Source organism: Tiliqua scincoides, chromosome 1, assembly GCF_035046505.1.
Source record: "Tiliqua scincoides isolate rTilSci1 chromosome 1, rTilSci1.hap2, whole genome shotgun sequence".
NCBI classification, from domain to species: Eukaryota; Metazoa; Chordata; class Lepidosauria; order Squamata; family Scincidae; genus Tiliqua; species Tiliqua scincoides.
This window is the reverse complement of record NC_089821.1, coordinates 141,155,862-141,300,040: the sequence shown is the minus strand read 5'-3', so window position 1 is coordinate 141,300,040 and position 144,179 is coordinate 141,155,862. Positions and strand designations below refer to the sequence as shown.

General features: G+C 43.1%; 1 protein-coding gene and 1 pseudogene across 3 annotated transcripts; both read left to right on the top strand.

Annotated features, from left to right (window-relative positions):
* The first annotated feature begins 30,351 nt into the window (after positions 1-30,351).
* Positions 30,352-109,136, top strand: SPRED2 (sprouty related EVH1 domain containing 2). 3 transcript variants are annotated; one of them, XM_066638316.1, is made up of 6 exons: positions 30,352-30,741; positions 87,247-87,424; positions 88,984-89,152; positions 90,633-90,697; positions 105,265-105,414; positions 107,427-109,136. In XM_066638316.1, exons 1-6 carry the CDS (start codon positions 30,695-30,697, stop codon positions 108,078-108,080), a joined length of 1,263 nt encoding a protein of 420 aa, XP_066494413.1. In that variant the 5' UTR covers positions 30,352-30,694; the 3' UTR covers positions 108,081-109,136. The 3 variants fall into 3 exon arrangements, with proteins under 3 accessions (XP_066494413.1, XP_066494405.1, XP_066494422.1); XM_066638308.1 differs by having other exon boundaries at positions 107,424-109,136; XM_066638325.1 differs by lacking the exon at positions 30,352-30,741 and adding an exon at positions 32,916-32,972 and having other exon boundaries at positions 107,424-109,136.
* Positions 109,137-127,126: 17,990 nt separating this feature from the next.
* Positions 127,127-127,243, top strand: LOC136637760 (5S ribosomal RNA; annotated as a pseudogene).
* The last annotated feature ends 16,936 nt before the right edge of the window (positions 127,244-144,179 follow it).

Sequence of the window (144,179 nt, the reverse complement as noted above, 5' to 3'; positions counted from 1 at the left end):
TTTATGAAGAGGTTGAAAAGCACCAGTCCCAGGACAGATCCTTGGGGCACACCGCTTTTCACCTCTCTCCATTGTGAAAATTGCCCATTGACACCCACTCTCTGCTTCCTGGCCTCCAACCAGTTCTCAATCCACGAGAGGACCTGTCCTCTAATTCCCTGACTGTGGAGTTTTTTCAGTAGCCTTTGGTGAGGGACCGTGTCAAACGCCTTCTGAAAGTCCAGATATATAATGTCCACGGGTTCTCCCGCATCCACATGCCTGTTGACCTTTTCAAAGAATTCTATAAGGTTGGTGAGGCAAGACTTACCCTTACAGAAGCCATGCTGACTCTCCCTCAGCAAGGCCTGTTCGTCTATGTGTTTTGAGATCCTATCTTTGATGAGGCATTCCACCATCTTACCCGGTATAGATGTTAGGCTGACTGGCCTATAGTTTCCCGGGTCCCCCCTCTTTCCCTTTTTAAAAATAGGCGTGACATTTGCTATCCTCCAATCTTCTGGCACCGTGGCCGTTTTGAGGGACAAGTTGCATACCTTAGTCAAGAGATCTGCAACTTCATTCTTCAATTCCTTAATAACCCTTGGGTGTATGCCATCAGGGCCCGGTGACTTATTGATCTTTAATTTATCAATGAGGTCTGAAACATCTTCTCTTTTAACCTCTATCTGACTTAACTCCTCGGTCAGGAGGGGCCGTTCGGGCAGCGGTATCTGCCCGAGGTCTTCTGCCGTGAAGACAGATGCAAAGAACTCATTTAATTTCTCTGCCATCTCTAAGTCTCCTTTTATCTCCCCTTTCCCTCCCTCACCATCCAGAGGGCCAACCGCTTCTCTGGCGGGTTTCCTGCTTCTAACATATTTGAAGAAGCTTTTATTATTCCCCTTAATGTTGCTGGCCATGCGTTCCTCATAGTCTCGCTTGGCCTCCCCTATCACCTTCTTACATTTCTTTTGCCACAGTTTATGTTCCTTTTTATTCTCTTCATTAGGGCAAGACTTCCATTTACTGAAGGAAGCTTCCTTGCCCTTCACAGCCTCTCTAACTTGGCTGGTTAGCCATGCGGGCACTCTCCTGGATTTAGTGGAACCCTTCTTTCTTTGCGGTATACACCTCTGCTGGGCCTCTATTACTGTTGTTTTAAGCAGCCTCCATGCACTCTGGAGAGACTGGACTCTTTTTACCCTCTCTTTCAACCTCCTTTTAACCAGCCTCCTCATTTGAGGGAAGTCCGCCCGTCGGAAGTCAAGGGTTTTTGTTAGAGATTTGCCTGGTATTCTTCCCCCAACGTGCACATCAAAACGGATCGCAGCATGATCACTGTTCCCCAATGGCTCAGTAACATTTACATCTCTAACCAGGTCCTGCGTACCGCACAAAATTAAATCCAGAGTCACCTGTCCTCTAGTGGGCTCCGTGACTAGCTGATCTAAGCCACAGTCATTTAGCACGTCAAGAAATCCGGTTTCCTTATCGTGACCAGAACACAATTTGACCCAGTCAATATGAGGATAATTGAAGTCCCCCATGATTACAACCCTGTCCTTCCTTGTCACCTCCCTGATCTGTTTCCTCATTTCAAGGTCCCCATCAGATTTCTGGTCTGGAGGACGATAGCACGCCCCCAGTATTACATCGCTGCACAAGCCTGTTAATTTAACCCACAGAGATTCTACGGTGGAGTCGGACCCACCTTCAATCTCTACTTTGCTGGATTCTATCCCTTCCTTAACATAAAGGGCCACACCACCTCCAACACGCCCCTGCCTGTCCCTCCTGTAGAGTTTATAGCCCGGGATTGCGGTATCCCACTGATTCTCCGCATTCCACCAGGTTTCCGTTATGCCCACTATGTCAATATTTTCCCTTGTCACCAGACATTCCAGTTCTCCCACCTTTGCTCGTAGACTTCGGGCATTCGCATAAAAGCATTTATACACGGAATGCCCCAGGAGAGGCTGCTTATTCGCTCCTTTGTCCCCGCATCCTCTCATTGTGCCAAACCGTCTATCACATCCCATCTCCCTACCTTTCCCAATTTCTTCTCCTACCCTGCCTTTGTCTTGTTGTTCTCTAACCTCCCCATCCTCATCCCATAGGGATGAGGAGTCCCGAACCGGATGCCCCTCGGCTCCTGTCGGCCTTCCCCCAGGGATCAGTTTAAAAGCTGCTCTGCCACCTTTTTAATGTTATGCGCCAGCAGTCTGGTTCCATTCTGGTTCAAATGGAGCCCGTCCCTCTTGTACAGGCCCCGCTTGTCCCAAAACGTTCCCCAGTGCCTAACGAATCTAAACCCCTCCTCCCTACACCACCGTCTCATCCACGCATTGAGACCCCTGATCTCCGCCTGCCTAGCTGGCCCTGCGCGTGGAACAGGTAGCACTTCAGAGAACGCTACCTTTGAGGTCCTGGCTTTCAGCTTCCTGCCTAAAAGCCTAAATTTGGCCTCCAGGACCTCCCAGCTACACTTGCCCACGTCGTTGGTGCCGACATGCACCACAGCCGCTACCTCTCCCCCAGCACTGTCTACTAGCTTGTCTAGACGAGAAGTGATGTCCGCAACCTTCGCACCCGGCAGGCAAGTCACCATGCGGTCCTCACATCCGTCGCAAACCCCCCTCTCTATGTTTCTAATAATCGAATCCCCCACTACAAGAAGCCCCCGACCCCCCTCCCGCCGAGGAGTATCCCGAGTGCGCTCGGATACGGGCCCATCCCCTGGAGAAGGGATCCCCCCTAGGGGATTGTTTCCCTCCTCTCCAGGATGACATCCTCCAGTCCCGAGACTTCCCACCCGGGCAGCCGAGGAGCTGCACGCCTGATGTTGGGACGAAGCCTGATCGTCCCCAGAAGTCTCCCCACGGTCCTCCTCTGGCTGCCTGCGCTTCTCCAGGTCGGCCACCAAGGCTTCAAGGGAGCGGACGCGTTCCCTGAGAGCCTGGAGCTCCTTGCACCGAGGACACACCCATGACTTATACCCCAGAGGCATATAATCATACATGTGGCACTCGATGCAGAACACTGGATAGCCCCCACTCTGCTGCTGGCTGTCTGACTGCATAGCTTTTTTGTTGTTGTTGTTTTATTTAGGGGTCCTTTTAAAAACCGTACACTGGATAGCAGCCCTCTTCTCAAGGGAAGAGGAAGGGCAGTGTCTGGGGTCCTGGCCTCCTCACCCTGCTGCTGAACTCGCCCAGATGCTAAACTCTCGTGCCTTACCTGGCACTTAGTTCCCAGAGGCACTGGGTTCCCAGAGGCCACACGCGTCTGCAGAGAGCCTCACGCGATGGCCTGCCTAGCTTTATACTCCTGGCTGGCTCCTCCCCCCTCCTTCCTTCCTGATTGAAAGGGGGCTGGCCTTCCCAGGTGAGTTTACAAAAGCTCAGGAAGGCAAATGGCTGCTGATGGGCGTGACCTACTCTGCAGGCTCCTGAATGGACTGCTTGGGGCTCTTAATGGGTTGGGAATTGGCCCTTCCTAGGTCCTTTCCCTCCTAGTTCTGCTCTCTTAGGCTGGACTGTTTTTGTAACCTCAAGCTAGTTTTTATTTGGGTTTGTTTAATTATTTATTGCTCTCTAGATCCTGTGTCCCAATTTACTGACCTGTTTAGGTTATGTTCTAACTTAGATTAGGTTTAACCTGGGTTAAGTATAGGTTTAATTTAAGCAAGTAGAAAACCTGCTTTTCACTTTATCCTCCTCCCTTCCTTCGATTAAGTGCTACCTTAGGTGCAGCTAACTTTCAATTTTGATTTAAATGCCTGACCCTTGGGCACTTACTCACGAGTAGGACTCTGCTCTTACTCACGAGTAGGACTCTGCTCCTGCTCAGAGTAGCCCTATGTACCTCCCTTAGGTGCTAACTTTCAATTTTGATTTATGGTTGCTTTAAAGGTAAGGTTAAGGTTAGAAGACAGGGAGTTAGAAAGACAAAGCGTTAGAATAAGTACACTTACCTCCTCCTCCTGCTCCTCCTCCTCTCCTTCTCCAAAACTCAGAGGTCTCCTTGCCTTCTCCTCGCCCAGATGCTAAACTCTCGTGCCTTACCTGGCACTTAGTTCCCAGAGGCACTTGGTTCCCAGAGGCCACACGCGTCTGCAGATGCTAGAAGCAATATCCAAAGGGTACTTGGACATGCTTTCCCCTCTCTTCAAAATTGCTGTCTGTATGCACCCCTTGATAAACTAGAACATCACAGAGCAGAGGCAAGTCTTAAAGAGATATTGCATTTATCTTCCCTCTTTGCCACAAAGCATGACTTAAGGCATGAGTAGATTTTAATCAGTCCTACAAGTGGTTTGTGTTTCTGTGCATTAAGTAGAAATGACCACAAGATGTCACTATCACCCAAGACTAGAATAGAGAGAGGCTGATGTTTTGTATTCCCTACATCAGGGGTGCTCACACTTTTTTGGCTCGAGAGCTATTTTGAAACCCAGCAAGGCCCGGAGATCTACCAGAGTTTTTTTTACAATGTTCGCGCCATCATAACATATAACATTTATGTGTACAATGTATGTTGGTGTACCTTGAGACCCACTGAGTATAACAGGACTTACTCCTGAGTAGACATGCCTAGGATTAGGCTGTGAGGCTGCAATCCTAGCCACACTTACCTGGGAGTAAGCCCCATTGAGTACAATGGGCCTTACTCCCGGCGTTTCCTCCCAGAAGCACCTGAAGGGGGCACTCTGCGATCTACTCATTTTGCCTCGCGATCTACCGGTAGATCGCGATCCACCTATTGAGCACCCCTGCCCTACATCTTTTACAGGACTCTAGGAACCTGGTCCCTAATTATTACATGCAGTATGTGCACATGAAGAGAATGGTTTGCACTTTTAAAAAAATTTTAGTTTTGTAGCAAGGCAGATGGCATCTCTTGGCATTTCAGCAGATAAATGCTCAGAAGGAGTTCATCTAACTTGTGTTTTCCTCCATGTAGAAGTGTTACCCTCCTGCAGGTTTTGACACTCTGCTAGTAAAACAGCAACTACTGAACATGCTGTTGTTTTGCTCACAGCTAGCTCAGCCAACACACAGCAGTCAACTGTTGATCGAAAAGGGGACTATATATATATAGGTGCTAGTAGTCAATTTTTTTACTGTGAGCCATGGCTCCCTGGGGAGTAATGGAAACCAGCCAAGGGAGTCGCGGAATCATTGCAAAAAGCCCACCACTCTATACAATGTATAGGACTGTAGCCCTAACGGGAGCTGTGGCCAATGTCCCAGAAGGTCAAGGCAGCTGTCAGTTGAAACAGTTTGGGAACCACTGCTATAATATGCACAGTCAGAGTCCCAACTAGTTGCCAGAGCAAGATTTCTGTTCCCTTCAAAAACTAGTTCTAAGATTTCTTTGTAGGCAGTGTATAGCAGAACAGGACATATTCCCTTTCCAGCCAGAACTGAGCATGACAGTAGTATTTGGAGTGCCCCCCAGGGTCATCCCCATGTCTGGGGGAACAGGAATCTAGAATTCATTTGTTTAGTCTGAATGTCGCAAGGGGGTGGGAGGGCAAATAGTAAACTTGGGAGTTGGCTAAGTCAGAGACAGTTGCATGCTAAGAGAGTTTCTGGGGAGAAGATTTCAGGTTGCTGATGCAGAACAGCAATTTTCAACATTTTTCATCTCACGGTACAATGACAAGGCACTAAAATTGTCAAGGCACACCATCAGGTTTTTTGACAAGTGACAAGGCACACCATGCTGCCAGTGGGGGTTCACGACCCCCATTGGCCCTAATCATAAATGACTTCCCCCAAATTCCTGTGGCACACCTGTGGACCACTTGTGGCACACCGATGCACCACAGCACAGTGGCTGAAAATGGCTGATGGAAAGAGTTGAGGGCTGCCTTCTAATTTCTGGCCTTCTACAGTACCTGCTAGTCTTGAACACTGTGGAAACAAAAAGTTTATTACAATGACAACAATGGCTTCGATCTGATGCATATTTACTTGAGATTAAGTCCTGCTGAACTCACTGGGATTTATTTTCAAGTACTGAATACAAATGTAGTCTAGAGCAGCAGGTTTCCCATCCTCTGGCCGCTCAGAAGTTCCCACCAATTAGTGAAGGGGAGCACAAAACTCTGTCCTAAAGTATATACTGAAAGGCACATAGCATTATTTCATGTGCCATAAGTAGTTTCCAATAGAAACTTAAATCTCCAGACCTTGCACCCAGAAAATCATTAACTTTTTGCCTGCTTAAAATAACTCAGTGAGTCTGACAACACTGCAAAGCATCACCAGATGGCAGTGTCAGTGCTTCAGATTTCCCATGAGCATTGAATATACTGTATGTCAAAGCAGACGCCATCTTGTTTGGCCAGGGGCTTAGATCAGAGCAGGAGCAAAATTCTAGACCCCCTTTGCCTGAATTTCTGAGCAGAGCCATTTTAAAAATATGCTTCCCATATAAACTAGGTGCAGGCAGATTTGCTGGAGCTGGCTACTGTTTATGCAACTCTTATTCAAAGTTTGGAGTACTGCACATATGGTAAGTGAGTCAGAAAATGTGCCCGAGGACATTCTGGGACACGTTCCAAGACTAATCTGGGATCTCATTTACTAGTCCATGATTTAGCACCATGCCATGTATTTATGTATTAAAAGATTCTACCTCGCATCTTTCCTTCCCATCAGGAAGGCTCTCAAGCTGACTTCCGATAAAATACCATCACATCACAGTAAAATAACCACAAAAATTTAGCAGCGCCCTAAAATAAAAAGAGGGCACCATGGGGAAAGCATCAGCCCGGCAATTTCAGCAAAGCATTGCAAACCAAAGGTGGAGCTAAAGTTTTGACAATCTACAGTCAGTATCGAAATGACAGTGAAGATGACACTGACCTCACAGCCTATGGCAGAGAGTTCCATGATATTTGTGCAGCAGCAGCAGAGAGGGCCCTGTCTTTCACCACTGCCAAGCATACTTCCACCAGCAGTGAAATGCATAGAAGATCCCTCTCAGTTGACTCAAGGGGGAGCAGTTTCATGTGGGTGGGGAATGTCTTCCTTCAGATATGCTGATCTCAAGCTGTTTATAGCTTTAAGGTTTCTGAATTACAATTGGAAACATGCAGATGAGGCAGCAAAGGTGTGCATTCTGCACAAACTGAAGTTTCCAGGAGGTCGCTTTTCAAGGGCAGCCCCACATGAAATGAATCCAAACATATCAAAACCAGTGCACAGGCAGCCATGGTCAAGTCTGCCTGGTCCTTGAAAGGACACAGCTGGCATACCAGCCTCAGCTGAGCTAAAGCACTTCAGGCCACAGCCAACACCAGAACATCCAGGTGCAAAACCAGGTGAGCATTTCTGGTCCTTGGTTTGCACCTTGATGTTTAGATGTTGGCTGTACCCCAAGATGCTTCTGATCAGCTTAGGGCAAATAGGCTGTGTGTGTTTGGAACCTGCTTCTTCAAGAGGAGCACAACAACCTCCAGAACAGATTTATAATCTGCAACCTGGATTGCAGATCTCCTAGCACCTCTGTCTGTCCATTTCAGTTTGTTTGCCATCACCCAGCCCATCTCCAACTAGATAGTCATTTAGAATGTTCACAGCCTACCTGGTAGCAGAGAAAATGGGGATACCCTCATTCCACTCCTGCTTCTTGGGTGCTGTCATCAGACTTGAAGTGCAGGACTTCTGGTTTTATTGACAGGGACAGTATGAATGCTCATACTGACTGGTACTGACTTCCAGGTTTGACAACAGCATGCAAGGAGCATGTTAAGGATTAAGAGAACAAGGCACCCAAAAATGTTGGACATTCAAGAAAACTGTAGGACATGACAAAATAAAAGCTAAAAACATTTGTGTATTGATTTCAATGTGGTTAATTTAAACACAGTATTACTTATTATTAAATTTAAAACTATATTACATGTAATTTATTGATATAATTTATTTATTACTAATAATAAATCAGTAATACCTGCAGGGGCCCGCTCACAGGGAAAAAGAGGACATTAAAGTTCTTTTCCAGGACACAGGACTAAAAAAGAAGACATGTCCTGGAAAAAGAGGATGTCTGGTCACTCTGGTTAGGGTTTTCTTTGTAGCATGTTGGTGGCAGACCTGAGATGGTATCACACAGCATTCCTGGTTGCACCACCCCTAGGGTTATAAATCTATAAATTAATAGGTTGCTTGCTTGGCAAATTGATTTGCCACAAAGGCATCATTCACACTTTTTTTGTGTATCCAGATATAAAAGAACACACACCACGTGGAAAGCTCCACTGGACAACTGTCTGCAGACGCAATGGTGGCAGCAACCTTCCTCACTGCATCATAGCCATGTAGTAGTCCCAAAAGGGGTTTTAAGTCCATCTTCGGTCAGATTCATCATAAATCTTCCTCTTATCGTTGCTCAAATGTTGACTGTCAACAGCTCCCCAGAAAACAGGATGCCAATTTGGCTGTACTGATAGGGAGAAGATGCTCAGATGTAATCATATCAATAGCCATGCTCATCCCCACATTCCAATGGTCAGTCAGTCCACAATAGCATCATTGGCCCTAGTAATAGCAATAGGAAAATCCCCCACTCAGAATTTATCTGACCCTTCGGCCTCTGAGCGCATGCATTTCTAATAAGCCTCCCTACGGAGGTAAGGAGTTAGTTACCAAAGGTGTGTTCCTCCCAACCAACAGAGGCCAATAGGTGCAGAAATATAAGAGGCATCAATAAATGGCTTTCAGTGCGGGCTTTCTTTCTCTTTGATGGAGCATTTCTCTGGCCTGCTTAGAATGGTATTTTATTGTCCAATCAGCCCACACATTAAAAGACATACAAATCATGATGCATTCACATCCTGGTCCCTCCTTTCGTTTCTCCTACTTCTCCAGTAAGCAGTCCTATTCACGTGTGGGGACAATCTAGCTGAACTCCCCCCCTCTGCCTGCAGTTAGAAAGGGTTGGCAACCTTCAGTCTTGAAAGACCATGGTATAAGCCTACAGCACCCAGTATTCCCTGGCGGTCTCCCATCCAAGTACTAACCAGGCCTGAACCTGTCTAGCTTCCAAGATCAGATGAGATTGGGCATGTGCAGGGTAACAGTTGCTGTCAGTTAGAAAGACTGACTATGGAAGTAGGGAGAGGACATACATACATGTACTCTTTTCAAGAGTTAACTGGCTTTTATGCTCAAGAACTACGAAAACAAATGGTTATAGAAAAACTTTCCTCATGTCAAAATCTTCCACACGAGTACAAAATGAGATTACTTCTCTACATATAATTACATCTAGTCAAATTGTTACCCCCTGTTGAGAGAAATTTCCCTAAGGACCACCAATTCTGCTGAAGCACATCTCTGTTAACGTAGACTTATCTGCTCTGTTAATGCATGATAAACACGGCTGAATTAATTGTTTGAAGACATATTCATTTAGAACATCTGGAACAGCTTTTACAACATTTCAAAAAAAAAAAAAATCCCTGCACACAGTTAAAGTGAAAATGCTATACTTGAGTAGATTACAGCACGTGATACACTAGGGCCCTCAAGCATGCCAAGAGCACCTGGGGCGGGAAGCTCCACAAACTACAGCTGAAAGGAGACTGCTTCACCTAGCAAGCTGTTCATATGAATCAGCTCCTCCTGCATTGCTTTCTATTATGTCACAGGCTGATGACTGACCAGAACTAGGTGGAGAGCCATTCCACACCAATGTTTTCCCACTACATGCAGCTTTTGCATGATTGCCACACTTTTTGAATAAGCTGCAGTGTTACACTGCTGCAAGGAGTAACTACATTGCTGGAGGCCGTGGGGCAAATCTCAGCACGGCGCCCACCTGTCCCAATGGCACAGTGAGTACTACCACTACCACTAATAGTGATGAATCAGGGGTGGCCTGTCCTGGTGTGCCTTCTTATCAGTATGCACCCATGACCACTGCCAGATCTAGTCAACCCCCAACATCGCCATTCATAAGCCAGATTCCAGTCTGAAGTCTCAGCTTGTTTTAAAACAATAAATTTAACAAACAAGGATTTGTTAGATATGGACCCAACAACAAATTCTGGTATGTTTTAAACCCGATAATAGAAGCAGCAAATAGCCCCCCCCCAGCCAACAGAGAATGGTGGGGGCATGGGAACACATAATTGTGCTGGTAAAGTGAAACCACGGGTTGCTCCTGGTTTAGCATGAAATCTGAACTTGGCCAACATATGCCTACAGCATGTTTCCCAACTCTTTTTCACTTGCATACCACTTGGCAGCCCATTTCCATAAATGGTACCCTTCATATTAGCAAAATTCTTTGTGGTTGATCACTTCCCACATTATGTTTCAATTTTGTTACTGTAGGTGCAATCCTGAGGTGCTCTTGGGCTGGCACAAGTCCCTTGCACCGGCCCAGGAAGGTCATAAGACACTTTTGCACCTTCTTGTGAGTCGCCAAGGCCAGCGTGCAGAGGCACAATTGCCTGTGGAAGCTGGCACAAGCCTCTGCGTCGACAGAGGCACCAAGTCTTGTGTTGGCCAAGCTTGGTCAACACAAGACTCTAGAGTGGGTGGGGAGGAGGCGGGGAGGAGGTGGGAGAGAGGCATTCTGGGGTGGCGGGAGGGCAAACGGTGGGCGGCCCTGGGAGCAGGAGGCAGGGCTGTTGGAGTTGATGCAACTCCATCTGCTGTCCAGAAGGGGGCAGGATGCTGTCCAGAAGGGGTCAAGCTATGGCCCAGTGACTCTGACCTTTCTACCTGTTCTCTCTGTGATCCTTGTGGGGTGTGGCCCTAACCCTTTATCCTTCCCTTCTCCTCTGAGCACTTCCTCTTGTCCTCTGACCACGAGCCGGTTAAGATGTGCACACCAGGGCTCTGATGCCCATGCCATCTTCAGCAAAAGGCATGCAGGGCGAGGCAGCTCTAGGGCCTTGCAATCTCTAAGTATTAGCTGAACCTCTGATCCTAATCAGATGCTGTAAATATACACACAATGGAACTGTAAGTAAATAACTTCTTTTTTGCAACTTTAACAAGCCATTGCCTCTTTGTCTTTTTTATTGATTAGCAGTCAGCCAGGTGAGGGAGGTTCCCTGGGGTGATACCCAAAAAGGGGGGGCGGGTCTGCTGCTTAAGCTACTCTGCTTCCCCCCCCCCAAGAGGAAACTATTTTTAATTTCCTCCAACAGGGGCTGGAACCCGGCAGTTATGCTGGATCTCAACCCCTGTCCCCGGGGAGCTCTGAGCAGCTTCAAGCTGCTCCGCTCTCCTCGGAATTGCACCACCCCAGGCGCAAGTCCTCAGGAGGTGGCACAAGTTCAAGGAGTCCCATTGGGGCCAGGGTGCCTTACCCAAAAGTAAGGGGGAAAGTTTCCCCTTGCCTCTGGCTGAGCCACTTTGGGCGCCTATCCTGTGCTGGATGCAGCACAAGCCTCTTGGCTTGCCTGTTCCAGTGCAGGGTAGGATTGCGCCCTATGCTGGTTTTCAACCAACGATCCATATCTCGTAATGTACAAATTGAAAAACTTAAAATGATGACGAAAACTACTGTATATAGAGAAGACCTGGAAGTACTCACTCACTGAACACTGTTCACTGGACAGTGACCACCTGCTTATATATACACCAGTACCAATGCCATGGCACTCAAATGTCTGTGAAGCAGAGGAGAGTGAGAGCTGAACCTGTGAAGAATGAGCCACCAAGGATGTGCACTGCAGTGGGATACTTGCAACAAACTTCTTCAGAGAGGGACTCCCCCCTCACCCATTCAGCAAAATAATCTAGCAAGGGAACACAGGGTCTTCTCAAGGTTAAATAATGAAGAAAACCCACACCACCACTTGTCATAACATTGAACTAATTCACAACTTCTGACTTGTAGCTTGTCTTACACTGCTGTCACATATGCCTTTTCTAGCCATTATTTGATTTTGTGTGTGTGCATACCCTAAACATTCTGCTACCTTCCCCTGGGGATATGCATACCTCAGGTAGAGAACCAGTGGTACAAAGGATCAAAAAATCTCCTTCTGTAGAAAACACCCAAGATTTCTCAGAGGATCACGACAAATATCCAACAAGCTGTAATTATCAGCAAAACAAGTGTCATCGGAGCCGGCCTTAGGGCAACGTAGCCTGTGTATCATGACATTGGGCTGGCCCCTCTCTGGTGGGCCCCACACGGGGGCAGCGGGCGGATCTCCCACTTCCTGCAGCCAGCATCTGGCAGCCTAGGAGGGCTGCACAGCAAGCAGAATGTGGGTTTGCTCGCCCTCCCCTGGAATTGTTTGGCCTGAAATGGGACTCCCAGAAGTAGTTGGCAGCGATGTGATGTCACTGCCAACTATTTCCAGGTGCCACGCTTTGCACACAGTACCACAAGTGCCTGGCTCGCTGCAGCTGCAGTTGCTGTGGCTGCCTGGTGAGAGGGGGCCCACACGAGTTGGGCCCGTTAATCCTGAGGCTGACCCTGAGTGTCATGATCTATGTTGAGCTTCACCTTCAATAATAGGTTGGTTGGCAACCTTCAGTCTCGAAAGACTATGGTATAAGCCTACAGCACCTGATATTCCCAAGCGGTCTCCCATCCAAGTACTAACCAGGCCTGACCCTGCTTAGCTTCCAAGATCAGACAAGATCAGGCATGTGCAGGGTAACAGTTGCTTCAATAATACGAGAAGCAACAGCAACTCGTATTAACAGAACTATCATGGTGTTTTATAGCAATTGATTTACTAGTTAAAAATAATCTCCAGATTATTTACTTTTGCTTTTTCAATATTTATTCTTCCATTATTATGCATATTTGGATTTTTAGTCCAGTGATTATGAATCTTGTTCCTGCAGCTTGCGGGGGGTGGGGGTGGAGGCTTCATTCCTTTTCATTCTGCTCTGTATTTGTCTGTTTCTATATAAGAAACAACAAGTATTTCAGTAAAAATCTACGACCCAAAAAAGTGTCATGACTACCTTAATAAGTCTCCATCTGTCGTCTTATCTATTTGACTCCCAATGCTGTCATTATAGGAATCTGATAGTTACATTCCAGGATCATGAGGAATATATTGAGTGAAACACTCTGATCTTGGTTTGAAGTGACCAATATATTCTAAGCAAAAAACTAGTTGGACTTATATGTTGCTATAGCAGCTCAAGAGTCAATTCTGCATGCTCCACACCAGTAATATCTGCAAGGAGAAAAAATGCGGGTGGGGCAAACTCCTTAGTGGTCCCAGAATAAGAAAATCTATAATTGGCCCATCTCATGAGATGCTTTTTTTTACAAATGTTACTGGTACAGTGTGGAACAGGCAATCTAATCCTAACCAGCACTGGCACAGCAGGGCCACTGTCCACACAGGATCCAGCGCTGGGAAGGACCAGGCTGGAGGTCTCCTCTGGATAAGGGGACTTTTGTCCCCTTCATCCATGTAAAGCCCCAGGCTGAGCAATGTGGGAACTCAGATATACGCCTGCCAAATGGCTGGTACAAGTCCAATAAGTCCCACGTTGGGCTTTCAAGCCCGGGAGGGAGACTAGGATTCAACGTGCGCCAGTGCCACTGATCCTACCCCCGTCCTGGGCCCAAACCACCCCATCTCCACCCTCCCCCACCCTCTTAATCTGAGGGAGTTGCTTCTGTTAGCGCACAATTCATTTCACAGTTATTTCAAACATTCTTTTACATCTCTTCAGTTCTCCAAGTGGTAGGAAGCTCAGTTATTACGTGACAAGCGCACTAGGGAGACTCTTTAAAACAGCATCAGTTCCTCAACAGCAACATATCTGTGCAGCAGGGCTGGATGCCAGGGAAGCCCAAGGCCTCCTGATGCCTGAGGCAGCCGGCCAAATGCTGCCCCCCCGACCCACTGGTGTGCCAGCTTCTGCTCCTTCCACCCTCCACTGTTCTAATTCAGCACCTCTCCTTGCCTCCAAATGTCTTCTTAAGAACATAAGAACATAAGAACAGCCCCACTGGATCAGGCCATAGGCCCATCTAGTCCAGCTTCCTGTATCTCACAGCGGCCCACCAAATGCCCCAGGGAGCACACCAGATAACCTCATCCTGGTGCCCTCCCTTGCATCTGGCATTCTGACATAACCCATTTCTAAAATCAGGAGGTTGCGCATACACATCATGGCTTGTACCCCGTAATGGATTTTTCCTCCAGAAACTCGTCCAATCCCCTTTTAAAGGCATCTAGGCTAGACGCCAGCACCACATCCTGTGGCAAGGAGTTCCACAGACCGACCACACGCTGAGTAAAGAAATATTTTCTTTTGTCTGTCCTAACCCGCCCAACACTCAATTTTAGTGGATGTCCCCTGGTTCTGGTATTATGTGAGAGTGTAAAGAGCATCTCCCTATCCACTCTGTCCATTCCCTGCATAATTTTGTATGTCTCAATCATGTCCCCCCTCAAGCGTCTCTTTTCTAGGCTGAAGAGGCCCAAACACCATAGCCTTTCCTCATAAGGAAGGTGCCCCAGCCCCGTAATCATCTTAGTCACTCTCTTTTGCATTTCCACTATGTCTTTTTTGAAATGCGGCGACCATTCTTCTCTGTCCTCTGCTTCCTTTTCCAGTCCATTGAATGGGAGGGGGAGGAGGACCAGTGGAGGCAGATAGGGAAACTGAGATGGGCGTCCCCTACCAATCTGTTGCCTGAGGTGACTGCTTAGCAAATGCCATGGATAGGATGACCCTGGATACATCAAAAACTTCCTCTCAAACCACTTTCTAAGCAGGATGAAAGAGGTGGGGGAGGGATACAATAAGTAGCTAGTAGCCCAGGCGTTAGTGCCCTCTAAAGAAGTATCTTAACTATTGTCTCTGCACAAGCGTAAGATATAGTGATTTTAAATATGTAAAGAGTAGGACCAACAGGATAACTGTACAGGGTAAGGAAAGAGGAGGCAATGAGGTGATAAATAAATAATAATAATAAAAGAGGAGGCAATGAGGTGAAGTAGAGTGAACTAATAGCAGGAGTGTCCTATAGACTGCAGAAGATATAAGTAGAGGTAGAAGAAAATGATGATTATGAAATAAAAACATTTACCACCACTTTCTGCTCATCTAACTTTGAAAAACACTGAAATTCATGAAAAAATAAAATTGTTTTCTTCCACCTCTAGTGCAGACATGCCCAAATTGCATTTCAAAAAGGCTTTGGAAAATAAGTGAGCATGGAGAATGAATTATGAGGAAGAGATTTTTAAAACAGAATGTTGTTCCCTGGCATAATAGAGGTTTTGGGGAGTGGGGGGAAGCTGGATTTGGAACTGGCACTGCCCCGCCATTGGCAAAAGGTGAGGAGAAAACAGAAGCAGCATGCTGAAGTGAACATGTCTGGTTCAGGGTGATAAGACGTCCTCTTTTTCCTTTTTCTTTTTTAGCCTCGTGTCCTGGAAAAGAACTTAAATGTCCTTCTTTTCCTTGTGAGCAGGCCCCTGGAGGCAGCACATAGCCTTCTTGTAATTAATAAATTATGGGCACAATCCTAACCAGGTCTACTCAAAAGTAAGTCCTAATTTGTTCAGTGGGGCTTACTCTCAGGAAAGTGTGGTTAGGATTACAGCCTATATGTAATAAGTTACATGTAATATAGTTTTAAATTTAATACGCAATATAGTGTTTAAATTAGCCACATTAAATCACTATAAGAGTGTTTTTAGCTTTTGTCATGTCCTACATTTCTCTTGGATGTTCTACATTTTGGGGTGACTTGTCCTCTTTTGCAGTTATGTCATTTGGACACCCTGGTCTGGTGCCAGTTACATTCCTCAGCATCCAAGGAAATTGCAGCTACAAATTAATCCTGGTGTCAACACTTCACCCAGTTGCCAGCAAGTTCAATGAAAAATCCAGTGTCAGATGGAAAATGGTGGGAGTGTTGCTCTTTTTCTACGGAGCTGAAACAAACTGAAACCTGTTCTGACCAGAATTCTTTGCAAGTGTGCTTGTGAGCAAAGCCTACACAGTTCAGAGATAAAACAAAACAAGCACCCAAAAAAAGACTAAATGCTTCTCAGAGATTTACTCATGACAATGAGAGTCTGGTTGCAGCCTGTAGAAACCTGAAAGGAGAGTGGAGGCTTCCAGGAGTTGGAAGGCATTGCTATGGCAACAAGGCAAACTTCTATTGAAGAGGGCAAAAAGAGAAAAGAATTATATAGTAACGCCAAGAGTCCTAGATAGATAGATAGATAGATAGATAGCTAGATAGATAGCTAGATAGATAGATAGATAGATAGATAGATAGATAGATAGATAGATAGATAGATAGATAGATAGATAGATAGATAGATAGATAGATAGATAGATATGCAAAGAGAAAACAAATTGAAGCAAAACAATGTCTTTTCCACATCTCTTTATTAAATGTTCATTATCTACACAGTACACACACGTGTGAATTATGAATGTGTGTGAATTCTGTAGAACATTCCAGATAAGGCTCGTGTTTAAAAAAAAAACACCATTCCAAAGAATCATAACTGAACTTAAACAAAATGCATTGAATGCATCCTGATTCTATATGTTTACTGAGAAGATGAATGGAGTTGAGTGCGGGAATGGTGCCTAACGAATGCAAAGAAGATGAACAGAAGCAGCCTCCACTGCAACAGATATAATACTAGCAAGATATAAGAGCATCCCATGTCGCGTTAGGCACATCTTGTATTTCCACGTGTGGGACCACTATTGCATATGCAAGCAGTAAATGCTGGTGAAATGCACAGGCTTGTCTCTGTGCCCAAGAGAGCTAGAATGCTGCTTTTTAAAAAAAACACGAAGTTTAAGAATCAATTGAAAGTCTATATTGGAGGGTATATTTGGAAATCCATTATGTTGCTGTCATACCCAAGTGTTCTAGGACACCTGATCAAAAGCATGTAAACCATAAAGGTAGAATGAAATGGATACTTGTGTCATTTGTTTTTATTACAGTAATTATATACCGCCTTTCTTGTAGACTCGTAGACTGTTTCGATAAGCAAGCTGACCATAAACCCCATTTTTTCAAATGGGGTTATTACAAGGTAAGGGAAACTCACAGAACTCTCTTTTTCTCCAGATGTTTCCCTTCATAGGACAAGCATCGTCCTGGATGCACAGCTCTTGCTCTTTCTAAGCTTCCACAGGCAGCTACAAAACACACCTCAGGCTGGTACTCAGGACAGAAGCTTTGCTAGAGCAGTGGTGCCTGGGGTGGTGACATTGTGATGTCACTTCCAGGTTCTCCCAGAGGAAGAAGCTCTCATTGAACTTCCAAAGGAGAAGGAATGGGGCAACAGCAAGATTGCAAAGTTGCCAAAACATGAGGTGGAAAAGGCCTCTACAGACTTGCGACTCTGCTGGTGCTGCTGCTGCTTCTCCTTCCACTGCCATCTTGGCTGGCACTCGCGTGGCACCCCCTTACAGCCTGGCACCCAGGGTGGCCCACTTCCTGCCCCCACTTGCTATGCCACTGACTCAGGATGTTATTCATTTCTTGTCAGTTGACTCTTTTGCACTCCTCCACATTCCTTTGCTCTTGCTGTTGGCTTTCGGTCACTCATCCAAAGCGAAACCTGAGCTGATCCTGCTTAGTTTTTTCAGACAAGGCAACAGATCCACCTCTGGACCACACCTCCTACCTCCATGCTGCTGGCATGGGAGCAACATCTTCCCATGCTGCCAGGTTAATGTGAGAAGTTGTGAACAGTGTGAACTACTCACACTGGTTCATCCCCACACTAGCAGTATCCCAAAATGAGGAGGGGCAAGGCAAATGTGAAGGGGAGCCACAGCATTCACTTGCCCCACATGGACTGTAGCATCTCATGGAACCCTAGTGGTGCAGGCAGGAATAGCACCACAGCAGCTCCCAGGGGGCCATCAAGCGAAAACTAGTCATAATTAGGAGAGAACAATGCTAAATCAAGTGGGAGAGAAGTGGTTGGGACCCTGAAAATGACAACTTTAATTTTTAACAAAAGAAAATCACTAGTCCCTCAGGGCTGCAGAGAATTATTTGTGAATATGTACATAGTATGAAGACTCATAAACTGTAGCAGAGCTGGGCAGGATTTTCACTTACCAAAGCCCATCCAGATCCCTTTCTTCTATTTCCAGAACCACCCCGGGCAAATTTTGCTGCTGCAGCAGCACTAAGCGAGAACTTTGATTTCATCTCTTCTTTCTAATCACATGTTTTTCAGCCATGACACTACAAAGAAATGTTGCAGAGTAGACATGAATCTAGCCTCTAACATCAATACATAGACTATGCACAAGGCAGGCTTCACCCAACAACTGTGCAATGCCACTAACAAATGAAAGCTAAAACAGAGGAGAAGGGGAAAAAGGAAAAACAAAATATTAAAATAAACTCATGCTGAGTAAATGAAATTCATTTCCAAGCACTGAAACATTGAACTGTTCTGCTTCTCTTATTAGGTCTAATAAAAGACAATGCAAGAAAGATAAATGCAGAGAAAACAGGACTGCTCAGGTTTATTGAATCCCCTGATGTTATCCCCTAACATCAGAGATAAAAGGCAATCCTACTGAGAGCAAATCCTCCAGTTAGTCCTTTCCCCTTGCAACTTTTAATTGATGATTACGGTTTCTCAATTTCAAAAGAGTCCAGATTTTTGGAGAGCCAGTTCTCTTCTGCAGGGATTGTTTCAGTTTTCCACAACCATCCACTTGGCAATCATCCACTCATCTGCTTGGCTATTTACATAAACATTTGCCATTTTTGAAAGATCCTAATATATAGATTTGCAGGTCATGGACTCTTCGCTCACAACAGGAGAGGAAACTGAATGCTTTCCACATGTACTGCCTCCGACGCATTCTCGGCATCACCTGGACCTAATGACATCAACTACATTATCAGGAGGTCATTCACTTGTTTATTCTTCAATGCGCTATAATAATAACAACAACAACAACAACAACAACAACTTTATTTATACCCCGCCCTTCTCCCCAAAGGGACCCAGGGCAGCTTACAACGGTTAAAACAGATTAAAACATGATTTAGCAAACAGATAAAAACATAATAACACATTAACAGATATCATAAAAACAGTAGTCAGATAAAAAGTCAGGTAAAAAAGAGCATATAGCAGCAGATCGTAAGGAATCAGGCCAGTAAAAAATACTAAAAGATGTAGAAAAGATGTTAAAAAGGCCATGAACTCAGAAGGCTTGTTTAAACAGAAGGGTCTTCAGGCCTTGCCGAAAAATCTCAAGAGAGGGAGCCATTCTCAAGTCAAGGGGAAGGGAGTTCCATAACGTTGGTGCCACTACTGAGAAGGCCCTATTTCTTGCCACCACCCCACATACCTCCTTAGGCGGCGGCACTTGTAAAAAGGCCTTCTCTGATGACCTAAGAGGACGAGCCAGATTGTATATATCTTACTAACTGCAACCATGGTCTTCAGCTCTCTCCACAGGACAAACAGGTCAGCCTCTATACAGAACAATAAAAGGACATAAATCTGACACAAGAAATGGCACCATCTGGAAATCAGTGGGAAATACTTCAGTCTCCTAGGACATTCTGTTGCAGATTTTAAAAGTGGTAATTCTTCAACAGAGAAACTTCAAAAGGAGATTAGACTGAGAAAAAACTGAATTAGAATTTGTAAAAGAAAAACATCAAAAAAAACTTCACATCATCAAAGGATGGGGCCTAATTTGGACAGGGGTTTTAAAGTCACATTATTACAGAAGAACTAATCACTGCTATGAGTTTGTTATCTCCAATGTTGAATTGATTATAATTGTGATTCCCAAGTACTCCCAAGAAGGAGTGATCTATCAGTAAAGAATTCTTTAAGTCAACTGCATCTGGATCTTTGGGGCAGAAAAACTCCCCCAGCTTCATTTTATCATAATTCATTTTAAAATCCAAGGTATGTCTATGTTCTTGCAGCTTATGCTGAATCTCTGCAAAAGTACTCTTCTGCCTGTGTCAATAAAGTAGCGACATCTGCCAACTGAATCCTTTGTGTATCGTGTTTCAAATTGTGGGTTCCACAATTCAGAGTTTTGTCTAATAATTCTCAGCTGAAGTCTGAAACAGAAGGGAAACAGATGATCCCTCTCTCCCATCCCTTTCTGCAGCAAAAGATTATCAGATGCCATTCCATTTGCAGAGACAAATGCTGGTTTAGCATATAAGTCTTCAGTTGCTGTACTGAACATTCTGAAGAGCTTTCCTTTTCCATTGTCACCTCTATGCATGCTTTATTTTTCTTTTCTTAGCTGCTTAAGTAGATCTGGCAATGAAGGAAACATAAAAGGCCAGATGGTACAAGGAAGGTCCAGTTAACTATGGGGGTGAGCTTAGAGACTTCAGTTGATGAGGAAGTTGTGATTTGAAAAGGGAAGAAGGTCTGGCTGAGGATGAAACATGGACAAAACTGTGACAACACACTTGGGACTAGTAGTCAGGAGTAGACATTCTAGTAGGGTGAGGTGATCGCATTGACTATGCAGAGTCACTTCAGCAGAGTAAGGTGAACTTAGAGGATATGCTCTTAACCTTATGACAAAATGAAGTCAGGCCCACCAAAACGTAGGCCACAAATTATGTATTACTCTTTAAAGTGCTATAGGACTCTTTGCTGTTTTCGCTGAAACAAGCTAAAATGGCTGCTCTTCCCACCTGCATAGTATGTGTAGATGGAGACAAAGGGTGAGGATGTTCACTTGCGCATGTTACACACCATATACTGCATGTGAGTTGCATATGACTCTTAGGGCCTGATCCTATCCAACTTTCCAGTGCAAATGCAATTGCAATGCAGCCCTGAGGTCAGGGAACAAATATTCCTTTAACTTGAGGAGGCTTCCGTGACTGCCTGCCCACTGCAGGATGCAGTATACACCCTGTTGGCATGACTGCATGCCATGTCATTAGGAGATCATGAAATCTGGCAATGGCAAAGCAGCAATTACAGACTAGGGTTTAGCTTAGTCTGTAGCTAAATCAATGAAGATTACTGTAGCACTGCCAAGTTTAACAAATATATTGTGGCCTTAGACAAGCACTAATTCATCAGGTACACAATAATAGTTACTTGGGACAGAATGGTTGTCCATCCTGTCCCCAAAAATGGGGCAGATCAGGCTCAGGCAACCTCTGACTAATGAAGTTGAATGCAGCCTATGAACTATGTAGGTAAACCCAGCAAGGACTCAATAGTACTCTTGCTTTTGCTATCTATCTGGAACAGGGGGAGTTATCAAGCATATGGCAAGCTACTGTAGATGGGTGGTGGATTGTATTCCACTTAGGCCCAAATCCTAACCAACTTTCCAGCACTGGCATAGCTGTGCCAATGGGGCATGAGTTGAGTGGCACTCACAAAGGCCTCCTCAAGGTAAGGGAATGTTTGTTCCCTTACCTCAGAGCTGAATTGCCCTTATGTCGGTGCTGGAAAGTGGGTTAGGATTGTGCCCTTAGTGGGTTCCAAGTTGTGCAGAGGATGCAACACACTGTTAGTTCAACAACAGATAAGCACTCAGCACAGGAGGTCACCCATTGCACAAGCAGTTTCAAAAGATAATAGTGCTACACTCCTACCTTTGCCTAGGAAACATCAAAAAGGCCCAGAATCTTAAACTGCAGCCAGGAAAACATAATGCACTACAGTTTGTAATGGTGGAATCTTGAAAGGTTTGGTAACATTAGCCTTGTCAGTGCCAACTTTGCTGTTTAAATGCAAACAGAAGAAGTGATGTCTAACTATTAGCAAGTCTATGATGGTATTATCTTTGTTGCACCCCTGCCCAAAAGATGCTTCAGGACTCTAAAGCTTATTATCAGCTCCAACTCACTATTATCAGATGGCCAGCTCCAGGTAATGTTACCCTGCACATCCCTGATCATGTCTGATCTTGGAAGCTAAGCAGGGTCAGGCCTGGTTAGTACCTGGATGGGAGACCGCCTGGGAATACCGGGTGCTGTAGGCATATACCATAGTCCTTCGAGACTGAAGGTTGCCAACCATTTAGTGCCCTGGAGTCCAAAAAAGCAATTTCCTATGCAAAGCTTTGGAGTCTTATGTGAGAGGAAATGGGACTTGAGAATCAAAGGTCATGCCCCTTCTTCCTGGAATTTCAGAACTCTTTGGAAAAGCTGGAAAGACTACTTAATGTAGAGATCTGAACACTTAGGTTTCCTTGTTCTTTCTTAAAAAAAAAAAAACCAAACCAAAAAAAGCATTCTAATAGATAATTTGGAACCAGTGAACATAGAACTGTAGCTGTAAATAAGGAAGTGTGCAATTTACATAATTTGAAGAATAATTACACTTTTCATCATTCCTTCTGTTTCTAGAATTTCATTAATAAATAATAATAAGTTATCTGAAATTCAGAACTGGATTTTGCAGTTAAAAACTTACCAGTGTTCATCAGTCTTAATGGTTTGGGGTCTTACATATAGTCAAGAATATGTGGCTACCATTGAGAATGCTGTGCTGATCTTTCAACATGAAGATATTCCCAATTATAATGAGGACTTACATGAAGTGATGATATTGGATTCCTGTGTTCCAAAACTTCATTAGCTGGGGAAAATACAGAACAGTATTTATTTTTCCATTATAACATGACTACTAAAGAACATGGCCATAGAAGCCATAGAAGCTAATAGAAATAACTAAGATCAAGTTGGAAGGAGTCACATATACCTATCATTTAATTTGCAATATACTCTGCTGGTACCACAGTTATGGAATTCTCTCTTGCCTGAACTAAGATCTATGCCAGGGGTGTCAAACTTGTTTCATACCAAGGACCGAATAGCATTCATGATGCCCACTGAGGTCCGAAAGTGATGCCATTAGGCTGGAAGTGATGTCATTAAACAGGTCATAACCAAAAATAAGCACTTTTTCTCACTTAGGAACTCATTAGCTGCAACTGACAGAAGAGAAAACACACAAATCTTGATCATATTTCAAGACATGGGAGAACCTAATTTTCATGTGGGCTGCCCTTTCCGCAGTGCCATGTCAGCACTGCTAAGCAGCTGAGAGCCCGAGGGCCTGATAAAAAGCTTCCGTGGGCCGCATTCGGCTCCCACGGCCTTATGTTTGACACCCCTGATCTATGCCCTCCCTATCAGCCTGGTGGGGACTGAAGACCTTTCTTTTTCAGTTCAACTTCCCTCTCTAGTTTTTGTTAGTGGTCACTTTGTCATGATTCTTTTGGGCTGTGCTTGAGATTTTATGCGTGTTCTTGCTTCTGTTTTTAATTTATTATTTTATTATATGCAACTAGAGTTACTGCTTTTATATTAGCATATTTCATTGTGTATATGTTGTTATTTTAATATTGAAATCTGCCTTAAACTCAGTGAGAAAGGAATGAATGACTGAACTCATTAAAAAAGAATCAAACTGATTCCTACGCTAACCACATTGGTGATCCTCATGTGCTGGAGGGCATCCCCAATTCATACAGGGCACAATCCTAACCCCTTAAGTCAGTACTTTCCAGTACTGACATAAGGGCAATGCAGCTCTGAGGGAAGGGAACAAACATTCCCTTACTTTAAAGAGGCCTCCATGAGTGACACCCAACTGCAGGATGCAGCACATGCCCCATTGGCTTCGCTATACCAGTGCTAGAAAGCACTGACATAAGGGGTTAGGATTGCGATCGTAGTACCTCAAAACCCACCTGTTAGTATGGGTGGTGGAAAGAAGGGGCATGTCCTTGTCCTTCCCCAAGCATCTTGGACCTCATAAGTATATGAACATGGTCATCGTATTTAAATAGTTAACAAGAAAATGATAAGGCAAGCACACAGGGAGAAATTTTCCTTTGCAAAGGAAAAGATCAATACACCATGACAGCAAAACAAATATAAAAATTTCTACAGAACACCATGCTTGAAGGTGGATACACCACACAGCCCATTTTTTGAATCCAGAACAACCTAATGCAGAGCCCCCCCCCCAGGGTTTGTGTGTCTGTGTCTTTTCTCTTTAACCTCTCTGAGAATACAACTCATGTCCTTGCTGCCCAGAAGAAACAGAGCAAATTGATTGTTTGGACCAGGGATTTTCAACCCTTTTCATCTCATGGCACACTGACAAGATGCTAAAATTGTCAAGGCACACCATCAGTTTTTTGACCATTGACAAGGCACACCATGCTGCTGGTAGGGGGCTCAAATCCCCAAATTGCCCTACTAATAAATGACACTCCCCAAACTCCTGCGGCACACCTGTGAACCATCTGCAGCACAGTGGTTGAAAATGGCTGGTTTGGACCAACCATGGATCTTGTTAAGGTAGAAGCTTTCTTAATACATTGTTACTGTTCAGGCTTTCTGATGGAAACCTTTTAAGCAGTCTGAGAATTATTTGTAAGTCAGCCCAGAATACAGCCCAAGAATCTCTCTGGTTTCCACTGACTAGGTCCTTGTTCTGATGTGTAATATGGGTTTGATTATACTAAGACTCAGTTTGGGAAGAAAATCTGGCTTTGGCTTTTGTGCACATGTAGGACATTCCAGCATACTTCTTGGGAGGTGCAACTCAAAATATGTTTGTAAAATATCCTTGTGAAGATGGTAGGTTGACCTGAGGGCTGGTCAATGAGGGCCCAATCCTATCCAACTTTCCAACATTGATGCAGGCTCAATGCAGCTCCTATGTAAGGGAACAAATATTCCCTTATCTTGAAGAGGACTCCATTACTGCCCCAGCACCACAGGATGCAGTGCACACCCCAGTGGTATGGCTATACCAGGGTTGGAAAATTGAATAGGATTTGGCCCTGAGCTGCCTATGGGTGGTGAAACACAGGTAGGTTTCAGTTCAGAAAGAACTTCTGCACAGGCATAGGAAAATTAGGGAGTACTCAACAAGTAACCTTAACTAAGGATTTGGCTATGGTAAAAACAATGCACTGAAACGACATTGACCATAGGAGTCAACATAATCCATTACAAAAAAACAGACACATTTCCATTTCCCTGGCTTTAGCAGAGCATGTAGAATCTTTGAAAGCTTTAAGCAGTATACTTTTTTGCAGCATAAACTTTCCTTGATATAGAGAGGAACTCATGTATCATGCCAAAGACAACTAAGCAGAACCTGCTGTCACAAAGTAATACTACCAATGGCTGATTCTCGGCAAATCAATAGTTAGAAATAAAGCTGTATATTTCACCAAACTGCAAGTGCACTCTGTTACATCCTGTTAGCAATACTACTAGGGATGTGATCTTGTGACACTCAAAATATCCTTAAGGATGCAATCCAATGCACATTTCGTTAGAAGTAAACCCCGTTGAATTCAGTAGTACTTATTTCAGAGTAAATGCACATACAGGCTTTAAGACTCGGAAATCCATCAGCACTTTCTCCTATTCTCAAAACTTTTCCCACCCACCTCTAGGGCTGATTCCATCCACTAGAAAAGAGAATGTAATGATGTGAAAACATATTCAGTTCAGAAATGGAGTCCTTCATGACACTCCCATGCGGTTTATAATTTTAAGAGCACAATCCTAACCCCTTATCTCAGTCCTTTCCAGCACTGACCTGAGGGCAATGCAGATTCAAGGTAAGGGAACAAACATTCCCTTACTTTGAGGAGGCCTCCATGAGCGACACCCAACTGCAGGATGCAGCACACATCCCATTGGCTGGAAAGCACTGACATAAGGGGTTAGGAGTGCACTCTAATTTGTTTTAGTTAAATTTTTAATGTTTGATCAGTTATACCTTGCCCCCCAAAATTAAAGCAGTTACAAAAAAAGAAAAGTAAAATAAACTGCCTTGTCTTAGTTTGCCTTTAGGGCCTTTCTGGACCTGAAAAAAGAAATTGATTTTCCCCCATTGCCCTGTATTCACACAAACACTGATCCTTTGTCAGTAGTACTACCCAGGTAATGTAGGAGAGGAGGAGACCAACATGTTGCTCTGTTGCTTCCTTTCACAACATTTTGTTTTTAACTGATCTATGAGCACTGTATGCACACTCTGGTAGCACCACTTTCAAACCTCAATGAAAGCCATCGTCAGGTAAATCCTGCCATGGTTTTCAACAAGGCTACTTTGACCAAGCTCTTTCAATCATGACTGGGGAGGAGACTCCTCAGTCTCCCACCCATCAGCTTGTTCCCCCCTGCCATAGCACTTCTTCTGCTCTCTGCCAGGTATCAGTGTGCTTCTTCTTTCTCTCCCTTTGCCTTTCAAAATTTAGTATATGCTGTAGCCAGTTAATTGCCTGAAAGCACACATGAGATCTCTGGTGGTGTAGAGCAGAAATGTGAAGCTAAGAGCCCAAGCCTATGTGTGTCTACTCAGAAGTCCCATTATAACCAATGGGGTTTACTCCCAGGTAAGTGTGGCTAGGATTGCAGCCTAAAGTCCAGTCCTATCCAACTTTCCAGCACTGATGCAGCCACAATGCAGTGATTAGTGCATCACAATGCACCGATGCAGCCAAGATAAGGAAACCAACGTTCCCTTACCTGAGAAGGCCTCTGTTACTGCCCTCCCACCAGGATACAATGCAAGCCCTGTTAGCATGGCTGCATCAACCCTGGAAAGTTGGATAGAATTGAGCCCTAAGTCTTCCAAAATTTAAGTGACACTGCTGCCATAATGGAATCATTCTTAAGAGCCCAATCCTATGCATGTCTACTCAGAAGTAAGTCCCACTGAATTCAGTTCCATTGAATTATCCCAGATATGTGTGTGTATAGGATTGCCACCTGTGCATATTAAGGCAATAAGGCAAGTTCTCTGATCAGAAAAGTCATAAGGCTTTGTGTACGCACATTTGCTTAGGTCTGCTGTTTGCACCTAGTAGCCCTTGCTGTGGACTCCCGTGGGGCTAGTCACAGCTGGTGCCCCTGCACACACATGTGAGGCTTTGCAGAATTGCCTGTTAAGTATTATATGATAATAGGGATGCCTGCTGTGCACTTAAGTATGCTGCAATCATGACTTATTACCCTGCATGGGATTCTGTTTACAGCATGCCTTTGGGGGAAGGCACTTTATATAAGCGAGCAATGAAGTGACTTGTGAAAACAAGCACTAGAAAAAAGAGATAAAGAGACTGCAGACAGAAACAGCTCAGTATTTCTGTCTTGGTACTGCAGTTGGTAAACCCAAATAAATATTAGAAATACCAGTTATTATGAAACACATATTCAGCACCAACAGTACGCTCTAGGACAACAGCGGGTTGGGGGTGAGGGTGCTGTATTATTTTCTTATTATAAAGCCGTTAATTTGGTACCACTTTAAAAAGTACTATACAGTCCACACCAGTGACACAATTCCTATTGATGTGAATGGATCTGGAATAACCCAAATGCAGGGTGTGAGCTATTACAATTCCAGATAATTTTGCCAACCTACTTGCAACAGGCGCTTTTGCATTGATCAGTGCAGTGACATTATCAGCAATGTGCTGTTACAGTGTTTTTCCACTGGTATACCACTGGTGGTACTTGAGGTAGTGTCTGGTGGTACGCGTAGGATCCCCAAACCTGCACCGCCTGGCAGCGGACCAGCAATGCAGCATAACAAGCAGCAGTAGCAGGCTCATTTGGCGGGCCGAGCTCCAGCGTGCGCTTTTTGCAAGCTCAGGAAAGCCCTCTCATCCGCCCTGAGATTCTTACTCGTGGTCGTCGCATTACATCTGGTCTCCCAATCCAGAAGTAACTGGCAGTTGCTTCTGGCAGTACTTCCAGAAGGTGGACCATTCAGTATTTCCAAATAGGTGGACCATTGACCATGCGAAGTGGTATGTTTGTCCCGCGAGGGGCAAACAATGAGAAGTGCTGTGCTATGATGCCATGACCTTGAGCTGACAATTATTCCGTAGCCCCAATCCAGCCAAAAATGAGAGCTCATGCATTTGAGGAAGTAGTAGACCATAGCCCACAAAAGCTTCAGCTTAAATAAAATTGTTCCTCTTGAAGGTGCTACAAGATTCTTTGTTTTGGTTGACATTGTTTAACTTTTATGTATAGTACACTATCATCTGGCTTCCAGATTTCCGTATCAGTCCATTCTTTGTAAATGCATTTGATTTTATTATAGTTATCTTTAAAGGGTTTTCTTTCCCCTCTTATTCTTTTGATTTATTTATTTTGGTGATAAATGCTGAGAAATGTGTGGTTTTCCATTCATGTACTGATTGTTAAGGGGTTGGTGATGTTTTCATTACATTTTCTGTATTGTTTCATATCATGAATGGATATCTGATTTATAAGATTTCTGCCCAACCAGTCTTTTGAGCAGGCAACCTGAAGCTACAAAATCACCTCTTCAAGGCAAGGCAATTTTCAGCTAGATTGCACCAACACTGCACTGAATCTTTCCTGCACTTAAGTTAGTGTTAACGTGGCATCCTATACAATTTACAACCCAGTACTAAACATAAGTACTCAGAAATGTCCCAGTATTATGTCCAATGGGACTTACTCCCAGGATAGTCCCAGATTGCCACCTTATGCTGGGTTGCCAGATGCCTACCCAAGATTTTACCCTTCTTTCAGGCATGTTTTAACAGGATCTGAAGAGAAAATTCATATACCTCCAAACTCCTATGGGACTTATGGTCAGGGTCTGTAATACTAGGAGTTCAAGCCAGTGTACATTGGGGTTCCAAGGTGATCATTCATCCAAGTACTGACCTGACCTGCTCAGTGGTAGCAAGGGGGGGCGGCGGCCTGGATTCTGCAATCTCTGGCTGCATCCTATCCACACTTATCTGGGAGTATGCCCTATTGACTATAATGGGACTTACTTCTGAGTAGACATGCACAGGACTGGGTTATCAGCCTGTAATTTATGGGACTGGGATGTAAGTTTTCACACTGTTCTTTGCCTTTTACACCTTGAATAACCCTGGGCCCCTTTTTGCTTTGGCTAAAGAGAAAGGAAGATAAGTCTCCTAATTAGAGGAAGATGATGATGCCCCCTGGAGCAGAGCTTAGTGTCTATTCCAGCAATTTTCAAATGGTGTGCCATGAATGGTCCACAGGTGTGCCACAGGAGTTTGGGGAGGATCATTTATTACAGTAGGGCCATTGGAGGATGTGAGCTCCCCACCAGCTGTATGATGTGCCTCATCACTTGTCAAAAGACTGATAGTGTGCCTTGACACTTTTAGTACCTTGTCAGTGTGCCCTGAGATGAAAAGGTTTGAAAATAGATGGTCTATGCAAAGGAGGTCTGCTTCTGAGGGGGTTCCAGCCTGCTGGGAAGCCACACCCACTGCCCCTTTCTCTTCGCTGAAGAGCAGGGGTGGACAAACTTTCAGTGTTAGGGCTCCTGGACCTCTAACAATGGTGTAGAGTAGACCAGTGTTTCTCAAACTGTGGGTTGGGACCCACTAGGTGGGTTGTGAGCCAATTTCAGGGGTGTCCCCATTCATTTCAATACTGTATTTTTAATATATTAGATTTGATACTACCATGGTATGTGATTGCATTTGGGGAAATGTTTCAGACCTGTACTTTTAACAAGCTACTACGTATATTATTTTAACAATGATAGTCAATGGAACTTAGTCCTGGGTAAGTGTGAGTGGGATTGTAGCCTAGGATAGTTACAAATGTTCCTGCTTGATGATGTCACTTCCGGTCATGACATCACTTCTGGTGGACCCTGACAGGTTCTCATTCTAAAAAGTGGGTCCCGGTGCTAAATGTGTGCAGACTCCAGGAGGGAATTTCAGCAGGTGCAGCTTGTTACTTTGAGATGACAAGCTGCACCTGCTGAAACTCCCTCTTGACACAGTACCCAGCCCTCTGCATGCCTGCTCAGAAGTAAGTGCCATTAGCGTCAACAGTGCTTACTCCCAGGAAGCGTGGCTAGGACTGGGCTGACAATGGTTAAAGGTTCAGGAGCCCTCAAGCTGAAAGCTTGCCTCCCCCTGCTGAAGAGGATTGTGGGCAGGCACTTTGCACATGCTCCGAAGCACTGCTTTCAGGCGCGTTGCAGGGCAGGGCAGGGCAGGGCTCTGGTAGGGTGTGCACGTCCACAGCCCGTTGAGGCCAGCCTGTTTCTTGGGCCGGGGCTTGGAGAGGGAGCGCAGCGCTTCCTGCAACCTCCCCCGGGGCCACGGAGACTCCAGCCTGTGGTTAAGCCTGGAGGGAGGGGCGGAGGAGAGGGCGCGCTGCTGCTGCTGCTGCTGCTGCACGGTGGCTGCCTGCCTCGCTCCCTCCCATCCTGAGTCCCCGGGAGCGAGAGGACGCGAGCTGGCTCCCTGCCCGCCTGCCTCTCTGTCTCTCCCCGGCAGCAGCTGGGCTGCTCGGATAACGTCATCGCTTCCGCCCAGCTTCCTCCTCCTGGTGGCGGCGGTAAGAATCCAACATGGAGTAAAGGCAGCGATGGGGCTCAGACGGGGCCGCGGGCTGCTGCTGCTGCGGCCGCTGCAGCTGCACCACCCGGGCGCGCTGGCCCGCGCTGCGCCCCGCTGCCTTCCCGCGCGCTGAGGGCGCCTCCTGCCCCGGCGCCCTGCTCCGCTCCGCAGCCAGCCAGCCAGGCCTTCGCTTGGAGCGTCTTCTTCGGCTGGCTTCCTTCTCCCTCCCCATCCCTGCCCCCTTCCCTCCCCTCCCTCCCCGCCTCCCCAGGCGGCCTCCCGCATCTCCTGCGCGCTCTCTCCCTCCGCGCAATGTGAAGCCCCGGAAAGATGAAGAGGCGCAGCGCGTCTGCCCGCGGCGGGGGATGAGCCTAGAGGGGGAGAAGATGACCGAGGAAACCCACCCAGACGAGTGAGTGCCCCACGCCGCGGAGGGGATGGGGGATGGAGGAGGAGGAGGAAATGGATGTAAACATCTGGTGGGGGAACATCTGGAGCTCGAGCTGCTGCTGCTGCTGTGCAAGTCTTTCTTCTGCACTTGGCCGGGTCCTGAGAGGTGCCAAGCCTTTCTCTTTCCCCACCGCCCCTCGTTTTTGCTTGCAGGGAGAAGGGGGTGCAGCGCCTTGCCTTCTCCCACCCCAGTCCTATCCACGCTTACTTGGGAGTAAGCCCCATTGACTCTGATGGGGCTTACTTCTGAGTAGGCATGTATAGGATGGGGCTCTTGGGCTGCAGTCCTATCCACTCTTACCTGGGAGTAAGCCCCATTGACTCTGATGGGGCTTATTTCTGATTACACATGCTTAGGATGGGGCTCTTAGGCTGCAGCCCTATCCTCGGTTACCTGGGAGTAAGCCTCATTGAGTCTAATTGGGGCTTACTTCTGAGTACATATGCATAGGATGGGGCTCTTGGGCTGCAGTCCTATCCACTCTTACCTGGGAGTAAGCCCCATTGACTCTGATTGGGCCTTATTTCTGAGTACACGTGCATAGGATGGGGCTCTTAGGCTGCAATCCTACAAACGCTTACCTGGGTGTAAGCTCCATTGACTTAAGCTCCATGGGACTTAATTCTGAGTAGGCATGCATAGGATGGGGCTGTTAACCTGTAACGGGGAGGGGATGTTACAAATCTCGTCTGGAGTGTGTGTGTGAGTGTGAGAGAGAGAGATGCAGGGGGAGGTAGAGACTTTGAAAGCCCCCTTTCTGGAAGTGTCTTGGATCAGTGTAGAGGGCGGTGGGTTGCCTGATTTCGCCTTGTTCTGCGCGGGGCGCCCCCCTGCCTGAAGCACCCTGTCCCTTTGGCCTGGAGGCTGGCCACTGCTGTTGTGCCAGGGTGCCCCCCTCTCTCTCTCCAGCCCTTCACGCCCACTTCTCCCCTGCCTGGTGTGTGTGTGTGTGTGTGTGTGTGTGTGTGTTTTGCAGCCTTGACATCCGCCATTGCTTGCTTTTTTTCTTCAATCACTCTCATTTGCATACCATGTTTCCATTCATAAAAAAAAAAAAGCACCCGCGGAGGCCAGGAGTCTTGAGTGCTGCGGAGCAAAGAAAAACCTCTCGGGGTTCGCTGGGGGATGGTTGCAGGACCCATTCGGGGTGGGGAGGGGCCGGTCCGGAGGGTGCCTTGCCTGGCTCTGAAGCTGTGCTGCTGGGGAGAGGGGGTGGGCATCGAACGCGGAGAGAGAGGCAAGGCAGCCCTGGGTTCCCAGGCAGTGCTTTGCCTGCGGCTTGGAGTTCATTGTTGGCTTGCAGGAGGTTGGGAACGTCGAGTCCACCGTATGTGTGTGTTGTGTGGGAGGAGACAGCGCGTGCAAGCGGGGGGGGGGAGGGAGAAACAGGAGTGAGGCTGCAATCCTGTCCACACTTTCCTGGCAGCAAGCCCCACTGACTATAATGGGGCTTACTTCTGCGTAGACATGCCTAGGATTGGGTTGTTAGGCTGCAATCATATCCACGCTTTCCTGGGAGGAAGCCCCACTGATTATAATGGGGCTTACTGCTGAGTAGACAGGCATAGGATTGGGCTCCAAGGCTGCAATGCTATCCACACTTTCTTGGGAGCAAGCCCCACTGACTCTAATGGGACTTACTTCCGAGTAGACAGGCCTAGGATGGGGCTGTGAGTTCTTCGTGCTTCCCCTCTCTGTGTGTGCCTTGCAGGCTTGATCACATCCAAGCAGATCCACGGCAGGGTGCGCAAAGGCGCCGCAAATCCCCGCCTGATCTGCCTTCAGCCGCACCCCTCCTCCAAGGCATGGCTTTCTTTAAAAAGTGCCTGTGTGGCGGGGTGGGGCTGGTGATTAAAGGTGACTGGCATAGCCGCAGGGACGCAGCTCTCTCCTGGGCTGCACACGACTGCTGCAGTGAGCTGGATGGAACCTTCGGATTCTTTTTGTTTTTGTGAATAAGACGGGTTCCCTTTATTGTCACATGATCCTGACATTCATAAATCCGGTAACCTTCAGCCTTGGTTCATTCAGCTCCTCGCTGACGCGCCTTGCCCTGCCCTTTCCTTTCCTGGCTGGGTTGGAGGAGAAGAGAGGGGGAAATCAGAGGCGATCCTGCAGGGTTAGGAAACAGGCTGCCTCTAAAGAGCGCTTCTAGGCCCAAGAAGGCCTCCCTTCCTTGCTGGAAATGGGAAGTGAGTCACTTCTTTTCTCCTTCTCTCTCTCTCTCTCTGTTTAATGCAACATTTGATGATGAAGGTTTGAGCCACACATCCGTGGAGAGGATGTTACTGTTGCTAATTCAGCTTTGTGGAAAGGGGGTGGGGGGAAGAGAGAGAGAGGAAAGAGCCAGCCTTACATAAATGTCCCACTCCACATGAATCTGAGGGTGATGGACCAGGAAAATGAAGATTTTTTCATTGGTTCGCTAAACCTGCATTCAGTGTACATTTTTAACCCCTACAAAGCTGTTGCCATGTTTTTTTAACATACAATGAAATAATTTCATTCTAGAAACAGAACAAGCAAGAATATTTTTGTTGGTGTCTAAAGCACTGAAAGCAAGCTTGTGAGCATTGTCTGTATTGTGTTTGTGATGGTGGTACAGACTGTGTGAGCAGGCATGATGGCTTAGTATTTGGTTATTCAAGGAACCAAACCAGTTAGCAGGCTGGTTCCTGTGAGGGGAGGGAAAGTTGTCAATTTGAGCTGAAATTAAAATCTCTTGCAGGGCAGAGCAAAGATGGGGAACCTAAAATGTGAGAAGTCTAAGAGTCAAGCGTAAAGAAAGAGGGATGCAGAGAAGGCAGTGGACTGAGAAAGAGGAACATGAAAGAGAAGAGTGGGTGGAGAATGAAGCTTGAGGAAGAAGGCAGAGGAGTTGGGGGAACTGAGTCGAGAGCAATTCATTCCACAGGGTATTCTGAAAAATCTTCACAGGGCTTCAGAACAGAAAGGGCTGCATGTTATGAGGAGTGAGGGGGTGTACAGAAGGCTAGTGAAGGGGCAGGGTAGCAATGATCTGAAGAGTAATGCTGAGAAACTCGGCAGTGGTCTGAAGAGCAATGTGAAGAAAATGGCTGGTGTAGTTGAAGAAAGGCAGGGCCAAGGAGGAAGTACAACTGGCAAACCAGAACACATAGGACTTAGAAACAGGATGGGACATATACTATTGGCAGGAAGAAGGTCAGCAAGCAGAGAAGTCAAGGGCACTTTAGAGTAGCTTGCTTAGCTCCTGATGCAGATTCTGACCATGGCTGCTTCTCCTGGCATTCCTATGTGGCAATCCTATGTGGGACCAGAAGTAGGACAGAGGGGAATGGCTGAAGTTCACATAATTATTTGGCCAAACACTTGGAGTAGAATATTTGAATATTTACTACTTGAATATTTAGGTGGTCCAATATAGACCAAACAGAAGAAGCAGAGAAATAGATGAGAGAGAGCTACAGATGGTAATCAAAATAACAAAAGTGGGTTCCATGTAGTAAACTGTAGTTAAAGTTGGGTCCTAGGCCTGTAAAGATTGGATAGTCCTGTATCCAATCTTACCTGCTTTCTTTCCAAAAGTGCTTCGGTATGAATATATTCATTGGCTGATTCTCATTCCAGTCATGCCAAAGCCAGTGTGATAGCTGTAAGTCCGTCAATACCCCAATAACAAATAGCTGTCATAGAGATTAAAAAGATTAGTTTGCAGATTGAACTTCAAATTTTTCTTGAAGACTTGGCTACAGAAGTGGTAAAAGTGAAACTTCCTGTAGGAGGCAATGTAGAAATGCTTGACTTTCCTTGCAATCATTAAGCAGCATTGTTATCCTCACATCAAAGCAAAAGGCAAAATCTGCTTTTTGGGGTTCAGGTGACTTCATGTGTATATAGTGGGGGGAGGGGAATGGTCTTGAGTACAGAGTCGCTCTGTAGACATTTTGTGTGATACGTGGACAGAAATGTCTGTAGTTGTTAACAATGTTTATATAGTGCTTTTCACCAAAAAAGTTCACAAAGCAGTTTACAGATAAAATCAAATATAGCTCCCTGTCCCAAAAGGGCTCACAATCTAAAAAGATACAGAGGAAGCCTGCAAACATCCACTAGGACAGACATTGTAATTGGGTGAGGAGGGACAGTTCCTCTTATGTTTAGCAAAGGGAGAGTAGCACTACTTGAAAAAGTGGTCTCTGTATCATATGAGTGGGGGAGATTGATGAAGAGACACATCCTACCTATATGGAAGGTGGTTCTGAGAGAATGGCTTGCATCTGTCTTGTAACAAAGTCCTAATCATGAATGGGAGGTGGATCTGAGGCTGGGTAATAATGGGAGCCCTGAATCTGGTTGGTTTCTGTTGTCCATTCTCCACACACTACATTCCGTGGGATGTTGCAAAGGTAAGCTTAGTTAAATTGCCTTTGCCCCATAACAACCACCACAGCCATCATTCTGATGCATGTTTTATCTGCATGGTATTTTTGCAGCTCTCGCAGAGAATGATGGAGAACTGAAAACTAGAACTGTTGACATATGTTCCTCTAGTTTTGCAACTGTGTGGAGCCTGCTTTTTCTAGGAGGTGCTACGTTATTACACTTCATGTTTGAGCACTACTAACACTCCATTGACTACCACATACTAACGACTGGAGCAGCTTTGGAAGCATGGTTGCTCTATATGACTAACATGATTGCAAAGGTTTTGATCCTCTTCTAGCACGCTCCTTGGTGCAGATTTATTTGGGTTCTCCGTAGAAAGAGAATGATAGAAGCAGTAGCTTAGTTGTTTCTACCTACGGCAGTAGCTATTCTAGTTCTGGTAGTGGGGTGGGTGAGAGGATTTGTCTGGTATAAGCAATGATTTTTAGCATGCTTCTAGAATAGAATGTGCAGTAATGAGAACATAGGAATGCCTTCTATTCACAGGCACTACAAAATTATAAATAAGGATAGCCATTCTACTCAGTGCAGAGGGCAGCATTCACAATGTATAATGAACCGGAAGACAACAGCTCAGCTTGTTTTCAGTCAACTAAAATTTTAAATGCTTTGCATATTATTTTTATGACCATGGCAATGCCAGGCATTGCTCTTTGTTCTCCAGTATTTGTATGCTGATATAGGCATTCAGTATTAAATGTGATAATTTGACTTGGCTTCAAAACAGAAAAATTTGAAAAGCAGTAAACTTGAATTTTTTTGTTTTAATTTTCTTCCTTTTGTTTCTTGGCCTTCGGCAGCTTTTGCCGTTGTTCGCTCAAACTGATCTCTGGAAAAATGAAAACCATGTTTGTGGTGATTTATGTTTTTTAAGAAACCAAATGTTGCCTTTCCAGTGCATCCCCTCTGGTTTAGAAGCTTAACTCTGGGGCATGACAGACTGGGACTGCAATCCTATACACCAGGGGTCTCCAAACTTTTTGTCTAGAGGGCCGCATCAAATATCTTGTGTGATATTGAGGGACAGAAAAAAATTTAAATATAAAATTTAAATAAATAAGAGACGGAACTTAGATGAGTGAATAAATGAATGAATGGGCTCATTCATTCAACCACTCTGGCCCTCAGAACATCATCCAGATGCAATCAGAGCATAGCTCTGGTCGTGTTCAGCTGAGTGGGCCAGAGGCTTTCAGGGGACAAGAGGCTGGCCGCGGGCCGGATAGAGGCTCACTGCTGGCCGCATCTGGCCCCCAGGCCGGGGTTTGGAGACCCCTGCTATGCTCACTTACCTGGGAGTAAATCCTATTAAACTCGGTAGGGGTTAATAGACATGCGTTGGATTGTGCTGTTGGATTCATTGGCATAATTAAAGACTTTTTAAACAGTGTTTACCTTCTCATTTAGCTGATATCATGATTGTGCTTAAAGACCCCAGTCAGTTGCATGCTGCTTTTACACTTGTTACAGAATTCAATGTACTTGAATACTAACCTAGGTAACTTCCTGTATTCCAGTACATTAATCAACAGTTAAGTGTACAAGACATTTCCCCTCAGTGCATTATGTTAACCAAGGTTGAATGGGAATTGAAGCATTAAGTCTTTTGACGTGCAGCTTTCTATTACCAATACACCATTTTAACAGCAGTGGAGTAGGAAAAACTGAATTCTCCAATGGTTTTAATATACTTTCTTGTAAATGTTCAATAAACTGATTACTGTTATGCTTCAATTCTGTTTCCCATTTAGAAGCAACTAATGGTAATCTTTAAAAGTAAATGGTAACATAAATATTGTCAATGCAGAAGTTGTCTGTAGTCTTATGAACCCAACCTGATCTGAAGATCTCTTGAACTGGCATATAAATTCTTAGGATGAGGATATAATTGTGGTATAGTATGTCTACTTACTTACTTGTCATAAATAGAGCTGAGAGAAACTGGTTTTATTTTTTCACAAATTTTGGTGTTTTCCAAAGTCCCATCCTGGTGTATCTAAAAACAGACCTGCTTTGCAAGCATTTGCCAAGCAGAACCAGGCTGCAGCAGAAGGAAGAAGAAAAGGTTAACTTTGACTGGAATGTCCCTGGAAAGTAACTACAGCAACTAAGGAGGTGCCTGCCTGAGCTGAACAACAGCTCAGCTGAGCAACAAACTGTTCAGAGTTGAAAGACTCTACCATCTGATTGACAGGTCAGGCAAAGTGAGAACTGCAGCTTGATTACTTGGCAAAAATTTCACCTACTATACCTGAGTATCTACATTAGAATTATAAATCATAATCACTGTAAAAGTGTGCTAGGTAGGTGTTATAGTGTCAGCAGGTGCAACCACAGTCATTACTCATGCATCCCTCCCCCATTAAATAAATAAAAACCAAATAATTTTTTTGCAGATTTTGGGTTTCTTTTTGCAAAAAGAGAAGTGCAGAAAGTGGTGGTTTGTGTTTTTATTTCATTATCACCATTTTCTCCCACTTATAGTAATAAACCTTGATGTGTTACTTGGGTTGCAACTAACTTGGCTGGCACAATCACAGTGTCAAAGCGATGTGTTGCCAAAGGGTAACAGAATAACACAGATATTCCCAAAAGACGATAATTGAGGAAATGTGGTTGAAAAGATGTATTCCTATGATTTTGTTGCCTACTATGTGTTTTTAAGTTCCTACTCAGTATAATTTACTTAAGCAAATAATACTCTGTAAATGAAAATGACCAGCATCTTCTTAAACAGTCACATCTTTCAGTGATTGCTCACTTCAAGGTGCTTCATATCATTTACCTTTGGAATGAGATTATTCTGTTGTAGTTCATGGCAATTTCTTGCCCAAATTCTGTAAAGGCAGGGACCTGTTTAGTTATGGGGAGTACTTATAAAACACAGAACTCCTTTTAACTGTTAGGTGTATTTATATGCCAGATTTAAACAAAAGAATTCATAAAGTGGTTTATGTAGGCAAATAGACAGTGGTTCAAGACTATGGTTTTGAACCTGTTGGACCTTGGGTTTCTTGGAGGCTTAGGAAGAAAGTCAGTAATGTACACATTTTACTGGGGGTGGGAAGAAAAGCTTGATTGCCACTACCCAGAGGAGACATTTTTAACATGAGCTTTGAATGGCCTAAGTTAACTTAGGAACACTTCCCTTTGCAATGATTAGGGAATGAAATTGCTTTTCCTGTATGTAGCTTCCCCAGGCCTCAGAACACACTCTGGGCGTGACCAGACCTGTGGATTTCAATATCCATACATTTTGGCAGCTATGGGGGTTCTGGGAACAGAACACCTGCAGATGCAGAGGCACTACTGTATAGATTAGCTTGAGTTGCCCTTCAGCTGAGCTGTTGTTGGCCCTCTTCCTTTTTGCTTGGTAGTTTCTCCATGGGTGCTGTAGGCTTATACCATAGTCTTTTGAGACTGAAGGTTGCCAACCAACCGTTCTTCATGGTGTGTTGAGATTTTCATGACCTATCGACTACCTTAAAGATTTTGTTTATGGTAGGTAGGTTCTTTCATTTACATCACACAGGAAATTTCCTTGTGCAACATGTAAGATTTGGAATCTTACTGATTTGGCTGATTTGGATGCACATTATATTGTTCTACTGCAGAAGCTTAACTGCTTTAGCCCCGAAATTGCCTAGAACAGCAGTTTCCAAAGTTTCAGAGCTGCAACCCACCTCCCTGGTGGGTTGCAATGTGATGCTCTTTTTTATGCATTCATATGGAGGGCTCAGTTGTGCCTGGCTGGTGACCCACTCTACTGGCCTCTCTGGGTCTCAGAACTGCCTCAGAAGCATCCGGTCAAACCAGATGTCACTTCTGAAAACTGGAAGTAGCTTCAAGATGCTTCTACAGGCCATTCTGAGGCTCATGGAGGCCAGTAGACTGACCTGGAAGAAGCCTCCAGGCCTCCCAGTGCTTTTGGAATGGCTCCCAATGCTTCTGATTTGAAGTTGACCAGAGGTGAGTGGGGGAAGGCAGCTTGCAACACACCACAAATGGGCTCATGACCCACACTTTGGGAAACCCATGTTTTAACCTCTTGGAGCTTCTTGGAAGATGGGCAGGGCATAGTAAAACAACACAAACACAACTTCTTGTTTATGGTCCACTGATGGATTGAAAGCTGGGCTCCTTATTCCTGTCATAGATGATTGCTTGTGATCAGAAGTTTCCCATGTATATAATATCAGCATTTCTAGACTCGAAAACCTAGTCTGTGGTGAAAAAAATTAACATTGTTTTATACTGACTTAACCAAGTTACATCCTTTGAAATCTAATAATAACTCTTGAATTGTTTTGACTTGGAGAAATAGGGAATTCAAACTGTATGTGTTTCTAGATAAAAACAGGGGGCAAAATTTTGTTTAACCATGACCCAAACAAAAACTATGCTAATCCAGGTCAAATGTACTCCAAATAAGTTGTAGAAGCAACAACAACCTGGGTGGGTTGCCTTGAGCATAACACAAGCTGCAGAGCAAAACCTTCCCTTTAAGTTGGCGATTTTCAGTCTTATCTCGGAGCACACTGACAAGGTGCTAAAATTGTCAAGGCGCACCATCGGTTTTTTGATAATTGACAAGGCACACCATGTTGCTGGTGGGGGGCTAACATCCACCAATGGCTTTAGTACAGTGATTTTCAACCTTTTTCATCTCGTGGCACACTGGAAAAGCACTAAATTTTCAAGGCACACCATCAGCTTTTTGACAATTGACAAGGCACACTGAGCTGTCAATGGGGTCTCACATCCCCCAATGGTTCTATTGATAAATGACCCTCTCCCAAATTCCTGCGGCACACCTGGAGACCATTCACAGCACACCAGTGTGCCATGGCACAGTGGTTGAAAATGGCTGCTTTAGTAGTAAATGATCCTTCCCCAAATTCACAGAGCACACCTGCAGACCATTTGTGGCACACTGGTTGAAAATCATTGCCTTATGTGTTTCCCCTTGGCAGTACAGGAATAAAACATCAGCACATATTATGGGGTCAGTGATATATTTTTGTATATGCAAACATGAAACACACTGGTGCATATTAATTTCAGTTTTTATTCAGTGCAACTAAAATTAAAATGATCCTAGTGCCCAGAAAATTATAACTGGTAGAGGCATGAAATTCCACAGGGCAATTGACCTCGATAAAGTGGACAAATACTTGGAATTGTAGAAGATTGACCTTGAATCTTATAATTTCCCCCCTCCCACTTCTCTGGGTCAATGTGACCCCCTATTCAGGCAAGGGTTAAATATACTGAAACACTGAAGCAACTCTGTGTTGCAACTGAAACTTGATCCCTTTAGAACTGACTTTTGGCTTCTTATTGCTTTGTCTCTCATTTTACTTTCTTGTAGTGTTCTAGCCTTGTAGTGTTCAAGCATTTAAAAGGAAAGTTAATAATTGCTGGTTGTTTGTTTGTTTTTATTGGCAGATCTTAATATGTGAGGCTTCCAGGATAATCAAAATTGATTCTGTTACTATATTTAATGGGTGACTTGGACGGAAAACCTCTGCACACATGACGGGAAGCTGTGGCGTGTAGTTAGTTCTTATTGCCAAGTACCTACTGAACCTATTAATACCATTATTATTGCAACAAATATTTTTGTGCCTCTTTTCAACAAGTCCCAAAGCAGTTTACACTTCCACTTGTAGCCCTTAGTTGATTTTACCAGAGCTGGACACAGATCAATTCAAAATACTCAAGACAATTGCATCCTGCCATTACTCTTCCTTATAGCACTATTTTGCAAGAGTAGTAATATCCTTATGAAACACTTTGCTATCAGAAGCTGATAATTCTTCTGTGGCTTATCTAAATGCCCCTTGTAGCTTCCTCCATTATGTTATGTTATGGTTCACTTTCTTTCTAAATTGATGCAGATGGTTGCAGATGGTTGTGGAATATTTCATTGGCGCAAAGGTTTGCTTTGCATGTGTTTGTCCAAAGCCTACTTTACTAAAATATGTGTCTCAAACTTCAGGCATTAGTAACAATAAAAGTACTGTTGGTTTAAAGTTGATACCAGCCTATTGCAGATATCACAACAAACTAGAGTTTGCAAATTGGGAGTCACCTTCTTGAATGCAGATTTTCTCCTTCCTACCTTGGGGATAACCCCCCACCCATCTGCATTAATCTTGGTTGTACGTTACACATGCAGTAATGCAAACCATAAACTCAGTTTCCTTGTAACCATGACTTAAAATCCCACTTCATAGTTTATATGGGAATCTCTAGTTTACTTGTAGTTAAGTTACATGGTTAAAATCTGAAAGGGAGGCGATCTCGGGAAAAAGTGGGAGGGTACAGCTCATGAAGCTGAGTTACAATTTGCAAACCACGAGTACAGTGAGTCAGTGCTATGTCTACACTGTGTAAACAGAAGTAGTCATATAGAAGATCACTGCCAAGGATATGTTTCAAAATCATTCTTTATCAATCGGCAGGGCATTCATATCTCTAGTTAAGCTACCAGCCTAGCTACACTAGTATATGACATAGGGTGTAATCCTAACCCACTTTCCAGCACTGACACAAGGGTAATGCAACTCCGAGGTAAGGGATCAAATGTTCCCTTACTTTGAGGAGGCCTTTGTGACACCCACCTGCAGGATGTAGCACATGTCCCATTGGCATAGCTATGCCAGGGCTGGAAAGTTGGTTAGGATTTGGGCCATAGTTTAATGGTAGGCTATGTAATATACTAGTCTAGCACAAAGGGGAGGAGCAACGGTCTTTCAAAATCCTAGCAAATTACAATCCTGACAGCCACAGTTTCTCTGGCAGTATCTCCAGCATGACCAGTTAAGTGAAGTGTAGTCTGTATCCTACATGCTATCTTAGCACATGTGCTATCATAGATGGAGAAGGGGAGGGGTTTTTGTTTTATTACATACACATGCATGTGTGTGCACACACCCCTTTACCCATTTTTGGATTTTTCCCTGTCTGAGTTATACTGGTGTATCTCTGGACATATTGCAAGATACATTGGTGTGCAGGTCTTGCTCCATATCCTGTGCTGCTGTTGGCTCTGTGTCTGTTTATAGTATAGGATTGTGCCTTCAGATGCATAGAATCAGTTTAATTCTACTCCAGGAAAACTGTTAGACGGAGGTTCCCACCTGTGGAAAAGTGCTCACAACTTGTCTGAAAATGTGTAGGGGAACAAGCAATGCCAGAATAATGGATGAAAGGCAGAACACTGCCTTAACGGGCAGAGTACACTTGTAAAGTGTTTTTCTGTCTCCCCATGTGGTCAAAAAAAGCAAACCTTTCTTCCTCAGCACTGTGAGTGTTTGATAACTACTGACAATTCATTACCTGGCATCTCTGCAGTGTGTTTAGTTTGCTGTCCCAGTAGCCCTTACAGCAGTCTTGTTTACCTTTATCTCTGAATTGTAAATGAGAGATGGAGGTAGGGGGAGAGTGTGGGTTGTCTGAGGCCAGTTAGTGAGTTCTTGGCTGAGGTGAGATTTGAACTTGGGACTCTGCCATTGTAGGATATACACTCTTTGCATTTATGCTGTGCCATCTCTTTAAACACTTTAAAACCAAGTGTTCCTATATCTTTATTGCATGATTTTATTGTTGTGTGGGTGGAAAGACGTAAGCTTCAGCATTGCTTCTCAAAGATTGTTTTTTATTTCTCCTGAACAAGAGAATGCTTCATGTGCAGTTTTGTTCTTTGATTGGTTCCAGAGCTCATCCATGTATAGCAATGTGAATGAACACAACAAATCTGAATGCATTCTCTTACTTGAGACAGTTTCAAAGATTGCTTTGCAACATCAGTTTTTATCTACCTCTCACAGGCAGCTCCTTCCTATTAAGCGTTATCAATGGCTTTGTTGTAGCAATAACGAACCATCTGTATATATGAGGACTCATGGTGCGGATGGACCCCTGCTGTGTTCTTGTGTCATGATATCAATTTATGCTTTTAAGGCAGGAAATGCGGTCCTGGGAAATATTTAAGCATGACAGTTGTTCTAATGCTTTTGTTCTAAACAAAAAAACCCCACTCACTGCAGTTAAATGATAAGCAATTTGCAAGGAGATTTTAAGCAGATAATCTAGCATTATTTTTGCCTTGAGAAGTTAAAGATGGGGGATAAGAGTGTGCCAAGCTTTGCAACTTCAAAGCTAAAATGTTTTATGTAGCAAGTAACTTGTACTTATGGACATTTGTCAATCTGCTCACATTATAGTATTGTTGTGGCAGTCTGTAATGTGCTGATTCCGTGATGGGCACTGTTTTTGGGTGCCACAAGTCTTTTAGATTTTTTTTTTTAAACCAAGACAACAAAAGCTGCACATCAGGGTTATCGAGGAGCAGCTTCTACAGTGTTTGTCTCACACTACTGTATAGGCTGAGTCTCCCAAAGGTTCCATTCCAAGAACTCACCCTGATGGCAAAAGAATTAAAGTAAATCTGTTTAAAAAACAATGTCCCTTTGCTAGGCAATTTAAAACAACCTTGCTGACCTTTGTGATGTAAGACAGAGTATGTCTCTCTCCAGGAGTTTAGAAAGGCTTCACTCCAAGCAGGCAACCTCTCCCTTCACTGAGAGTGACCCCGCCCTTCACCCAGGGCACAGTGCTGGGAAGGAATGCAAAATGATTATCTTTCTTGCAAGTGCTCAGGGGGAAGGGAGGGGTCTTGCCTTGGAGTGAAGCTGTTCTAAGTGCCTGGAGAGAGAATGATTGATGGATTGTCAGTCAGCTGCCCCCTCTCACATTAACAAGGCGATTGTTAATAGCCTTTTTTCCTTTAAAGAGTCCTCATCATTTTGAGATAAAACAGTGGGTGAAAAATCTGTGAATAATTATACCTGTGTATAGAATGCACCCTTACATGCAAATTAGATCTATGAAAAGCACAGCAGCGTGTTGTATACATCTGATTCTGTTGGAAGGAAAATATGCGCAATTTAGTGGTGATGGGGAATATTCAAAGAATTGAATACTTTTGTGTCCTTTCTAGTGACTACCTTGATATCCTCTTCCAAGCAAAACTGCTTCATCATGTTCAGGTGATGGGGCTGTAGAATTCCAGGGTCTCAGTTGCTCAGACTTACTGGGCAATCCTTATTGAAGGCATTTAATATGCACATTTTATGCAGTTTGAAAGGATAGGGAATCTTTCTAACTAGAAGTTGTTTAATGTCTTCTAATCTGTTCTAGATCATTGTGCATTTTGTTGTTTGTGTGGGTTTGCCCTTGTACATTAAATGGCAGCATGTGAAGGAGAGTAAATAAAATAATTGCATAATGTGAAACTGTGTTACGATTGACATATTTATATATTACAGTAATTTATTACTGAAATAATACAAGTCAGTGCCAATTCCAGGTTGTGCTGGGCCCTCGGGCTAACCCCCCACCAACTGTCCTTAGATGACAAACTGGGCTCTGCCACTGATTACTGATGTTCAGGAGTCAACCTGACTACTTGACCCCTCTGGACACACACCCTTGACTAGTGCCTGACTCCTAACCACTCTTAATCCAAACTCTGTGTCTAATTATAATTGCAGTTGAAGTTGGCTCTTTGCTCCCTTTTGGAATAATCTGGTTTCCTGAGGAGAGTGTGTTGGGGCTGTGATACTTGGGTTTCCTGCAAAATCTGTGTTGCTTTAAGCTCCTATATGTTTGGGTGGTGATCTAGAGAGATGTGGGGCACTGCGTTTTCATCCCATCTCTTTGTCAGCCTGTGCTGGTGGGCTTGAATGGTGCATCCTGTTCAATAAGATGTTATCAGTTGAAATTTAGGTTCAGGATGGCATCTTTTTCAGTAGGGGCTGGAAAAATTGCTATCCATGAAAGCATCTGCTAGAATAAACTGGTTAAGTCTTATAGGTGGTACACAGCCCTCTGTTGTGTTTGCTGAAGCAAACCAAAATGGTTACGCCTCTGCTCTGTGTGGATAGGATTAGGGTAATGGTCTGCAGTTTTGTCTGTAAGCATTTCATTGTGTAAAGCTGAAGCAAGGGAATACATTCATTGTACATCACTATGTTTTGAAACTAACCATTTCCTGATAGATGGTCACATTTTAATTTTATTTCCAAGGATCTCAACACCTTAGATAGGCACAACTGAAGTGATTCCAGACCAGGTTAAATGCAGGTGACCAAGACATGAGTGAAGGCAAAATGTTGCTCCCTTAAGTTAAGACACTCAAATGGGGTAACTTTTCCATCTCCTTTCCTCATATTTTCACAGCATTCTGGGGAATATAATCTAGAGACAAGCCAAACACTGAATGGTTAACCCCTGCTTTCTGCCTATATTTTGCACAAACACGTTTTAACAGTGTAAACTTAGAACAGTTTGAGTAAGTCTGTGGTGGGGGAAGGAGAAGATTCACTTCTTGTATTTTAACAGTTGGAAAGGAATCTGGCTGTTTATATAGGCTGTGAGTAAAAAGTTATACCCCAAAGCTGTTCTGGGGTTACTAAGATCTCAAGTTGAAACATATAAAGGAGTATGTGTGTGAGGGAGTTCGTGCAAGGCTCAAGTTGAGGCAGAGTACATATGAATATATTAATGTTCAAATACTGGGTTGTAGAATACGTGCTGTAGAATACTGGGTGAGACCTGTGAGCTTATCCTCTTCCTCATCCCCTGGTTGACAAGAACACATTCTGTTCCCCTATGTCAGTGGTTCCCAAACTTTTTTGATTGGTGGCTCCTTTTGCTCACTGGGCCATTGGCACAGCTTCCCATTAGGGCTAAAATCCTATACTTTGTACAGGGTGGTGGGTTTTTCACAAGGATTTTGTGTCTCCCCTGGATGCTCCCCCTCTACAGCTCCCCAGGATGCCATGACTCACAATTTGGGAGCCACTGCCCTACATAATTGCTGTTGTAGGAAAAGGAGTGAGGAAAAATACCTAATTATTGCAGGATCAGAACCTGTGTGCTCAAAACATTCATAGTGGCTAGCCGTTGAAAATTTCAAAAGGAGGGTATTGAGGCATCATCTTTTGATAATGAAACCTCAAGTTTATGTCTCTATTGCTGACACGAGGAAAAGTTAAGAAAATCTTGCTAGATACTTAATGAACTCATTCATATATTCTAAAGTATAACAGGGACCGGGTTACCAAGCTTTGGAGGTCAAACAATATATTTAAGCACAAGCTGTTTGTAATTTCTGATCTAAGTCTCCTGCTCAGCTTTTATCTTAAAGTTAATAACAAACTTTGCAGGCATTCTGAGATCACATTGTGTAGAAACTTAAGTTAGCTGTCTTGCTGAAACGCTGTCATGTTCAGTCCTTGTTGAAATGTACCTAATTTTTCACAATCTGTATGAAGGTAAAATAGATCAGAACAAGTCAAAATTGTGAGATTGTTTTCAAAGGTGAAAGGAAAGACATTAGTCTTGAAAAAGTCTGACTCATATGAAAAATTAGAAGCTCTAAATTTTATCTGCCCTACCCACCATAGCTGTGTCAGATAACTATATGTGAATATTGGAATCATGGCTAGGGAAGGCTGAGCTGCATTTATACACTTTAAAACCTGCATTCACTTCTGCATTAATATTACTGGGACCTTGAACTTTAATGAACTGTAGCTTTAATCACCAGTTATAACTTGTCTCCCAGTTACTCAGTGCAGATGACTCTGAAGGCTGTGCTGACCCACAGGCTATGCAAACAAATACTGTGTATAAAGGTTTTTTAAATCCCCTAAAGGTAGTTTTCCTTTCAAATTATATCCAGATCTTGTAGATACATTGCACTTGAGAATAAAATCAGAGTACTTTACCTTTTATGATAGGAAGCACAATGCTCTGTAGAAATAAATCTCAGCATGTTTCTTACATCTGAACAGTTTGTTAGCAGTTCCCAAACTTACCGTGATCATGGTGTCCTTCTTTCATGGTGGCCTCTTCCTGGCTCTCCTTAATCTTGGATCAGGTGATTCTCGTGTAATCCAAGATGCAATACCCAGTAGAGCCGGGAAGAAGAAGCTGCTGGGGACACCCCATGGCACCCCATAAGTTCGCCATGGCGCCCTCAGGTGCTACAGTGCACGGTTTTTGGACTACTGATTTAAGTTATTGATGGAATTCAACTTGATCATTATGGAAGCCGTTTTGTCTTAGAATATTCCTTATGCCACATAGAACCAAAAGGTAGCCCTAATACTCAGTGCACCTTTGCACGCTTCAGATATACCAGTGCAATTGCTTCGGTTGTCTTTTTTTAACTCCTTGTGTACTACAGAGTAAAGCGGTATTTGATGCACTCACATAATCCTTTGAAAGAAAATTCATATTGAACAAGGAATGAGTCAAGGTTATTTCCCTCTAGCCATGATTGCTGTGGTGCCGTCGCCACTCCCCCAATATTTATGGGGTCCCAACTTCCAAGGAGAAGTTTGGGAACCACTGTTCTAGCCAGTTTCTAGACCTAGCACTGAAGGGTCTCGGCACCCTGTATCAAGATTAAAAGAGAAAAACATTGCTGTTATTAATAGAATGTGTTCTGCATTTAACACTTATGTATCAGTCTGGTTAACTATAATGTTAAAATGAATGTAAAATACTACAATGATTGTAGCTAGAGACAGGAAAGATTATAACCACAGGTTAAAATGGTCACGCTCAATATGCAAGAAGTTAAAGATTTTTGTTTCTATCTCTTGGCATGCAACAAGGGGCCTGTTGTTGTGATATGTTGACTCTAGAATTCTACCCAGTGAGAGTCTAAGAGTGGTCTTGTGCTGGTGCTCTGGTCTTGTTCTTCACCACTACCCGTTCTCCTTATTGCAAGAACATGTGAGTGAGGAGACTGGTTTCCGCAGTTGTATGTTGGAACCATAGCAACTTCTGTATCAGTAGGTTAGGAGAAATATTGCAGTTAAACATGGGATCTCTCTGGTTTTCATCAAATCTGTTGTTGTGAGGAGTTAATAGTGGAAAAGTACCAACCTGAGGCTTCCTCTTAGTCAAATTCTGTAGGTGAAATGTAACATGAGTGGGACCTAGGTAGATCATCTCATGCTGTTGAGTTTGCTCATGGGGTGGACTGCAGGAAGCTCTGATGGGAGAACACTTGGGAGAATGGGAGATATCTGGGACTGCTGAGCCATTCTCAGGATTGTTGTGTTATGGCAAGTAAAAATAGAAGTCTATTGATATAATTTTTTTTGAAAAAACATAGAAGCTCATGTCAGGAACTTCTAGAAAAACTCAGTTCTTGGGAGTAACTTGCTGCTAAATTCATAGCTTGCTGAACCTTAACCTTTGAAGCAGGTTTACATTTTTGGGGGTGGAGGTTTCAGAAATCAAAAGCATAGTGGTTGAGCATCTAGCTTTTGTCTGTATGCAACATGCCCATATGAAAAAAACTTTTGCTGCTGCATGCTGTTGCATTTCCACTTGAGGATTTCCAGTGGAAACTTTATCTTGAAGGATTTGTAGCCTGGCCTACATAATTAATTCCATACTGAAACTTGGCACTTGTAACCGTAGCGAGGCTGCCATCCCTACTTCACATTATTATTTACACAGGATCAAAACAAGAATTTGGATTTCTTGGGGAATCCAGAAAAGGGAGGGGTAGATGTGCAGCATCCATAAGAAGTTTGACCATCTTGTATTCCTGTTACTTGAAACAAACTATTCTAAGTAAAATCTAACAAACTGTTTGCTAACTTGGGCACATAAGCCATGCATCTTCTGCAACAACCCCAAAATCTACTGTTAGGAAACTAGCCCACAACTGTTTAAAAGTGGCATGTGGTAGACTTCACACAGTAGGAATATAGTACTTTGAAAATCTTTGTTTCTAGATTTAATGATTGTGAGAAGCTGAGGGATAAAATTTCCTGTGGAAGAGCTGCATCTGCCATGTTGTGCCCAAAAAATAAATCAGTAAATGGGTAAGGGTTGCAGCTTGAAAGGAAATGCCCAATTCAGTTATCTCTTCAGCCATGATTTCAAAAAGCCACTGTTCTTTGTCTTGACCCCAGCCCACCCCAACAGTGGGCTAATTTTACTGACCTGTCTTTCAGGACTACTGGGAGAACTACAGGTTGTATCCTTGAGCGATCCATTCCCAGACTCCCCCCCCCCCCCCAGCGACGCCAAAACCTGTGCATAATGGAATTCTGGGTGGGGCCCATCAGAAGACCAATGGTCACAACTGGAAGCACCTTCTGGTTGTGTCCAGAGATGTTCTGATACCTGGAGAGGCCATGTGTGGCCTTCTCAGGCCTCAGGAAGCCTACTGGTTGTGACCAGAAAGTGCTTCTGATCACATCCAGGAGATCAAGTGAGGGCCACCGGTCTGGGTCCGGTACCCTCACTGAGTCAAATCCATAAATGCTGAACCTGTGGATAAAGAGATCCCATTAGATAACACCTGTGATCAAGGAGCTTCACCTGAAATGTGCTATATCACTGTTTCAAGTTTGGGGATATGGAAGTTTAATGTAATTGAAGCTTATTTCTGTCATGTTGGAGAAAGTTTTTGAGGATTCTTCTCTGCTTGTGTTGCTCTTGTAATGGATTTCATGGTATCATCAGACTGCATTTTGTGGGGGGGGGGTTTGAGGGAGTAAACCTCTAATTGGTTTAGTTACTCTTTCCTCTTTATCATTACACTTGCTAAGAAGATACTGTGTATATTAAGACCATCTCTCTTTATCCTTACCTAGATCAATATAAGGTCTGGGAATGGTGGTAGGGAGGACCAAGTCCCTTGTGGAGGCAAGGTCTACCTCTCATTTTATCCAGTGGGTAGACCTTCCCTCTGCTTTGAGCTCTGGCAACAGAGAAAGGAACCTATTTGCCTTTCATGCGCAGGAAGGAGTTCCAGGATTGAATTTTGAATTTTTCCCTCTGGTAGGAGAAAGATCTTAACTGCTTCATCAGCACAGTTTTCCACAGGAATATGAGCAACTGGATTGTATGGTTTCCCCCCCCCCCATCTTTTTCCCCCCACTCATAAGAAGAGACGGGATTTCCATGCATACTGTCATTCACATACAAAGATGTCATAGTTTAAAGTACCCCAGTAAACAGCTCCTGTATCTTTTGGTAGCAGAAGTGTAGGGAACAGTCCTGCAGTGATGGAAGGAGTACTACCCATGGTATGTGCAGTGAGCAGTGCTGCACAATGAAGACTTTGCACAAGAGCTTGTAGATGCTAGTGGCACTGTTTAGGCTTCTAAAATTGTGGGTGTGAGGCCTACAGCATTAGATGCCAAGGGTTATAGCTAGCTGTTGCTTTAATCTGAGGGGCGGTTGGCTATTTGTTTTCATAACTAAACATTGAAAAAATCTTAGTCTTGAAAAATTCTTGTACTCAAACCTCTGCATTTCAGTGGAAGCCTCTAAGTGGGCTAGTTTGCTTGATACCAAATTGCCTCCTCTCTTCCCAGTTACTTAGTGTTGTGATGTAATTCAGCCCTGTACATATTTAGAAAGGGGACAGTCAACCCACTGTCTACTTGGCTTGTCCTCTTCTTCTCTGCCAACTGCGTGCCACTGGGAGAAACAGTTACCATGGTGATGTAGCTTGTTTCCATGGCACAGTGCTGCTCATGTGGCTGCTTTTGTGGCTCACTTTATTCATCGTGTCCTTAAATCCAAACTCAGAAAGTCAGCTGAGACAGGCAAGATGCATAGCTTTATTCACCAAGGCTGGATATGTTTTTTAATGATCTGATAAGTACAAGCTGTTGGGCATTCAGAGGGAACCTGACAGGTTGCCCCTAAATGCTGGGCAGTTAGTCCTCTTCTGTGGCAAGTAGGTGAGTGGCAAGCTCTGTGGTGGTTGTAGCCTAGCAGAGGTTGACCAGGTCAGGCACTAGCCAAGGAGCTACTCAGTTGTGCAGATTGTTCAGACCCAGTGGTACTGTCTGTTGCACTATTAAGGGATGCCACCCACCCCACCCCCATGCAGAGGTGTACCCCAGAAATAGTAACCTCGTGCCAGCACCTATGTGATACTCAAATGGAGCTTCATTCAAGCCAGGGCTCAGCAATGGGATCACTTCAAGACTCTGCTCTGTGACCTGATGTAGAAATGAAGACAAATGTGCATAGAGTTCTTCCCTTCTGCACTGAGTACTTGCAGCCAGCCCATGACATCAGGGGTGTCAAACTCATTTCATCCCAGGTGCCACATTGGATTCATGACACCTGCTGAGGGCCGTTATTGCACATTGTGTTTGTATAACAGACACTGACCGTAGAGTGGGTAATCACTATTCACAACTATGTTGTTGGCTATATCAACCTACCCCTATAATTCTGTTACTCACAACTGAACAATTTTGAAACAATGGAAATAAAAAAGCATCACTTTTGTACCATGATGTGATTGCTGTTTGTTTATGTTGCTACTTGCAAGTGACTGCAACCCTCAGAACAGCATTCACACTGAGCTGAGTACAATACTTGTTCGTATGAATAGAGGAAACAGCAGTTAACAAGCAGTAAGTTAACAAGAGTAAGTTGTCCCAAACATGAACATAAATTCTGGAGGTATTTTGAACTTGCAAAGCAGTAAAATGCTCCCACATCAACCACACTGAATTTACCCCTCAGTACAGAACCACACTGCATATCAACTGTAAATCAACTCCAAAGGGAGTTCTTATGGCAGACACACATGCACATGGCTAAGGGCAGGATCCTAACCAGGTTTGCTCAGAAGTAAGTCCTATCTTCTTCATTGGGGCTTACTCTCAGGAAAGTATGGTTAGGATTGCAGCCCAAGAAACTTACTTTGCAGAAATTGGGGTGCACACACATGTACATGGCTATGATTTTTTTTTAACATAACAGAAGATAAGAGCAGGGGAAAAACAGCAGGTAGCTGCTGGCAGATTCACCTTTCTCGAAGTATCGGAGAGTGCTTCTTGGTGCCTGGTGCAGGAGGGTGGATGAAGCCCTGAGCAGGAGCGCTCGCTGGTGCAGGGGGCGAACCCTGACAAATAGCGCTTCTTGGTTCCTGGTGCAGGAGGTTGGATGAGGACCCCAGCAGGAGCGCTTGCTGGTGGCTGGGGCGGGCAGGAGGCAAACTCCAACTCGCCAGTGGCTGGTGCAGGGGGGGGCAAACCCCAACGAGAAGCACTTGTAGGTGGCTGCAAAGCAGGAATGCTGGTGCAGGGAAAGGGGTGAAGCCCCGAGGAGGAACTGCGCTGAGAGGAGTGAGGCAGGAGGGCACCTCACACTTCAGCTGCAGCGCGGGAAAGGCGAGCATGTGGTTGCGCATGGGCCTTTATAGACCTCGAGCTCATGTGAGACCAGAAGGTCTCACGTGAGCTGAAAACCTATAAAAGCCCATGCGCAAACAGGAGGTTGGCATTCCTTTGCTGCTGCTGCTGCTGCTGCTGAAAGCAGTGGGAGCAGCGGAGGAGAAGGGGGTGACATTAAGGCCTTCTGGGGCCTGAAAACGTCATTCTGATGGCCGAGGATGCTGCGCACAGCATCTGTGGCCCTTGGAATTCTCCTCCAGATGCAACCGGAGCTGGTTGCGATTGGCGCGAGTGGGGGTGGGGTGGCCCTGGAACTCCCCCAGAATCACGTGGGCCACCCGTAAAGGTTGCGTGGGCCGGATCTGGCCCACAGGCCGTACCTTTGACACTCCTGAGCTAGACTTACCAGCTTCTTTCAGGCCCTTATTCCCTGGCCATGAACTGCAGCTTGATCCGGAAACATTAGCAGGTAATAGGACATAATGCTTATGACATGAACCTACTCAACTGTTGATTTACACAGATAATGATACTGTTTGAGACATGGACACATAGCATGTTTTATCTCTCCTCCCTGGTCGCTTGGCAACACTAGTGAGTTTATCAGAAGGGACTTCCTGATCAGAGGTTAGGATTTATCTAAAGGATTGAGCTCCTAGTACCTCGCCTTTTCTTCCAGGTTGTTGTTTTAAATGAAAGAACATCTAGTCATCGAGCTCTTTGGAAATGGAATTGTATCCTTTAGCAACACCTGCAACAGACAGAGGCTCTAACTGTTATGCGCCCAATATTTCCTTCAGCATAATGCTTCAGGCTTTTCTTGCAGATGTGTACATCTTACAATTGCTTTCAAAACACCTGTTATGCAATAGACTTCTAACAGCTTCTTTAGAGCCATTATTCAAGCCAATTCATGTTTTTGCATGTTCTTAACACTTATTTATGTCATTTTCATCTCACCAAATGCCTTCCAAAGTTCAGCACACTACAGAGGAAACTGTTCTTCAGTTTTAAAGCAGTTTTGAAAACAGAAAGGTAGGTGACTAATGTACTTTAAAATAACATTCCAACTTGGCAACAGAGCTTGAGACAAATGCTGGCCTTTGTGTGCACATGCACTCATGCAAAACAGTATAAAAGGGGTTGTTCTAGGTTTGGTTATAAGTGTATGCTTCTAAGCCCTTGAAACATCTTCCATACTGGGTTTTTGGAGGGTGGCTGGGGTGGGGGAGGAAGCTTGATATTGTTAAACTATACATACAAACACTGATATGGGGGGACGACAACAAAGAAGCATCTGTATTAGAAATATAACTTCATCCTCTCAATTCTAGTTTTCATCAATAAAAACTACTGCCTATAAGTCAATTTCACAGATACGCTGAGGGCAGGTTTTGAGCCGATATCATGGAATTTTCTATGACCCTCAGATAAGTTGGGGTTAACCTTACAGGGTGTCTGGCTATCATTCTGTCTGACTTTACCTGAGGCCAGATCCTAAAAAATAACCTACTAGTAATTGTTACCTAAGAACTGTACAGTCTCTTAATTCTTTAAAAGTATAAAGATCCCAAGATACATTTTTATTTCTTAACTTAAATTCTGACCTTCACAACCTTTCTGTAAATACTGTCAGAGTGAGTGCACTGTAAACAACATACTAGTAGACCCATTAGTCAAATGCTTCTTTAAGGTGCCTGGTACGCTAAGCCAGAGGCTCAACATGTAACATAAGACATAATTGGGAGTGTGCCATTCAGTTCACAGTGAAGACAAGCAGCAAGGGCTGGGCATGAGTAAGTGCAGATGCACATAGTTGCAACCTGATTTACTCAGACATAGACCCATTGCTTTCCATGGATGTTAGTCTTAAGCATTGATGCACTGAATTGTAGTCTGAGGCTTTGTTTCAGATGAAAATGAGGATACCATCCTGGTGTTTTAAAAACCAGACCTCTAAACTGGGGGGGGGGGGTTGAAATTCTTGGAAAGTGACTTAACAGGAATGTTCTGAGGCAGCAGCAAAAAGATAAAAAAAGGAGACGTTTCACCTTTTCCAAACTGGAAGGGAGTTTAAGGTGCTTGTGGGAGTTGTGAGGAGTAAGTGCTGCAGTTCCATAGCAGCAACCCTCATACAGACCACTGTTCCCTTAAGCGCTTTCACTTCTCTTCCAGTTTGGAGAAGAAGCTAAAATGGCTTCCTCTGATTACTGTAATTACTAGTAAAAATTATCCATTTTCCTCCATCCCTGTGTCCTGCTTCTCAGACCAGTTCCACCCCCCACTTCACCAGACAGTGGCTCAGCTTCCCAGAAGCTCTCAGAGGCTTTTGCTTTATTCATTGCATTGACCTGGGTATGAGACTACCCAGGGTTTCAGGCTCAATTTTTAGGCATAAATTTTTTTACTTATAGGCAAGTATATACAGTATATAAGCTCAGAAGAATAATCAGTATATTATCCCCCTAAGTCCCTCTGCTTCTGGATCATAAACATCGCCTTTTCCCCTTATAAGGGAAACTGGTACTTTTCATCTTGCCTCATACAGTTCAAGGTAATTAATAGCCCCCAATTGAACTTCCTACTTTCCTTTTGCTAGATTAGTCAGTGTACATGTGTACAGAATCTCAAAAACTCCAGCTAATTATTCATCAGTCCAAGGTTTTGTTTCTTTCATCATTATTGCCATCCTTGCTTCTGTTAATAAGGGAACCATATCCTCTAATACAGTGATTGTCAGCCAGTGTGCCATTGAACATTGGTGTGCTGTGAATGGTCTGCAGGTGTGCTACGGGAGTTTGGGGATAATAATCTATTAGTAGAGCCTTTGGGGGATGTGAGCCTTCCCCTGGCACTGCAGTATGCCTTGTCAATTGTCAAATAACATGGTGTGCCTTGATAGTTTTAGCACTTGTCCGTGTACTGTGAGATGAAAGGTTGAAAAAGGTTGAATATTGCTGCTCCAATAGAACCACAGATTTAATAGGATAGAACATAGCAACAATTGTAAGTTATAACCTGTCATATTCCCAGTTATTTTCCAATAATTTCCCTTTTCATTAAGCTTTTTAAAATGTGGACCATGACTAGAAATCTCCTTGGTGACTAGAAATGGTGCAAACTTTGTACCTAGGAGTTCTGGTTTTTCCCTCCTTCAGTACATGTATAGGCAGCTTGCTTTAATTTGACTTTGATATTGTCCCAGTACAGCAAATTTTAAAAGGTGCCATAAATACTGTTTCATTTTAATAGTGTGGGAGATATATAAGCATATAGGATGGAAGGAAGGTGTAGTTTATGTAAGGTTTCACTGACACGTAGTTTATCAGAAGTGATGGGAAAGCACGTGGGTAACCTTATACCAAGTAATTGTATCCTAAGAATCTGACCTGTGGTCTCTAAGATGTCTTAGTGAGATGACTTGACCAGCCAATTGTTATTAACAGTATTTAATGTTGCAAGAACCCCAAAGCATGCCTTCTGTGAGAAGTGTTTAACTTGCTGCTGGTGTGTATTTGAATGCTGAATATTTTGGGGGGTTATCTCCGAAACAACTAAATCCGTTTGCATTTATAATCAACTTTTCATGCTTTTTCTGTGGCTGACAATAAGTTACCTTCTTCTCTTTCTCTGCCAGAGTAAGAGGTCTGTATATTCTTCAGAATTTTGTTTCGTCAACAGAAGCTGCTCCAATGGCAGATTCTTGCCTTAACCTACTTTTAAAACAACCTCTTATTCTCTAGTGCTAGCATAGCAACAGCTGTCTATACTTAGTTGCTAGTGTTGAAAGAGCTGATTTATCTGCAAATGTGCACAGATCACATTTTTCACTTGGAAAAAAACTTTGCTTTCCCCACCCACCCCAGAAAGCAGCATTGGGGTGGGGGGCATGGAAGATAAGCCCCAACTGAGAACCTCAAGCTGTAATGTGATTTATGATTCATGCTTTCTCTCTCTCTCTCAATTCCCCTTGTATTCTGTCTGGCCTAAAATGGAACCTATCCCAAGTATCTGTTGTCTGGATATACGTAGCCAAAACAAAGCCTAACTGTGTATTCTGAGGAGAAACCACTGTCAAAAGCAGTTTAAATGGTTAATTTCTTTTAGAGGTGGGGGGGCAATACCTTGCTAATCCAACCTGTTACAAATGCCACGTGTGGGGAGAAAGTATGGGAGAAGAATAAGGAGAAATGTCTTGTCTCTCCAAATGTGAATTTGATGAAATTGAAATGTTAAGCTATAAAAATCTGTAGGAAAATTTATGAAGTGTGATTATGTTGTGAAAAACACCATGTCAGGGATCATACCAGGAAAAAGTGGGCTGACTCGGAGGAGTAGTGGTTAGTGTTCACATGGCTCTTCCTGCTCCCCATTTGACCTTTTTTTGGATCAACAGCTAAATGGGGGGAAGTCTGGGGATTTCATTCTGCTGCCTCTGCTCAAGGCTATGAGACCTGGCCGGGGGGAGGGGGAAGCTATGGGGGATGTCACCCAGTTCTTATTCTAGTTCTTATTAAAATAGAAACCGCAGTAGCATCTGCAAGAGTCATTAGACATAATAATCCACTTAGTTACCAGTAAACACAGGCTAAAGAGTCTAAATGTAAGAAGTTAATTTAAAAAAATGCAAAAGAAAGGTAATTATGGTCCCTATCACTAGCTGCTCATGTTGTCCAAAGAATCCCGATCTGCACTTAACTGGAGAATAAGTGGGTATACCTTCTGCAAACCAATGTGTGATTTCATGGCAGACCTAACAGAGTATTCTTGCACTTGGAACTAAGTAACCTAGGCCACAAATTACCTGATTATAGGCGTGGACCCCACTTGGATCTCACCCAGAACAGAAAGTTTTGGCTGCCCAATCAGTGAAGCTTAGCTACTCCAGACAGGGAAGAATGATTTGAATCCACAAATGCGCATGGGTGTCTGATAATGACATGTCAAACAAAGGACAAGAACTAGTATAGGAGGATCTTTCAGCAACTCTTACACTGCTGAACCTGTACAGGAGCTGCTGAAGAGTTAGACGGGTCTAACTGTAAGGAAAAATCGGGGGGGATGGACGACGACAGGATTCTCATAACACACTGCCATAAGAAATATTTCCCTTGTGCTTAGTTTATCATTTCCACATGACTTGAAGTGGAGGGACATGATGAAATGCACTAAAATGGACTTTTTAGTTAACCGACCAAAATTTATCGCATTTTTTAATTTCTTTGTTCTGGCAACAGCAAATAATGCTGAGTTGCAACAGAACTGGAGATAATAATGTACATCATTTTGATGTAAATATCATTCTTAATAAGTAGCTCCCAACATGTGGTCCATGAGAACCTGAAAAGTAGTCCATGAAAAAGCCAGCCTTTGGTAACTTTTAGTAAGTTCTTCTGATCAGAGGTGTCCTGAGAGGGTTTGACTCCTGGACCAACCCCTGCATGCCAATCACTTCTGGGGCTTCCTGGCTCTTGCCTGAGCTTCAGCACAATCTTGGGCGGATCAAAGGTGAATGGGGCCTTGGTGATGTGCCAAGAAGAGTCAGCTAGCAGCTCCAGGAACATAAGGCTTGCTGGTGTGTTCCCTCTCTGGCTCACCAAGAGAGGCACAACATGCATGTGCCTGCAGCAGCCAGCTGGCTCTTCCAAGTTCTTGCCATGGTCAGAGGGGGGCTTGAATGTGATCCACGGCAATTCCAATTTATGCCTCAGTGGCAAAAACTATCTCCTAAAGGTTGGGAACCACTGTTTTTCCAATATGTGTGCTGTAGAATTGATGTCTTTGTATAGGTTGCAGCATACAGGTGCAGCCTATTTATCCACGGATTTTTTTATCTGCGGATTTGTCTCAATAGGAATCGGGTGGGGGAACTGAAAGTCACACACACTTTTGCCTCCTTTGCCCTTCGCTGGCTGGCTTCCCGATCCATTTCCAGGCAGCCCAAAACACTGCAAAAAGGCTCCGCCTTGCCCAGGCAGGGAATAGCCCTGGAGCCCTGGAAGAGGTTCCCCTTCCAAAGGAACAGTAACATTCCTGGAGCCCCTGAGCCAGCCAAGGCTGAAGGGGGGGGGAACAGACACGGGGAAACCCTGTGTAACCAGAACATGTGCAACGAGGTGGAGCTCTCACTCACACACTCACACTCACACACACACACACACACACACACACACACACACACGGGCAGGTGTGGTAGCAACAGAGGGGATTGCTTTAAAAAACCCAGGCAGTGTTTGCTGAATCCCCCCCCCCAGATGGTGCAGGCAATCACAACACAAGCAAGTCTTCCCATCAAGCAAAGCATGAGATTTAGCCTACAATCCTCTCCACACTTTCCTGGGAGTAGGCCCCATTGTCTGGAATGGGGCTTACTTCTGAGTAGAAACACATAGGGCTGGACTCTGAAAAGCTCAGCATTCCAACTGTGAAAAAAACTGGGCATCTGGCAACGGGGAGGAGAGGGGATTGCTTTAAAAAAACCCAGGCAGTGTTTGCTGAATTCTCCCCCCCCCCCAGATGATGCAGGCTCTCCTGCTCCAGCAAGCCTTCCCAAGCAAGCCTTGGAGAGACAGGTGAGGGTGAGCAGAGAGGTGGACTACAAGTAGCAGAATGCTCCAGGGCAGAGGAGCTTCCATGATGGTTGCCAGGGAGGGCTGCAGGAGCAGCAGCGAAGAGGAGGAGGAGAACCTGCAGCGCTGTTGGGAGGCCGACTGGGTCACAGAGGATGAAGCTTCCCAAGCAAGCTCAGTATCCCAGCTGTGAAAGAAGCAGGACAGCTGGCAACAGGAGGGCTGAGAGCAGAGGGGAGGGGATTGAAAATAGCTGCCTTAGTTTCCTTCCATCCGGAAGTGTCAGGCTGCAGCAAATTTGTGTAACTCTGTGGGATTTAGCACGTGTTTTTTGTTAATCGCGCCAGGTCATGGAACGGAACTAATGCGGATAAATAGGCTCCACCTGTAGTTACAAATATTACTGCTTGAAAGAAAATGTTGGAAAGTAAACTTGCTAATTACTGTGGCTGTGTCTTGTTTAGGCTTGTTGTGGTTCTTGTATTCTTGTGTCTTTTACCATTTTTACATGATATTTGAGACAAATCTAGTTCTTAGATAAGCATTTGTGACTTGTCTAGATCACGTGCATGGTGAACAAAGCAGAGGCTGATGTTCAATAGTGTCTGAGGAACTTTAATTTGCTTCCCCATCTCCACTCCCTGTTATGAGTTGAGGGGGATGCCATATATATGGCACTGGAGTTCTAACAGATACCTGTGAAATAGTAAATCATTTTTGCCAGAAGTGAGAGAGCTTGTGGTTTGCCTTTGGTCATGTTGCTCCTAATGAAAGAAACTGAAAATGAAAGTTGTCTCGCATACCATTAATTGTAAAGGAATAATACTTTGTACATAGTTCATTATCATGGGTGTCGTATCAGATGTGATACTGAGTGTGGCTATTACCTGTACAGCTTGTTCTGTATGGTAGATCTATGATGATTCCTTGTGTCAACTGGAATTCTAGTTCCATAACTTTATTCTTGAGTTGATGAAAACTGAAAATAATCCCCATTATTATGTCCTCATGTAGATGATGCCTACCAAAGTCACTGAAATTCATCATCTCTAAACATTTCTTTGAAACGAAGGGAACATTTTGCAAGCTACAGTTAATGGTTTAGATCAGGGGTGTCAAACATGAGGCCTGGGAGCCGGATGTGGCCCACAGAAGCTGCAATATGGTTAAGATTTGTGTATTTTCTCTTCTGACATTTTCAGCTAATTTTCCTACATGAGAAAAGGGTGCTTATTTTGGGACATCACCTGTTTAATCACATCGCTTCCTGCCTAATGACATCACTTCTGGCCCTCAGCAGGCATCTTGAATGCTGTTTGCCCCGCTGTATGATTCGAGTTTGACACCCTTGGTTTAGATGCAGCACCGACGGGAATGAAATCAAGTTGGAATGCTAGCATATGTGCATCAAATAATGGTGTGTGTCAGCAGCCTATGCATTCTGCCACTGAATTATGATGTGGAATGACACATTCCACCCCCACTCCTGTGCACTAATAGCTGCAAATCCATAGGCACTATGTGTTCACTGAGGTACTCATTCTGCATGTGATAAAACTAATCAATTTATCCAAGATCCAAGTCTTGCACCTCTGAATAGTTGCAAGCTACTCATGAATGATTCAAGTGAAAATATGCAGCACTTTGGGTAAGCAATGAAAGGGGTCCAGTATAATCACTGCTAGGCTTTTTATACTCCATCTTCTATTGACCACATCTTCCCTCCTCACCCAAAACCCGCCTTGTCTCTCTTGCAAATTACATTATGGAGAGTATTTGATAAGTATTCAACATTTCCCTTGAATGCTTTTTATCAATTTATTATATGAATTGTAATTCCCCAGATCATGACAAAGTTGTACACACCTTGAAAAGTGTTCATAGTGAAGAACATGGAATTCTGTGAAAGGGTCCTTGTTTGCTTATTCTGGCGCCAACTCTGCTGTTGCTGCTCTTCAATCATGGTTTAATATGTCATTCATAGCGGCTAGTGAAGGTTTATATACCATGCTTGTTAGTGCTAAGTTTTATATTTCTATGCTTAGAATTTTGCGTATTATAGTTGGGAACTCTATAGTTGGGAACACCACCCTGAGAGCCAGGGTGGTGTAGTGTAGTGGTCTGGGAATTGAACTTAGACCTGGAAGATCCAGGTTCAAATCCCCCCTCAGTCACGAAGCTTCCTGGGTGACCTTGGGCCAGTCACTTTCTCTCAGCCTCACCTACCTCACAGGGTTGTTGTGAGGACAAAAGGAGGGGAGCAGCTGTGTACATTGCCCTGAGCTCTCTGGAGGAAGGGCATTGTATAAAAATGTGAAAAATAAATAAAAATAAACTCTGGATCAATTTTGACCTGGTGTTGCTTGCTTATGAGGTGGAATTTGAATAATTACTTGGCAGGGGACTGCCATATTTTTGTTGTCTATTAGAATCCAAGCTTACTCTTCCTGATGCTCGGGACTATCTATGAAGTATGTCGCATATCAAGGTAAAAAGTGATGTACAACAAGTCCTTGCTTAAAGTCATTCTGATATAAGCCATCTTGTTTTTAAAGTTGTTGAGGGAGGGAAAAATTCCTATTCCGATCAGTTTCACTGTCTGTGCGGTATTTGTGCATTCTCCGCATGTCTTTATGGGTTTTCGCTGGCCCAGAAAGCTCACTTTTTTTCAATGTTTAATATTAGAAGTGTTTTGGGTCCTTATTTAGAAACTTGGTGATTATTTTGTGGCATAAATATGCTGTAGGAACGTAACTCTTGTTCAAGTATATCAATTAAACAAAAGTAAAATTGGGTTTGTTCGAAGTCATTTTGTTTAAAGCAGGGGTGCCCAAACCCCGGCCCGGGGGCCACTTATGGCCCTCAAGGCCTCTCTATGTGGCCCTCAGGGAGCCCCTAGCCTCCAATGAGCCTCTGGCCCTCCAGAGATTTGTTGGAGCCCACACTGGCCCAATGCAACTGCTCTCAGCGTGCGGGCAACTGTTTGGCCTCTTGAGTGAGCTGTGAGATGAGGGCTTCCTCCACTGCTTGTTGTTTCACGTCTGTGATGCAGTAGCAGCAGCAAAGGAAAGGCCAGCCTTGCTTTGTGCAAGGCCCTTTATACGCTTTGAGCTACTGCAAGACATTCATTCATATAAGTTCATCTTTAATATATTCATTTATGTAAATTTATTCAAATTTGAAATGTAAATAAATTTGGCCCCTGACACAGTGTCAGAGAGATGATGTGGCCCTCCTGCCAAAAACTTTGGACACCCCTGGTTTAAAGTTACAGTTTCCAAGAAACTATCGACAACTTTAACTGAGAACTTGCAGTATTTTTTTAAATGGGATAAAAAGTATTGGCTAATATGGAGGAAGGTAAAAATAAAGTTCTTAAAGTGATGTAAGTTATGGATAGCCTTGCAGGAAGTGGTCTGGAATCTCGCCCTCAGCTAATTAGTGTGTAGATGAAAGTAACTGAGAGGTAAAGAAGAGTAGTGATAGGAAGAAAGGCCCACAAATTTTGACTTTACATTGTAGCCAGCCCTTATTTATGGTTGCACCTCTTCCCCAACTCCTTGGGAATGCACAGATAATTTTGGTGGTATGGAACAGGATCAAACTTGCACTTCCTTCTCCACAAGCCAGTGTGAAGTGAATCTCACCTTTTGGGCCTTGTCCAAAGCCCAGGGCAAAGCAAGCATTGGAGTCCATCCCTTTTATGGGGTTTTCTGTGCATATAAGGGAAGTGTCTTATATGTCTAAGCCCACAGATTCACTCTCCTTCTGAGCTCTAGCATTTGCTGAAAACTTGCAAGGGTTACAGATTTCCCCGTAATGTTTTATAATAAAATATATTTTTATACCATGAATTGCCTTGTCCCAAGAATGCCCAGTGTGATTAAAACATTAAAACTGTAATAAAAAACATATGTATCAAGCAATAATAGTCGTGCAGGTTGAGTCTCATTAGGGTTCTGTTCCCAGAATTCACATGGATGACAAAAATCACATTAAAGCAAATCCTTTTGAAAAACAATATCCCTTTGCAAGGGGATTTAAAAACAGCCTTGCTGACCTTTGTGATGCAAGACAGAGTCATTAGGCAGACAATTCATCAATCAGTCTCTCTCTAGGTGCTTAGAAAGGCCTCACTCCAAGCCAGCAACACCCTCTCTTCACCCAGAGGGAAGCACTGGAAAGGAATGCAAAGTGATTTTCTTTCACATGCTTGGGGAAGGGAGGGTTGTTTGCTTTGGAGTGAAGCTGTTCTAAGTGCCTGGAGAGAGAATGATTGATGGATTGTCTTCCGGAGGCCCTCTTGCATTAATGAGGCTATTGTTAAACAACTTTTTTCCTTTAATCTAAAGGGCCTTTCTCATCCTGTTGATAAAGCCACAGGTGAAAAATCTGTGGATAATTAGGTTATTATACCTGTACTTAGGTAAAAAATACATTGCCATTAAATGCATTTACAATTGTCAGTTTAATCTAGGACTGCTTCATATGGTATTTTTTGAAAATTATATCATGCACATTCAAAAATGTTTGAAGTTCCAGAATACAGTACTTTGTGTGATGAACATATACACTGCAGGGAGCGCCAGATTGACTGCAGTGTCTCTTAGTGTAGTTAGTTTGTATTTTTATCCCACCCATCCTCCAAATATATTTGGAACAGTTTGTACCTTTGAGAGAACTGCCCCCCCAGGAAGCAGTCCTTGGTCACCTGCAGGAAAGAGGCAAAGGCAACCATTTCTTGTAGAAGGAAAATAATGATGCATGGGGACTCTACTTTTTCTCAGCCTCTTTCAGGCAGGTAGAAGTTCTTTTAGATTCCACTATAAAAAAAATTGTTTAGGTGAGGGAGAAACTATATTGTGCATTTAATCTAAAGACTTAATTTTTAAAAAATTACTCGGTTCTCTCAACTGATTCTATGAAATACCTTTGAAATGATATGAAGCAAACGACCAAAACAAGCATTTTGGAAAAGATGCAAAGGAAAGAACTTTCTGTCATAATAAATATTTTTGTGCCAACTACACTGGTACAGAAACTTTCCAGCAGCAATTGTTTGGACACAAAGTTTTCTAGCATCCAAAGAACTATATATAATAGTAACTCTTAAATTAAACAGTGTTGAGGCACGTAATGAATTTCTTAGTGATTACTACATGCCTTCTTTAGTGCTTCAAGGGCGTGAACCAGAAAGCCAAAATGTTAACACTCTAGAAAATATAGTAGCCTGCGGCTTTCTTGGTTTATAGAGATGCTCTTACCAAAGTGTCTAAATACATCTGGGTTTTTTTAATTTGTCTTTTTTTTTTTTTAAAGTTTGACTTCTTGTATAATTCACAGTCCATTCTAACCTGTACCAACACAGCCAAGCTGCATGGCCTGTGCTGTATCCATCACAGGTTAGGAGGTGTGTAGAGGTGTCCTCAGAGTTAGGGGATATTTTTCCCCTTACCCTGTGTCATACCCCAGCTTGCCCAATGGGGCTTCTTGGGTCTGTGCTGGTGCAAATCCGTGAAGCCCAGTGTAATGCTGAGTGGGCTAGAGGATTAGGGTATGATGGAGGCCTTCGCCAACATCGCCCCCCCGACCTGTTCTATCCTCCCACGCCCAGAAATGCCCTTTCACTTCCTGGTGCAACCTTAGCTGTGCCATCTCACTGGTCATTGAGATGCAGCATTGGCAGGTCAGTACAGGCCTTCCCACAGGTGCAACCTCCTCTCCAGATGTTGCGAATGTGCTTTAAGGCACGTTTGTGACATCTTCTGCTAGTGAAAAAACTGCTGCACCAGCTGACAAGAGTAATTAGGATTCCATTCTCTTTTTTTTGTTAAGGTCATGATGTTGTCATGGGAATAACCATTTTATATGCAGATTGTTGATATGTTTTGTGAGCTCATCACATTGTATCTTGTCCATTAAATACCTATCTTATGATTCCATAAGATTTTTGAGAAAATCTCTCATTTTGAAATGCTTCAGATCTACATATTCCAAAATGTCTCAGTTTTTTCACCCCTTTGGATGATTTTTCTTCTCCCTTTTTCCCTGCAATTTCAAAATTGAAGCAAGTACCAGAACTGGAGAACACTCTGGCTAAGAAACTATACAGATGAAATAGGCAGGTATTGTGTGCTATAGTCCTTTGTTTGATATTCGGAAGATGTCTGTGCATTTGTTTAACAGCCTAACTGCCATCTTAGACTTGGTTCCATTTTTGCTTTTACTTGGGAAGTACCTTACTACAGAAATACTTGATTTATCCCCACCATATTTGTTTCTACTCATAAGAACATAAGAACAGCCCCACTGGATCAGGCCATAGGCCCATCTAGTCCAGCTTCCTGTATCTCACAGCGGCCCACCAAATGCCCCAGGGAGCACACCAGATAACAAGAGACCTCATCCTGGTGCCCTCCCTTGCATCTGGCCTTCTGACATAGCACATTTCTAAAATCAGGAGGTTGCGCATACACATCATGGCTTGTACCCCATAATGGATTTTTTCTCCAGAAACTTGTCCAATCCCTTTTTAAAGGCGTCCAGGCCGGATACTCTCAGGGCAACTAGCAATAGATATATAGTTAATAACTGGATCTACACATTAAAGCAGCTGAAATGATAGAAGTATAGCAGAACAAGATATGATCAATTCAGATGATACTTTAAATGGACAGGAAAGATAAAAAGATGGTCACCTGGCACATAAAGGATGCAAAAATGCATGCTGGGCAAGCCTCCATGCAGAGAGGATTCCAAAGGGACATCATGACTAAAAAGATCCCTTTTCTATTTGACACTTCTCTGACCTCAAGAAGAGAGCTGCTGAATATGACATTGGTTCAAGAGGGAGGAAGGTAGTTTAGGTATCTGGGTCCCAAGTTGGTTAGGGCTTTGAAAGTAAATGCCAGCATTTTGAATTACCCTTGGGTACGGCCTGAGAGCCAACACAGTTGTCAAAGAACTGGCCTTCCCTTTAAATGGCCTTGGTTCAGAACAGTGCCTATAGCCTGTGAATGAACAGAAGTTTTCAAATGTGGCTAACCATGGTCAGGCTGTTTGCTAGCAATTAGAAGAATCACTTAGTAAACTACCATAGTAATGAAAGGTGAAAGAAACGGTGCAGTGTGCAGGCAACAGCTTGAAATCTACGATCTTCTCCTGCCAGCCATTCAGTTCAATCATTTGAAAATATAGCTATCTTTATATGGAAGCTGGCAGAAAGTCAGGCCCAAATCTCTTCCTAGTCTTGTTTCCTACCCAGCGACAGAATGGAGGCAAAACCGATTTATTGGATCCTTTCTGTTCCACCTACGTTTTCCTTAGGAAGCAGCTTTTCAGTTGGATTTTTAATAAGTATTGAATGATATCTGAGAAGTTGACTGACAATGTAGCTTAAGTGAAATAGTTCAGGCAGAACTAATTTTAGAAACATGTTGGTGCCTGATACCGTACCATGCCAATGGATGCGGAAACGTATATGCAAGAGCTTTTGTATATTTTGGTGGAAAGTGTTAAGAATCATTAGCAGCAGCCAAAGGGAATCCACAAGTCAGCAGCTGTAAGAACAAACAGCAGCCTTCAAAAGGTAGAGAAGCTGGGTGTTAGGTTTGCTGGGCTCAAGCAAAAGACTGTCTCGTCACATAAAGTACACACGAGGTGGTGTAGTGTTGAGGCTAAACGTGTGAGTAGTTGGGAAGTTCTTATTCAAATATTGTTTCAGCCATTGACTTCAGTATGTGATCTTAGGCAAGCCATAGTTGCTCATGAAAACAGCCACTCTACCCTAAGTCTGCAATATGGGTTTGAGAATACTGACCTACTACTCGGTTCTTGTATGGATTACTGCGATGATGTACCTGAAGAGCTTTATTCACTTAAAATGCTAATAGACTGCTAATTCAGTCTCTTCATTTGCTGTCTGGGATGGCATGCTTTTCTAGGTAATAACATCTATGACGGGTGGGACAAATAGTAAATAGCCAACCTTTATGTACTACTTGACCAGTTGCAGTTATTCTGGAAGTGAGGAGCAGACACCTTTAAGACCAGAGGGTAGGAAAAGAAGGTGCAGGGAAAAGATTTGTCTTGGTAGAAAACGACTAGTAGGCCATATCTTTGCAGTTCTTATGCCTCTCTTGTTCCAGACAGTGCCTGCCTATTACTGCTTACAGTGATGGTTGATGCTGGTAGGTTTCACTATGAGGGTTAGACAAGAAATGTATGTTGTAGGAATTTTGCATGGAGAACTATGACCAGCTTCAGTGCAACCTTTTGTGTATTGGTAGCCTTCAAGGTAGGGTCATCCTCTGCTTAAGATTGTGGGGACTTCACTGCAGCCAAATGCCACAGATATTTTCTTTTTTTAACTTTATTTTATTACAAACAAATAAAATAAAACAAACAAACAAATAAAAAGAAAAATTAAAAAATAATTGCAAGTTGTGTGGCAGGTGTGGAGATCGCAGTCTACATTTCTTTGTTCTACTACAAAATCATACAAAATATTAGCTATTAAATCGTAAACAGTCTACTACTTATTGAAAAGTGTATTTTTAACACCAAAGAAAAATGAGAAATTAAAATTAAATTGCTTATCTACTCATCAAATCATAGATTATTTGGCCCATTTTCCCCTCGATGCACAGGAAGTCCATGAATGGTTTCCAGTTGTCCATAAAGTTTTTACTGACCTGTCTTGAAGAGGAATTGTAAGTTTATCCATTTCTGCCAAATCCATTACATTTATAGCCATCGTTCTTCCAGTGCAGGTATCTCTGGAACTTTCCAGTATTAGACATAAAATAGTTATTTTCCAATGAATTGGTAATGTGAAGCATCTTGTACAAAGCTTTCTGTGAACTGAAATTCTGAAGTGATTAAAAAAATTCGCAAAGCAGTATTTAATAGGTAGTTGTTAACCATGAATGGTTCCTGACCTGAAGCACAATAACTGCACAACTGTTTGGAGAGCTTTGGGTTTGAACAGCAGTGTACCTCTCATGCCGTATAGCAAGCATGTCTTGAAACGCAGACAACTTGCAGCTTGAAGACATTTACTTTCAAGCAAATACTTCTAATTGGTTTCAGTTAAAATTTCTAGTTTGTGTCGTTGAGGGTTGAAACTGAAGGATTTAATAGCACATATGGGGCTTCATAATCTAATCTGGCTATCACTTTCCTGAGTACTCTAACCTACGTATAATTATACAGATTTGGAATTTGATAAATGAAATGGCTTTAATTGTATAAACTTGTCGAGTTGTTATAGTAGGTATGTTTTCCAGTAAAGCTTTAAATTTAATTTTCTGTTATATTCTTAAGAGTAAAATGTGATAACGTGCTCCCACATTATTTTAGTTAATCTGACTTAAATGTGTTTAAAAAACCAAAAAGGTGATACATGTCTTCTGTAACAAGTTACGTTGACCAATCTTGTAGATCAGTGTTTCTTAAACTGCGGGTCGTTCATTTCAGTATTTTATTTTTAATATATTAGACTTGATGCTACCACAGTATGTAACTGCATTTGAAAAATATTAGACCTGTACTTTTAACAGGCTACTATGTACATCCTTTCCCAATGATAGTAAATGGGACTTACTGCTGGGTAAGTGTGGGTAGGATTGCAACCTAGGATTGTGAAAAAATTTTCCTGCTTGATGATGTCACTTCCAGTCATGATATCACTTCCAGCGAGTCCTGACAAATTCTCATTCTAAAGTGGATCCTGGTACTAAATATGTGAGAACCACTGTTGTAGATGTTCAAGTTTTGAAAAGCCTCACCAGAGCAATCCTGAACACCAAACTTCTTTGTAAAAAAATCAGGTAACGTAGTTGTTTTGGATCCTTGTTTTTAATCTCGTATTTTAGGTATGCTCAGATAAGAGTAGAAAACCCCAAAGGAATTGCAGTTGTAGGATTTGGGCCAAATTCTCTCCCTAACAGATTATACCTGACCTACAGTTTTCCCCCTTGTAGAAGCAATGGACCCTGCAGTATTAGAACTTGCTTACAGACTACAGAGGGTAGAGATTATGGCCAGATGTGTCTTGCTTCCATCCTAAAGTTGGGACCTTTGGAGGAGGACCTTTGGCACTTCCGGAAGAAAGACTAGATAACAGACTAGGACATTATGGCTTCATTTGTGTCTCAGTGATGGCCGTGACTGTTGAAGAAATGCTAAATATGGGAAACTTATAGAAATGGGGCAAGAACTTTCTACTGAGAGGTTTTGCGAACAAACTGTGCTACAAGTCATGTTGACTAATGAACCTAGTTTGTGGATTTTTTCTTCCTCAGTTTCAAGTACTCAGCTCTATGCCTGAATTATGAATTTTAACTGAAAACATTTATCAAAGATCAGCAGCTTCCTGATGAAGTGAAAAAGTTCATGTTTCATAAATGTCAAAATGTGCCTGGGGTAGTTCTTCCCAAATCAGCCGCCTTCTTTTTTTGCAGAAGCAGTCCTGATATAAGATGCTAGAAACAGTTAAAGCTGTTGTACCTCTGAAAGAAACTGATCTTCTGTTTAGAGTGGAGTAACGTCTGCTGAAGAATTCCTAGCCCTAACCATTTGGTATGGCTGGAAATAAGACATTTGTTGAGAGAGTAGGTCAAGTTTGCTAACATGGAGAGTTCAGAGTAAAATATTCCAAGATGAAGGAACTTTTGTCAGGATGATGTTCCTTGCACAATAACAGTCACTTGGTAGGAGGTTCAGCAAATTAAGTGCTATAATGATCTGGGTGTTTTGTTCTCAGAAAAAAGACTCTTGGGAATTACCACTTTTCTACACTAAAAGCAAAAGTTTCAAGATCTCTACAGATTGTTCTGGGTTTCATAAGTGCAAATGGAGGAAATTTGATCTCCCCAGGTGTATGTAAAGAAATTGCTTCCTCAGATAAATCACGGAGCAAAAGTATGGGAGTTAATATAGTGAAATTGATTAAAAATTCCTCAAGTCAAATTACTATCTCAGTTGATTGGTTATCGGGACACCCAGCAGCATATGTCAGAGAAGTGGGAGTAGTTTATACCTGTAAAATAGGGTAGTATTTCTGTTTTTTAAGTTCAAAGGTACATGTTTGTTAAATAATAATAGCAACAAACAAGAATAATTTGGATAATTCAGGGTAGAAATAAGATGTACTCAGGAAACTGAGTTTTGAGGATTAACTTTAAATTAAGAATAAGGTACAAAAATGAAGCAAAGGACTTTGATGGCAAAGACCAAGAGCTTGTACTGGATCCAGGAATAGATGTGAAGCTGATGAAGGGATTTAAAGAGGAGGTACTATGATCAGAGCAACTTAAAGGGTGAGTTTGGCAGCAGAGTGTATAATGTTCTACCTAGAGGGTATGTTAAGTCACAACCATTTGCAGAACAAATGACAGATATCACCACAAAGGTCAAGATGGTCCATTGTTAGAGGTATATTTATTAGGGTTTAGGTATATTTATTAGGGGTAATATCTATCCCTAGCACCTTGCAAAGATCTGCATGGCATGTTAGTGCTATGTAGTCTATTAACAATTAAACACAAAATACAGCAGTGCAATTTCTGGGGCTGTACATATAGTACAAGCATCTGTGAGCCTCGCTTCTCACTCCAGCTGAGTAGGTGGGGGTTGGGAGGCTCAACAGAGATCTAGATGCTGTGGCACTCAACAGTGATGTCAGCACCTAGCACCAGATGGTTTAGGAGGGGATTTGCAAGCTGGTGAAGCTCCAGCTGCCAGCAATGTGTTTTATGAAACCCTTTGTTACTGGTACCAGTACATAAAAATGGCTGAACCAGGGAACAAGCAGGAGGGGAGAGATGAAGGGAGAGACAAGTGGATATATTGAGGCTGGAGAAGGAAAGGGAAAGCAAAAGCAGGCTGGAAAGGAGAAGGCAAAAGGGAAGGTGCATGGGAGTCAGAGGCAGGAGAAGCAGTCTTCAGAAGTGAAGCAGAATGCATTTAAAGGCTTCAAGGAACTTCACCAGGTGTAGGAAGTGGTGTAGATACAGGGGAAGCACCAGGATAAGAGAGGATGGGACAAGTAGCAGGGGTTGGATAAGAAAGTAGAAGTAGGCACAGGAGAGAAGGAACACCTCTTCTTTTATTCCACAAGATTAAGTTCTTGTAAGGGCTGCAGTCAAGGAACAGCAAACCTGCCCAGGCCAAAGTGCTGACCTCACCCCCAACTGAGTGTGCCCTGCATCAAGATCCTGCAGTGTCAGTTGGACTGGGCCCTCTGCTACCCCCATAGACCCCCCCACCTACGCCCCAGAAGACAACTACTGGCACCAAGGCTGAAGTAACCCATCCAGGCATGGTCATTGCACTGTTGTTGTTGTTTTGTTATTAGCTCTTTCACATGTTGGGAGGTTGCATGAAGAAGCAAGTAAAGCATAATTCTTTGTCTCCCCATCGCTTGTCCCCCCAAGCCCTGATCATTCCAAGCACTCATTCTGATCAATCAACAACCCCTTTGAGTCGGAACTTCTCTCCCCGAGAAGAGGAGGAGGAGGAGGAGGAGAAGATGGTCATGAAAACATGTTCTTAAAAAGATGTAGATTGCAGACAAACTGGAACAATGTAAGAGGAGGGCAAGAAAGATGACCAGGAGTCAGGAAAAAAAGACCCATGAGGAAAGGTTGAAAAGTATATCTAATCTGATATACCTAAGATAAGGTATATCTAATCTAAGAAGCTGATGGAACATACCAAGATCCAGGTCTACAGAACTTGCATGTGCAGTACACTTCTGTACTGCAGTGAGTCATGGACACTTCGCACACAACAGGAGAGGAAGCGGAATGCTTTCCACGTGTGCTTCCTCTGATGCATCCTCAGTATCACCTGGCAGGACAAAGTTCCAAACAACACAACTTGGTCATGTCGTGAGAATGGGCGATGGCCAGATCCCAAAGGATCTCCTCTATGGAGAACTCATGCAGGGAAAGCGCTCTACAGGTAGACCACAGCTGCGATACAAGGACATCTGCAAGAGGGATCTGAAGGCCTTAGAAATGGACTTCCAACAGATGGGAAACCTTGGCTTCTGAGAATCCCACTTGGAGGCAGGCTGTGCAGCCTGGCCTCTCCCAGTTTGAAGAGACACTTGGCCAACAGACTGAGACAAAAAAGGAAGGCCCATATCCATAGCCAGGGAGACAGGCCAGGGACAGACTACACTTGCTCCCAGTGTGGAAAACATTGTCACTTCCGATTTGTCCTTTTCAGCCACACTAGACACTGTTCCAGAACCACCATTCAGAGTGCAATACCATAGTCTTTCGAAGGTTGCCAACAATATCTAACCTGGAGAAAAAAAGACAAGTGATAGCCTTTTAAATATTTGAGGAATGCTTAGTTCTCTGCTGCTTCAGAGGGGAGGTCTCGTGGGCTTAAGTTGCAGAACAGTGGGTTTTGAAGAAATATCTTAATGATGAGCATGATTCAATACTGGAACCAATGACCTGAGTGGGCTTAGCAGAAACTGGACAGCCATCTATTGGGGAATGCACATGATCTCCTCCAACATTGTGATTCTGTGTATTCCATGATTTTGTGCGAATGAGACTGCTTCCTTTCATGGGCCTTTTGTTTCCTTGGAGCTTTTCTATGTCCATATGGAACTTTGTTGTCATTCTTGCATTTTCCTTTGGTCTGTCTCTTTCCAGACTGAGAGACAATCTGGAAAACTTATCTTTGCCTTCAAGCATCTGCCTGTGTCCTGTTCTCTCTCTCTCTCTTCTCCCCCCCCCCCCATGATAAACAGGCGTTTGGGTTTTTTTTTATCTCTTAGGGAAGGAAGTAAGCTTTTAAATAAACATCAGACACCTTTCCATTTCTGGTCTCTTGAATGAAAATGAAATCTTTCGAATACCTTCCTTGTTTTTACCAAACAGTGTTCTTGAAAGTACTTCAAAGTTGTTTCATAATTTCCCTTTCTCCTCAAGAAATCCAAGTGAATTAAAAGCAATTAGAGCTTCAAAGCCAGCTATATTTAAAAATAGTACAGTTTTCTGTGCATTTTTTTTGTTAGCATCCTATGTGCTTACAAATGGTAACCTGGCTCACTTCCAGTCCTCGTCTATATAATTTGATAACTTAGTTGTGACTAAAGCCTTTAAAATACTCTGTAATTATTAAATAAATGCTGCTTTATTTTACATTTGAGTGCTTTCTGCTTCTTTGATCTGACTCACTTGTACTTTTCATCAAGATCTGTCATCTTCTTCACCAACCGCTTCTGCTACCTTACTTTGTAGACTGCACAGTTAATGTAGGATTAAATAAAAATATGTTGCAGACATGACTGTATTTACTAAAGTATGCAGCCATGTCTGCTTTGTTTGTCTTTTCAGTTCTTCCCTTTGTTATCAAAAACTACCCTAACCATTTTCATGAAGATTCTAGTTACACACAGTTCCCTGGTTACCCAGTTTCCATGTAGGTGACTCTGGTAGCTTGCTTGGCGCTTGTGATTTGGGGTCCAGATGTTTCTTGCAATCTTGGGTTGTAGCCTCTTCACTTCTGATTTTTTTGAGGGGGGGATTTATCATTCTTTTGCCCCTACTGTTGTCTTTATTTCCTAGATTGTTTTCTGTTTGCTAGGCTCAGTTTTTAACTTGGTCCAGGTTTGCAGCTAACCCTGCTCTCTGTAACCCATTTCTTGCTCTTAGAAGAAAACCTAAATGTTATCAGGTTCTGGGTGACTGCGGGTGACTAATGCCCTGTTTTCCCTTTAAGACAAATATGGGAGGGTAGTGATGACTGAATTCTTCCCCACCTAGCCATTTAGATCTGGTTTTGCAGCCCAGCTGACAAAAAAGTAAACCTGACCCAAGTGGTAAGGGGTGGTTCATTTGCATGGGTGCTAAGTATCCCCTATCCCACCTGCTAGTTCTCCTTGTAGGTTTGCATGATCTTGGCAAACACCAGTTTGGGAACTTGCATTTGCTAAGGTAACATCTAGTTCAACCTTGAGATGTCACAAGTTGCAGCTGTCCTGCACACAGGAAGCAGAAGGGGTGCATAAAATCATGAACAGGGCGTTGGGGGGACGACATAGTGGAAACCTGCAAAAGTAGTTATTCCAATTATAGTGTGACACAGCTATGCCACTGTGTTCCAAGCACAGCGGCTGTTCATCAGGGGAATAAATCTAATATGCTTGTGGTGCTAACAGCTCAGCAGTGTCATGGCTGTACATACATAGCTGTAAAAGCTCCAGAGTTTATGCACCTTAACTGTATGGCCTGCGTTTGCCTTGATGAGTCACAAGTCGTACCACCCTCATCTTTCACCAGATAATCAGCATTGCATGAATAAGTGGTGTGAAGACAGTGGAGCACGAGCACCGTCTAATCTTCACTTTTCATTTCCCAAGTCATTGGTGTAAGCTGTGCTGCAGCTTCAGCATTCTTACATTAGAAACATGAAGATTTGCACAAAGACAATAGAGAGGTGACTTGTATGTCCTTTCTGCATTCTTCTGCAGCTCAGTACAAGACCACACTAAAGAGCAAAATATTTCCTCAAAGCTGACAAAAAGAGCGAAGTGGATGTTTCACTCACTTTGGTGTAATTCATTGTGAGAATTGGGATGCTGAAATATGAGGAACTACGCAACTGGCCTATAAAATGCAGAATAGCCCTCTGATGACTCATCTAGTACAATGCAGTATATTTGTCAAGGAGACTGAATCATGCATGGGGGAAGCCACTTTTCTACTAACTGGCTGGTACTCGAGTCAGCAAGGCAATCCATTTTATCATATGGTTTATTGTGGCAGTAATCAAACTGCACACAGGGGTATAAAATGTAGAGGAAATGGCATCTGCTAGCAGGTATGTGCATTCCCTTTTAGACTGTGTCTGTGTGTGTATGTATGCACTCATGTAGCCTAATTTTCATGATTTTTCTTTTCTTCCATCCTGATCTTTAGAAATCTGCACAAACTGCAGAGGTTTTAGAAGGAAGGCATATTTGAATGTATCGTCTCTCTTTTTTTAAAGGGAAGTAGGTTAACCAAATTAAACTTGTCATTAACCTTTACGCCCCCCCCCCCCAAGAAGCTGTAGTTTTCTGGATGATTTCTTCCAAGAGAGGGAAAAATAGAAAATTTGAGTTTGCCAGCTCTTAAAGTACTGTGCATGCGAATGTGCTATGTTTAGATGAAATGTATTTGCTCTCCGCAGCATTTTAAAAGATCATGAATACAAGGGATAAATTTGATATACAAGTAAAGGCATATTTTATGGAACTGTATAGCGATGCTTGTATGTTGCTAGTTGCCTAATGTTGGCCATTGCACTCACTTGTTGGCTGAGCGAGACTTATTGGACCACTAAGCAGATAAAGAATAACACAGCTTAGGGATGCCAGCATTACTGGCAGGCATATTTCATGTCATATTGTAAACCAGCAATCTCTTGGACGTCCAGAGTCCCATCACAACTTCAAATGGGCATTACTAGCAAAAGTTCATTTTTTTAAAAGGCAACTTCACTGTGCATCACTATTTATCTCTATCAACTTGAGCTTTATAATGCCAGTCTTGAAAATTTGTTTTGTTGCCATATCAGTAGAAAAACCTTGCCAAAAGGCAAAAATGAGTTTCAGTGAAAATGTTGACTAGTTAGTTTTTCCTAGTTCATCCTTAGACATATAGTTTGACAAACTACAGTGTCTTGCTTGAACCAGTTTTATTTCCCAGTTGTCAGTATTGATTGGATAAAATGGTAAAGGATATGGTAGTGTATACTAGTTATAGATGGACCGTATGGCAGTTTTGTCAGTGAATTGAGTCTCAGAAAAAGTTCACATTGTTGTAGTGGTCTCTCTCTGGCAACTTCTGGAGGGTTGGGGGTGTGTGTGTGCGTGTGTTGCAGCAAAAATGGGTCTTGTGGCATTCGAAAGACTGGCAGAATTTATTTTAGCAGCAAAAGTCTAGGCTATAATCTTGTTCAATTTCTAAGGTGCTGCAAGATTCTGCTATCTCTTATGAGGTATTATTTACTCTTTTGATACATTAGTTTTATGTCAAGTAAATGTTAAACATAATTGCATAAGGGACTACAAAAAAGTAGTTGGGTTTTCAAATCTTCACTGCTTTAAAATATAGTATGTCATTCTGATACAGTGTGTGTTATATGCATGTGCTGAACACTGTGGAGCTATTTTAGTGGACTGCATTTTGGATTACTCCATTAAAAGAAATAGGGAAGACCTTGCAGGCAGAAGATCTTGTCTCTATGCAGTTGCTGCTGATTTAAATGTGACTTTAGCAGAGTGCTGTATCTTTTTCTCCTATCCCAGAAACTCCACACTGACCAAAGTAAATTTAATTTTTGAGAAACTGCCTGGCTTTAATTATATCAACACATTGGCACATGAGGATTCTAATTTTTATCAATGTGTAAGTTTGTGTAAGACTGAAATTGGCCTATCACTGCCTTATGGTATGCTATAAGTGAAGGATTTAGCTTGATCCCAATGACCTTCACTGGTCATTTATCACTGAAATGACTATCACTTTTCTACAAGTGGTAAGGGAAAAAACTAATTTGCATGTTATAACCCTTTTTGAATGCATATTAAAATCTGCGGAAGGCATTCTTCCGCATATCCTAAGCAGGTTCATTGTCACCTCAATTCCTTCTGTCCCATATTAGGAAAAGCTGATAAGACTGCATTATTCTTTTTCTCTGGGTAACCATCTATTAATTGTCCCTATCTAAGCATTCACTGTGGGTGGTTTCCTAACCTGCCCTCCTTAGCTTAGGTGTCATCCACACAATAATTTTGTCAATGGAACTGTGTTATCCTACTTGTTAACCTAAAAATGAAACTCCTAGCATTGGCCAATTTGGGACAAAACCAAATTCCAGTGAATTTTTTTTCTAAAATGGGAAGAATTTCCCAGAAAAAGAGAGTAAGAGTTCTTATTTGTGTGCATCCTCCAATCCCACTTGCTACCAAAGCAAATGCTGGAGTCCTTTCTAGAAACTAGAATTGATGTTCCTTACATAATGTAATCTGCAAAGTGTAGAGAAATATTTTTTCACAAGGAATGTACCACTTTGGTATTTTCCTTTATAGGCCAATATTCCAGACCTCTTAGTGTTGTAATAAAATACTTTAATAATTAACTCAAGAATTCTGTCTAGGTTGGTTTGAGAAAAATGTGTTCCACTCCACATCACTTATCCACATACAGTATTAACACTACAGAGCAAGGTATTTGCCATATTTCAGGGTCCTTTAGCCCTGCAAAGTAGTAGTAGCAAATTTCTTTAATTAGGAGATTTGCCCATAGTAATGATAAAACATTTAAAAACTCTCAAGGTTGATTTGTGTTGGTGAATCTCAAACATAAGCACTGTTCATCACTAAGAATAGCTTCCCTGGATAACACTTTGCATACATAATTGCATCCAAATAGGTGGGTTTCTTTTTGGCTACAACATCTGTAGAATAGTTTAGCATTAGAGGGGGAAAAGATGGTAGTTCAGTTTCTATGCAAATTACATGTGTATGGTTAACTAAATTTTATTTTGTGGTGTTCCTATTCATATTTATTACGGTCACAGACCAGCCCAAAAGTAAAACCAATTCAATCATAACATGAGGAATGTTTTGTGTTAACATTAAAATTATTAGGCTGCAGTCCTATACGCACTTTCCTGGGAGTAAACCTCATTGAACACTGTAGGACTTACTTCTGATAGACATAACTAGAATTGCACTGTTAATGTAATAAACTTGCAAACGTTCTCACACCATGCAGTACAAGATGGTAGAATAATGCATAGTTAAAAAGCACCTCAGGGAGGCCTGCATTAAATCATTCATTCTGTGTTTACTACATGCAGAAGATTTTTACTTGAAACACTCAAGTATGTTCCAAGATATGACCTTATCTTACAGTACCTATAGTCTAAAGCAGGGGTCTCCAAATCCTGGCCCGGGGGCCAGATGTGGCCTGCAGTGAGCCTCTATCCAGCCCGTGGCCAGCCTCTTGTGCCCTGAAAGCCCCTGGCCCACTTTGCTGAACATGACTGGAACTATGCTCTGGTTGCATCTGGAGGGTGTTCTCAGGGCCAGAGAGGTTGAATGAATGAGCCCATTCATTCATTTATTCACACATCTAAGTTCTACCTCTTATTTATGTAAATTTTATATTTAAATTGTTTTTCGGCCCTCAAAACTGTGCCAGACTTTTGATGCGGCCCTCTGGCCAAAATGTTTGGAGACCCCTGGTCTAAAGTAGTAAAGTTCAGAATTCTGCCATCTTCATCTGTGCAGTTTGTTGATACAGTCTTTGTCTATATAAAAAAGATACTGTTAAACCTTGCTTTTATATATGTATTATATTTATTGTATTTATACCACACTTTATTTCCACAAAGGGGAAATATACATATGTAATATTTATATAAGTACAGGTGTGAGCTGCTTTAAAAACTTCTGCTTATTGACGGACCACATATACAATGGTGATCAAAGCACAACAAAGAGGCTCTTAATGAGGCAGTCAGGTCTCCCATAGCCCTGCTGCAGAGTATCTGTTTATACAACAAAGAGGCTCTTAATGCAAAGAAGAGGCAATCAGTCTCCAGTAGTCTGCACAGCCAGCTAGTGTCTGGCAGGAAGTGTCTATTTACACAACAAAGACACTAGATTGGGCTGAATTTTCACTTAACGACCTAATCACATAACAATGTGATTCTCTGTACTCATCCTCCACATATATGTGGTATAAGCAAATCTAATAATTCAAAACATAAATTCCTTCAAATGGATACTTAACAGAATAGTTTAATCATAGCAGGTGAAAAGATCAGTTGAATTGAGAGAACAGTTCCTCTAGGTTTGGGATTAGGGTTTCGCTATGCTCTTTAGAGAACGTTAGTTTTCGAAGAAAGTTGGGATTAAAAAAATACATATCCATCAGTCAGCCAATAAAATATGCTCTTTCTAAGTAATTGGATCAATCTGGTTCACTCCTTTTTGCTATTACATCATGTGAATACAGATGCAGAATGTGGAGCTGAATGGAATTAGTGAAGATTCTGAATAAGGGCTCACCCTTTAATTTGCCTCTTTATTGGATTCCACCCTTTTTGTCTGTTCCCATTTAACAACCAGCACCTTTGACACTATAATGTTCTTTTGCTGAATGAGTGCTTTAGAGCCACAAGATTATGCCATTGTAAATGGTGAAGTCATTAGGAGCTTTCCATTCTTAAACTTTACTGCTCTGCCAATGTTTTGTTTTTATGCTTGATATTTAAAGCAGAGCATTTGTACTCCATGGAACCTGGTTTGATCATAATGCACAGTGTAAGGCTTTGGCAATATGCATCGATATGAAAAACATTAGAAGTTGTCCATGCCTGTGCATACATGTTCATATGCAAAGAGTTTCAACTCATTGAGATATCTGGACCTAGGAGAGTATCCTCTAAAAACATCATTTTTTCCCCTTGTTCATGAAAATAAATGCATTCTGAAATTGCTTCAGAGAACCAGTGGACAGTGAGAGGATAGTGAATCACTTTATGAAATCTCATCTTGCAGACTGTAATTTGTTTATATCTTTGTGCCTCCTGTTTGCCTCTCTATACAAAAGGCAGCAAGGCATGACCCATGCTATAAAATCCATGTTTTGCTTTCGAGAAAGTCATTACCCCATTTGTATTTCAAGCAGGGTTCAACAGAGTTCAAAGCAGAGTCCTTCAAAGAGTTTTAGCTCTGTAGTCTGCTTATTGAAAGCCAGAGATCCCCATCCTGCCACCCACAGCCAAAGCATTTGTAGTTTGGGTTTGCATAACCTTCTCCTAATGGTCGCAATTCCAAACTTTTTCTTAAAAAGCATATAGTGCTTCACTGCCCTTCACTGCTGCATGTCTGTGATTCCTCTCTTGGCACCACATCTTCGGTTCTTCTGCTGCTACTTCAAATGAAGACCACCCCCCTTGGGACCAAACCTGGCAGCAGGTCCTGTTACTGCTACCACCTCCTCTTTCCTCTTCCAGATAGAATTGTGTAATATAGTGCAGGAATTTCCCCACAGTTTTGAAGGAGCTAGTCGGCACCCACACAACAAGCCAGAAGCCTTCGCCAGGGATCATCTATCAGCTACCTAACATACACAGACCAAGCAGCAATAAAAACCCTGTTTTTTCCATTGGTGTTTTCACAGCCTGGTTATACAGACTCTATTCTTTGGTCCTATGCAAACAGCACCCAATGTTGCAGTAGTATCCCTGATGATATTCCCACATACCTGGCTACCAAGTTCTGCTACTTTGTGCTCAGCCATCTATATTTCAGATTTGGCATTTCTGGGTCAATTGTGCTGCCATGAATATTTGCATGGCCCCATAATTACTAATATCCCTCTTCATTTGCATGATCTCTCACCTGTTTATTTAGGACAAGCAGTCTCTATGCAGAAGGATAAATGAACATGCATAAAATATTCAGATGAACATAACATTAAGAAACTAGTGGGTTAAGCGTTTAATCTCCCAGGATGCTCTGTTTCTGATCTGAAAGTTTATTTGAATGTGTTGCTAATCTGCTGCTGCTAACTTGCTTAGCTGCCTGTTCTTCTTGTGCAAAAGATCTCACACTTGGCAGAGGGATTAAAACTCTCCAGTGCTGGTCTCAGTGCAGTCCGCTGCCACTATCAGTCCGAGATCCCAGGGCTAAGATCCGAGAAAGATTTGGCTCATGTCTCTGGCTGAGCCAGAAGGTTAAGTCAAGGCAGGATCCTCACAACATCAGAGGAAAGACCTTCCTAGGAATTAACTCTTTCCTGGATAGATGGCATCATAGCTTGAATCTTGACTTGGCTGGCATCTTACAAAGCCCAAATGGCATTTTGCATGTCCAACACATCTTGTTTTATCTGAACTTCGCATAGAAATGGCACATTTGTACCCTTCTGAATTTTCTTCTGTAAAATGTAGGTTGCTTTCTCACTGCTAGCCTTCCAGTGACATGCTGATGATTTTGTCTTGTGTTGTTGTTTTTTGCAGCTAGCTGGTGCTTTCTTTTTTATGACTGCTTTTGTTTTATTCTTTGGTTAAATCACTTCAAGGTGTGTTAGCATGAGATGTCGCAGTATAAATATAACTTTTCCTTCTATCCCTGTGTGTATATTGAAAATGCACTTTGCACTGTGTGCATCTGATGGACAAAGCTCTGGCCTATGAAGATTTAAGGGATTAAATCTGCTAGTCTCTAAGGCAGTGGATTTCAAACTTGGTGGGTTGTGACCCACCAGCTCATGTAAAGTTCCCCCATTCCCTTTAAGGGGCAGGGGAGAGGGTGAGGGCAGCAATGCAATCCCCAGGATCGCATCACTAACTGGGGGGAAGGGGGTGCTTTTACTTACAGATGGGTGCAGGACATTGCAGGAGGTGCGGGGAGCCCTGTGTAGCCCTCTGCAGGGCTCCCCAATGCTTAGAACATTGAAAAAATGCAAGTGCAAAACAGTTCCTCATTGCAAATGCAATGAAGAAGTACATTGCACTCATGTTTTTTCAATGTTCTTAAACTTGGGGAGCCCAGCAGAGGGTTGCGCGGAGCTCCCTGTTCCTCCTGCAACATCCTGCACCCATCTGTAAGTAAAAGCACTACCGTTCCACCCCATTAGCAAGAAGATCTCCCCTTCCTTGGGACCAAACCTGGCAGCAGGTTCTGTTACTGCTACCACCACCTCTTTCCTCTTCCAGATAGGATTGTGTAATATAGTGCAGGAATTTCCCTTAGTTTTGAAGGAGCTAATCTACACTCACACAACAAGCCAGAAGCCTTCGCCAGGGATCATCTATCAGCTACCTAAAATACGCTACCTAACATAACTACCTAAAATATGCTGCCCACTCTCCCACAAAGACTTACCCTGGGAGTAATACTCCTGGGAAGTTTGAGAACCACTGCTCTAAGGCAGGGGTGTCCAAAGTTTTTAGCAGGAGGGCCACATAGTCTCTCTGACACTGTGTCAGGGGGCCGGGGGGGGGGGAATCAATTTACATTTCAAATTTGAATAAATTTACATAAATGAATATATTAGAGATGGAACTTACATGAATGAATGAAGGTCTTGCAATAGCTCAAGGCCTATAAAAGGCCTTGCTCAAAGCAAGGCTGATCTTTCTTTTGCTGCCGCTACTGCATCACAGATGTGAAACAGCAAGCAGTGGAGGGAGCCCTCATCCCTCAGCTCACGTGAGAGGTCAAAAAGTTGCCCTCATGCAGAGAACAGTTGCATCCGGCCAGTGTGGGCTCCAACAAATCACAGGAGGGCCAGAGGCTCATTGGAGACTGGAAGCTCTCTGAGGGCCACATTGAGAGGCCTCGAGGGCCGCAAGTGGCCCCAGGGCCAGGGTTTGGGCACCCCGCTCTAAAGTATCGTAAGTCTCCTTTTGTGTAAGCGTTAGAAGGGTAAAGAAGAATGGGGCTAAGGTGGAGCTCAAGACAGTTTCACACTGACCCTTACAAAAGTAAACAGTTGGGCTACAATTTTATACATGCTTAGCAGGGATTAGATCACAGTAGAACTTAGTACTGAATAGACATGACTAAAATTGAGCTGTTAATGTGTTGCTACATCTGACTAGCCACACTCAAACTTTAGTCAACACAGCTGATTAAGGATTTAACGGGTTTAGGCTTTTTTCATATTAGTGAAGATAAGCACGTTTTTAGTAAGATATTATCTTGATCACTTAAAAAACCAATAAATCCTCTTGATGAATTGTTGAATCATGTGATTAAGATTGCTGTCAGCATGAATACTTGGGAATAAGTCCCATTGAGTCAGATTGGTTGAGTTGACAGACTTCAGAGTAAACATGCATATGATTTCATTACACAACTGATAGTGAAACATAGTACAGGTTTGCCATGAACTTAAGTGGTTTTATACAAACCATTCTTTCAACCTCAAATCGGCTAAATGTCAATTAACATTACTGGTCTACCTTGCAGGGATGTTGTAAGGATTGAGATAATGTATGAGAAGCTTGTTACTCTAAATGTACTCTGTAAATACTTAATATTTTACATAGATATGTATTTATAATGCAATTAAGAGTTTGTGTTAAAATAAGAAAGCGGAATATTATTGTGCATTAACAATATATTTCCACCAAATGTTTAACTTCTGCAAGTGCTCTTAGTCTTAAACATCTAGGGAAGGCAGCTCAAAATATATATATGTATTTAATTGGCTTAAATTTATATCCAACTTCTTACCCAAAGACCTGTGATTCCAGAGAATAGAAGCAGCATATCTAAAGCTAATATTTATAACTTGGACTTCAGTTGCTTCAAGGGCACAATCCTGACCCAGTGCTGGGCCGGAGCAAGTCCGTTGTGCCTGCCCGGGAGAGTTGCAAACATGCCATAAAGCATGTTTATGCCTCCTTTCAAGCTGGGGAGATCAGCCTCACCATGCTGATGCAGGCCCGGCGCAAGGGCCTGGGGTGTGTGGAGAAAGTGGGGAGGAGGCATTCCGGAGCAGGGGTAGGGTGGGTGGCAGGCAGGTGCGGAGCGAAAGGTAGGGTAAGCCCTGTTACCGGGCAGCCTGGGCCAGCCCCAAACTGCTTCAATTTGTGCCACCTCTTGAGGTAACGCAGACCTGGATAGCCCCATTGGGGCTGCTGCGACTCTCCCCAGGGTAAGGAGAATTTTTTTCCCCTTGCCTTGGGCTGAGCCTTTGCCAGCCCGAAACTTGCCCTGGATACAGTACAGGCTAAGTGGCCTGTCTGTTCCAGGGCAAGTTAGGATTGTGCTGTAAAGGATAAAAGGATATTGTCCTATTTTGATCTAAAGTGAGATTATGCAGCAGTGCAAACTTGTTTTAAGATTTCTTTTCCAAAGGATACCAATATGTTCCAAAATAAGTTGTTAATAAATTCTATATTAAATTGACAGTATAAGAAAATGCCTTCCCATTTTAAATCTTTATGGTCTGCTACTCAATAAATTAAATGGTGCATGATCCAAAAATGCACTGTATGAATTGGGCGTATTGATTTGTGTGTCGTTCCTTGTATACTACAGATTTACAGGTGAGACCTATTTTTCTGATTAGGATGTTTCCCACTTTTCATTGGAAGTTATTCTTTTTATCTGGAATACCTTGAAGTAACATCTTGAATCAGATAAAGTTAATTGTCTTTGCTGAATCCTTGAAAATCAAATCTAAATATGATGGGACGGGTGACCACCTGACTAGGGCTAGTGGCTCTCCCACTGGCAAAGAAAAGGGGGGGGGGAGACCCCTGAGTTGCAATAAGGAAAGATGAATTAACAATTTATTTTAATGGACCCAATACATAAAACAATGTTAAACAAATTATTTTCAAAACAATAATTCCTTTGGAAGTTGGATCTCAAAAAAGTTTTAAATGTTTATGTCCTGAAGTATTGCTTTTCTGTTTTAATTCCAATGGAGTATTTTTGGGACTATGGAGTTTTCATGTTCGGTACTTGGTGAAATTCTTGTAAACACTAATGGTTTACTACCTCTTCTTCTGTCTGAAATCAAGTATAGTAGTGGCAGCTGCATTTTCCTGTTGGTGTGATACAAAATAACATCCTGTACAATTCAATAGTAGAAGACTTAAATTGGGGCTGGCCAGCCTTTCAATTCTAGGCCTGAGCATCTCTGAGCTGCAAAGTGACACCTTGAAGTGACACCTCAGCAGGAGCAGTTCTGGGTGGCTAGTGTGATAATTTGGCTCTCCCATTGTCTTGAAAATGTGATCAAGATTTGTCTATTTCCTCTTCTGTCATTTGCAGCTAATAAGCTCCTACTTAAGAACAATGTGCTTATTTCTCGCCATAATTGCTTAATGTTGCCATTTCCAGCCCTCAGCACATGCCATACATGCTATTCCACTCACTGTATGAAACAAGTTTGACACCTCTAGTTTAAGCCTTCATTAAATCATGGGGTTGAGACAGAAGCAGACTACAAAATTAGAAGTGTTTCTCTTGGCTGTGTGCAGTATGGGGGGTGAATTAAGGCTTCAGTGCTATACAGCATTAAAGGGATAACTTTTCAATTGAATTGTTTGATTTCCAAAGTAGATGAACTATCCAGTATAACTTGTTGCATGTTGTAAATAAGGGAGAAAATGTTGTCCTTAACAGGTACCGTTTAAAGTTGAAATAATTGACACTTAAGAATGACTGATTTGTTTGGTCAGTACCCTGATGTCATCCCTGTGGGTGGTAAACTTGTCTGAGTTCATGTAGGTTTCTAGAAGAGAACTGTTGACTAAGTTGTTCATGGCCTCTTGACTTGCTTGGATAGTAAGTAATGGATGCAGTCCCAGAAATTTTGTTGAATGAGAGCCTCCCAGAGTTTGAGAACGAAATATCTGAGTGTTCTCCATTTTGACCCATGCTGCTTAATTTACTACAATACAAAATCTTAGAAGTCTCTGTAGAATTAATGCAAATTCTCAAGGGCATTCTTCCCCCTTCCCTGTAGCTGTTGTGCATGCTTCTCTCTGACTACAGTTTTGTTTGCCCTTACCTGGACACAGCCCATTGGACACAGTATCTGACTTCAGGGTTTCCCAAATCATGGGTTGCGACCCACTGGTGGGTTGCAAGTTCATACCAGATGGGTTGTGACCTAAGCCCTCCCATCTGCCATTCCGGAGGCATGCGGAGGCTCCAGAGGCCTCTTCCAGGTCACGTTGGGCCAGCAATCCACTCCACGGGCCTTCACAGGCTTCAGAGTGTCCTGGAGAAGCCTTAGGAAGCCACTTCTGGTTTTTGGAAGCAAGCCAAAAGTGCCTTTCCCAAGGCTTCTTCAGGATATTCTGAGGCTTGCCCACAGAGTGTGCCACTGAGTGCGTAACACAGAAGAGGCTTCTGGGGCCTCCCTTGGCACCACCAAGATCATCAGCCAGACAAGATGGGTCGCAGAGTGGGAAAGATTGGAAACCGCTGTCTTGCTTCCTAATAAACAAGTATAGGACTGTGCTATAAGGCACTTCCTAATAGTAATAGACAACCCTTCCTTTGTCTTCAGATTGCCCACCCCAGTGTTGTGATGCATTCCCTCTCTTGGGCATCTTACTTTCTCTTCCTCCCTGGCTATTTTGGGTGATGGCTGTAAAGTTGCTCCTACTTCCTGTGCCCAGTGTCTTTTGAAAAAGAAAGACAGGTATAAGAAGGAAAGGGCCTCTGCTGCTGTCCCTGTCTGTCCTAGGACTTCTCCCTTCTGTCCTAGGATTAGCCTCTGCTTTTTCAAAAGGCAGGCAGGTGACTGGGGAGGAGGGGGAACTGGATTGCTCCTCTTGCTGACATACAGACCTGGAAATTTTCCTCATATGGACTTGGTGCTGTCCTGTCTGTGGACTTGCTGCTGAGTAAACGTATGTAGCATACATAGGCTTGCATTGCTTGTCTCATAAGAAAGGGAAATTAAGCCTGTTATGCTTCACTTTTTGCCTGATTATGTCCATTGTGCCCAATGTGACACAGAAACTGCTGCAATATTTCTCTTCTTTTAAAGGCAACAGTGGCAGGAAGGACTTTAGAATACAGGATGGGAAGTGAATGCAGAGTTGTCCTTATCCTAGCATGAATGTCAAACAGCTTCTCTGCCCTAGATGGATACCTTTGTTTTGTGCTTGGCCGTCAGTCACATTGGCTTTCCATATAATAACAGCTTAAATAATTTCCTCAAGTTCAATTCAATGAGGAATCGTACAATTCCTCATCCCTGGATCCTAAACTATGTAAAAGCAGTGTTGTGATATTGTGCAGTATAGAAGTAGTGTATGCTTATGTACATAAGAGCCGACAACATAAAGCCCTACCCTATGTTTCTACTCCTACTAGTGTATGAAAACTTGCATTATTTAACCAAGCAAAATATTTTGAATTTTATCACACAGAGTTTAGGTATCTCTTTAGCAGAATAAGAACCACACTCTGTCCCAAGTCCTTCTGATGTGGTTGGATGCCACTTTCAACTATTGTTGAAAAGCGGTATATAAATACTGTTAATAATTTTGAGTTATTTGAGTTAGCAGGCCCTAAAAATAACTTTTTAAATTATTCTGGCAACAGAGAGCAACTGTTACGGAAGTTTTTGTCACCTGCAAAAAAATAAAATAAAATAAAGGCTGGTAGTGAATTTCATCTTAACATCTACCCATTTGATCTGTTACAGTGACAGCTATATTGTGAGAGTCAAAGCTGTGGTGATGACTCGAGATGACTCCAGTGGAGGATGGTTGCCACAAGAAGGAGGCGGTCTTAGCAGAGTTGGCGTCTGCAAGGTCATGTACCCAGAGGGCAATGGAAGAAGTGGATTTCTGATCCATGGAGAAAGGCAGAAAGACAAACTGGTAACCAGAATCTAATTCAGTCTTATTCTGACCTGATTTTCTTCACAAGTAACATAAATACCCCCCCCCCTTTTAAAAGCATGTCACAAAGCCTACACGAATATCATAAAACAACCTCCTCTCAATTCAGAGGAACTTTATCTATTGTCTCCCAAAAATAGCAGCAGTGGCATTAATGTTTAAAGCCTCATTTTTTTATAGTTAACACCTTTTTATGCCAAGAAGTGAAACTGACACTTATTTTTTCTAAAAATCCTGTAGTTAACTGCAGAGCAGCTTGAAGTGTAAAGAGCCGACAAAGCCAGTCACGTTGTACTGAGTAATTCAAGCTTTTAAAATGGCAATGAATTATTTATGCCACCTTCTGTTCAAGGTATAGGCTGGTGGAGCAAAAATGCAAGGGTAATTTGTCTTGCAGATTGACACTCTGCTCCTCACTACTGCTGTTTATAGAACCAAGAGATCCTGTTTCTCTGCACAAAAACAAAGTAGGTAATGGGGAAGGGAAAGGATATCTTAAAATATGAAGCTGAAAGAACCAAGCAACTCTCTCACCTATGCAAGGCAGACTCTCTGCACAGATTTTTTTTCCTACAGTTAACCCAGGGATGGCGAGTTGGTAGCCCATGGGATGGATCTGGCCCATGAAGCAATCTCCTTTGGCTCCCCAGCATGCTTTTGTTTGTAAGGAAAAGGGACTTGATGAGAGGGTCCGTACTTTCTGAGAACATATTGCTCTTAACTTTCTCTCTCTCTCTCCCTCTGGCTTATGTATGCTACGATATTGAACACACCAGCTCCATAATTGCATGCATGAATCTTTATTGCTGTACTGCATGTCTATAAGGGATGGCTTCAAGGGGTTGGATTGTGCAACAGAATAAATGACCTTTGGACCACTGTTTCAGACTCAAGTGCTCACCAAGAATACCAAAGGTGGCCTTTCCTGCAATGGTCCATAGAAGTTAAATTGAGGTGTGCTGTTAAGTGGAAGCTTGGGTGCTCGACCAAGAGACTTACAGGATAGATTTTATTTGAATCACCTTGGTATCTTGCTTTTCCTTCAAGGAGCTCAAATCGGCATACCTTGGGTTAACCATTTAATCCTGACAACAAGCATATTTCTGTGTATGTATTGATGTCATTAGGCACAAAAAGGAAGTAAAACTGTATATTCTGATTAGAATTCTCGGATTCCGTCTCTTTACATTTCTGCAAAAAAAAAATGGTATTAAACACTCAAGATGGGAGCACAGATTTTACAGAGTGATTTGAATAGCTAAAAGAAGGTTGGTCTCCTTTTGAGCAGGTACGAGGTATAATAGATGATTGTGTGGGATTTGTTTATCAGTCACATTGGAACTGTGGAAGCATTGGTGAGATGTTTTTGCTGACCTCTTCCATGAAGAGAGGTTCTCTGCCAGAGCAGTCACCAAGTGAGCAGACAGACAGAGCTGGTTTGTTTTTGAGTATGTGAGAGGAAGTAGCAAACCACACTGACAAACCCATGCCTTTTGCTTTTTAAATGTCATTCTTCCTATTTGTGCTTCAAACCCCAGGTGGTGTTGGAATGCTATGTGAAGAAGGACTTGATCTACACTAAAGCAAATCCTACATTTCATCACTGGAAAGTTGACAACAGAAAATTTGGGCTTACTTTTCTAAGCCCTGCAGATGCACGAGCATTTGATCGGGGCGTGAGAAAAGCCATAGAAGATCTAATTGAAGGTACTGGCCAACATTTCATCAAATCTCATCTTTGACACAGTGAATTTTTTTATTTATATACAGGTATAACCTAATTATCTGCAGGTTTTTCACCTGGGGTTTTATCACCCAGAGTATTTATATAAACAGGGCCCTTTAAAGTAAAGGAAAAAAGTTGTTTCACAAAATGTGAGAAAGGGCTGACAATCCTTCAATCATTCTTTCTCCAGGCATTTAGAACAGTTTCACACCAAGGCAAGGGACCCCTCCCTTCCCCCTGAGCCTATGAAAGAACAATAATAGCTTTGCTTTCTTATTGCTCTGGGTGAAGGGAGCAGTTTGGCTTTTTAAGCACCTTGAAGAAGACTGATTGATGGATTGTCTTCCTAATGACTCTGTCTTACATCACAAAGGTCAGCAAGGCTGTTTTTAAATTGCCTAGCAAAGGGACATTGTTTTTTAATGTGATTTTTGCCATCCAATTCTGGGTATGGAACCCTCTTGAATAATGAGATTCAACCTGTATTGTCATACTTTGAAGACAGGTGAATTTCTTTCATCTGTCACTGAGGTCACCATGCACCTCCTCAAAGTATGTGTTTTGTATCAATTTGCAGTTTATTAGGGAAATGTAATTCTGGTTATTCAGCGCATTCCTCTGTAGTATCTAAGAAGTCTATATTAGATTCTGCTTCACTGCAAGCAAGAACATGTTGTATTTCTTACCTTGTAAATTCTTGTTTTGAATAGTTATTTTAAATATGACTTCTTGTGATTTCAGCCCTAATCATGATTTGTCTTGAACATACACTCTGTGATTTTATACTTGCATATTAAGCAACTACATTTTTTTCTGCAAACTAGATTTCTGCATTTGCCATCTGGGTGTTGTATTTTTAATCCTTTATTTTGTACAAAACAATAGTGCTAATTCAGATTAAAATACTTTAAATCTGTTTAAACAATTTTCTTACTGCTCAATCCTATACATGTTTACTCAGAAGTAAGTCTTATTGTAGTAAATGAAGTTTACCCCCCCCCCCAGTAAGTGTGTATAGGATTGCAGCCTCAGTTTAGTCCATTTCAGATCCACCCTGAGGACTTCGTTTCTTATTTTTCAAAACAGTTCCTTTTCTCATTCAAAAATCCATTTAAGAGTTCATTAAGAACATCCAGATGTAATTAATGGCTTCTGTAATAACAAAACAAAGAAAATGGTTCATGGTCCAGGAGTACTTGTCTTTCAGATCTAAGCACACAGCTAGGTTTCTTATTCAGCTTTTTCTGGCACAACCCCTTCCTGTCATTAGCTAGCTTTTTGAAATATAGGCAAATTTTAAAATGTTGTTTGTAGCAGACTGCTATGTTAAAAAAAAAAAAAAAAGGCAAAGCAAGCTCCCTCATTGTGCATATGCAATCCCAATTTTATCTGTGCAACTAGGTTTTTCTGGATTGTGGAAGTTATGTGTAGAAATGGCATACATTAATTATATCATTCCAGGATCTACCACTTCATCCTCAACAATCCACAATGAGACTGAAGTTGGTGATGATGACGTCTTCACAGTAAGTATCTCTTCACTAGGAATTTATTCTTTGTGTCCTCTGAAGTGCCTTTGCACCACAAAAAGCTTGTGGTATGTTTGAGCCGGGTTACTGTTCCTGCAATTTGTGTAAATTCATAAAGTCTAAAGAGCCTTTGACAAAACTTGTATATTTGAACATATTAACATGTTAAACATTTTCTCTTATGGCTTTTTGCATTGTTTAGCACTACAGAATTAAGGGGACATTTTATTGTTACAGTTTGTCTTGCCTTTCTTTCAACCATGGAACTCAAGATGAGGGATAGACAGGGTCTCCCATCCAGATACTGACTAGATATAGATCTGCTTAGCTTCAGGAAAGTTGCTATATCGACATGACTTCAGATCACTCCAATTTAGCACCTTCGTTTTCTGTTACAGAGAAATCTTTCCATTGTTTCTGTTTTTAAAAAACACAATATCTTTTCATTTCTGTTGACAAGTGCCTATTGGAGAATTGTCCTCATAAACATTGTACAAATGTCTGCATTCAACTTTGTCAGAACAGAATTTGAATGTGTGTATATATGTGGGAAGGCAAATCTGTGAGCAAAAAACCTGTTGTGTAAATTATAACTTTTTTTCACCTTGCAACATCTGCTTTTTTACTATATTGGGGGGAAAAAAGAAATCTGTTTGACCTTACAGGAGAGGAGAAGGTGAGGCTTCTTGAAATAGTGTCCTTAGATTTTTGAAGGAAGAGTAGGAAATTGTTGCACACCATTTTTTGAGATCCCTGTTAGAAAGCTGCCTTGGTGATTTGTAACTTGCATTTTCTGCTTGAGAAGAAACTGGTGGAAAACAGTGATGGGAAGAATGGTGAGGAATCTTGACTCTGAGGAAAAACATCCTCAACTTGAAAGGCTTAATAATGCTGTCATAGTTCTACGATGGGTTCCTCTAGTGTTGTGACCAGATCCTCTCTGACAGTTGGCATGTTGTTTTCATCTGTTCTTTTGTCACAGTTATAAGACAAACAACAGCAGGCAGGGTTAAAAGGTTATTTCCTCTCCTCCAGAGCAAAACTATCATTAACAGCTGCTTCCCAGCTACCTGCCAGAACTGATTTATATATTCCATGATGGAGGGGGAGCATGGGGTGAGGGGGTGGGGGGCCTGTACTAGAGCCAGAATGGCTTGCTTGCTGTTCTGCAGCAATTTTCCAGTGGTGTGTTCTTTGAGAGTTTTGCCATACAGACCTTTCTATGTATTTATAAATCTAACTAGTTTAGAAACATCAGTTGTAAATGTTGTCTGACAGTACCTACCTAGACAACATCTGATGCTGATAGGTACTGGGTTGGCATGATCTTACTACTACTACTGCAGAATGATAGTAATAGTTAACAAACATGGGATTGTTTGGAAGATACTGTTAGACACATTTCCCTGGAACTTAACTTGTGCTTGATTTCACTGGAAGAGAATTAGGGCACAATCCTAAGCAGGTCTACTCAGAAGTAAGTCCTATTGTGTTCAATGGGACTTACTCCCAGGAAAGTGAGAATAGAATTGCATCCAAAGGGGCTTCACTGTGTCTGAATCATGTACTTTGTGTTTTCCCAAGATGAAATTTCCTTCTAAGAGGACTTCTCTGCTATGTAATGTAGTATTACCTTAATACCGGAGCCTTGCTGCAATCCATAAATGTTTTCCACATGCTTGAAAATAAACTTTTTCTGTCTGTACATTGAATGCTTGCTCTTCTCCAGAAGCAACCTGAGTAAAGCCAGTCATTCATTTTGTCTCCACTGAGAATACATGGGCTTGCCAGCAATCTGAAATTGTACTTTGCCTCCATTTAATTAATCCACTTTCTTTACTCAGATGGTTTCTTCCTTTTGGATAAGCATTCTTCTGTTGTGTAGTACCATGGTGTCATGATGTAATACATTCTTATATTCCACAGCCACTCTCTCAGTGCAGCTCTTAAGGAGGAATATGAAATAAGGTTGCAAAATAAAACTCTTGCAGCACAACCTTATTCATGTTTGTTTGGAAGTAAGCCTCACTGAGTTCAACAGGGCTTCCTCTCAAATAAGTGTGCTTAGGATTGTAGGCTATAAGTACTTCTGAAGTGGACAATAATGCTACACCACTGAATGAGAAGCAGGCTTTAAAACAAGTTTTATCTTCTGTTTACTGAAAGGTGGTTCATACATAGTTGTTCCATTTATTTGGACAATAGCTAACCACAAACATAGGGTGTTCTCATGTTCAAAATCGTTCTCTCTCCAGTTAATGGGACAAAGTTGTCCCCACTGGGCTGGAAACGGTTTAAGTCAGGTGTCAGACATAAGGCCCGGGGGCCGGATGTGGCCCGCGGAAGCTTTTTATCTGTCCCTCAGGCTCTCAGCTGCTGAGCTGTACTAAGGAGTTACTGCAGAAAGAGCAGCCCACATGAAAATTGGGCTCTCCCATATCTTGAAATATGATCAAGATTTGCGTATTTTCTCTTCTGCCATTTGCAACTAATGAGTTCTTAAGTGAGAAAAAGTGCTAGTTTTTTATTATGACCTGTTTAATGACATCACTTCCTGCCTAATGACATCACTTCCGACCCTCAGCAGGCATCCTAATGCTATTCAGCCCTTTGTATGAAACGAATTTGACACCTCTGGTTTAAGTAATGGCAGTGAAAGATGTAATTATGTCCTGTAGTTAAATACTGTGAGTGAAATGGAACTTGCCGTCCTAGAGAGAACCTGAAGAAACTCTCTCCAGGGCCTTAAAACTTCCTATCACTCTGTTTTTATGCATTTGTTGATTTGGGGTTCTTTTTTGTTTGTTTGTTTTGGCAAATACTTCTTAAAATGTGCCCTTTCTCCCTCAAAACTTGCACTATGCTCACTTGAATGTCGAGATGGTGGGAGGGCGCTGCTGATTTCCTGCCTCCTTGTGCCATCCTTTTTCAACCATTTCTATTCCATCACCCAGATGACTAGTACAAGTTGAGATCTGATTTTCCTTGTCGCTACCTCATGCATTCTATTTCATGCATTGTGTATTTAATTACACTTTGACAATAAGTTTCACATTTTTTTGTCCTAGTGGTTACTCAGACACTTTACCTCTTTTTTGTAACACAGTGACATTTTTACCTCACTTTTTTGGTGACCCAGGCCCAAATCCTAATCAACTTTCCAGCACTGGTATAGCTGTGCCAATGGGACGTGTGCTGCATCCTGCAGTTGGGTGTCACTCACAGAGGTCTACTCAAAGGAAGGGAACATTTGCTCCCTTACCTCGGAGCTGCATTGCCCTTATGTTGGTGCTGGAAAGTGGGTTAGGATTGTGCCCCCAGCCTCCTGAATATGCTGTCATTTCATTCAATAAGACATTACAAAATGGGCATCCCTTATCTGGAATTTTGAAATCCACAGTATTCCAAAAACTTTTTTTAGTGCTGACATGATGCCACAAGTGGAAGTTCCACACCTGACCTCATGTGACGGATCACATAAAATCTTATAAATTAAAAAACTATAAAATCTTATAAATTACAAAATTTATAATATTGTATAAAATTACCTTCAGGCTATTTGTATAAGATGTATATGAAAATGAATGTCATGCTTAGACTTGGGCCCCATTCCCCAACATATCTTATTAGGTATATGCAAGTATTTCAAACTAACAGAAAAATGCAATATCCAAAATGCTTCTGCTCCCAAGCACTTTGGATAAGGCATTCCCAACCTGTACTACTTGTGTTCCAGACCATGTAATGAGCAGCTGCCAAGGAAGACTGCAGACAAAGCCGAGCTGTACACACTCTAAGATATATAACACCAACTCTGGTGCCATACCACAATGAATTGCTAAAGCTTCGCAAGAAACTTTAATTCTGTTTCCAGCACTGGCGTTAGAGCCCTGCTTATGCATAAAAACTTGGAATTCTACACCTCTTATGCACTGCACAGGAATTGCTGCATGCCTAGCATGGGTGGATGTTTCTCTGTTCCTTCTCCTTGATCTATTGATTAGCTATCATTGCTTACTATTACAGTTTTGTTTCTATTGCAGGTTAGTTTTTTTTAATGAGGTTAGACTTCCTCCAGATGTGAGGAAGGCACGTGACTGCCTGAGAGCTTCAGTTCTACCTGAAGGCCAAAGTTTCTTCGCAACCATTCTATTATTACTTTGCATCATCCATTTTTCATTAGCAATGCAAAATGCGCAGCAGCTGCTTGCCGCTGAGTGATGGAGAGGTGTGGGTTGACAGGCAGATACTTTTTTAAAAAAATTGTGTTCTGGAGTCCTTTATAGGTCTACTCTGACCATAGTTTTCTTTCACCGCTGTTGAGTTTCCAGCCTGGGGTTGATTCTGCCACCCACCTGCCTTTTTTCTACAGAAGGCGTGGGTAGACACTAAGTGGTCTGTTGGCCTACATAAGTGAACTGTAACTAGAGCAACTTGGTAAAAATTCCAGGTGTGTGCAAAAACTCTCAAATACATCTTGTGTTTTCATCTGTCCTCGTTCATCACCTGGACTTTGTTACCAACATGGGGGGAAGCTTGAGTGTGGCCTCATATTTTAAGTACACCTCTGTAGGATCAGGTTAGGAAGTGATGCTTTCTTTGGAGCCATTAGCTCTATCACTGCAGCTGTACCTCGCATGTCTGCAAGTATTCATTTTATCTTTTCATTCTTTGTTTTCTTCTCCATATCCTTGTGAAGTTTGTGAAGGTCTGTGTTGTGCCTTTTGCCCCTTCCCTATCGCTCACAATTTTGAAGTCCTTGAGTTCTGTTGTTCAGTGATGCTACTTCTCTGGTCCTCCAGCTCACCTTTATTTATTTTACTCCGTATATATTCATTTCAAATGCTCTTTTGCTTATCTGAGGAGTTACATTCAGGCTATTGTACACACACTAGTATGTTGTAGTCCTAGATGTTGAAAGTAAAGACCCAGTTGGAGTGTGCATAACCTCCTTTAAAATAAGTGCTCATTACAGTCAAACAGCCTATGGAGGTCCTCTTGGATTCATAGAATTAGAGTACTTCCAGGACTCATGTGAACATCTGGAAGCACTGTGTTTTTTTACAGAGGAACTTAGCAGAGTCTGCTATCGATAGTGATTCTAGCTTTCCCTTTGACAACATGGGCATCCATTGCTTGGGTTCCGAATTCAAAGATTTGATGCCATGAAAGCTGGAAATGCGAAGAGCATAACATTATCGCACCATGTGCAACCACTATCCTAAAGCTCCACTAGAAAACTTCAGGTTTTTGGGTATACATTGTCAGTTATAGAAGAGTCATCATTGTGGTTGCCTCAGAAACAGTTGTGTGGCATTTAACTTAAATCTTGTAATAAAAATTGCCTTGCACAGGTGTAGCCCAAGGCTGTCTGGCAGCCCACTAAATGCTCCCTCTGTGGCAACACACCAGCAATTCTGATCCACCAGTATTCTCTCCTACATGCTTCCCCTTCCATTCAGTTCCCCTCTTCTTTTTCACAGAGGAGTAGGAGGAGAATAAGTGTCACAGGAAGCACCCCCTGCCAGTTTTTGTTGCCTGAGGCGATTGCTTCATGGATGGGCTGGCACTGGCCTTACCCTTGTGTCATGCTGCATTTTGCCTAAAATGTGTGTCACAGTTAAAACAAACAAATGTGTTAATCTTGAATAAGGTGTTGCAAGAATCTTATGTTTGCACTGGATTGCTAACTGTATAAATTTGCATGCGATTATGTTTACTATACCATGTATCTGAGTGAAACTCTTTGCTATCTCCTCATAAAGTGTCTTCTGTTGTATGAATGACAGAGAAGTATGTTTGGAAAACTTAGAGGTAGAGGTAAATAGAATACTTGGGTAATCTATAACTGTTCATTTGTGAGAGCCTCTTAGTTGGTCCTTTCCCTGAGGAACTGTGAAGGCAAACTGTCCAAGCTGTATGGTTGACAGACGACCTTTGTGGTCACCAGACCTTTGTGGTCACCAGACAGGAGGCCCAACATTTTTTTTTTTTGCCTTTTCTCCCTAGCTATCTTTTAAAAATTGGACAGAGACATAATACACCAAAATGTGAATGTAATGTTAGGTGAAACAAGCAAGCAGCCTGGGAGAGAGAGCATGGAGTCTATGGACAGAGGCAAAAAGGCCAATCAATGGGAGAAGCAGGGGTCCTAAATGAGGGAGACTGCTGGAAATAGGGTCAAGTGGTAAAGGAGGTGGGTTAAGGCCAGCTGAGAACATGGGAGACAAGTTGGGGCTCCCTGAATAGTTATGAGTATTTTTTCCATACTCGCTATTCATTTGGTCAGCATCTTGCCAGTGTCTTGGTAACATCACTAACATAGGCATATGGTCAAGTTTTAGGACATTGTACTGCTGCCTTAGTTGATATCCTTCACTCCCAGTCCCATCCAGTGTCCCCTGGTCCTGAAACTTAAATGCAAGAGAGGCTAAAGTGTGAGGAGTTGTGCATCTTAGCCTTGCCTGAAAGATATTATGGCTGGTTTGCTATATGTGGCTGGTTTTGTTTAGTAAATTGTATGCTTGGCTAAGTTAGCCAAAGGCACACCTAGAATGATGATCTTCCCAGTTGTTTGGTATTCATAATTGCTTGGTCCCATATATAGCATGAGAGTAAGATTTATTTTGGCGTTTGGATCCTGCTAACAAAATCAAGCATCCTTTGGTCTGCATAGTCAGCATAAAGAATGTAAAATGCAAAAACCTGTTCTGTCGTTCTTTTATTCATTTATATATCTTCCCTACAAATGTTATTTAGAAATCAGATCTCTTCACACTGCCCCCTTCATGAAACCTTTGGCCTACTTTTGTATCCCAGATGAGTGTCAATTATGTTACAGCCACACTATTAAAATGTGTATTTGAAAAAGAGAGCCTACGTTTGGTTTTCCTTTTTGTTGTTGTTGTTGTACAGCCAGTTCATGCCTCCTTGTCTACCCCCTTCTCTCCCTTTTAAGGGTAGCAGTTCAATTTGTAGAAAGTTCAGCTTAGGGAGGATAGCGGAGAAAATGGTAAAGATTGAAGTCTGAAAGCTGAACAAGGCACTGTGATATTTTAAATATTAAAATCTATAAAAGACTTGGTAGGAAGAAAATGAGAAAATTGTTGATGTTGGATTTTGTCATCTAATGTGGTGGTGGTTAGAGAGGAATGGAAAGCAAATGTTCATGTTCCTCTGATGCTAAATAAAATTCTGAAGACAAAAAAGGAATTGTGGCATTTTCTAGATCAGTGACTTTTCAGGGGATTTTTTTAGTGTTCCTTAGAAACCTTTCAGGAGTTCGTTGGGAAGAAAACAGTTCTAATGAACTTGTCAGCTATTCCCAATCCTCTCTACAATACACATCTGCAAGGGACTGTTGAATGTGGTTCTTCCTGGTTTGTGTGTGTAATTGTGAGGTGTTGCATACTTCCCCTGAAGTATATCCCCCAAAATTCCACTCTGACATGCTAGAGGTCCATGGAAGGTGTATCTCTTGCAGATGAGCTAATCTGAAAAGGACTTTCCAAAAAAGAGAGCTTTAAAATTCCTGAGCTGATGAGTTTTTCTTCTAGTGCAGTTGGGGATGTCAAATGATGGAGTAGGAGGGGGTTGGGTGGCCATACACCCATAGTGGCTGTAGGAAGTAGGTCATGCCCTTAAAGTCCAAGAAGTGCAATTCTGGTGAGAAATGGAGTTTAATGGAGACTTTTAAACTAATATTATAAGCAGCAAGTCTTCATTTATCAAATGCCTGCTTAGTTGGCAAACAGTTTCTAAGAAAGTTTAGATTTTGTTCAGCAGTGTAGGACATTGTTCACATTCTAAGGCTGCATTATTCAAATGATTTACTCTAGAGTCTAAGAAATTGCAATAATGGGTCTTGTTGAATGGACAGATGCCCAGGGCATGTGTTATGTCATGCATACTGCAACTGGCAAATGCACAGGCTCAGACTCCAGTATAGATACTCTTTTTTTTTTTAACCATCTGAACTATCCCATGCTAGAATGTATTATTGTAGAATTCAGTCACTCAGTTTCCTGTTTATGTCTTGTACTTGGCACAGAGAAAGGGACACTTTTTAAACTCTGTAATGGACTTTCTGTGAACTATCCTGACAAAATCGGGACAATTGGCAATCCTTTGCAAGTTCATGCAAAAAATTACTGAGCAGGGGTGGGGCAAGGTGGTGGCTTTCTCCATGCACGTCTCCTAAAGCAGTAACTTTCATGCTGATAAGTGTAACAACTTTTAATGGACTTTTGCCTAATGGGAACTCGGCAAAATGCCGCCAAATACATTAGTTCTTATTTGGAAGTGGTACTAGCATTCTAAGACTAGTCTGCTGTTTGTTGAATTGACAAAATGGTGGTGCTCTTGACAAATGTAGTTCAGTCTAAGCAATTTGTCCCAAAACCTTAAGCAATTAGAATAGAAAGGTATGCATCTTGAGATAGCTTGGATGCTCCTGTTCTCTGATCAACACTGTCAACACTGAATGTCAGTGTTTGAATGTCAACACTGAATCATACACTTAATTGTAGCACAATAGGATTGCATTCTTGTGGAACAACTTTGCAAACCCATTCAAGTGAATTACTCCTGCTCATGTGCTTCTGGGTGGTGAATCCACACACTGTCTCATTGCTCACACTGGGCTAGAACTGGCTTTTTATATGCCCAAGGGAACTGTTTGTACTGAGCTTCAGGTATTTGTGGAAACACCAGCCAACCATTGTGATTGATCAGAACAAAAAGAATTAGAGCAGTGGTTCTCAAACTCTCTGGGGGAGTTTGAGAGCCACTAAGACTTTGTGAGGGAGGCGGCGGGGGGAAGGCAGTGACGCGATCCCCAGGATCATGCCGCTCAGGGGGGTTGCAGGGACTGGGATGTACTCACCAGTCCCTGCAGCAGCCTTCCTGGGGTGCGGGGAGCCCTGCGCGAGCACCTGCAGGGCTCCCAGCTGCTTTGAAGTGAAAGTAGAGCGATCACGCCCTACTTCCGGTTTTGCAGTCTGAATACCACTGAATTAGAGGATTTTAACCAGAGAAGGATTTTGTTCAATATTTTGTATGTGTGGAATTTCCAGAGCCGCACATAATGAAAAGAGAGCCCTGAGAAGTGTTGCATTCTGCCCTTGAAGATGACACACTGGGCAGGCCATGCTTGGCATGTAAACATGGTTGGAGAAAGAACCCGTTGGCAGCCTGACAAGGAGATGATTGACAATTTCCTGTTAGCAAAGTAAAAAAGATCAGAGGAATTGCCTTTCAGCCTCTTAACATAAGACATTAGCAAGGCTATTCTGAATGCTTTAGTGGGAAGTGAGATCTGGAGTTGGTCTCAGAAGTTGTTTCTGGCTTCTCTGTCACTTTAAAGGGGAGAAAGATTTCCTCCCAAGTGCTGACTTGGACCCATTTATCTTAGTGAAGACATTAAAAGAACTGAAACAAGACCACAGGACAAATAAATGCCAAAGTACTACGCTATAACTTCCTTAGAATTTTTTTAACATACTTTCAGACCTGGTTTTGAGCTCTCTTCCTTTGCTACTTGTAAGAAATATGCACACAGTTTTGCAAGGGGAAAAAGTCACCCTTAAGCCATTTTACTGAAATTGCTTTTCCCGTATTTATTTGAAACAAAGGGAACTAGTCAGCTGAAGTGGCAGAACACGAAAACTGTGGGGCACTTGTAAACTGGAGGAGCAAGGAAGGAAAACCTCTTAACACAGAGGTTTCTTGGAAAGCCCTTAACTTTCCCTTGGTATAGAAAGCTGCTTTCTGCTGAGGCAGGCCATCGTCCATCTCATCTGCACTGTCTCGCAGTGGTTGCCCTGGGTTTCAGGCAGGGTTTTTCTTACCCGGAAATACATGAACCCAGAGCCTTCTGCATGTTCTGCCACCAAGCTATGGCCCCACCCCATAGTGACTCTCTCCAGGCTGTAGGCTACTTAAAGTAGTAGACCCTGACTTCACTGACTGACATCACTCTTGGGCATGGCTGGCCCAAAGCCTCCTGAGATGGCTGCCCCCCTTATCTGATGTGTCAGCCTCCCACTCTCCTATGTTCTAGTTTAGCACCTTCCTCCCCCCCCCCCCATGCGCCCTCTCCTTCCCTGTCTTACTCTTTTTCAATCCAGGGAGTGGAAGGAGAAGGTGAATCAGTGGAGGCAAGTAAGCTGATGCAGAAGGGTGCCCACACCAACCTGCTGCCTGAGGCGACCACTTCAATTGGCCTCATGCTGCTGTGGGGCATAGGAATGGATCTATGCTATGTCTTGGCCATTGAAGACTCTGAAAATGTTACTCTGGATAACATAGAAGGGGAAACAAGGCAACAGAGCTGCAGATAACCAAACAGATAATAAGCCATGCTCTATTTGATGACTCATGGTGACTCAACCCCAAGGGTATCACTGCAAGGGTGCATCTGTAGCGTAGCCACTGATCTGCCGTTTCGGCTATTGAAGTGGTTAGATTTCCTTCCTCAGAAAATACAGTGGTGAGAGCCATGGGGCTGGGGGAGAGGGAGTTGCAGGATGAACCATTGCTGGACAGAAAGGGACAGTTTTGGGGGGAGTTCCTCTCATCCTTTGGGGGGGGGGAGACATCACATGGAGCACACACCCTCTGTGTACTTTCCTCCAATAAGCTTTCTAGGCACCCATGAGTCTTTCTCCCCCAAGCACTAAAGGAAAGCGGGTGGGAGTGGAGAATGCTAGTTTCATGGCACATGTCTACTCAAAAGAAAGCCTATTGAGTTCAAAGGGACTTATTCTCAGGTAAGCATGGTAATTTAAGAAATCAGGATAAGATTACATCCTTAGTGTCCATGAATTTTAACTTAAAATCTTGGTATAACTTGTTCTGTTTTTGGATCAAAGCCTTTAGAACTCTTTTAGGGTTAAAAAATATGCTTTTTAATGTTTATATGTAGAATTGAATTTATACCATACACTGTTGGCACATGAGAAATGGGGGGGGGGTCAGTGTTAAAACATAAAAAGCTGCCAAATTGGACCCCCAAAAGTTGTGACTGGCTTCTAGATTAAGTTTATCAAACCCTGGCAATTCTTATGTAGTTGTGAACACAGAATGGTTTTGACATTTTAAATGCTAATTCAGGTGCTTAGAGTGTACTTACTGTATAATAAACAAATAGTTGCTTTACTGGTCCACAGTTTTTATTTTTGCTCCAAAATTTTAACATGGAAAACAACTCTTTGACTCAAGATGGAGAGCAGACTTGAAAGAACAGATGTGCACAAGTTGTTTTTTTCCCCAAAGGGTTTTTCCAAAAGAATCCATAAAAGGACAGGTGAAACGTTATATTTGTCTTAAATAGAAGCTTTTGAGTTTCAAAATTTGTTTCTTTGAAATATTTTACACAGACCTGCATTCTCTGCATTCATACTTTGCTATTTTCAGCTTTTAAAAATTCTTCCCAACTTCAGCTGCGCATTCACGAGCCGCTGCTTGGAGTTGAAAGGAAGGTTGTTGCAGCAGAGACTTCTCAGAGCAGACAGAAATGATATTTTAAGAAGTCAGATGGGGTCATTTATTTGCAGTTATGACCATCCACACTTATTTTAGCTGGAATATGCCACCAAAATAGAACACAACAGCTGATGCAACTAAAACTTGCAAAATATTCTGGCAAAATATGTCAAACTTTGTGTAAAAGTATCATAACATCTACTGATATGTATGGTTTCTCTTTCTTGATGTTTAGAAGAAAGCAGGGAGGAAGATAAATAGCCAGTGAATTTAGTCATTAACTGAATCAGATTATTCTATGGCAGTGGTTCTCAAACTGTGGGTCGGAACCCACTTGGTGAGTTGCGAGAAGCTGGCGGCAGCCATCTTGGAAGATGGCACAAGACCTAGGTGACGCCATTTTAGAAGTGGGCAAAGCCTGGGCATCACCATTTTAAACTTCCTGGCATTGAGACGTAACTAAGAGCGGCTTGCACATGCGCAAAGAAAGCAGCGTGCCACTTTTCCCCAGAAAGCATGCTGCTGCCTTCCAGCTGGACCTCCCTCTGCACTTGGAGGCTACCCTCAGGGGGGCCAATCTTGGAGGCTTGGATTGCACTTGGATTGGCACTTGGATTGCACTTGCACTTGGATTGGCTTGGAGGTTTGGATTGTACTTAGAGGCTACCCTCAGGGGGGCCAATCTTGCAGGCTTGGATTGCAGGCAAAGAAGGCTGGGAGAGACATGGACGAGCCAGCCAGGCTTCTCCCCACCAACCTTTGTCAGCTTGGCTGCCTTGATGGGATGGGCTGCCTCAGGGTTGCAAGACAGAGCAGCTCCCCCCCCCCCCCCGCAGCTGGACTGGGCTGGAGAGTGTAGGCGGTGGAGACAGGGCTTGGGTGAGTAGAGGCAGACCCACGTGATCTCCCCTCTTGTGAGCCTGCTTTGAAAGCAGCATCGCCGGCACCCCATTGCCTTTCTCGTCCTCTGCATCACAACCTCTTTCCATCTCTGAAATCAACTGGAAGCCACGATCCTTTCCTACCCTGGCTAGCACGTTCTCTCTTTATATATTTGCTGGGGTGAGGGGGGGATCCCTGGTTTCTTGGCTGCCAAGAGAGCACCCAGGAGGTGGGGGAGGAGGGAGGGCAAGCCTGGCATGTGGGGGGGAGCACCCAAGGAGAGTGCTGCTCCCCCGCTGCTTCTCTGATGTTTACCCTTCCCCTCTTCTTACTTCTCTCTTAGGCTGCAATTCTGTCTACTCTTACCTGGGAGTAAGCCCCATTGCCAATAATGGGAGTCAGTTCTGAGTAGACGTGCTTAGGCTTGGGGGAAATGAGGGGAAGCGTCCCTGCTTCCTTCTGAGGGGGATACTACTGTTTTTATTTCCTTTATTTACAAAAGCTCAAGCTACATCTTGTATTGAGGTGCATGAGTAGGGTGCACTTGTTTCTGGCTAATGCTGAGCACAGTATCAATAGCCACATCAATGTTCGTTAGTTTCAAGCGCAATACAAGAAGTAGCTTGAGATTTTGTAAATAAAGACAGAAATTCAAACAGCAGTAAATAATACACAAATATTTTGATCCAGGTGTTTTAGTTTTTGCTTGATAGCAATGGTAGTGAGGGCAGGGAGAATTGGAAGAAGCTTCTGAGCTGGAATACTGTCTCTTGTCATTTACAGTTTGAGTTTCTAGGCAAGAACTACATCACTTCCAGCTCTGACATCACAGTGATGTCGCTTCCTGTTTGATGATGTCATTTCTGGCTATGACATCACTTTCTGGTTGTTGACATCACTTCCGGTGGGCCCCAGACAGATTTTCATTCTCAGAAGTGGGTCCCGGGCTAAAAAGGGTGAGAACCACTGTTCTGTAGAAATTGGGTACTTTCTATGTAGGATAAGAACTCTTGTTATACATCTAAGAACAGCAAATGGATTGAAACGTGGAAAAATTTGTGTAGGCAATTTTTGTGCTTTATGCATGGGCTCCTATGGATTGAAACGTGGAAAAATTTGTGTAGGCAATTTTTGTGCTTTATGCATGGGCTCCTATGCAAGGTTCCCAACCCAGTTTAATGTGCGTAATTATGTGTACGTTGCTATTCTGGAGTCCACAATGTTTGCCTAGTAGTCAAGTTGAAACTTTTGGTCTCCAGGGCCCTGCCCCCCTCTGGACTTCACGCCGTATCTCCACACAGGATCAGAAATGATCCACAGTTCCCCCTTCTTTTGTAGCTCCAAGTGTGGAACTGGGAAGGGGGAAGCGTTGTCGGCTTATGTTGTTTAGCCACTGCATCATCAAGGCACGTTGACAGTGCAGGACCAGCCTAGCCACTGTGATTATGACAAGTCCTTAGTCTTCCTCCTGAAGTTGGGAGAAATTTGGAGTGCAAATGTGTCATGCTGATTGCTCTTCTTTCCAGCTTGTGGCCTACAGTAGTCTGAATTGTATGAATGTATGGGTAGGGTTGGTGGAGGTTTGGACTGCATATGGAGTGTAGTTTATAACACTTTAAATGCAATAAATACACCTCTGTTTCATTTCTTGCAAACTTAGAAGGTAATTCATGTAATCCTGTCTCTGGGGCTGAAAGTACACAATACACACATAATATGGCTAAACCCCTCAGAATGGCTTCCTTACAATGAATTCTTATAACAATTTAGGATTGTGTTTTCCCCCATTCACACCAGCAATTGGCAATTACGTGGTGCACAGAAATTTGTGACATCATCATGACACGAGTTAAGTGCTAACATGGAAAAGGAGATTGCTGCTGTTGATAGCATCTCTGTCACACGCAATGATTTGGCCTATAGTGGAAGATTTACACAATGTCTGTGGTAAATGTAACAGCCCAAGCCTTGAGAATTCCATAACTATGTGTGAACATTATACTAGTTTTTAGTGTGTCATCAAATTTAAAAAAAAAAAAATTAACTCTTTGAAACACCAAAAAAGTTTGTAATCCAGCACGGGGGAGAGGAGTCGCATCTGTGTGTGTATCTAAAGGAGATATCAGGATTATGTCCAGAATGTACAAAAGTAAAGTTGTATTGCTTACTTTCTTTTTTCTCATGTGTTTTAATAACAGAATGCTACAGACAGCTCTTCTAATTCCTCGCAGAAGAGGGAGCAGCCATTGCGAACACTAGCATCTCCACCATCCTGTGAGCATCACAGAATTTGCACTCGAGGACATATCCATGACCAGTTTAGCTCCGACCACTACCATCTAGAACAAGTGAGCTTCTTTTACTCTTTTAACATTGATTTCTAGTGTTCCGTCTGTCCAGTGTATACAATTCCATAAGCACCGAGGCTTGGAAGCTTTTTGATGGGATTCTTAGTCTTCCCAAAAAATTGACTGGCCTTCAAGAATCAGGCCAATGACTTCTCCTGGCAGGTTGGTGTATGCCAGTTGCCTAGGCACAAATGCAGTAATGTAAAGCAAGGATTCATAACTGGGGCTATCCATACCCCTTGGGGGTAAGGGGAACCAAGTGATGGGAGTATGGGACTCGATCTCTGCACAAAAGTGAAACAGCAAATTGCTAGGTTAGATTATTAACTATCACCATTATTGGTATGGGTGAGGTGTTCTGTTCCTAGCTATCCATATGTAAATTAAAACCAAGCTGTTGACATGTTTTGAAGTCATACTGGTACCCAATAGGATTGGTGATGATGGTTTTGACACTCTGGCAAAAAGTGGTATGGGGACGCACTGGGCAATCCATTCGTGTAATCACGAAAAGGTTAAAAACGGCTAACTTAAGGAATGTTTTGTAAATAGAACCTAGCTGGCACATCCTTTTACCCACCCCAAAATGTGATTCTTATTGCATGTTTCTGGGTAAGAATTGTTTGGAAAAAGTTGGCATAAGCCATACTGTTCCAAAATACAGCTAGCAGAAGCTGGCAGGAATTACCACAGGTGCCGTAGCACCTTTTCAGCTGCTACCGCCACAGGAATCACGGCTACCTGTATCTGTTTTCACCTTGCTGTTCCTTTAGGCAATGCTTTTCCTGGATATGGTTGGAATTGAGTACATGGATAGGGAGAAAGCATATGGGTTGCAAATATGAATCATTTTGAGTTGGCTTTGCTCTGCTCTTATACTTTACTATGTGAACTTTCAGCTGCATCTGCTTTGGTTACGTGGATTAGTGCATCTATTGGCTCTTCTATTAAAACCAAAGATAGTTTTACTGGCGTATTTCTAATCTTCAAATGAATAAAGCAGTGGTTTTCAAACTTGTGGTGCCCTTCTTTTACAGTAGCCTTTTCTTCCCAGCTGTCCCAGGCACTGCCATCTTGGATTGTGCAAGATCTTGTATGATCCAAGATGTTGGCACCCAAGAGAACCATGGAAATGGGCACCACCGTCTTGGTTTGCATGATTCTTGCAAGATCTTGTGCAATCCAAGATAGTGGTGCCCAGGAGAGCCAGAAGAAGCAGCTGCCAGGGACTAGAATAAAAGGTTGCTTCCTTCTGCCTTGGCTGCTTTAACACGCTGATCAGTGACAGCACAGTACTAATGGGGCCTCTGCTTACTGGGCAAAAAGGCACCTTTAAAGTGGTGTCCTCTTATATTTAGCGGGGAGAAGGCAAAGAAAGAAAGGGTGCCTCTCTTCACCCCAATGTGGCATTTTTTCTAGTGGTGGTTCCTGGTGTCTAGTGCATTTTTTAGGATTATGAGCACTTTGGGGTCAGGGAACCATTTATTGATTTACCGTATTTTTCGCTCTATAAGACGCACTTCCCCCCCAAAAAAGTGGGGGGGGGAGTGTGTGCGTCTTATGGAGCAAATACTGGGGGCAAGGTCCGCACTGGGGGCAAGGTCCTCATTTGCACAGGCACCACAGGGGGAGGGCAGGTGGAGAACAAAGGGGGCAAGGTCCGCACCAAGGGCAAGGTCCTCGTTTGCACAGGCGCCACAGGGGGAGGGCAGGCAGAGAACAAAAGGGGCAAGGTCCACACCGGGGGCAAGGTTAAGTTTTCCTCCTCTAAACACTAGGTGCGTCTTATGGAGCAAAAAATACAGTATTTTGCTGTGTAAACTGCTTTGTATATTACTCCTATTGAAATATAAATATTCTTAGTAATAAGGCCTCGATTTTGTGTGTGTGTGTCCCAATCAGACAGCATATTTAAAACTTTCCAAAGGGTGTACTGTTGGTTGCGTTCAAAATGGCATCAAACCCCAGTGTTGAAAATTTTTTTTTGTTTGTGTATGTTAATTCTCCAGCAGTCACTCCCAAGATCGTATCGACATGTCAGCTTTCCAGATGATGACGAGGAAATTGTGCGGATTAATCCACGGGAAAAGATCTGGGTGACGGGTTACGAGGACTACCGCCACACCCCTATGCGGGGAAAGTACATTGATCCAGATGATGGGGACTCGTATGTGCAATTTGCCAAAAGTGAGGCCTCAAAACATGATTACAATTATCCTTATGTTGGCAACTCTGACTTTGACCCAGGCGAAGATATCAAAGGTGCTGTGGTAAAGACTCAGCCTTCCCGGGGTAAATGGCAGCGGAGAAAAGAAGATGGCGAGAGGTCACGATGTGTCTATTGCAGGGACATGTTCAATCATGAGGAAAACAGACGAGGCCAGTGCCAGGATGCTCCGGACAGAGTAAGAAGCTGCATCCGCCAAGTCAGCTGTATGTGGTGCGCGGACAGTATGCTCTATCACTGTATGTCTGATCCAGAAGGAGACTATATAGACCCTTGTTCTTGTGATACCAGTGATGAAAAGTTTTGCCTCCGGTGGTTGGCCCTAATCGCCTTGTCTTTTATTGCCCCATGTATGTGCTGTTACTTGCCCCTCCGGGCTTGTTACCACTGTGGGGTCATGTGCAGGTGCTGTGGCGGAAAACACAAAGCAGCTGGATGACATTACTCAAAGCTTGTGAAGTACTTTTCCATTTTCCCTGTAGCTAAGGAGCACCTTGGTCTGGAGCATTCTCGCATCTTATGTACATCTTGACACAGCCCAGGGAGCCTGACAGAATTCAGAAATCAGTTGGCTCATTCTTTTTCCTCCCACTTGGCTGCTATGCATTGATTGCTCACTGGGTTTAACAGACTAATGTGCAGCATAGACTTTTGTATTAATCTGTAATCCAAGCAGAATGTCCTGTACATGTTTATACCTTCCCCCTCCCTTGCTGAAAGGAGACAGTTATGTGAATGGTTGAGTGTGGTTGGACTTCAAAACATCTCAAGGTTCTGGGCTTGGCAAGCTACTGACACATGAGGAAGGTTGGTGTAATGGATTAAATTCCCCACTTTAGAGTATTGTTGGGTGTGTGTGTGTGTGTGTGTGTGTGTGTACAGAATGTGTGCTAGTGACAAATGTGTACCATGACACAGTATTGCTGACAATCCTTTATTGAAAGAATTTACGCAAACTGCAGTTTCTTCTTAAGGGTCCGTTGTCATTTCTGTTGACAGTTGCTTTGGATGATTTCTCTGTTTTTCAAGCAATCCAGTGAAATGTGAGAAATGAGCCTTAGTATCACTGAATGTCGTGAGTCCGAGAACTCTTGTTTCAGACCAATTTTACACCAGAAAGGAAGACTTTATGTGTCTTTTCCTCCTCCCCACCACTTATCCTTTCCTTTCCAAATAACTTTGGATAATACAGCTTTTGTGTTGGTGTTCTACACAATGGAAATAGATTTTACTCTGCACTGTTCCCATATTTTAAAAAAAGGGCAGCTTCACATGATATAAAATTAGCACATGTACTTCTGATGTCTTCTAATGTGAAAGAGGGAACCTTGATTTTTTTCTTTTAACCATGTATACAGTGTGTATACTAGGAATGGTGGACAATTCTGCCCCAACCAGAATCTGGAGCAGAAGCATTTCTGGAATGGATCCGTGGTCCCCCTGCTTTCTAGCAGGTTCTAGGCTGGTCAGAAATACATGAAAACCTTGATTGAAAGGAGTGGGAGGTCGTTTTTATGTCTTTCTTTTAGCCTGCAATCTCATGAAGGTTGATCTTCCACTCATGCACTTGCTTTCCATGAAGAGAAAATTAGGGGTTTTTTTTGGGGGGGGGGGGGGTTAAAATTCTGTCCTGCCTACATTTGAGATGGATACCATAAGATGTAAGGGTGGATCTTGTGCAACCAAGAGTTTTGCTCAAGAAGCCACATCACTACTTCTGACCAACTCCCAAAATGCGGACAGCAGCATAATTTATTGCCTCTTCTACTATCTTCATCCTTTTACTTGCCTCATGAGAAGCACCCATAAGATTTCAAAAACTGCATTATTTGAAACTGATAGGTATTTCCCAGCTCTCTCTACATCTACTCCAGAGAAGTCTGGTGCAACTTATCAGTCTGGTTAGTTTCACTGGGCTTGTCCAGATGAGCTGAAGAGGTGGGGAATGAAAACCTGTGGTAGGAAATTGACCATGTGTGTTTAAACATTTCTGTGTGTTCCAGCATTGCCTCAATCCCAAATAAATAAATGATGACATTGACTGACTAGGACAGGGGTGTCCGATATGGCCTGCAGAAATTCTTTATCAGCTAGTCAAGAGAACTCTGCCTCCTACCAGCTATCTGAATTGGGAGGAAATACGTACTTCAGTTGTATTGGTGCTCTTTAACATTTTAATATCACTGTGTACCCAATTCGTACCCTCATTCTTTAAAAAAACTCCAGCTGGAGTTGGAGTTGGCAATGCTACACACACATACCACCTCTCGCTCTGACAGTAACAATACCCTGAGACACCACCTGGAATATGACTTCTTAATTTTCACTTGAGATTCAGTGTGATAATGACTAAGAAGCCACACGCATCCCTCACCATGATAAACCATGCCAGGTATGACAGGGTCAACCATAGTCCCTGAATGTACTACATGTGATCTTGTGAGATGAAGGCAAGATGGTATATTCCTCTCATTGTAGCACTTCTACAACAGTAGTGTAGTGCTCTAATGAGGGATAGTTTTGTGTGTTTTGTTGAAAACCCTCTGCCTACATTTATGGCTGTCAGATGCAAGGGTAATGCAAAGTTGAGTTTTGCGCACCACCTCAGCCTAGACAGTTTTAGGGGTTAGATTGTGCAGTAAATTTTGGAAGCCATGCTAGAATTAATAATCCACTCTGGAGTTTTGACAGAACTAAGTGAATCATTTGTATATCTTACAAAAAAGTGGGACAAAAATGTTGACAAATAAAATTCTACCAAAACTCAGCACAATAGAACCAGATGGTTCTGCCCATCCCTAATGTGTATATATGCCATCTTGGGAAGCCTTTTTGGCCTTGTATTTATGTGGCAAGTAGATGCAGTCTAAAAAGGGCACATATTCCCTTGCATGATACTGGATATTTGCAGCTTATGCACCGTCCAGCCAAAGTTAAGCATAAAAACACACGGGAAGCCCTGCTGCATGAGCAAGTGCGTCTATCAGGATTCGGATTCCAGCATTAGTCAGAGAGAAGCTTCCAGAAATCCATCAAGTCCAGCCGCCTTTTGCATTATTATTCAGAGGTACACTGCCTCCCTTTTAGCCATCACTATGGATTCATAGACTTCTGTGAGTTTATATAATCCAAAAAGCCATTTAAGACATTGGCCATCGCCTTATCTGGTAGTAGCAAATGTCAAAAATTAAGCCTTGTTGGGGGGGGGGGATATTGTTAGTCTTGAATCTGCTGCCAGTAGCTTCCTTTGGGCTGCACTGAGCTTTAGTATTACATCGGAGAGGAACATTTTTCTCTCCATGCCATCCATTACTTTATAAAACTCTTATGCGACTGCCCTTAGTTGTCTTGTCTTAACTACCATAAAGCTCTGAACACTTTATCATTTCTTCATGTGAAAGGCGTGCCAACACCTTGATCATCCTGACTGTCCATTGTCTATACCTTTTCCAGGTCCATTATACCCTTGTTTTGAGAGAGGGCAATCAGGCCATTATTCCAAATGCATCCGCACCATAGAGTTACAGTGCAATGTGTTGCAGAATTGTCTCATTTTAGCCCTTTTCTCAATATCCTTGTATGGAATTAGCCTTTCCTCCCACACAGTCACGGCATACCATATTGTATTTCCATTCTGTTGTCCACCATAACCTTAAGCTCACGTTGTTGATGATTGCAACGGGTTGATTATGTATCACTTGAATGTTTTGCTCCAATGTGCATCACTTCACAATTTCACTTTGAAGTTACTTTGGTGGAAGATCTAAGCATGTGCTTAGCACACCTATTGAACTCAGTGGGACTTGCTCCTGAGCATGTCTGAACAGGATCGTAGCCTTAACTCTGATTGGAATATGCCCTAATTTAGTAACATACAAAGCAGCCCTAAGAAACGGAGATTTCCTCCAAAATAATTCTACTTGTTATGCAAAGAATCTTTAAAATAAACAGCCTGTTTTGCAAAGGTGGTGGATACATTTTAAAATTTTTATATATAGAAGTGAGCATGAAAATTACGCGTCACGGTTAATACATTAAAATAATCCCTTGACCCCCAATATAACTTCATAAATTCAAACTACCAAGGCACTATCCAAACATTTGTATACTGAGGCAATGGGAGAAGTGGGAGAAATATTCGAAACCACATTGCCATGGTGGAAACAATGATTTTGTATTAATCAAATTTCTGGGCAGTTCAGATAATGGAGTTTTTACTGTGCATAGTTCAGAAAGATCTTGATGTCGCTCCCTCTTTTATTTCCCAAGCCTTGGACCTGCAAAGCAGATGTGCTTGCACTGTGAACAAGAATAATTTCCAGTGGAATCATGCCCATCTGAAAACTTCCTATGTCTCCCGTTCAGTGCTGAAATGCACGGATGGAAGCACAGAAAGTACCAAGGGAAAAAATGTAGTATGGTGTTACAGGGTTTTCCACTCTGTGGCCTGTGCTGACCCCAAAGTTGCTGTCTGCTGTGCAGACTACAGGATCAACCTGGGATCAGCATGGGGCTATGGTTTTCAGCTCTCAAATGCACTGAACCAGCATAGATGGGATCTGACAAGAAAACAAACAAGAATGGCATACTTTGGGTCAGAGCAAGATAAATCCCAGGCACCTGGATACCCTGGTGCCTTGAAATTAGATGCTAGGAACTTGAAGTACTTTTCAAGTCCTGCCCTAAGTGAGGGACAGATTCTGTTGAAATTAGTAGGAACCCTCAAAATTGAAGACATGTTGACTTGCAGTAGAACATGGTAGTGCATTGAGCATGCAGGCTTTGCAGGATCTGTACCTAACAGGCTTCTATATTTGGTTGAGAAAACACGTACAGCAGGGTGAACTGAAACTTTAATCTTGCGTGGGTTTTAATTTTATTCTGTTTCGTTAAAAAGCCATGTCTTGGTGTACAAGGCTTGTAATTAGCTGGGGAAATAATATTTTTCTAATATATGACATAGAATAACAAAATAATTTTTATTCAAAGGAATAATGTAGAGCAGTTTAGCTATAATATAGCATAGTACAATCTGAATATTCCGAGGCAGCTAGGCACTGGCTTGTGAGAACTGGCACTGCTGTTCCTGCCATAATGTCTTTCTGCAGTCAATTGCCAGTGAATGCATGCCCTTGCCCTCTCCCTCCTCTTTATTGCACGTTGACATGAGTCTTAAAGGAAAAAGGAACTTTAGATTTTATTTTGCCAAATAGATACATAGTGACATGCGCGTCACTCCTATCATGTGAAATGGGCCAGCAGCTCCTTCCAGGAGTGTCATAGCTTTTATCACATTAAACCACATATGCAATTGTGTGTGATGTTATGGTCTCATCCTGATGCTTGAGCATATCTGAACATAGTTCAGGCACTACCTTTGTGATTTTTATTTTTTGGACCGTCTTGCTTTGGCACATTGCAATATGCGCTGGGCCAATCTGAAAACTTTAGGCCAGGATCCATTTGGCACATGGCGCTTGTGAGGCTGTTCACCAAACGCAGATCCTGCACTCAGCCCACTTGCCTCCCGACAAGTCACTCCTGAGACTCAGGAGAACTTCAATGCAGTATAGAAACAATAAGAGGGAACCTAAGTGAGATGTGGGTGTCTGTGTGGAAACACTTGGGTGTGCCTGAAAGATGTTTAGTGGGCCTCACACATTGCTTTTGCAGTGTAGCTCCTTCCAAGACTGCAAATCCAAGCCCTGTGGAAGGAGTTATAGCATGAGCATCTCCCACATGGCCTGAAACTCCACATATTACCTTTGCAACATAGAGAAGAACAGCATCGCAATAGACCCATTATTTAAAAGGGAAGGAAGGAGCCCCAAACGGATCATCCTCGCATCAGGCAGCATAAGGTGGTAGACTTTTGGACAGCACCACTTCAGATTGCAGGTATGCTGTTTTTTTGCTACTGGCAGTTTAATCCAGTAGCAAAGTTTCTTAAAATAAAACCCCGTTCTTATAGAAAGCTAGCATGTTGTAGAGACTTACATCAGCCTGCTGTCTGACGTACTAGTTTCTTATGCAATGAGCTAAATTATGTGAGTATTCAAAAAATGCAATCTCCTGACTGCAGTCTGTAGTGGTACAATCCAGAATCCCACTATCTCTGATTCTGCCCATTGTGCAGATTGGCTCAACAATCTCTGTTGTTTATATCCAGTATTCAAGTTTTGGGATTTGCCTGTAACATACACACACATATATATGATGTAGACTTCAATGTTGTTGCAAATTGTTAAGTTCTAACACTCATAGAAATTGAATGCTGAATGGTAAGGGAAGATCTTCATATTATTTTTTATTCTTGATAAACTCATGGGAAGAATAAATATTTCTGTTCCTGATTGCAAATGACAAATCTCTCAAGGGTGACTAGCCAGCCTCAAAATAAAAAAAAAGTAATAGGACAACATTTTTTGCAAGTTGTTCCACTTTTCTGAATTTCTGTAAGGTCTTGCCCTCAACAAAGCACAACACTACAGAAGAGATCTTACAGATTCTGTCAAGTCTCTCAGTTCGTGCCCCTATTTATTTTGCTAAAGCAGACATACACCAAGCCTTGATGTATGTCCTTTTCTGTCAATTCCCTTTTCTCCCCCCCCCCCCGGCTTTGTTTAAAACCATGTTGAATTGTTTCATGTTGATCCCCTGTGTATGCCTGCGCACATGGGTTTTTCTTTTGTTTTGTGAAGGGAGCAGCAAACTGGGCACAATGGAAGAAATGGGGTTTGGGAGGTGGGAATCTTTTGTAAATATTTCTCATTGATCTCATTGCAGCTAAACACAATGGCTTATTTTCCCCTGTCAGCTTTTCCATACTGACACCAATCATCTGAGAAATTATTCAAATTTTATTTTTGTATCTGTGGTAACAATCCATTAACAAAAAGGATTTTTTTCAGTTGTGAATTTTTTTCAAGCTATTGCTTACATTAACAAATTTAAGTGCCTGAAGCAAACTTCCATTATGTATCTGTATACTAAAAGTTAAAAACTGTTGTATTGATTTTTATAAGCCTTTTTACCTCTGTGTAAAGAATATATATACAAGTGTATGATGTACATTTTAGTTCTTAACTTCTTTTTTATTGTTTCTAATATGTATGATCATTGTAGCTATTGCTTTAAAAATGTACCATGTAAATATAAATACATCATATCAAAACACGGCTGGTTTACATCTTTGGCTGCCTCAAGCCATCCAGATATGGATAACTGGAAATTCAGATTCAAGATAGAACTGTGTGGTTACCTGATGGGCATTCATGTTCAGCACAATCTTATTTTAGGCACAAGTAAATGTGAATTCGTTTCTCATTGTCAAGTTCACACATTAATAAATGTGGCTATACAGGGAGTAACTATTACATACTGTGTCAAGATAAGAAATTGTCAGTTTCAGAAACAAATTCAGCCCTGTGGGGAGTGATGCTTGCCAGTCCAAAAGGAAATAATAATAATAAATAATTATAACTTTATTTTTACCCCGCCTTTCTCCCCGAAGGGACTCAAGGCGGCTTACAACATACTAAAAACATAATTTAAAAAACAAATAAAAACATATTAACACATCATAAAAAAAACAGCAGTCAGAGTAAAAATAGGTAAAAAGAGCATAGAGCAGCAGCAAGTCATAAAAGAATCAGGCCTGTAAAAAATATTAAAATATGTTAAAAAGATGTTAAAAGGCCGAGAACTCAGAAGGCTTGTTTAAACAGAAGGGTCTTCAGGCCTCACCGAAAGGTCTCAAGAGAGGGAGCCATTCTTAAGTCAAGGGGAAGGGAGTTCCATAGCGTTGGTGCCACTACTGAGAAGGCCCTATTTCTTGCAGCCGCCCCACGTACCTCCCTAGGCGGCGGCACTTGTAAAAAGGCCTTCTCTGATGACCTAAGAGGACGAGCCGGATTGTACGGAAGTAGGCAATCTCTAAGATACCCTGGCCCAGAGCAGTATAGGGCTTTAAAGGTCAATACCAGCACCTTGAATTGGGCCTGGAAACGAATGGGCAGCCAATGCAGCTGCTGGAGAAGCGGACTGACAGAGTCGAACCGCCTACCTCCAGTAACCACATGGGCCGCCGCATTCTGCACTAGTTGCTGATACTGAATAGATACTGAATAGATACTGAAATAGAATGCCAGTTTAGGTGGGGTGTTTGTCCTACCCAATTTCCTTTTCAAAACTACAAGGGGCCAAAGCCTGGTTCAACCTGATTTAGTGTCTAGGCCAGGGGTGTCCAAAGTTTTTGGCAGGAAGGCCACATCATCTCTCTGACACTGTGTCAGGGGCCAAATTAATTTACCTTTCAAATTTGAATAAATTTACATAAATGAATATATTAAAGATGAATTTATATGAATGAATGTCTTGCAATAGCTCAAGGCCTATAAAAGGCCATGCACAAAGCAAGGCTGTCCTTTCCTTTGCTGCTGCTACTGCATCACAGACATGAAACAACAAGCAGTGGAGGGAGCCCTCATCGCACAGCTCACTCGAGAGGCCAAACAGTTGCCCGCACGCTGAGAGTAGTTGCGTCGGGCCAGTGTGGGCTCCAACAAATCTCCGGAGGGCCAGAGGCTCATTGGAGACTAGGGGGTCCCTGAGGGCCGCATAGAGAGGTCTTGAGGGCTGCAAGTGGCCCCAGGGCTGGGGTTTGGGCACCCCTGGTCTAGGCCATTGGTTTTCAAACTCTCATGGAAAGTTTGAGCCACTGTAAGTGCTTGCGGGGGCAGGGTGAGGCAGCAGCATGATCCCCAGGATCGCGCCACTCAGGGGGCTGCAGGGGCTTGGGTGCACTTACCCAAGCCTCTTGCAGCCTCCCCAGGGCGTGGGGAGCCCGGTGTGAACCTTTGGCAGGGCTCCCTGCAGCAGTGAATGTAAAAGCAGAGCAATCGCGCTCCGCTAAAGCGGAAGTGGAGCGCAATCCCCAGTTTGAAAAGCCCTGGTCTAGGCAGTGAGGCATGAATATCTTGCTCATTCTCATTTGCCCACCTAGTTCATACTACCTTTTTCTCTTCTCCCATGTGGAGGAACTCTTTAGGAACAATCCCCAAGATAATTTCTCATGATCTGAATAGCCATGCCATGCACCAGTCTTCAGCCCCACAACAGCAGCCTGACAGTGCAAGAAAAGGAAGGCTGCAGAAATTGATGTACCTAATACCTTTTTACCCACAGAAGGGCAGAGTGAAGGAATATTATCCACCTCTCAGAACAACTTCAGGAAGGAATGGCAGTCATGTTCCCACTGACAGGCACTCAGCCCCTTGAATGCTATCAGTTTGCAAGTGGAACTTTAAAAAACTTGAGCCAAAAAATGGTGGTACATTTTCAGAGAACTCTCTAGATATGTAGAAGTACATATGTTTGTAAACTGTGAAAAACCAAAATAGCTGTGTGAATTTCTAGGAACTGGGAAAAGTTGATTGGATATTGAGAAGGAAATACTAGAAGAACTCATAATTGTATGAACATCCCCGTGTACATTAAACGCAAGACAAGAATTTCTGTCTTTGCTATTACCCCCCCCCCGGTTGTTTTTGCAGGGGGCTAAGGGCTAAAATAAATATAGATAACCACCCCGGTTATCTATAAAAGAACAAGAAGTTGAGAGAATCTATCAATCAAAGTTCAGGGCAGCTCTGCCATGGAATGTTGAAAGAGTGGAGAGAGACGGTGTGGACCCTAACAACTTACTATACTATATCATGGACATCCTCTTTACATAAGAACAGCCCCACTCAATCAGGCCATAGGCCCATCTAGTCCAGCTTCCTGTATTTCACAGTAACCTACCAAATGCCCCAGGGAGCACACCAGATAACAAGAGACCTCATCCTGGTGCCCTCCCTTGCATCTGGCATTCTGACATAGCCCACTTCTAAAATCAGGAGGTTGCACGTGCACATCATGGCTTGTAACCCGTAATGGATTTTTCCTCCAGAAATTTAACCAATCCCCTTTTCAAGGCATCCAGGCCAGATGCCGTCACCACATCCTGTGGCAAGGAGTTCCACAGACCGACCAGACGCTGCGTAAATAAGTATTTTCTCTTGTCTGTCCCAACCCTCCCAACACTCAATTTTAGTGGATGTCCCCTGGTTCTGGTGTTATGTGAGATGGTAAAGAGCATCTTTCTATCCACTTTATCCTTCCCATGCATAATTTTGTATGTCTCAGTCATGTCCCCCCTCAGGCGTCTCTTTTCTAGGCTGAAGAGGCCCAAACGCCATAGCCTTTCCTCATAAGGAAGGTGCCCCAGCCCAGTAATCATCTTAGTCACTCTCTTTTGCACCTTTTCCATTTCCACTATTTCCTTTTTGAGATGTGGTGACCAGAACTGGACACAATACTCCAGGTGTGGCCTTACCATAGATTTGTACAACGGCATAATATTAGCTGTTTTGTTCTCAATACCTTTTCTAATGATCCCAAGCATAGAATTGGCCTTCTTCACTGCCGCCGCACATTGGGTCTACACTTTCATCAACCTGTCCACCACCACCCCAAGATCTCTCTCTTGATCTGTCACAGACAGCTCAGAACCCATTAGCCTATATGTGAAGTTCTGATTTTTTGCCCCAATGTGCATGACTTTACACTTACTTACATTGAAATGCATCTGCCATTTTGCTGCTCATTCTGCCAGTCTGGAGAGATCCTTCTGGAGCTCCTCACAATCACGTCTGCTTCACCACTCGGAAAAGTTTGGTGGCTGCAAACTTTGTCACCTCACTGCTCACCCTTGTCTCCAGGTCATTTATGAAGAGGTTGAAAAGCACTGGTCACAGGACAGATCATTGGGGCACAGCGATTTTCACCTCTCTCCATTGTGAAAATTGCCCATTGACACCCACTCTCTGTTTCCTGGTCTTCAACCAGGTCTCAGTCCAGGAGAGGACCTGCTGTTTAATTCCCTGACTGTGGAGTTTTTTCAGTAGTCTTTGGTGAGGGACTGTGTCAAACACCTTCTGAAAGTCCAGATATATAATGTCCATGGGTTGTCCCACATCCACATGCCTGTTGACTTTTTCAAATAATTCTAAAAGGTTTGTGAGGCAAGACTTACCCTTACAGAAGCCATGCTGATTCTCCCTCAGCAAGGCCTGTTTGTCTATGTGTTTTGAGATTCTTTCTTTGATGAGGCATTCCACCATCTTACCGGGTATAGATGTTAGGCTGACCGGCCTATAGATTCCCAGGTCCCCCCTCTTTCCCTTTTTAAAGATTGGTGTGACATTTGCTATCCTCCAATCCTCTGGCACCGTGGCTGTTTTGAGGGACAAGTTGTATATTTTAGTCAAGAAATCAGCAACTTCATTCTTCAATTCCTTAATAACTCTTGGGTGGATGCCATCTGGGCCCGGTGACTTATTGATCTTTAATTTATCAACAAGGTCTGAAACATCTTCTCTTTCAACCTCTATCTGACTTAATTCCTTGGTCAGGAGGGGCTGTTCGGGCAGTGGTATTTGCCCGAGGTCTTCTGCCGTGAAGACAGATGCAAAGAACTCATTTAATTTCTCTGCCATCTCTAAGTCTCCTTTTATCTCCCCTTTCCCTCCCTCACCATCCAGAGGGCCAACCGCTTCTCTGGTGGGTTTCCTGCTTCTAACATATTTGAAGAAGCTTTTTATTATTCCCCTCAATGTTGCTGGCCATGCGTTCCTCATAGTCTCACTTGGCCTCCCGTATCACCTTCTTACACTTCTTTTGCCACAGTTTATGTTCTTTTTATTCTCTTCATTAGGGCAAGGCTTCCATTTGTGGAAGGAAGCTTCCTTGTCCTTTACGGCCTCTCTAACTTGGCTTGTTAGCCATGCGGGCACTCTCCTGGACTTAGTGGAGCCCTTCTTCCTTTGCGGTATACACTTCCGTTGGGCCTCTGTTACTGTTGTTTTAAGCAGCCTCCATGCACTCTGGAGAGATTGGGCTCTTTTTACCTTCCCTTTCAACCTAACCAGCCTCCTCATTTGAGGGAAGTCCGTCGGAAGTCAAGGGTTTTTGTTAGAGATTTGCCTGGTATTCTTCCCCCGACGTGCAAGTCGAAACGGATCGCAGCATGATCACTGTTCCCCAATGGCTCCGTAACATTGACATCTGTAACCAGGTCCTGAGTACCGCACAATATTAAATCCAGAGTCACCTGTCCTGTGGTGGGCTCCATGACTAGCTGCTCTAAGGCACAGTCATTTAACATGTCAAGGAATCCGGTCTCCTTTTCGTGAACAGAACACAAATTGACTCCGTCTATATGAGGATAATTGAAGTCCCCCATGACTACAACCCTGTCCCTCCTTGTCACCTCCCTGATCTGTTTCCTCATTTCAAGGTCCCCTTCCGGTTTCTGGTCTGGAGGACGATAGTACGCCCCCAGTATTACATTGCTCCTGAGGCCTGGTAATTTAATCCACAGAGGTTCTATGGTGTTGGACCCACCTTTAATCTCTACTTTGCTGGATTCTATCCCTTTCTCAACGTAAATTAGGCGCCTTAGCCGCCTTGGGTGCCCTTCTTGGAGAAAGGCGGAATACAAATCCAATAAATAAATAATAAATAATTGGCCACCCCACCTTCAGCATACCCCTCCCTGTCCCTCCTGTAGAGTTTATAGCCTGGGATTGCGGTATTCCACTGATTTTCCGCATTCCACCAGGTTTCTGTTATGCCCACTATGTCAATGTTTTCCCTAGTCTCCAGACATTCCAGTTCTCCCATCTTTACTTGGAGACTTTGGGCATTTGCATAAAAGCATTTGTACATGGAATGCCCCAGGATGGGCTGCTTATTAGCTCCTTTGTCCCCACATCCTCTCACTATGCCAAACCCTCTATCACATCCCATTACGCTACCATTCCCAATTTCTTCTCCTACTCTGCCTTTACCTTGTTGTTCTCTAACCTCCCCATCCTCGTCCCATAGGGATGAGGAGTTCTGAACCAGATGCCCCTCGGCTCCTGTTGGCTTCCCCCAGGGATCAGTTTAAAAGCTGCTCTGCCACCTTTTTAATGTTATGCGCCAGCAGTCTGGTTCCATTCTGGTTCAAGTGGAGCCCGTCCCTCTTGTACAGGCCCCGCTTGTCCCAAAATGTTCCCCAGTGCCTAACGAATCTAAACCCTTCCTCCCTACACCACCGACTCATCCACGCATTGAGACCCCTGATCTCCACCTGCCCAGCTTGCCCTGCGCATGGAACAGGTAGCACTTCCGAGAACGCTACCTTTGAGGTCCTGGCTTTCAGCTTCCTACCTAATAGCCTAAATTTGGCCTCCAGGACCTCCTGGCTACACTTGCCCATGTTGTTGGTGCTGACATGCACCACAACCCCTACCTCCTCCCCAGCACTGTCTACCAGCCTGTCTAGAAGAGAAGTGATGTCCGCAACCTTTGCACTAGGCAGGCAAGTCACCATGCGGTCCTCACATCTGTCACAAACCCCCCTCTCTATGTTTCTAATAATCGAATCCCCTACTACAAGAAGCCCCCCTCCCTCCGAGGAGTATCTTGAGTGCGTTTGGATACAGGCCTGTCCCCTGGAGAAGGGACATGCCCTCTTTTTGAGCCTCATGTCCTGGAAAATATCTTAAATGTCCTCCTTTTCCCTGTGAGCAGGCCTCTGCAGCCAGTGGCTAGCCTTCTTGTAATTAATAAATTATATGTAATATAGTTTAAATGCTATATTATTACATTTAAAATTAACCACATGAAATCAATATACGAGTGTTTTTAGCTTTCATTTTGTCATGTCCTACATTTTGCAGTGCCTTGTCCTCTTTGGTGGTTGTGATATCTCGTCCCCCTGATCAAGGAGGAATTGGGAGATGTGCGTTATCAAGTTGAAGTACACTTCTCCTTATGCTGTGCTTGCCCCACCCATCCCAAGTAGATAACAATAAAGCAGGTTCTGGGCAGGCATCCAGCACAGTTTGAAAGAAAAGAAGGTGTCCTCTGTGAGTCCCAAATAGTGCAAGAAAGCTCCTGTTCCCTCGACAGGAACACATCACATGAGCTGGAACACACTGTAATATTTTATTTTTTCACATTTATTTATCGTTCTTACTCCAAGGAGCACTAAGCAGTATCCGTGGCTCCTCGTTCTTTTATCCTTGCAAGAACCCAGAGAGGTAGGTTAGTTGGGGCAGAGCCAGGGCCTCCCAGTAAGCTTCATGACTGAGCAAGGATTTGAATTCAGATGTTCCTGGTCCATGTGCAGCACTCTCAACTACTGCACCACATTGGTTCCTAATAGTGAAATCAGATGTCCAAATGCCTATCAGTTTGGTATCAAAATAAGACCACTTGGAAATCAGGTGTTTCTATTCAGGGATTAGGTGCACAGAAGTATAACAGTTGATAAATTAAACAAAGTACAGTGAGGATAGAGCATGCTAACAGACCTACAAGAACCATGGAATGGAGAGCTGGCCATTGGAGTGAGAAAGATGTTGAAACAGGTTAATTCTTTTCCTCTTAATATGTGTTTGGTGGGCATTGGGGTTCAAAAGAATAAAATATTTTGTCTCAGGTTCCACTTTTATGATTTATAAAGACACGGGTTGCTGTGTCTGTGTCACGTTGCTGTGTCAAGGAACTTTGGTGCGTACAGATCACAATAAAACGGGTAAGAGAAGCTTGGGAAGTGGGCATAGTTTGGGGGAAGAGTGTGGAGCATCATGTTTTTATGGAAGCACCAGCTGTCCCTTATAACAGGATACCTCATCCTAAATACTGTATATTAAAAAGAGTATATTTTTTGTGTACAGTAAGAGTACTGTATATTGGACATCTGTATCTGGGTGTCTTTTGCGTATGGATCACATTGACAGAATATTCATTTCCAAAGTCAAAACAGTAGCAAGGTGGAGAAGAGTGAATGGGAACATTGTTGGCAATTCCCTGGCTAGAGAGCAGGTTAACCCATTTCTGCCCAGCCCACAGGTGTACACATTTGATGCGTATATGCAACATTAGGCAGAAATGGCTTTTTTAAAAGACATAAGAACTTAAGGCAGGCAGACCAGAGCACATGGTGGGTGCCTCCAAGGCAAGGCAAAAGATTTAAGGTCTCTAACCATGACTAGTTTCTCAAATGTCTTCCTCAGCTGAGTTCTCCATGAAATCTTGCTTTGTGATATTTTGTATCTGCAGAGTATTTCTTGCGAGCAAGTAAGAACCCTGCTTCTAAAGAGAAAAATGGTGGCATCACAAATCCCTTTGTCTGGCTTCAGCACATGACAGAAGCTGGCATCCCTCTCGCTGCCTCAGATTAACTTTGTCTAGAAAACCACAAAATAAACAAGCGTCAGCTCTCATGCCATTGTATGCCTTGATTGTTTTGATGGCACAAGTGAAAATAAATATATAAATGTCTGGCTTCTGACTAGAGGCAAGATGCTTTCAGGAGTGGAAACTATGTGTGTATTTTTGGTGCAGTGGCTTTGCATCTCTCAGAATTTTTAGACCTCCCGCACCCTGCATTGCTGGACAACAAGGCACCATCATTCATCTGATTTTGACAGCCTTCGCCTGTGGATGAACTTTGAAGAATATGGTAGACTTTAGCCTGACTTTGTTTCTGGTACCATCCATGTGATTGATAGAGTCACTTGAAAGGTACAACCACCTACCTCTAATCTAGAATCGATATGAAACCCTAGAAAAGTCACATCACCTCTCCTTTATAAAGTGGGAGTAATGATCTTCTTTTTAATTTTTTTTTTTACTACAAACATTTCATAGCAGAGAATGCATATTTTTACACTGAACCTCTTTCTGGACATACACCTTTTTACAACATCATAAGAAAACCCACAAATAATTTTAAGACTATTACATCATAAATTTTATAGGCTAGTAAGCTAAATTTTATAGGCTAGTTTATCTAGCCGCATTTTTTCTGTAAATATGAAGGCTCAGTCACTGGAACATTACAGGTGAGTTAGGACCACCTTTACTCTAAGCAAAATGCATCATATAAATCAAACATGCAACCCAATCCTAACCAACTTTCCAGTACTAATGCAGTGTGCAGGTAGGGGAACAAATGTACCCTTACTTGAGGAGGCCTCTGTTGCTGCCAACCCCCACCACAGGACGCACTGTACATCCCATTGGCATGGCTGCATCAGCGCTGGAAAGTTATTTAGGACTGGGCTGTTTGGCAAGCAAAAGCTATGAATGTTTATACAGATCGTGTCCTGTTATCCACTGGGGCTCCATTCTGGAACCCTCAGTGGATAAAAAAAATCAGTGGATATCAAATCAGTGGGAAAAAGAACCACTTCCAGGTTTCTTGCTCCTCCATTGTCACCCCAGAATGCATTGGTATAGACACTATACCACATTCAGGCACTAGATGGGGTGCATAATGGAATCCAGTGAAATGAAATTGCAATTATTTAACAGCACAAAGGTAGGAAATTGGATTTTGATGCTTTTTTCCTTGTTACAAGGCATTTAAAGATGGGCCTCAGTATCAGTGGTGAGTCAAATCAGTGGATTCCGAGGTTCCACCTGTACAGTACTTTTCAGGGGGTCAAATGTTCTAGATAGGAAACCACTAACCTAACACCTCACAAATCTTGGCCAAAATGGCCAGTCTGAGCCGTGCAGATGAGTGCTGCCTCTGCAAGGCTCAGAAAACCCTCCAGAGGCCAGGGGAGCATGGCTCCCCTTTGCTTCGGAGGCTTGGGGGGGGTGAAGAGGGACCAGTGGCTGCCATTGCATATGTGGGCTGTTGCTGGTTGAAAGGTCGCTAAGCAACGCACAAATGTAATTGTATGTCTATGTTACTTTGGCTATACTATAATGCTCAAGCAAAGTCTTTTCCATGCAGTGGAATCCTCCTAGCTTTGGAACTCTTTGCCCACGGAAGTCTACTTGGCCAGCTCTTCCTAATCTTCAGAAAACTAAGAGCTTCTTGAGGAAGATTGAGGCTGGTTCTGCTGTGTTCTGGCTCCTGGAACTTTTATATTGCAAAATTACTTATTATATTGCAATTTAATGTTGTTTTTAGATATCATAAGCCAGTATGAGAACCTGCCTAGGCTCACAATGTGGGACAAAACTTTCAGGAATAAAACAAACCATTCGCAGAATGATGGAACCTTTGTAAGACTTTTCACAAATGGTACTTAAGGAACACAAAGGAAATTGCTATATTTTATCTATTTTGTGGGTTAATGAGCTGAGTCATATGTTGAAACACACACACACACACACACACACCTAAAAATCCTTAATTCCATCCCACTCCCTGAAATCTGAGGAAATTTCATTCCTGATAAGATTTGATGAATCCCTCAACATCCTAAGGGCTATGGGCATTTCAATCCACTCACCCACAGCTCAGATTATCATATATCCTTTTGAAATCTTGAATTAAAAAAAATAAAACTTGAATTTGAATAGATCTGCATCGTGATCTGGACTATATAGATGTTCACTTTTTATTGCAAACATTAGCAGGTTGCGAGAGCCTGCCCCCCCCTTTAAGTGTGTAAAGCAAACACGCAGGGGAAATTGCGGCAAGGCTGCCTTGAAAGGGTGTCTTATTGCTGATAGTCACACACTCGCTCACAAAGCTCGAACCACTTAATGCATCTCTCAAGACATCTGGTCTCCCTTTTTAAGTCTCACATGATCTTCATTCTTCTTGTAGTTATTGTTGTAATTTGTGCCTTGTCTGCTATTCTCTATTCATTGTTGCTCCTTATGCTGACTGCAAAATAGCTGCCTGTGAAAATAAGCCAGGACTATTCTATCATCTCCCCTTTGCTATACAGTTCGCATCCCAACTAGCACGTTCTGTATGCATATGATCAACAGAATCTTTTCTCCTTTGCTAAAACATTTCTGCTCTCAGAAATGGGGATTTTGGTTGGTGTTATGCCCTGACAAGTGGACCAACCTTGGTTTTCTATATTGGTTTGTTTTGAAAATTGCAAAAAGAAAGAAGAGAAAATAATTGCAAAACAGAAAAATTTCATACCTGTTTTGATTGTACTTGAAGGAACAATGGGTAGCATCCTGATGAACATGTTTGATTTAAGACACTCCCTCCACCAATGGCAACTTCCTCCATGAACAGAAGGATTGTTCCACTAGTGCAGGGGTCTCCAAACTTTATGGCCAGAGGGCCGCATCAAATATCTAGCATGGTGTTGAGGGCCGGAAAAAAATGTAAATATAAATTTTAAATAAATTAGAAATGGAACTTAGATGAGCGAATAAATGAATGGATGGGTTCATTCATTCAACTTCTCTGGCCCTCATAACACTCTCCAGACACAACCAGAGCACAGCTCTGGTCATGTTCAGTTGAGTGGGCCAGAGGCTTTCAGGGGACAAGAGGCTGGCTGTGGGCCAGATAGAGGTTTGCCGCGGGCCGCATCTGGTCCCCAGGCTGGGTTTTGGAGACCCCTGCACTAGTGCAAAGACTCTTTCCCTAGGCAGAATGCCCCTATGGAGGAAAAGGTGAGCAACATTTGATACATAGCCTCAGGCAGCAGGAGGACTCGACACATGAGGCTGCAATCCTATACACACTATCCTAGGAGAAAATCCCACTGAACACAGGCTTACTTCTGCGTAGACCAGCATATGGTTGTGTTGTGTGTGCTTGAACAGTTCTAAATATTTTTCTGCCTGTTTTTGTAGTTGTTTGGGGGGTATTTGAATTTTTGGTTATTTTTTAAACTATCTATATACTGTGGCCTTCATCAGCTTCAAGAAAGCTTAACCTGCAATAAACTTGTGAGCTTTGAAGATGAGGTTTAGGATTCTTAAGTCTGCTGCAGCCAAAAGGCATAGCTGCTCCTCTGGCATTTTCTCTCTCTCTCTCTCTCTCTCTCTCTCTGTGTGTGTGTGTTCTGTATGTGTGTGTGTAACCCCTGGGGGCTGGGGGATAAGAATAGGCCCTCAGTTTGGCTGTACTTGTCGTAAGAGGCGACTAAACAGCCACCGGGTAGATGGGACTCGTCAGCCTGGGAAGGCAGCTCATCTGAGAAAAGGAAAACTCTGATCCCAAACCTCCACTGCCTTGTGGCTACATCCAGTTATGGAAAAGGCTTCAGGAGTCAACCTCGAAGCAAAATCCGGAGCCAGAGTCCCTGAGGCAGTTCATGGCTGAACACAGTCACATTCTGGTAACTCCTGCGATGCTGCTGGAACCAACTGTATTGGCTTCCATCTTTCCATTTGACCATTTCAGTGACATGGAGAGGGGGGATTTACTGCATGGGTAACAGTCTATCCTCCATATCTACTTTACCCAGGCTTCGTGCACTGGAGAGGACACTGTTCCAGAACCACTATTCAGAGCACGATACCATAGTCTTCCGAGACTGAAGGATGCCAACAAGGAAGGAGGTGTATTTATTACTGTGTGTTTATTATAGCAGTGGTTCTCACACATTTAGCATCAGGACCCACTTTTTAGAATGAGAATCTGTCAGGACCCACCAGAAGTTATGTCATGACAGCAACTGTTACCCTGCACATTCCTGATCTTGTCTGATCTCGGAAGCTAAGCAGGGTCAGGCCTGGTTAGTACTTGGATGGGTGACTGCTTGGGAACACCGGGTGCTGTAGGCTTATACCATAGTCTTTTGAGACTGAAGGTTGCCAACCATATTACAGGAATAGGATGAGGGATAGAATAATCTAGGAAACCTCACTCATTGTGTGCAGTGATAGTTTTTACAATCTGTCCCTAATTACAACATGTAAAATCATGTTAAAATACTGTACTACGTTTCAGTTACTTTATTTGTTTTATTTTAGTGCTGGCATCTAAAAGAGCTGCTTGGAGCTAATTTAATTGTCTGCCAAAGCTCTCCTGTTTACATGTATAAAGCCTGTAACAAATTTGGACACAATGCCAGTCAGTCCCTCGTCCTCGTGACGAGCATGAAAAGCTGCTGAAAGACATTCTAAAACTGCAACTTGCCATTTGACTTCTTAGCATTCAGCCAATTTTGCAAAGAGATAAATGGACCTATATTTGTTCAACATATTTTTAAAAAGCAAATGCAAAATTCGTTATAGCAAGGCTCTGATTATTCTGAGTACACTTACTCTCAAAGAAAGGCCACGTTCTGCATCAAAATAATCCAGAAAAAAATCAAATTTTGCAACTGTTTAAATTTTTGCAAAATATGCATATACATATATCTCTGCAGTTGTATAATTCTGCTGCACTCAGTGGCGGACCTGGGGGGGCAGAGGGGCAAATTTACTGAGTGCCGCATCCATGCAGTGCTGTGGACTGTGTGGGAAACCTTGTGAGGCTTTGGATGCAATCTTAAGCAGTATTTCCGGTTTCCTAGAAGCACTACCTCCTCAGAGGTAAATAAATAAAACTTGTCTCAAAGTTTTATCAGGGGGTACAAAGTTTCTTTGGGATCTCTTTGCAAAAGGGGAGTGGTGAAACAGAGTAGGGGAGGGTGATGACAGACAAGCAGAATGGGATAGGGAGGGGCGAAATAGGATGGGAGAAGGTGGAGACAGCTGGAAAAGTCTTTGGAGCCCAGGTCCCCAATAATCTGTCCTGGGACTGGTGATTTTCAACCTGTTCATAAATGACCTGGAGACAGGGCTAAGTAGCGAGGTGGCCAAGTTTGTGGACGACACCAAACTTTTCCAAGGGTGAAGACCAGAAGAGATTGGGAGGAGCTCCAGAAGGATCTCTCCAAACTGGCAGAATGGGCAGCAAAATGGCAGATGTGTTTCAATGTAAGTAAGTGTAAAATCATGCACATTGGGGCAAAAAATCAAAACTTTACATATAGGCTAATGGGTTCTGAGCTGTCTGTGACAGATCAGGAGAGGGATCTTGGGGTGCTTGTGGACAGCTCAATGAAAGTGTCAACCCAGTGTACGGTGGCAGTGAAGAAGGCTAATTCCATGCTTGAGATAATTAGAAAAGGTGTTGAGAATAAAAACGGCTAATATTATAATGCTGTTGTACAAATCAATGGTAAGGCCACACCTGGAGTATTGTGTCCAGTTCTAGTCGCCACATCTCAAAAAGAATGTAGTGGAAATTGAAAATGTGCAGAGGAGAGCAACCAGAATGATTACTGGGCTGGGGTACCTCCCTTATGAGGAAAGGCTACAATGTTTGGAGCTTTTTAGTCTAGAAAAGAGGCCCCTGAAGGGGGAGATGATTGAGACATACAAAATTATGGAGGACGTGGACAGGGTGGATAGACACACTCTTTTCCCTCTCACATAACACCAGAACCAGGGGTCATCCACTAAAATTGAGTGTTGGGAGAGTTAGGAAACACAAAGAAAATATTTCTTTACCCAGCATGTAATTAGTCTGTGGAACTCCTTGGCACAGGAAGTAGTGATGGAATTTTGCCTAGATGCCTTTAAGAGGGGATTGGACTAATTTCTGGAGGAAAAGTTCATTACGGGTTACAAGTCATGGTAGGTATGTGCAAGGTAGAGGTAGGTTGCCTCTGATTACCTGATACAGTGGAGGGCACCAGGACGCAGGTTGTGTCTGTTATCTAGTGTGTTCCCTGAAGCATTTGGTGGGTCACTGTGAGATACAGGAAGCTGGACTAGATGGGCCTTTGGCCTGATTCAGGAGACTCTTCTTATGTTCTAGGTCTACCCACCCATGTGGCATTGGCAGCTAGATACAGTAATATGGAAAACCAAACACACTCCTAAGTCTCTCTAAAATTATTATTATTATTATTATTATTATTATTATTATTATTATTATTATTATTATTATTATTAACAACAGTATTTATATACCGCTTTTCAACACAAAATTCACAAAGCGGTTTACAGAGAAAAACCAAATAACTAATGGCTCCCTGTCCCAATAGGGCTCACAATCTAAAAAATGTAAAAGGACACCAGCAAGGAGCCACTAGCCCCGGCAAACGCCATCATGAAAAGCTGCTTCTAAACACCCCCACATTCAGGGCCAGCCTTGTGGGGCCCAATTCCACACAACCCTTGCTGTGCGGTCCTCATGGCCCCCTTGCTGCACAATCTTTGCAGGGCCCTTCTCACTGTGCCCCCCTCACATAACCCACTTACCCAGCAAATGGCCAGAGCCAGGTATGGCACCAAGTGCCCCTTGGCACCTGAAAATAGGTGATGTCACCCCCCTGATGTCGCGCTACTGCTTGAGCATTATCATATTTAGGGTGCAATCCTAACCCCATATGTCAGTGATTTCCAGCACTGACATAAGGGCAATGCAGCTCTGAGGTAAGGGAACAAATATTCCCTTACTTTGAGGAGGACTCCATGAGTGGCACCCAACTGCAGGATGCAGCACACATCCCATTGGCACTGCTATACCAGTGCTGGAAAGCACTTACGTAAGGGGTTAGGATTGCACCCTTAGGCTCTCACTAGAATGGAAAGTGTCCTGTGTGTACCAAGACTTGCTTCTGCAGCAGCTGTAGTCTTGCAGCTGTGTCTCTGAGCTCCTATACACTCCTTTGTGGTAAGCAGAGCCACAAACCAAAGAGCTACTGTGGCAGGCCAGTTTCCTCCCAGATGTGACACTGTGGGTGGAATCCTAACCCCTTATGTCAGTGCTTTCCAGCACTGGCATAGCTGTGCCAATGGGACATGTGCTGCATCCTGCAGTTGGGTATCACTCACGGAGGCCTCCTCAGAGTAAGGGAATGTTTGTTCCCTTACCTCAGAGCTGCATTGCCCTCATGAAAGCACTGACATAAGGGGCTAGGATTGCGCCCTGTGTTAAGGAGTATCATGTATGCATTCCTTGGTCCAGCATATGTGGCTTGCCAGTAGCTGCAGCGACACACTTATGGTAATGTCCCCAGCATCCCATGCAGGCAACAAGACTGAGTCGACAGGAAAACGAAAGATCCCAGGACATTTCTGGGCCTCCTCCTTTGGCTCTTGGGCCCCCCCTTTTGACCCTGGACAGTACAGGCTTATGGATTAATGCTGGACAGTGTCTTGCCATGCCCCCAGTTTAGTGAATCATAGAAAGCGTCCCAGAACAAAATGCAAGTATAACCTAATGTTCACCTGCGGTTTTATCTCAATGGAATGAGAAGGGCCTTTTAAATTAAAGGAAAAACGTCTTTTAACAATACCCTCACTTACCATTGTAACAGCAGCAGACAATCAATCTCTCTCTCTCGGCACTTAGAACAGCTTCACTCCGAGGTAAATAACCCCCCTTCCCCCTAAGCACATGAAAGAATGCAACGTGGAAATGATTTTCACCTCCTCTTTGCATCTTTTCTCACACTGCACTCTGTGGGTGAAGGGAGGGGTTGCTGCCTCGGGTTGCTACCTTGGAGTGAAGCCCTTCTAAGTGTCTGGAGAGAGACTGATTGTTTGATTGTCTGCCTGCTACCTCTATCCTATATTACAAAGGTAAGCAAGGCTATTTTTAAATTGCTGAGCAAGGGGACATTGTTTTTTAAATGGATTTCCTTAAATGCAATTTTTGGCATCCTCCGGGGTTCTGGGGACTGAACCCTCCTGGATACTGAGACTCAACCTGTACACAGTGCAAGTAGCAAGATGCAACACTCTCTGGCAGACTCCACACAGGGGCAGCCAGACCTCCTTACTGCCCAAATGCCTCATAATTCTCCCACCCTGAATAAATAAATAAATAAATAAGTGATCTAGGAGCAGAACTGCTGCCCATACAGCTGGACACAATACAGTGTTCAAATTCCTATTCTGGAGCAACAGGCAGGTGACAGAAGGCCAGGACATCCCCCAAGCTGTTATGTTTACAAATAGTGCCTTCTCACACCAATCCTTAAGCCAGATAAGGGGCAAATCTGAGAGCAACTTCTAAGGCAGCCCAATCCAACCTAAATTTCAGGGATGAGAACTCGAGTCAGGTGACTTGGACTCGAGTCATGAGAATGCACATTTTTCAGTGACTCGTGAGTCACATGTGTGAAAGACTCTGAAAAATACTCGGGCCCCCTGACTCAGCACTCATCCCCATGCATGCTGATTCGAGTCTGAATGCGTCTGGGTGTGCTTGTTTATTGTTTTTGTGGTGTGAAAAAATTCATGGGGCCATTAGATCAGGTGAGCAGCAGGGAGTTTCAGTTACAAGGCAGGGAAGTGTTCATGTTTTCCTCTTGCAGTGAATGGGGGGGAAGGCGGGAGCGGGCTTTTTGGGCTTCTGTGATAGGAAGGAAGAAACTGATTATCATTGGACACAGGATGAGGTGCCCAAGGGGGTTCTTGCCTAGTGATTGGCTGCAGAAGCCCAGGGAGGGGGAGAAGGCAAAGAAGGAGGAGGCAGTTTATAGCAATCACGCTTGTTTGCTTAAATGACCAGCTGCAGTGGAGCTACTTCTGAGTAGAGCTGCAAAGGATCAGGTTGTCCTGGTAAGCCTTGCAGCTGCTTCACATGATTCTCCTCCCTCTTGCTGTCTCTGTCCCTGCTCTCACACAGTCCCTCCTACCCCCTCCTGCCCTCTTTACAGATGGGACAGGGCAGCAGGGGAGTCTTTAAAGTGAACTCCTCCCTCACACAAACATATACACAGCGAGAGCCCGGCAGCAGCCCTTTTTCTGCAACAGGCTTTTTAAAGGGGGGCAATTCAACTTGAGTCCTTTAGAGCAGGGGTGCCCAAAGTTTTTGGCAGTAGGGCCACATCATCTCTCTGACACTGTGTTGGGCAGCCAGGGGGAAAAAGAATTAATTTACATTTAAAATTTGAATAAATTTACTAAGTTTACATAAATGAATATATTAAAGACAAACTTATATGAATGAATGAAGGTCTTGCAATAGCTCAAGGCCTATAAAAGGCCTTGCACAAAGCAAGGCTGGCCTTTCCTTTGCTGCTGCTACCGCTTCACAGACGTGAAACAACAAGCAGTGGAGGGAGCCCTCATCCCACAGCTCACGTGAGATGTCAAACAGTCGCCCTCATGCTGAGAGCAGTTGCGTCGGGCCAGTGTGGGCTCCAACAAATCTCTGGAGGGCCAGAGGCTCATTGGAGACTGGGGGCTTCCTGAGGGCCACACTGAGAGGCCTCGAGGGCTGCATGTGGCCCTAGGGCCGGGGTTTGGGCACCCCTGCTTTAGAGTCACAAAGGAGCAACTTGGAAAGTGCCTCCATTATGACTCTTTTTCTAGTTGGGTTGCAGGGGGCAGTGACTCTAGATACAACTCAAGTCAAGCCACGTTCGATGTTCCCATCGCTGCTAAATTCCTGCGCAGCGATGTAGCAGTACTGGTGTAGGCTTACACTGCATCCCACAGGGTGTTTTGAGGTCTCTTCAGGGTAAGGGGACATTTGTCCCTCTGCTCCAGGGTAAGCCCCAGCAGCTGCAACGGGACAACTCAGAGCCGTGAGTCTGGCTCGAGTCTGGATTCATTCATGCAGGCAGATCAGGCCCAGGAACGGCCTTGGGGTTTCATGTGTTCCAGCACTGCTGATCCTGTCCCCCCGCTAGGCCTGATCCACCCAACTCCTGCACCATCTCCTCCCTGTTCTGCTTGCCCTGACCCTGTTTAGCCCCCTCCCTGCCCTCTGCCTGGGCCTGCACTGGACAAACCTGCTCCGGCAGGCCTCTGTCACTCCGCCGGCATCAGTGGGAAACTCCAGCCTTCCTGCCAGCACACCTGGACTTTGCACTGCGACAAAGTACTTTATGATGCTTTCGCAGCAGGGAACTGGCGGAACCTATGTTCCGCCGGTTCAGGCCCTCAATAGGATTGGGCCATAAGGCTACCTAAAAAGTTCATAGTAAAGCTGACATTTGAACTGGGGCCTTCCTGTTTCAGTTCGCATGCTTAGTCACTGCGCTTGCCTGCACCAGCTCTCAGCGGCCTTAAGTTTCAATCATGTCTGCCTTTTAAAAACTTTCAAAGATCACTTAAGCCCTGGTAAGTGATGCTTAACTTAGACCCGCATGTTCTGAAAACATTCTATTTATATTCAAAACAATGAACACACTGCCCCGTAAATACACAGGACATGAAGCCAGTCTGCTTCACAGACGCTTTTAGATGGAGTCTCGCCTGCTTTTTTTTTTTTTTCCCTTTCTCAAACCAGTTAATGTTAGCTCAGGCTCAGTGAAAGCCCTAGAGGATTTTGCCTTCTTAGCCAGCGTTGCCCATCTGAAGTGCTTTCCTGAGGCTCTCTCTTTGTTTATCCTGCACAACTTCCTTCCTTCCTTCAACCTCCGTGCTTCCCTGGGGACTGCCTGTGCTGGACTAGCCAGGAATCTTGCACTTCTGCCCCAGAAGCACAGATAAAGTCTTCCTCCCTCTGCTTCCAGTCAGGGGAGGATGTCAGCCCCTAATGGTAATCTTAAACAATACCGCTATTCATTGTTTTCTAGTTCTGGGAAATATCCTGAAGTTCAGCTTGTTAAATTAGTTGCTGCTTGAGCAACCCACAGCTGCTGCATATCTGTGCCACTGCACTGCCCCCAAATGCAGCAATTCTCCTTACAGCCTATTAGTCTTTCAATATATGGGCCTTCCATAATTTTTTTTTGGGGGGGGGGCTCTGTTTCCACGAGTGTATGCAGATGCATATACAGAAACATTTTCCCCCTCCTGCCTATCAGCCCCTTTTGGAAAGAAGTTAAAAGTGTGCTTTGACTTGCTCACATGGGTCAGTGCCTCAAGGCGCAAAGTCTGTGAAGGCTTGTTTTAAAATGTAATTTCAACTGGACAAGAGGCACTTTTTCAAGTGGTGCTCCTCTTACGCTCAGCCGAAGAGTAACTGTCCCTCTTCACCCCAGCGCAGTGTACTGGACTGTTTTCTGGTGGTGTTCTGCATCTTTTTAGATTGTGTTTCCTTTTGGGACAGGGAGCCATTTAGTTATTTGATTTTATCCATGAACCGCTTTCTGAACTTTTTTTTTGTTGAAAAGGAGTAGGTTGTTGTTGGTAATGCTTGTGGTTGTAGTGGCCAATCCTCCCAAGGGTTCTGAAGATGGATAACTTTGGGTGCAATCCTAACCTCTTATGTCAGTACTTTCCAGCATTGGCATAGTGGTGCCAATGGAACGTGTGCTGCACCCTGCAGTTGGGTAGCACTCACGGAGGCCTCCTCAAAGTAAGGGAAATTTTGTTCCCTTACTTCAGAGCTGCATTGCCCTTATGTCAGTGCCGGAAAGTGAGTTAGGGTTGCGCCCTTTGTCTCACACACATAACCAGCTTATTGGACTGTACTCAAGAAGCATTCACATTACTCAGCCTACCAATATTGATGCAAATGGGAGCCATAGGATGGGGGAAGGCAATCCTTGGTGAGCACAAGAGTTAGTCCCCTTCCCTCATGTCATATTTTTGAATCTGAACCCACCCACCTCACTGATATTTCCCTTACAAAAACCAAGTACACTGGCTCAACCTTGTTGTTGGCATCCTTCAGTCTCAGAAGACTATGGTGTCACACTCTGAATGGTGGTTCTGGAACAGAGTGTCCTCTCCAGTGCGCGAAGCCTGGGTAAAGTAGGTATGGAGGATAGGCTGTTACCCATGCAGCAAATCCCCCCTCTCCATGTCGCTGGAATGGTCCAGTGGAAAGGCAGAAGCCAATACGGTTGGTTCCAGCGGCATCGCAGGAGTTGCCAAAACGTGACTGTGTTCAGCCATGAACTGCCTCAGGGACTCCGGCTCTGGATTTTGCCTCGAGGTTGACTCCTGAAGCCTTTTCCATAACTGGATGTAGCCGCAAGGCAGTGGAGGTTTGGGATCAGAGTTTTCCTTCTCTCAGATGAGCTGCCTTCCCAGGCTGACGAGTCCCATCTACCCGGTGGCTGTTTAGTCACCACTTACAAGTACAGCCAAACTGAGGGCCTATTCTTATCCCCAGCCCCCAGGGGAACCTCAACCTATCCATTCACTAATGGCAGACAAACAGATCTGAAAGACAGCTTGCCCACTAGTATCCTTCTTCCCTTGCACTGTACAGCCACCAGGAAATGAGTGATGTGTTTAGAGCACACTCTTGCTTCATGTGGTGCAACAATGGAGCCCAACAAGCCTGGGCAGCATATGAACGGTGTGCCCTTGAAATAATGCTTTTACAGGCAGGAACTCCTTGGAAGACAAATCAATGTGGAAGAAATTCCATGGAGGTTGGAAGTTTGAAAATCACTGGCTTGGCTCACCTCACTCAATAGCAGTTTCCAGAAATCCGTGAGGAGAGTGAATTACCAATTGAAGACTCCAGTGTAGCATAGCTAAATTTTTGGCTACTGTTACTTGTTTCAAACCTCCAATCCTGGGAGCTTCTAGGTCATTTCCTTATTTTCACTGACTTTTTGCTTACCTGACACTCCTGACAGTTTACCTGACAGCTTGGGGGAGGGTAATTTATTAGTAGAGTCTTTGGGGGATGTGACACTTTTATTTCAGGAGAGAATTGTCAGGAATCATCCTTTCTTTTTCATTATTTTTTAAGATAACTTCCTTTTCTCTTTTAAAGCATGCTACATGATTGTCTGCTTCTTATTCCCCAAGAGGCTCTGTGCCTTTAACAAGTGTGCGACAGGCATACTTCAACAGATGTTACTTTTCTTCAGCATGGTATGACTGAAAAAACCCCTGGTACACTTTTTTAAAAGAAGTGTTTCACGACCTTTCGATCTGAACAAGAATTAGTGGATGTGGATGAGCAGGAAGTTCTCTCAGCAGAAATGTTGCTCTATTCTACATTTAAAGTCTTGTTATTTCTAAAGATTTTATAGTAATGCCCTCATCCGTTCTAAGGTGTTGTTGAGGAGCTACATGTGATAAATGGGAACAATCCAATAACAAAGTCAGTTTGGAGGCTAAGTTCAGGAAGATTAATCCAAGCTGGCTGAGAGAGAAAAGGAGAACACCAAAAGAAAGATTTTCCAGTTGTTTATTTTCTCAGGATTTACTGTTAGCTATTTAATTAACATATACTGGGGATTATTGGTTAATAGCATCTGTTTAATGCTTGATTTTTTTGCAAATAATGATTTCTAAGTTCTTTGATAACAAGTGCCTCAGCATCAGTAGCATAGCTAGGGGGCAAAACAGTAAATACTGCAGGTGCCACAACATGCCCTTTAATGAGAAAATGAACTTCACATCCACACTGAGGCAACGTAAAAGCGGTGGAGGGCTGTGGTTTGGAAACTTCTATTTTCTGCAATTATTGTCACCAGTTCAAGCTATCGGAGGCTAAATAGTTTCCTCAGCTTTTCTCTCTAAATCAATTTGAATATTCTTGGCAAGCTCCTTTACTACGGACAGTGGACAGCTGGGACTCTGTTGGGGATTCCCCTCCACAATTCCTCCTCCTCCTCCTCCTCCTCTCTCTCTCTCTCTACTGTCTCGGTCATCCTGTTTTGTGCAGATGTGATTCTTTCCTCTCCGTCTGCATCACAGATAATTACTTTACCAGACAAGTCTACAGTCTGAAGAAAACAGACCATCTATATTCTTGAAAGCAACTATACAAAAATGTAGAGAATAGTAATTTCCTTCAAAACACTCCTCCCCCTTTCCAAAGCAGAAAGTGTGCCTTTTAAAGAAACGATTGCCCAATTCTCACATTCATTTTTGACACGGACAGCCTAGTCATGAAGCAGGCGGATAGGGCTTCCATAGGCTGCAGATGGTGTGGGGATAAGGGGGACCCTTCACCCCAAGTCTGCCACTACAACCTCTGTCCAGTCCACCACAGAAGCAAACTGAATTGATCCCAACCATGCTTGCTAAAAATGAGCAGGAGTAGGATCATCCGCTTCCCTTTCCACACTACATCCTTGCATGGGGCTTAACATTTAAGGGAACTGTTTTGCTTCAAATTTTAAGCACTGTAAAGGAGTACTTTGCTATTTTCTCGCCTTACTCAAAACTCATGCTATGGTTAAAGGGATGTGATCCCCTTCTTTGTATGGTATTTGAAGTTTAAAGTGATGTATTCATTTTAAACCCCATCTGAGGATGGGCAACAGTGAAGATGCTTTTTTTGAGGGGCTGCTCATATGTGCACCCCAAGGAAGGTGGGAGCAGGAAGTCAGTGAAAGGAGATCTGTATGCAGTAGACAATGTTGTAGTAACATGCAGCACATTTAGTGCACATTTAACTTATTGCATGTGGAATAAAAAGAGAGACAAGAGGTTTTGATCAAAATCTCTTTAATTATTAAAGAGTGCTTCCAGTCTTTAAAGGGATTTGGTGAAAACATAAGGAATAAGCTAATGTAGGGGTGGTATTTATCTGTCTTACAGGGTCATTGCAAGGATTATAACAAATGCAGTGTAGATCAAGTTTGCCTGAACACTAAACATGCTATATAATTGCTAGGGAGTATTAACTTTTCTCATTTGTTTTCCATCTTAATGGAATCCTTGACTCATGAAACGGGTGTTTAAAAAACCAGCCTAATGTAAAAAACCAGACTTAATGTACAACACCACATGCAAATGATGAAATATTGGCAGTCCCACTGTAGCTACTTGTTTTGTTTTTTGGCTCTACATATATCCTGCCCCTCTGGTCATATGAGGCTCTCAAGTTGGCTCACAATATAGTCCACCTGTATATAAATTAAAAACTGACACAGGACAGCTCACAGGCTGACACTCTCTAAAGCATAAGATATGAAAAGGACACTGAGGTCAGGGGGTAAGAGGAAAACAAGCACATTCGCCTTCCAAAACTTTCAGGTTGCAGTTGCAGTTGTGTTCAGGGAGAGGAGGAGCTCAAAGACACTTGGTCCCAGCTAAGCTTGCTTACTTATTTATTATTAAGTGATTGATCACCTCTGCCTCTAGGAATATAAGTAGCCGCCTTATATTGTTACCTCACTAGTACATCTAGCTCAGTATTGTCTGGCAATGGTGCTCCAGGGTTTTGGGGTGGGTGATGTCTTTCCCAATTCCACCTGAAGCCGCAATGGATTGATCCTGGTGCTTTCTGCGTGCACAGCCGGTTCTCTTCCCCCGAGCTGTGGCCCTTTCCCTGCTGTTACTGTCAGGTACAATGGCAGTCAATTGCAATAAAATTGGGAGAGGAAGCACTAAATGGGCCCAGCTGAGCAAACAGAATGGTCTTTTGACATGTCAGCTTGCTTCATCCAGGTAGAATCACTGTCAACAGATGTTAAATGTATGTATTCCCAATAATATGCAACAAGCAGAATAACTTAATAAAATTATTAATAAATAAAATATCTGATCAGCATATAGCCACCATAAAAAGACTTTTGCCCTTTTCTTTGGAGTTGTGAGGAAATGGCCCTGACAATTTCAAGTGTGCCCAGGAAGCAAGTTCCATAGAGTTGGTGTTATGACTGGACAAGACTTGTGCATGGGCATTATGAGAAGGAAACATTGAGCACAGCCAGTCCTCTCTTCCCCTCTCCAGCTGCATCTGTGGGAAGGGATCCCCTTCTCCTGCCAGCCCACAGACGTGTGAAGGACTGAATGCACTGCTTGGCTGTGAGTGGACTGGGAAGCCAATGTATGCCTCACAGATGAAAAAACCATCTCAGGCAAGCAGCATATGTGCACAGAATAGGGCCACAGATGTCATGTGAGATGCTCACAGGCCTTCCATTCTATGTAATGACTGAGGGCCAAATCCTATCCAACTTTACAGCCCTGGTGCAACCATGCCAATGGGGTGTGCACTGTAACCTGTGGTGGGCAGATATTTACGGAGGCCTCCACAAGGTAAGGGAACGTTTGTTTCCTTGCTGCACCAGAGCTGGAAAGTGGGATACGATTGGGCCCTGAATGAGTTGCAGCCTACTCCACATGCCTGGGCAAGCAGGAGTTACAAGGCTTCGTTAACTACAGAGTGTCACCAGTGTTGAGGAAAAGGAGACATTTAAGCGAAAAGGAACATTTTTGCATATACAGCAATGCTACTTCCAAATAATGTACATTCTAAGAAAAATATTCAAAATAATGTTTCAAATCACAGAATTAGTCTCCTGATAGAAGCAAATGTGTTTCTACCAAATCTCTATGAGAGCTCCATAACTCAGAAAACAATTCAGTAATATCTTCCCCTGGTAGAACATTATATTATAAGTTATAGCAAAAGGGGTAGCTTTCAACTTTTGCAGCCTTGAGGCACAAAACACTGCAGAGCATTTCAGTGACAGCTGTTGTAAAAATTCCAATAAATGTTAGGGTGTCAGCTATGCTTTTAAGCACTGAATTTTCACATTTAATATAGAAACAGCTTAATTTGATGTTAACACCCTCTTGTTAATTAGAATAATGAAACAGCTATTTAACATTTTGGATATAAGACCTGGTGGGAGGCCAAAAAAGGAGAAGTCTACTTCATGTTCTTCCTAGAGTTCATCAATACTTAACCTGTATTTTCTTTATAATTTCTTAGGTCATTTCTAATTTCTGCTATCTCACTATCCTTTGGGATAGGGACTTAGCTGATCTGTCTGTTTTCGCTATCCTTTCTTTCTGACAATAGCTCAAGAAACACATTTTAGTAGCGATTTACAAGGCCATCAAGTTTTTATGCTGAAAATGGCTGTTTCTGCCCTAACAAGAGAAAGCCACAGATGAAAGTATTTAAGAACAATTTGAACAGAAGGACACCATGTAAGTGAGCCCTACAAAGAAGCTGTAGGAGATGTAGGGATTCCTGGGTTCTTGTGGTTTTATTTAATTAATAAAATTAATTTTTTAATTAATAGGAAAGGCAAGGGTCAGCTCTACTCTTGTGGCACAAATCTCAGCAAGCATTTTCATATATGCATTAAGAAAAGATGATGGCCTCGATGAACTAAATAGCCCAGTGTTTCTCAAACTGTGAGTCGGGACCCACTAGGTGGGTCGTAAGACAATTTCAAGTGGGTCCCTATTCATTTCAATGTATATATTATTTTTAATAGAGTTGATGCTACCATGGTATGTGCCTGCATTTAGGGACATGTTACAGATCTGTACTTTTAACAGGTTACTATGTATATACTTTTAACAATGATAGCCAATGAGGTTTACTCTCAGGTAAGTGTGCATAGGATTGCGGAACCTGGGATATTTGGGGAATTTTTCATAAACAGATCAGCAACTGCTTGGGAGGGTTAAAAGTGTTTTTTATTTTAAATATTTGACTTACACATATTGTAAACTTTTAATTTACTTAGGGAGCAATCCTAACCTGCTTCCCAGCACCAACATAAGGACAATGCAGCTCCAAGTTGAAGGAACATTTCCTTACTTTGAAAAGGCCTCCATGAGCAACCCCCAACAGCAGGATGCAGCACACGTCCCACTGACACAGCTATGCCAGTGCTGGAATGTGGGTTAGGATTTGGGCCTAACTTACTTGAATTTGATTTAATTTTGTTTTACGGGGTGTTAAAAATTTTCCAGTTTGATGGTCTCACTTCTGGCCATGACATCACTTCCAGGTTAATGACATCACTTCCAGGACAGTGGGTCCTGACTGTCATTCTAAAATGTGGGTCCCTGTGCTAAAAGTTTGAGAACCACATAGCCAGTTTCCTCTTCCTGGTATTGGTATAGGTAATTTATCTGTGTGTTTTTTTTCCCCATCGACTGTGGATTGTCTTTGAGCTAAAACAGGGGTGCCCAAACCCTGGCCCTGGGGCCACTTGCGGCCCTCGAGGCCTCTCAATGCGGCCCTCAGGAAACCCCTAGTCTCCAATGAGCCTCTGGCCCTCCAGAGATTTGTTGGAGCCCGCACTGGCCCGACGCAACTGCTCTCAGTGTGCGGGCAACTGTTTGAACTCTCGCATGAGCTGTGGGATGAGGATTCCCTCCACTGCTTGCTGTTTCACAGCAAAGGAAAGGCCAGCCTTGCTTTATGCAAGGCCTTTTATAGACCTTGAGCTATTGCAAGACCTTCATTCATTCATATAAGTTCATCTTTAATATATTCATTTATGTAAACTTATGTAAATTTATTCACATTTTAAATGTAAATTCTTTTTTCCCCTGGCCCCTGACACAGTGTCAGAGAGATTATGTGGCCCTCCTGCCAAAAACTTTGGGCACCCCTGAGCTAAAAGAATAGTTAACTACAAAAGTGAGTTTACCTGCAGTGACATCTGCTGCCCTAACATCGATTATCCATCCAATCCATGACATGGAATACTTGTTTAGCACTGACTAAAATGTCCCCTTCTCTCTCTCGATGTAGTACAATAGGTGCCCAAGGAACCCAATCCTACAACCATCTATTGTAACACAACCAGTGATCTGCTATAGCACCTAATGCAACATGGTAACCAGAGCAGAGATAAACGTTCTTGCACCTCTATCTAACACTGCATAAAGGGAAACAGCAATACAGGCTTATGCTACTGCTCTAGGCACAAGAACCATAAAATGCCTGAACGAACAACACAGCTCACTCACAAATTTTAAAATAGTGTCTGAATTGCATGTGAAGAGGTTTGAATGAACTACACTACACACTTCTGTGATGGGGGGCGTATGTCAGGAGGGAAGAAGATTGTGTGCAGGCACATTTAGCTGCATTGTCCAACCCAGTCCAAAGGGCTGTCAATTCAATTCCACTGCCTTGCTCCAATAAGCCACTGCAGTTGCACACTTAGACGGGCTCTCCTGATATTTGAACACAACAAAGCTATTTTCTTATCTTGGTGCCAAGACTTGTCAGCTCAGTCATAGAAACACTTAGATGGTTCTTGGCCTAGTGTTAATTAAGCACAGAGGTGCCTATTGATATGCTATCTACTCAGGAAAGAATAGAGATATTTTTTTTTTTTTTGAGAAGGGAGGTATAAAGGTGCGCATAATGCTCTGGTCAAGGTAATGTTGCAATACAGACTTCCAGACTTCCAGCTGCTAGGATCACATTAGTCAGTCTTTGCTCTTATAGTGGGCCAGAGCAGGTCAATTATAGAAACAGACAATTATAAATATAGAAGTCTAAATGCTTTCAAAATATTTGAAAGGGTATTATTATTAGTAGGGTGTTAATTATGGTGCCAAAGGGTCACTGGGCCAGTCAAAACATTTTGGTGGCTTTGGAGGAAACTGAGCAGTGTCATTTCTGCCCAGCATTGCATATATGCAAGGATAAAATGTGTACCACCTGTGGGCTGCGCAGAAATTGGTTAAAAACCAATGGTACTGACTCAGACAGTGTTATAAAGTTATCGTTTCTTTGGGTTAAGCAAGGTAGCAGATTTGTTAAACACTTTTGTTAGCTATAAGCATTGTTATTTTTATAAGTTTTTATAGTTTTCATCACTTCTGCCCATCTTCTATCTCAAAGCCCCCTAACTGAGCTGTGTTTTACACTTTGCATATTCATGATCTCTTTCACAGATTCTTTTGAGCTAACTTTTCCCCCATTTTTCAATATTTGTGCATGCAGGCATTTTAATATACAAGGATTTTATTACCTCCTTTCCAACTCCCTTCAATTACAGTTTTAGCTAATTGAGTGCCTTTCCTATTTTATCAGTATTGCATTTAATTGCCCTCCAAGGCATTTATGCTCCTAGGCCATTTTGTATATGCTTGTAGTTTATCTGCTTCCTGTGAGAGTTTATTTCTTTCCTAATTTTTCTTTCCAGGATGTTAAGAGACATGCTTTTCTCCTCATTTGTTTATATCTATAGCAGAAAACATTACTGCAAGGTTCATTTACATTGTTAGTTCAAATAACTTCTATTTATCTTCTGGCAGTACGTAGAATTATTTCATTAAATTTTTGCATGTACTATATTAAGTGAAGACTAGCATTCACATTTGGTGTAAGCCTACATAGTTTTATATATCCTAATTTGTTGAAATTATGATCCAATTATTGTACGAAATTATGACCCAATGGAGAAGGGAATAGACCCAAAAGAAACTTTCTACCAACTGATAAAATTAATCTCAGAGGCCCTGCCAGAATCTTCCTATCAAGATCATAGTAACAAAAGGCCACTGATTTGACCAGAAGCCTGAATACTGCAAGGCAGTCATGGGTCATCCTTCTCTGAGATCTTGCAAATTCAGGCTCCCCACCCTGATACAATCCTATTTGCAAGCACAAACCTTCCTGAATAATAAGTTAGGTTAACTGCCCAATAGCCAGGCCACTTGGACAATCTGTTAAACCACCTCTCTGGAACCTGCATGATCGGACTGCAATTAATCTTTTGTAACCTTCTGGAATGATGCGCCTTAATCAAGCCCAGAACACTCCTGGGCTGCACTTATAGGAGATGTCCCAGATACAAACACATTCCTGGACAATTAAGGTATTTTGTTTAGATCCCTATCATTACCCCTGGTCTGGAAACAGAACTCTGCCATATCTTCCATACAGAAAAGTATCTCACTGCCCTGTTTGATGGTCTTCAATAGAGACTTCCATTCTAGCCATTGCCAAGAGATTTTTCCCTGCTTGGAAAGCCTTCAAGCCATGATAGTTACTCTCATCTGCAGAACTGCCTACCCAAGGGGTACCTGTTTGGCTGCGTATACTTTTTCCTCAGGAACTGAAGCCATGTATCCTGGCCCCACTTCATAGAAGGGTAGTGGACCCAAGTCTATCCTGCAGGCTAAG

Coding starts and splice junctions, on each gene's coding strand:
- SPRED2 (XM_066638308.1), top strand. CDS start 30,695: ATGAGCCTAGAGGGGGAGAAGATGACCGAGGAAACCCACCCAGACGA. Junction 30,742..87,246: donor GAGGAAACCCACCCAGACGA/GTGAGTGCCCCA, acceptor GATCTGTTACAG/TGACAGCTATATTGTGAGAG. Junction 89,153..90,632: donor CATAGAAGATCTAATTGAAG/GTACTGGCCAAC, acceptor ATATCATTCCAG/GATCTACCACTTCATCCTCA.